At 46.5% G+C, this 144,179-nt stretch overlaps 4 protein-coding genes and 2 long non-coding RNA genes across 6 annotated transcripts; 4 read left to right on the plus strand and 2 right to left on the minus strand.

Moving 5' to 3' along the window:
• Window positions 1-2,391: 2,391 nt before the first annotated feature.
• On the minus strand, window positions 2,392-5,996 carry LOC135825120 (uncharacterized). Its single transcript, XM_065337855.1, has 2 exons — window positions 2,831-5,996; window positions 2,392-2,689 (listed from the first exon to the last, which is right to left on the minus strand). Exons 1-2 carry the CDS (start codon window positions 5,676-5,678, stop codon window positions 2,412-2,414), a joined length of 3,126 nt encoding a protein of 1,041 aa, XP_065193927.1. The 5' UTR covers window positions 5,679-5,996; the 3' UTR covers window positions 2,392-2,411.
• Window positions 5,997-6,617: 621 nt separating this feature from the next.
• LOC135824303 (piggyBac transposable element-derived protein 4-like) lies at window positions 6,618-8,475 on the plus strand. The gene is made up of 2 exons (XM_065337035.1): window positions 6,618-6,875; window positions 7,324-8,475. The coding sequence occupies exons 1-2, from the start codon at window positions 6,618-6,620 to the stop codon at window positions 8,473-8,475; spliced, it is 1,410 nt and encodes a 469-aa protein (XP_065193107.1).
• Window positions 8,476-10,274: 1,799 nt separating this feature from the next.
• On the minus strand, window positions 10,275-11,143 carry LOC135825349 (uncharacterized). The gene is made up of 2 exons (XR_010555064.1): window positions 10,714-11,143; window positions 10,275-10,572 (listed from the first exon to the last, which is right to left on the minus strand). It is a non-coding gene; the product is annotated as an uncharacterized LOC135825349 (long non-coding RNA).
• Window positions 11,144-33,410: 22,267 nt separating this feature from the next.
• On the plus strand, window positions 33,411-63,862 carry LOC135824304 (disintegrin and metalloproteinase domain-containing protein 9-like). Its single transcript, XM_065337036.1, has 6 exons — window positions 33,411-33,568; window positions 36,349-36,420; window positions 40,067-40,123; window positions 43,488-44,201; window positions 57,272-57,436; window positions 63,657-63,862. The coding sequence occupies exons 2-6, from the start codon at window positions 36,396-36,398 to the stop codon at window positions 63,860-63,862; spliced, it is 1,167 nt and encodes a 388-aa protein (XP_065193108.1). The 5' UTR covers window positions 33,411-33,568; window positions 36,349-36,395.
• Window positions 63,863-67,243: 3,381 nt separating this feature from the next.
• LOC135825105 (CUB and sushi domain-containing protein 3-like) lies at window positions 67,244-100,245 on the plus strand. Its single transcript, XM_065337841.1, has 8 exons — window positions 67,244-67,387; window positions 73,904-74,068; window positions 78,609-78,773; window positions 84,443-85,156; window positions 93,113-93,277; window positions 95,685-95,849; window positions 98,905-99,009; window positions 99,331-100,245. The coding sequence occupies exons 2-8, from the start codon at window positions 73,954-73,956 to the stop codon at window positions 99,405-99,407; spliced, it is 1,506 nt and encodes a 501-aa protein (XP_065193913.1). The 5' UTR covers window positions 67,244-67,387; window positions 73,904-73,953; the 3' UTR covers window positions 99,408-100,245.
• A 38,151-nt stretch (window positions 100,246-138,396) lies between these two features.
• LOC135824869 (uncharacterized) lies at window positions 138,397-140,623 on the plus strand. The gene is made up of 2 exons (XR_010554956.1): window positions 138,397-138,767; window positions 139,932-140,623. It is a non-coding gene; the product is annotated as an uncharacterized LOC135824869 (long non-coding RNA).
• Window positions 140,624-144,179: the final 3,556 nt, after the last annotated feature.

A 144,179-nucleotide genomic window follows, 5' to 3' on the forward strand; every position in this document is an offset into this window, starting at 1 on the left:
CTGAACTGCAAGATGTGTGTAGCCAACTGGTCTGGCAGCTCCTCATTCTCCTCATTCTGATCTAGCTCCACAAATCCAATTATTTCGTTGGTTTTACAATCCCAAACTAACCCCTCTTTTATTTTCACTTCGTCAAAAAATAGGGCACCAATGTGACTCCTGTCTTTCGGGCCTTTCTTTGAATCAGTGAAGTAGTTGAACACGTGTCTCATAGCACTTAACGTGGACGCATTCCACCCAGCATTAGGCTGTTGAAAGTTTCGATACCGCATGAGGGTGCGACCAGATGGAAGCTTCAGGAAGCCAGCACTTCTCATTGTCTCATATCCATGTTTGGAATGAGATTGCTGGCGCAAGCACCACCGCATCACTGACGGGTGCCATCTCATCTGCTCCGGCGGGGTTGTCAGTGCACGGGCTTGATCTTGAAGTAGCACTGACAGAGTTGCCTCCTCCGCTGTTCCAGTGTGCCGTTTGAGATGCGTTTTGAATGCTGTTCGGTTCTTAAAAATGCTGTGGGTACAGCTGTCCCAGTTGCATTTAGAAAAGCGATCCTGTCAGCTTTTCTATTATTGTGTTCACATGGCAAGAAAAACGACATCGCTATGCTACGTAAGTTTCTACGTAAGGTGCTCGGTATTTCACTTAGGCTACGTAAGTCTCTACGTAAGGTGCTTGGTATTAGATCTACCAACGGGTGGTAGCCGCGTGCTGTGCACGTGCACGGCAGCCGGCAGACATTGTGTTGCAGTGCAGTCCGTGTTCGGATGTGCATGCGCGAGGAACTTCCTTCTTTGGAACTGCTTCTTGAGAGCTGTTTCGGATATTTGGTCTCCTGGCCTGGCTTATTTCGTTTCGGCGCTGCTGAGACCTCCTTTCGCGGAATATTACTCAATGACAGGTGAATTGACCAGTCCCCGATCCCTTTGATTCATTTGCTTGTGTTAACTCTTTCATTTACGAAAAGTGTGCTGATTTTGGGCGGAATGCAATAAATAATGGAAAAGCTGACAGGATCTCTTTTCTAAATTTAGCTTTTCCGCTGCCAAGGCCTCCTTTTACGGAATACTCGATGACAGGTGATCTCTGAGTTGACCTGTTTCCTTCGATTCATTTGCTTATGCTCACCCTTTCATTTACGGAAACGTGTGCTGATTTTATTCGGATTTAGATCCATTTTTATCTCTTTGCCCTTGTCTACAGTGTGCGAAGAACGCGAGTTCACCTTCTTGACGGTAAGGCTCATGTTAGATGTGTTGTCGAAATAGTCATATTCATTGTACATTGGTACGTTACAAGTAAGGCACTGGTCAGTGGCATACTATCGTTGGCAGTTCCCAATCTGGAGGGAAAGGTTCAAGGACCCATTGAGTTTGCAAAATAAATTCGCATACGGTATCAGGGAAAATCTCCATTGTGGAGAGGTTCAGTAAACTTGTTTGCTTCATACGAAACAAGCCCATGGGTGCAGTCTCGTCTCGTGAAGATCTCGTACTTGTGTGATTGGATTTGTTTACTAGAGTCTGGGCTGTTTGATTTATTATTTGTGAGTACCGCCGAGATTGAACTGCCCCAAATAAATTTTCGTGCCGCCAAAGCAAGAATTACGACCTGCAATCTGTTTGTAGTACCTGCAAGAATGTGCTGTACATGTATCGTACTTTCTCTATTGCTGTTTCAGTTGCCGTCATGTTGCTAAAGAAACGTTCAGTAGAGAGGTTCTGCAAAACGAAAATTCGAACGAGGTTTCGCGACAGTCCTTGCGAAAGTGTGTACAAATTTTTGCACGAACTTTGCGTTCTGCACATTTTCGTAGTTTGCGCGGGCCAATAGTCCACAAGCCAGCCGGGTTTTATTTATTTTTCGTTCCCATGTGAGGTGCACAAGGATTTGATGTGTGGAGCAGATAGAGCATTCAGAGTGCTTTCCCATGATGTGTCACTTATGCCAGTAACCCGGGGCTTTGTTGACCAAAACATGGAAACAAATGGTTTCCTGCGTTGCCATGGCAACAACAAGCAAAATCGTGTATTAAAGCCACTTCTGCATGGCTAAAAAGGAAAATTCTTTCAACATTAAATAGATACAAGCAAATGTAATCTGTGTGCCAAGTTTCAACATGATAGCACCACCTAGACTACTCAAAAGCACACATCAAGTTATAACATAGTAACGAGTTGGCAATTGGCATGCACAGAACGACTGTAGTAGAATTATCCTAATCATGAAAAGTAATACATTCCAGCTTAGCATGATGTACATGTATGTACAGTATTTACAGCATCGAATCAATCCAGAGATATTACTCCTCTCTGTAGGAGACTAACAGTACATAGCAAGAGCGGATCATTTGCTATGGTAGATGGCTATACCGGTAAGTACATTGTATAAGCGACCAGCGAAGAAGTGTTTCACTGCACAGCTTGCAGTGTGTCATCTGCTTCCAGAGATGAAGCAACGTCTTCCTGAACCGTGTCCAGAGTTGGGCAGTTGGTGCAGGCAACTCCTGCCGAGTTGTGGCGACACTGGCAGGCATCTGTGCATTTCAAAGTATGGCGCCGGCATGAGCAGTTCCCACTGCTACAGCCTGTCTTGCAGCCACAGCTGAGGAACTCAAGGAGTGCTCGGGGCGCTGGGGGTAGGCTCAACCAAGAAACGGCAAGATTGCCATCGCTATTCAGACACCAGCCTGTACAAAAAGGAGTGCACCGAAAGAGGAACTGATCATCCACAAGGCAATATTAAAAAAGTTAACACAGTTTTTTTTTAATAATGCTTCTTCCTAGCTTCCATGCACCACATTCTAAAACAGTAACCTTGAGCCTCTTACCTTGATTATTCTCGTGTGGAGCAGGTATGTCTGGTATTGCAGCAAGACAAAGGCGCCACACAGCAGCCTGATAGTTGGCCCTGGCGCAGTGCTTGACGAAGGCATCATGGCATGGAGGAAGCTGATTCGACTGCAACGTTTTCGTGCAGAACAACTGATACCTTGCATCGTTGACCTTGGTGCAACTTTTTGCATTGTAGAGAAGGCACAGAAACGTCTCCAGGGAATCAGTGACATCACCAGGAAGTCCGTCAAAGTTACAACCAACACGGGCGAAGATTGCCTTGTAGTCGGAGTGGGCTGGGGAGCACAGCAACTTGAAGGCAGATTTCTTGCCATGGTGCGCAAAGGAACTGACTGCGTCACAGCCGGTAAAGGCATGGAATGCCGGCAGAGCATCACACACCTCTCTGCCCAACTTTTCGCTGACGGCATTGACCGGTATCTTCCGTGTCTTGTTGCCAGTTCCAGTTAGGAAGTGTAGAGCAGCAGGGATGCGATTCGTGACTGATACAGCAAGAACTAACACATCGGTGTCCGGTGACTTGATGGTCACGTTCGCGTGACCTGCTGCCGCCGCATTGCTGGCATGGAGAAGGAGCCTCGTGTCAGCTTCTTCATGCGTCGATTTAAGGCTCGCAACAGGAGTATGGACACCCACACCATCTACGCATCTTACCGTGCTACATGATTGCCTGGAAGTTGTCACAAGCTCCTTGCCATCAGGAATCTTCTGCATCTGCTCGGGACGCTGCCATTCTGTGAACAAGAAGGCTATCAGCTCCTCCTGGTTCGTGCCCAGCGAAAGATACTTGTTAAATTGCCGAGGCATTCGTTGGGACCGGTTTGTCAGATGCAGTCGCAACACTCCATCGGCTGCACGAGAGCTCCTTTCTAAGTTCTTGATGGAGATGTCACGGTACGTGTCCACAACGAAGTCCACTCGGGTGTACTTAGAAAAGTAGCCGCAGAGCTGTTTCAGGACTACTGCAGCAAACTCTCCAAATGATGCAGGCGCTTCGCTTAGCTTCTGGGTCCTGATCATTGCCATAGCATCAATAATCAGGGCTCCATTAGCAGCAGCAGTGTTGGTTGGAGGTGCAGTCGATATGCCATCGGTGAGCAGAGTAAGTAAAGCAGACTTGTTTGTCTTCACGAGAGCTCCTGATGTAGAGGCAATTGCCCAAGGCAATTCACCTAGTGGGTATGACATCACCTGCCGCATATCCATTTCACGCGTTTGAGCAATCAAGGCCATTCGAGAGAAAGTAGACCTGTCTGCACGAAGGATGTCGGTGTTGCTGGTCGATGCCGTCTTCTTTGCTTTCTTCTTGGTGAAGGTCTGCAGGTTCTGCTTCTTCAGTGGATCATGGAATCCCTTAGCGGATTGCCCAGCAGTCAACCGTTCATGGAGGAACTCATGAAAACAAACCTTGCCACGCTCTTCAGCCGTTCGAAGGTCCTGGGCAGCTTCCTTGGATGCTTCAACGCCAGATGCAAGATGGATTAACTCCATGCATGGCTGTTTGGATGATGAAATGAATGGATTGCGAAGCATGGAGACGGTACCGATCATTTGGAGGACATCCTTCTCATCCCGCACCATTCTGCCCTTCTGGCAATCCTTGTGAAAGGTATCTCTCTCTTCAGTACTGTCATCAAGGCCACAGTGTTCCAAGCAAACATCAGCGACTGCTGCACGGTCATGTGCTGTGAGCACCCAGCGCTGTACAGTAGCAGGATGGCGGCTGAACCCAATTATACCGCCTGTGGTTTTTGTGGCTCGATTGATCGATTGTTCAATAGCTTGGTCGGACGCTACTCGAGCAAAAGGGTTGGATGACCGTTGCACCGAGAACCCACCCTGCTCCAGGAAGGCATGAGCTTCTGGGTGGTTCGTTGGCAATTGGGTCATGTCGAGCCAGTAGAACGACATGAACCGGGCATAGTTCACTCGGTCATATGCAAAACACCAGGGAAGCATATCCCGCACACAGACGAGATGCAACTTCCAGTTGCCAGTGCGACTAGCCCTGACAAACCGCAGTAGCAGATCCACCATGCTGATGTACGATGACCATAGTCCAAAGTTTGGAACCAGCTGGGACTGCTGTTGGCAAAATTCCTGGTATTTGATGTAGAGGCTCCGCAAAGCAGGAGAAGCAGTAACCCGTGACAGGTTGTCACTGGTGATGCACATCTCCAACTCTTGAAAGGCTGAGGAGAGAGGTATGTCAAGCTCAGTCAAGTTGCTGGCATCCACAAATTCCTTCCAGCGCAACCGTTCCAATGCCTCGGAAGCAATCTTGTGGAATCGCATACCCCGGTTGTATTGCCGACCATCCAGGGCAGAGGAGGCTGATGCAGTTCCAGCAACACCAGATTCCACAAGCAGATCCAACAGACCGGCATCGCGAAACCTCTTCCCGATGATTGCCAGAAAGGTGCAAGCAATATGAAAAGCACCTAGTCTCAGTACAATAGGCGCAAACTCTTCTCCTCGTTGTGTGACAATGTCCACGGCCTTGGCGTAAATGGCTTGGTCGAAAACAATCAACGTGAAGCTCAGATCAGAGTTTTGACACCTTCGTAGGCACTTGGTCAGCAATGCATACACGGTTGAAGACTCGGTTGGTGAAGCATTCATCACAGGGCAATATCCAATCCTGGATTTCGGTGGTACATCCTTGCGGCTCACCAGTGCGTTGAATGCTGACCATGATGGCACTTTTTGCTCGGGTAAATCAGACAACACTTCAACGACCGGGTCAAGGAGCTCTCCACTTCGACTGGATCGACAACGCCTCCAGGTGAAGTCGTTCAGCGCCACAGCATCACCATCCGACATAACACCTTCCAGTTGCTGCTGTGTCACAGCCGGCCGCCTCGCAGGGTTTACATTCTTGGCGCAAACGATGTCTGCAAATACTTCTGGCTGTATATCCAGGGCTCTTTTGCGCTTCCGGTTCCGCTCATGGCCTTGTGCTCCAGGCAGCCATGTGCCATCACCCTCACTACTCAGAATTGGCTGCACAACAATCGTGTTGGTGCAGTGAGTGGTGCCCTTCCCGTCCACTGTCTCCTCGTTCAAGTCATTATTGTCAGCAACATGATAGAATGGTGTACCTGCAGAATATGAGAGAAACAAGAGGGAGAGAGAGAGAGAGGGGGGGGGGGAGAGCGAATGAGAGACATACACACACAATACACACAGACACAGACACACACACACACACATACAGACCTTTTTGTAGGATAAAGGGATATCATATTATCACACATACTTGGCGACAAACATTGCACAGAGGACATGCCATTTCGGCTACAGGATTGGTATTTGTCAAATTGACCATTACAAGGATATGCAATATCGAAAGCAGTGTAGGGTTATGAAGTATAAACAGCATTCAACTACATGGCTATGCACAAGCCCTTACTTGGATTGATGACGTCTGGAAGCTGATCCACAACATGCCCGGCAACTAGCTTGTCCTCTGCCATCTTGGTCTCTCTTTCCAACACTTGCGAGTAGGCAATGCAATGACCCAAGCGGTTTAACCCTTTGTGCGCTCAACGAGCAATTTCGCTCGTTTCAAACGCGCGTCACATTTTTGATCGTCGCGCTTGACTGGTTTACCGCATCGCGCCGAGGCTTCACCACCGCGTAGCTGAGAAAATTTCCGTGACGTAGGTACTAAACATGATGTAGGTCGCCACTAACATTTTTTTGATAGCACGCTTTCAAAGAGCCTTTGATGTCAAAATTAGAATTTGGACTTATCCAGCGATGGATGCAGACGAGGCTCTTCGCCTAATACAAGACGCGGACCAAGCAGATCTCCCAGTAGAGGATATCGCTTGCTCTTCAGGCGACGAGGTAGGTGACTCGGACAACGATTTTATTTCGTCTGACGAGGAAGATCGCCTGAATGACGATCTCTTTTCCGACTTGGAGCAAATAGGATCCGATTCGGCTGACGATATCGCTATTCCTGTTCCCGTCGCTGCTCGTGGACGTGGCGCTGGACGAGGCAGAGGCCAAGCAGTAGGTGTCCCCGCGCGTGGAAGAGGGCGAGGACGTGGAGCTGCGACAGGGCGAGGACATTGAGCTGCGACAGGGCGAGGACGTGGAGCTGCAAGAGGGCGAGGACGCGGAGCTGCAAGAGGGCAAGGACGAGGACGTGGTATACAGTACGAAAATTGTAGTGGCTATGATGATTTTGACCAGCTGCAAACCAATACACCTGAGTTCAACATAACTGGCACTGGTTTGAACCTACCTGATAATTTCGCTCCAGCATGTGAACTTGATTTCTTCAAACTATATTTCCCGGACGAAGTTGTGGATTCAATTGTCAAGTTTACAAATTTGTATGCGCACGAGCATATCGCTGAAAAAAAGACGTACCAGACGGATGGTGTGTGGAAGGAGACCGACCGTAATGAGTTTTACGACCGCTTGCATTTCTCTTGCGCTGATGTGCTTCATCAAGATTGTGGACTTCAGGGCAGAGGATATAAATGATCGACTTCGTAAGGTGCGATACCTTCACGACCATCTGCAGGCGGCCTGCAAGCGTTTGTTCATCCCTGGCAAGTGCGTTAGTGTTGACGAGCGCATGGTCAAGTGCAAGGGACGCGCTCCTTTTACGCAGTATATGCCCAAAAAGCCCGTCAAATGGGGCTTCAAGGTCTTCGCTGCCTGCGACGCCCAAAGCTCCATTGTTGTAAACTTTGAAGTTTACACAGGCCAGCAACCTGGAGGTGAAAATGGCCTGACTCATGCTGTGGTGATGCGGCTGGTCAGTGACGTGCGCGCCGGAAGTGTGATCTACACGGACAATTTTTACACTTCCGAAACCCTGGCCACATCTCTTCGTACCAAGCAAATATCGTTGGTTGGCACCGTCCGCGCGAACCGCACTGGATTTCCAGCCGTATTGCGGACCAACATGAAACAGTTCGAGAAACATGCAGAGCGAGGTGCAACACGCTATGTTCGCAACGGAGATCACCTGTACCAGCAATGGAAGGACAAGCGGTGTGTGTCCATGTACAGCAACATACATCAGGGCCATGAGCATGACACAGTAACAAGAAATGTCAAGATTGATGGTGCACACCAGCAAATGGAAGTGCAGAGGCCAATGTGCATCAGAGACTACAACAGCAGCATGGGTGGAGTCGACACGTTCGATCAGCTGATCGAAACGCACCGTGTGCTTCGCAAAACGAAGAAATACTGGAAGAGTCTCTTCTTGGATAAGGTCGACGTGTGCGCTGTCAATGCATACCGCCTCTTTCACTTGTGGCAGAGCCAGCATCCAGGGGTGATAAGTCGACGATGCAACTTGCAGCACTCGGATTTCCGCTGTAACCTCATCCGGCAGCTGTCATCGATTGATGAGCATGCACCGCCACCGAAGCGCTCGTATCGCCCAGTGCCTGTTCCGCAGGATGTCCAGGTTCCTGTTGCTCAGCTTCACATACCTGGAGTGAGGAAAAGGAAGAACTGCAGAAACTGCACAGAAGTGGGTAACAAGCAGCACCAGTGTGTAACCTACTGCCCTACGTGCGATGTTCACCTCCACATCACGAGCGACCACGACTGCTACGCCGCTTACCATGCATGCCACTTCCCGTGAAGGATATCTTATCTCAGTGCTGTGAGTTTCTATCTTGTCTACTGTATATTTGTACATAAAAGTATGGTTTCATTTCCTTCCTATGGTGCGCTCTGTAAATAACGCGGCTATACACTTGATTATGACAATATGTGCCTAATATGGCAACATTGGTAACCATGGCAACATTCTAACATAGTTTTTTGGATTCAGCCGAACGATTCCATTCAGAAAAACACAACTTCTAATTACAAATTCTCAAAAACTGTGGAGTTACAGGGGATTATTGTCGGAATGGAAAATTTGGTCATTTTCTCCGAAACCAGTGGACTCACAAAGGGTTAACATTGTGGTCAACTTCTCACTCCGGAACAGATGGTGCAGGGTCAATGCCAAGACTATGTGCTTGGGTGGAATTGCCGAGGCAGTGGCAAACATTACATCCTGCGCAATGGACTGAACACGCCGACACGTTGCTGGATCTTCTACTGAGATCTTGGTTGACTGCACAACAGCATGATACTTGTCTGACATAAGCCACACCAGGAAATTGTGCAGCATGTCCGGTACACTGGCACTTGCATCGTCAACTGAAAGGCCTGTGCACTCGTCAAAGTTGTGCTCCTGACAGAGGACACGCAGTGACCGTGCAGCATGGTACACTGTACCCACATCCGCACCGCTGCTCATTGGTGCAGTTCGCTGAACCACTTCACTAATGGCGACATCCTCATCGCTATCCACATTGCCAAAAGCACCTGCGCTATGGGCATGGGCGATTAAGGTGGGGGCATTAACAGTGGCGTAAACAAGCTCACACTTGCGGCGAGCTGCAGGTCTCACAAACGTGAGCTCTGTTCCATAATTATCAATTAAGTAGCTCTTAACAAAATCATTACGAACGGTCAATGCATTTGTTGTGTTGTAAACAGATGTCAACTGATTTATGTCCAACACTTCATTCTGGTGAAAAAGTCGGTGTTGGATGTTGGCTAAGAAAGCACACTCCTTACCATCATCACCAGGGGCCTGCTCCTCCTCCTGCTCATCAACCACTGCAAGGGTTGTGCTGTCACTCTCCAGGCGTGACAAGGACACCTCACGAGTGTAGGCCTGATAGCAGTGTCTGTGATAAAAAACTTCTCTGGAAATAAGGCTGCCGCCGCCAGAGATGGCAATGATAATTCGGTCGTCCTTACGGATGGACGCAGCCCTTTTTAATTTGGCTTCAGCGTCCTCCGTAAGTAGCTGCGAGAGGTTCTGCCTGGTGGAACGGTTTGGAATTTTCTTTTTCACTTGGCCACAAAAGAGACAGAGTGCGTGACCTGGTGCTACGAGGGGCACATCAATTGATTGCCGGGTGATGCGACGGCTGGGAGCACTACCGCCGTCAAAGCTGGCCATGAACACAGTGCTACTTATACCTAACTAACTACCAACCTAAAATCAAAAGACATAATGGAAATCTAACAGGAAAGCTACGAAAACGCATTCACTTCTGTTCTAATTGTTTTGAGTCTCTGACTGAAGAAATGTGCCACGTGGAGTACCATGTGGACCGCCAATTCAAATTTGAGCAGATACTGTGCGTACTCTGAACGATAAAAGTGCAGCTTGCAAGCAATGTCGACAATCGAAAACGAAGGTCGAAACACTCGCCAAACAAGGCTTTGGCCCCAGGAAAACCATCAACTCTTCGCGATTATGAGGTCACAGAGACCCTTTCTCGCGGATCCTGAAGAGATTTCTTTGTGCACCCATACATGGAACGAGATTCCAAAAACGTCAATTTTTTCCGCCTGGGCTTGTGGACTATATAAGCGACCAGCGAAGAAGTGTTTCACTGCACAGCTTGCAGTGTGTCATCTGCTTCCAGAGATGAAGCAACGTCTTCCTGAACCGTGTCCAGAGTTGGGCAGTTGGTGCAGGCAACTCCTGCCGAGTTGTGGCGACACTGGCAGGCATCTGTGCATTTCAAAGTATGGCGCCGGCATGAGCAGTTCCCACTGCTACAGCCTGTCTTGCAGCCACAGCTGAGGAACTCAAGGAGTGCTCGGGGCGCTGGGGGTAGGCTCAACCAAGAAACGGCAAGATTGCCATCGCTATTCAGACACCAGCCTGTACAAAAAGGAGTGCACCGAAAGAGGAACTGATCATCCACAAGGCAATATTAAAAAAGTTAACACAGTTTTTTTTTAATAATGCTTCTTCCTAGCTTCCATGCACCACATTCTAAAACAGTAACCTTGAGCCTCTTACCTTGATTATTCTCGTGTGGAGCAGGTATGTCTGGTATTGCAGCAAGACAAAGGCGCCACACAGCAGCCTGATAGTTGGCCCTGGCGCAGTGCTTGACGAAGGCATCATGGCATGGTGGAAGCTGATTCGACTGCAACGTTTTCGTGCAGAACAACTGATACCTTGCATCGTTGACCTTGGTGCAACTTTTTGCATTGTAGAGAAGGCACAGAAACGTCTCCAGGGAATCAGTGACATCACCAGGAAGTCCGTCAAAGTTACAACCAACACGGGCGAAGATTGCCTTGTAGTCGGAGTGGGCTGGGGAGCACAGCAACTTGAAGGCAGATTTCTTGCCATGGTGCGCAAAGGAACTGACTGCGTCACAGCCGGTAAAGGCATGGAATGCCGGCAGAGCATCACACACCTCTCTGCCCAACTTTTCGCTGACGGCATTGACCGTGCATCTTCCGTGTCTTGTTGCCAGTTCCAGTTAGGAAGTGTAGAGCAGCAGGGATGCGATTCGTGACTGATACAGCAAGAACTAACACATCGGTGTCCGGTGACTTGATGGTCACGTTCGCGTGACCTGCTGCCGCCGCATTGCTGGCATGGAGAAGGAGCCTCGTGTCAGCTTCTTCATGCGTCGATTTAAGGCTCGCAACAGGAGTATGGACACCCACACCATCTACGCATCTTACCGTGCTACATGATTGCCTGGAAGTTGTCACAAGCTCCTTGCCATCAGGAATCTTCTGCATCTGCTCGGGACGCTGCCATTCTGTGAACAAGAAGGCTATCAGCTCCTCCTGGTTCGTGCCCAGCGAAAGATACTTGTTAAATTGCCGAGGCATTCGTTGGGACCGGTTTGTCAGATGCAGTCGCAACACTCCATCGGCTGCACGAGAGCTCCTTTCTAAGTTCTTGATGGAGATGTCACGGTACGTGTCCACAACGAAGTCCACTCGGGTGTACTTAGAAAAGTAGCCGCAGAGCTGTTTCAGGACTACTGCAGCAAACTCTCCAAATGATGCAGGCGCTTCGCTTAGCTTCTGGGTCCTGATCATTGCCATAGCATCAATAATCAGGGCTCCATTAGCAGCAGCAGTGTTGGTTGGAGGTGCAGTCGATATGCCATCGGTGAGCAGAGTAAGTAAAGCAGACTTGTTTGTCTTCACGAGAGCTCCTGATGTAGAGGCAATTGCCCAAGGCAATTCACCTAGTGGGTATGACATCACCTGCCGCATATCCATTTCACGCGTTTGAGCAATCAAGGCCATTCGAGAGAAAGTAGACCTGTCTGCACGAAGGATGTCGGTGTTGCTGGTCGATGCCGTCTTCTTTGCTTTCTTCTTGGTGAAGGTCTGCAGGTTCTGCTTCTTCAGTGGATCATGGAATCCCTTAGCGGATTGCCCAGCAGTCAACCGTTCATGGAGGAACTCATGAAAACAAACCTTGCCACGCTCTTCAGCCGTTCGAAGGTCCTGGGCAGCTTCCTTGGATGCTTCAACGCCAGATGCAAGATGGATTAACTCCATGCATGGCTGTTTGGATGATGAAATGAATGGATTGCGAAGCATGGAGACGGTACCGATCATTTGGAGGACATCCTTCTCATCCCGCACCATTCTGCCCTTCTGGCAATCCTTGTGAAAGGTATCTCTCTCTTCAGTACTGTCATCAAGGCCACAGTGTTCCAAGCAAACATCAGCGACTGCTGCACGGTCATGTGCTGTGAGCACCCAGCGCTGTACAGTAGCAGGATGGCGGCTGAACCCAATTATACCGCCTGTGGTTTTTGTGGCTCGATTGATCGATTGTTCAATAGCTTGGTCGGACGCTACTCGAGCAAAAGGGTTGGATGACCGTTGCACCGAGAACCCACCCTGCTCCAGGAAGGCATGAGCTTCTGGGTGGTTCGTTGGCAATTGGGTCATGTCGAGCCAGTAGAACGACATGAACCGGGCATAGTTCACTCGGTCATATGCAAAACACCAGGGAAGCATATCCCGCACACAGACGAGATGCAACTTCCAGTTGCCAGTGCGACTAGCCCTGACAAACCGCAGTAGCAGATCCACCATGCTGATGTACGATGACCATAGTCCAAAGTTTGGAACCAGCTGGGACTGCTGTTGGCAAAATTCCTGGTATTTGATGTAGAGGCTCCGCAAAGCAGGAGAAGCAGTAACCCGTGACAGGTTGTCACTGGTGATGCACATCTCCAACTCTTGAAAGGCTGAGGAGAGAGGTATGTCAAGCTCAGTCAAGTTGCTGGCATCCACAAATTCCTTCCAGCGCAACCGTTCCAATGCCTCGGAAGCAATCTTGTGGAATCGCATACCCCGGTTGTATTGCCGACCATCCAGGGCAGAGGAGGCTGATGCAGTTCCAGCAACACCAGATTCCACAAGCAGATCCAACAGACCGGCATCGCGAAACCTCTTCCCGATGATTGCCAGAAAGGTGCAAGCAATATGAAAAGCACCTAGTCTCAGTACAATAGGCGCAAACTCTTCTCCTCGTTGTGTGACAATGTCCACGGCCTTGGCGTAAATGGCTTGGTCGAAAACAATCAACGTGAAGCTCAGATCAGAGTTTTGACACCTTCGTAGGCACTTGGTCAGCAATGCATACACGGTTGAAGACTCGGTTGGTGAAGCATTCATCACAGGGCAATATCCAATCCTGGATTTCGGTGGTACATCCTTGCGGCTCACCAGTGCGTTGAATGCTGACCATGATGGCACTTTTTGCTCGGGTAAATCAGACAACACTTCAACGACCGGGTCAAGGAGCTCTCCACTTCGACTGGATCGACAACGCCTCCAGGTGAAGTCGTTCAGCGCCACAGCATCACCATCCGACATAACACCTTCCAGTTGCTGCTGTGTCACAGCCGGCCGCCTCGCAGGGTTTACATTCTTGGCGCAAACGATGTCTGCAAATACTTCTGGCTGTATATCCAGGGCTCTTTTGCGCTTCCGGTTCCGCTCATGGCCTTGTGCTCCAGGCAGCCATGTGCCATCACCCTCACTACTCAGAATTGGCTGCACAACAATCGTGTTGGTGCAGTGAGTGGTGCCCTTCCCGTCCACTGTCTCCTCGTTCAAGTCATTATTGTCAGCAACATGATAGAATGGTGTACCTGCAGAATATGAGAGAAACAAGAGGGAGAGAGAGAGAGAGGGGGGGGGGGGGGAGAGCGAATGAGAGACATACACACACAATACACACAGACACAGACACAGACACACACACATACAGACCTTTTTGTAGGATAAAGGGATATCATATTATCACACATACTTGGCGACAAACATTGCACAGAGGACATGCCATTTCGGCTACAGGATTGGTGTTTGTCAAATTGACCATTACAAGGATATGCAATATCGAAAGCAGTGTAGGGTTATGAAGTATAAACAGCATTCAACTACATGGCTATGCACAAGCCCTTACTTGGATTGATGACGTCTGGAAGCTGATCCACAACATGCCCGGCAACTAGCTTGTCCTCTGCCATCTTGGTCTCTCTTTCCAACACTTGCGAGTAGGCAATGCAATGACCCAAGCGGTTTAACATTGTGGTCAACTTCTCACTCCGGAACAGATGGTGCAGGGTCAATGCCAAGACTATGTGCTTGGGTGGAATTGCCGAGGCAGTGGCAAACATTACATCCTGCGCAATGGACTGAACACGCCGACACGTTGCTGGATCTTCTACTGAGATCTTGGTTGACTGCACAACAGCATGATACTTGTCTGACATAAGCCACACCAGGAAATTGTGCAGCATGTCCGGTACACTGGCACTTGCATCGTCAACTGAAAGCCCTGTGCACTCGTCAAAGTTGTGCTCCTGACAGAGGACACGCAGTGACCGTGCAGCATGGTACACTGTACCCACATCCGCACCGCTGCTCATTGGTGCAGTTCGCTGAACCACTTCACTAATGGCGACATCCTCATCGCTATCCACATTGCCAAAAGCACCTGCGCTATGGGCATGGGCGATTAAGGTGGGGGCATTAACAGTGGCGTAAACAAGCTCACACTTGCGGCGAGCTGCAGGTCTCACAAACGTGAGCTCTGTTCCATAATTATCAATTAAGTAGCTCTTAACAAAATCATTACGAACGGTCAATGCATTTGTTGTGTTGTAAACAGATGTCAACTGATTTATGTCCAACACTTCATTCTGGTGAAAAAGTCGGTGTTGGATGTTGGCTAAGAAAGCACACTCCTTACCATCATCACCAGGGGCCTGCTCCTCCTCCTGCTCATCAACCACTGCAAGGGTTGTGCTGTCACTCTCCAGGCGTGACAAGGACACCTCACGAGTGTAGGCCTGATAGCAGTGTCTGTGATAAAAAACTTCTCTGGAAATAAGGCTGCCGCCGCCAGAGATGGCAATGATAATTCGGTCGTCCTTACGGATGGACGCAGCCCTTTTTAATTTGGCTTCAGCGTCCTCCGTAAGTAGCTGCGAGAGGTTCTGCCTGGTGGAACGGTTTGGAATTTTCTTTTTCACTTGGCCACAAAAGAGACAGAGTGCGTGACCTGGTGCTACGAGGGGCACATCAATTGATTGCCGGGTGATGCGACGGCTGGGAGCACTACCGCCGTCAAAGCTGGCCATGAACACAGTGCTACTTATACCTAACTAACTACCAACCTAAAATCAAAAGACATAATGGAAATCTAACAGGAAAGCTACGAAAACGCATTCACTTCTGTTCTAATTGTTTTGAGTCTCTGACTGAAGAAATGTGCCACGTGGAGTACCATGTGGACCGCCAATTCAAATTTGAGCAGATACTGTGCGTACTCTGAACGATAAAAGTGCAGCTTGCAAGCAATGTCGACAATCGAAAACGAAGGTCGAAACACTCGCCAAACAAGGCTTTGGCCCCAGGAAAACCATCAACTCTTCGCGATTATGAGGTCACAGAGACCCTTTCTCGCGGATCCTGAAGAGATTTCTTTGTGCACCCATACATGGAACGAGATTCCAAAAACGTCAAATTTTTTCGCCTGGGCTTGTGGACTACAAGTGTACGTACGCCATGACCCGATCTCACGAAATTTCCCACGACAGTTCATTTCGTGTTCCCTGCAAGTTTCGCGTCCAAAGTTGCGAAAATTCGTGCGAAGTTTCGCACTTCATGACGTAGAACGAAAGTTTGTACGCATTTTCGTTTTGCAGAACCTCTCTAGTGACTCTTTTGTTTCATACGAGACGAGTCAATGAGTTGGTGTGGCTTAGAATCTTTCGCTGTAGAAGAAATCTATTCGTACATGTATGTCTATTGGAGAAATAATTGTATTCACTGGTTATTTATATATAAAATAGGTTAACCCTTTATGTACCAGCCCCATCTCGAACCGTAAACACAGTTACGGTTGGGCGCTTAGCTGCGCCGTCACCCGGGATCCTACGCGTGATTTTCACGCGGTTTGTTGCAACGGGAAGCTGAGATCCCACTGAACATCATAGCGTATGATAGTATAATAATAATAATAATAATAGCACATTTCGCGTAGTAGAGCACTAAATAAAGAAATTCAGTGTTTTTTCCGCTTCTGTCTTGTGAGCATCATCAGCTAGGTGTAGTAGCTGCTGATACCGATTTCTCGCCGGGTGTCGAGCTGCACAGTTTCCTCCAGTCTGTCTTGTCTGCTGCTTGTTGTCGGCACCTGGAAAGGTCTTCCATGGTCTTCATTGGCACACCCAGCTTATTCAGCTGAGCAACCAGACTTGTGGCCAGTGTCAACCTTGGCCGTCCACGAGGTGCTTTGTTGCCCTTGTCAAAATAGCCGCTCATGGCTACTTGCGGTGGCGTGTCCGTGTCCATCCGTAGCACATGACCGGTCATTCGTAGTCGCCTACATGCAACTGTGTCTGATATAGGGTTGCTCTTGGTTCTGCGGTATAGGTCGTCGTTTGAAATTGTGTCTGGGTATCGTATTCCAAGGAGTGATCGCATTTGACGCCGGTGGAATGCGTCTGCCTTGGCCATTGCTGTTGACGATAATCCCCAGGTCTCGCAATTGTACAGGAATGTCGGCAGTACGATAGCGTTGTACAGGCGTAAGCGTGTCTTCTCCGCTACTTTATCTCTACGCAGCCATAGGGCGTACAGCTGGCCAAACACGCGAGAGGCAAGTTCCATCCTGCGCCGAACATCCTCTTCCTCCCCCATCAAGGAGCCAAGCTGCCTAGATGTCCGCCAGCTCTCGGATTCAGGTGACACACGGATCCACTCTGTTTTATCTGGATTTACTTTTAATGACCAATCGTGCAGTGTGTCTGCTATTACAGGCAGAGCATTCTCAAGCCACAGCCTGCAGGTTGAATAATAGGAGATGTCATCTGCATAACCCGTCTCTGGTGGTAGACTTGCGTCGCCAGCAGGGCGGGGCGCGAGACGAGTTCTGCATTCCTGTAGTGCAGCCTCCAGATAGCAGATGAAGAGAACTGGGCTGAGACTGTCGCCTTGTGGTGTTCCAATAGTGCTCTCAAACGGTTCAGCTGTGGCACTTGCAACCTTAACAGTGATAGTTGTGTTGTGGAGTAGGTGGTGGATGAGACATGTGCAATCTGGATTGGTGATTGCAGACATCACCTCCAGCAGCTTCAGGCGGTTAATCGTATCGAAGGCCTTGGACATGTCCAGGCCTAGAATGTGAAATTGCTGTCGGTAACGAATGGCTCTTGCAGCGATCCACCGCTGGGTCCATACCACGTCCGCTGTACTACGGCCCGGGCGGAAGCCGGACTGTGTAGTACCAAGATGACGAGAGAGTGCCCCGGATTCCGTGATGCGCCGAAGCACAATGATCGATATCACTTTGCGGATAGAGTTTAATAAAGTGATGGGCCGCAGACTGGTTACAGGACCCTTGGGCTTGTTAGGCTTAGCGAGAGGTATGAGTATTCCTGGTCCAATAGCTGTCGATAAATTGGCACCCTGCGAGAGCGCAGCGTTGACGAAATTTGCTATGACCGGCGCTAGCACCTCGGATCCATATTTCAGGAGCTCTGCTGGGATTTTATCTGGACCACAGGCCTTCCCGTTTCGCAGGCGCTTGAGGGCAGTGGCGACTTCAGATTCGGAGATGGGATATCTATGATATATGATAGTATAGGGGTTTGCATTTGATTTTTTTGCGCTACACAGCGCTGGACTTGAAGAAGAAGTTGCAGTTCGCCATGGCCGCGCAACCAGTACAGCTTGAAGACGCGATCGCCTTTGTGCTCGATGGAGGCGATTCAGACGCCTCAAATCTTGATTCAAGCGACTGTCCTCTCTCATCTGATGAGGAGGAAGATATCGATCTCGCTTTGCTTGGCGACGAACTCAGCGAGGGCGAAACTGAAACGGCTGAAACGATAGAAGTAGAGGAGACGGCGGAAGAAATTTTTGGAGATGCAAGCAGTTCTGGAGAGGACAATGCTGACAATCAGCAATCAGCTGATAGTTCAAGTGGTGACGAGCCTGCAACTGCAAGGCGTGAATCTCGCCACGCCACACACTCTCGTGGCACTGGTCGTGGCAGTCGTCCTGGTGCTCGCCGTGGAGTTGGCGGAAGTCGCGCGGGTCGTGGCGGAGGTCGCGCACGAGGTCGTGGCGCAGCCATACCTATCGCTGCGGCAGCAGGAGCCGGAGGTACGCCAACTCGATCTTGGGATGATCAGGACAGCGCCCCAGCTCTTCCCGTATTCTCCCCGGTTCGTGTGCCAGGATGCCACTTCCCTCCCCAGTTCAAGCCAACACGTGAGGTAGATTTTTTCCAATTATTTTTTTCTAGTGCTGTAGTTTCTGCAATTGGTACTTTTCACAAATAGTTATGCTGACCGCCACATTGCTTCTCGCCAATCCTATGCAACCAACGATGGGCACTGGCAAAATACAAATGTAGATGAGATGTTCAACTTCATAGGGCTGTTATTGTACATGGACATTGTTAGATTGCCTAGAATCCAGCATTACTGGAGAACAGCGCCGCCTTTGCACGGAACCTGGGCGCGTGCTATGATTTCAACTATGACTAGGTTTCAAGCTCTGCTGTCATTTCTGCGTGTAGTTGACCACACCTTAGAAGACCGTAGTGACAAATTGCACAAAGTTAGATATTTGTGCGATCACATATGTACTACTAGCTGTCAACTGTTCCAACCAAGCCGGAATATCGCCATAGACGAGCGAATGGTCAAGACGAAAGCCCGCTTTAGCTACAAACAGTATATTAGAAATAAACCAGTAAAATTTGGAGTGAAAGTATTTGCATTATGTGATAGTGATAGTTCGTACTTGTGCAATTTCAAGATATACACTGGGCGTGCTGAAGCTGGCCAAGCGGATGTGGGATTAGCTCACCGCACTGTGACAGATCTGATGGAACCATATGCAAATCAAGGCTACTTTTCGTACACGGATAATTTTTATTCCTCGCCAATGCTGTATAATGACCTAGCTGATAATTACAACACAAGAGCTTGCGGACCATGCCAGGCTAATCGCCGTGGATTTTCTCCGCTGCTGAAGGACGTCAAACTATACCAGCGACGCGCCCAGCGGTCCGATATGCGGTATATACGGGACGGTAGCTTGCTGCAGCTGCAGTGGATGGATAAACGGTGTGTGACAATGATATCCAATATCCACAGTGCTACGGAATATGTGAATGAAAATAGAACTATAAAACATCATGGTCAGCTACATAATGTTACTGTAAAGAAGCCAGCAACAGTACAGGAATACAATATGGCAATGGGCGGGGTTGATAAATTCGATCAACTCGTATCTTCGTTTCGTATACTTAGAAAAACGAAAAAATATTGGAAAACACTATTTCTTGATTTTGTAGAGGTAGCTGCTGTCAATTCATTCATTCTTTATGAGCATTGGTCTAGACAGAACCCAGGTGTTCTCGGTGGTGACCACACCATGACCCAGTTAGAGTACCGGCTGGCCATCATCCGGCAGTTGTGTAATATTGACCATGACACGCCGGTTCCACTGTATAACCAATCGGCAAGGCCACAGCCTGTAGTAAAACCACCACCACATCTACCAGTGTTTACTGAAGAGAGCAGAAACTGTGTGGTTTGCAAAGGCATCGATCCACCGAAGTCCAAATTTGCGTGTTCAGTGTGCAAGAACCGCAAAAACAATCCCGCTCATTTCTGCCTAAATTCAGAGCGTAATTGCTTTGCAGCTTATCATGCTGAGTAAAACTCTATTCCGTGAGTGTATTATAGTGGAAATATGACTGGCGTACCAACATAACTGTATAATTTGATATAGCCTTGGTTGTGCTGTCAGGACTTCTTGATTTTTTGCTATTTTCGCACTTTTTGATAATTTTCAGGACATGCCGCTGTAACACCAATTGAGATCTGGTCTTGACTATTGCTTCTCTGCAAGCCTTCATCCATCTACTTTCAGAAAAACAAAACATGTCCATACAAAATATCTGTCGGTCTTGAGATATGAGTGTATATGTGGAGCGGGGGACCCCTTACATACATTAGAGGCGCGGTACAAAAGGGTTAAGATAAACTCACAGAATAAATACCATCGGTCCCTTGGTGTTCGTCCTAAAGAGGTTCGACTGGATATCATTCATACTCACCAAAAGATGTGTAAGATTTTATTATTTATGGAGTGCCTTGTTTATCTCTCAGTACCTCCAACCATAGCCTTGCCCCTTTTATCCTCAGGATCAGTGTAGTTGTTGGAACGAGGTGTCGGACTCAGCAATGTATTTGTTTACATTTTAATACATGTTTATTGTTCCTCCTTTGCTGTGTTGTTTTAGAAAATCGTGGACTAACAGTTTGAAGTCATTGAACTACTTCCAAAAGTTGTATCGACATCAACAGAATTACGATTTCAGTGCAATATGATGCAGGATGAGTCTGGATGACCTTATCACGATAACCCATGATTATAAACACAGAATCAACAAAAACATCTGCGACACGCACCTGGTTACATTTCTCAAGTAAATCTGATCCAGGGTGGGGAAATCTGAAAGGCAAGACAATTTTATGACAGAGTCATGAAATTCTGCTACAGCAACATGCAAAGAATGACCTCCGTATAAAAAGTATCACCACGGTCCATCACTACTCACATGTTTCCCCGCAGAAGAACATGCTAGCCTAGTGCCATTTTCCGCAAGAAAAGGCTTGCACCTCAATGCGTATAATACGGTATTGATATGATGTGAAGGCCATCATTACATATTGATATAGGGCATTCCATTGATTGGTGACAGAAAAAACAAAAGAAATTGTAGCAATAAAAACTGCTTTATGGCAGTTTTCTAAAAAAAGTTATTGTGTTCTAGTCCATGGACCCCGTCTAAAAAGTAAGAAATTAACGAAATGTGATAGCTGAAAATTAAAATTTCACACAAAACCTCACAATAATCACACACAGAATGAAAAGCTACATGTAGAAGACCTTTTCCCCTCGTGATCCTCTTTCCTATGACTGCATGTTGAGATTGTTGACAATTGTTGGTGCAGTACAAGTTTAGGGTTGAAAGCAGCATTTCAAGTGTTGTGATTATTGTGAGGTTTTGTGTGAAATTTTAATTTTCGGCTATCACATTTCGTTAATTTCTTACTTTTTAGACGGGGTCCATGGACTAGAACACAATAACTTTTTTTAGAAAACTGCCATAAAGCAGTTTTTATTGCTATAATTTATACTGTGGTTGAAGTTGTGTTGAGCCATCAGAAATACGTACGGTACATGTGCACTGTTTACGTGTGCAATTAGGTCTTCAATGTCCTCAAATGTTGATGAACACCCATGCCATCTACATTGTGGGTTATTGGCCCTGGCGTGTATTTGTTCCATTCCTGAGGAAAGACCTCTGAATATATCAGCTAAGTCATCGTTGAAAGAAATTTTTTCCATTTTCTCGCGTGCTATGCATGAGCGATCGATCTTTTTCTCGAGCCCGCGGCTTTCCGAGGTCTTAATGCGGAGACGGGAAATCAGTTCATTCCGACTCAGGCAGACAAATGGCGTGTTCTTGTGGTCTTCTCCACTGTTAAGGTGTCGTGACAACGACTTGCGGAGAGTGGCGTCAAAAAGGCGGCACGCCTCGCACATTAGATTATAGCAATAAAAACTGCTTTATGGCAGTTTTCTAAAAAGGTTATTGTGTTCTAGTCCATGGACCCCGTCTTAAAAGTAAGAAATTAACGAAATGTGATAGCCGAAAATTAAAATTTCACACAAAACCTCACAATAATCACAACACTTGAAATGCTGTTTTCAACACTAAACTTGTACTGCACCAACAATTGGCAACATGCATGTCATGTATGCATAGGAAAGAGGATCACGAGGAGAAAAAGGTCTTCTACATGAAGCTTTTCATTCTGTGTGTGATTATTGTGAGGTTTTGTGTGAAATTTTAATTTTCGGCTATCACATTTCGTTAATTTCTTACTTTTTAGACGGGGTCCATGGACTAGAACACAATAACTTTTTTAGAAAACTGCCATAAAGCAGTTTTTATTGCTATAATTTCTTTTGTTTTTTCTGTCACCAATCAATGGAATGCCCTATATCAATATGTAAATGATCGCCTCCACATCATATCAATACCGTATTATACGCATTGATGTGCAAGCCTTTTCTTGCAGAAAACGGCACTAGCATGTTCGTCTGCGGGGCCCGGGGAAACATGTGAGTAGTGGTGGACCGTGGTGATTAGGCCTCGACCAAATATGCTTGCGCATATTTCCGCATATTTTGTGAGACAGTTCATATATGGCATATTGAGCGAGAAAGGGAATATTGGAATTGAGCCAGCATATGATTCAAATATTCTGAAGAAAATGAGGACAAAACAATCATGTTATGGACAAAATGCGTTCAGAAATGCCTTTTATGGATGAATTTGGAATGGTTGAGGCGTTTGCAACATTTCCCCAGGGATGAACACTATCGCTACGGTTGCTGGGGACACACACCAGCCATACTATTCTGCATGTGTTTTGATTTGTACCATAAGCATGATAGCCGTGAAGCCAATGAATATTCCAAGGTTTTAATTTTACTGAAATGATCTACACTTTCTGCTTATGTCGAGCATATTTTGGCATATCTTGTTAAGCCTTTGGCATTATCATGGCCGTTTTCCCTGATATGCGACGAGCATAATAAGCTCTTTTTAAGCATATTTGGTCGAGGCCTAGTGGTGATACTTTTTTAATATGGAGGTCATTCTGTGCATGTAGCTGTAGCAGAATTTCATTACTCTGTCATAAAATTGGCTTGCCTTTCAGATATTTCAGATTTCCCCACCCTCGATCAGATTTATTTGAGAAATGTAACCAGGTGCGTGTCGCAGATGTTTTTGTTGATTCTGTGTTTATAATGGTTTATAATCATGGGTTATCGTGATAAGGTCATCCTGCATCATATGGCACTGAAATCGTAATCCTGTTGATGTCGATACAACTTTTGGAAGGAGTTCAATGACTTCAAACTGTTAGTCCACGATTTTCTAAAACAACACAGCAAAGGAGGAACAATAAACATGTATTAAAATGTAAACAAATACATTGCTGAGTCTGACACCTCGTTGCAACAACTACACTGATCCTGAGGATAAAAGGGGCAAGGCTATGGTTGGAGGTACTGAGAGATAAACAAGGCACTCCATAAATAATAAAATCTTACACATCTTTTGGTGAGTATGAATGATATCCAGTCATCTACAGTGAAAGATTCTAAGCCACACCAACTCATTGACTCGTCTCGTATCAAACAAATGAGTCACTAGAGAGGTTCTCCAAACGAAAATGCGTACAAACTTTCGTTCTACGTCATGAAGTGCGAAACTTCGCAAGAACTTTCGCAACTTTGGACGCGAAACTTACAGGGAATGCGAAATGAACTGTCGTAGGAAATTTCGTGAGATCGGGTCATGGCGTACGTGCACTTGGCCCGCGCAAACTACGAAAATGTGCAGAACGCAAAATTCGTGCAAAAATTCGTACACACTTTCGCAAGGACTGGTATCTTCTCGACGGCAGAGCGCAGCGACAGAGGCGAGAAGTATTTTCTCGTCACAGCGGTTTTTTCTCGTGTTTTTTTTCTCACAAGTGAGCAGTCATCTGATCAATTTCTTTTTACTCGTACATCTTCACATGTTCTCTAAACCGCTGCGCATGAGCACGACTGGCCAGTCGTCTTGAGGTACCCACCCTCCCTCCCTGCTTTTTGTACTTGTCAGATTAGCCACTTGGGGTTTTACACCCGGTTTTTTCCCTCAAAAAAATAATGCATCCGTCGGCGCGAGGGTTTTTTTCCCGGCTGGCTCGGCCCAGACGAATTAATCTGACGGTCCCAAGTGGTGCTTCTGGTTTTCGGTCATAGCTCTCTCAGTTGCTGCCATTGCGTTGCTTTCACAGAATATCCATGTGCTCTGTCCCTTCTTCCGCTATTCTACAATTCCGCATCCTTCCATGTAAAAGAACGTGGTGTCACACTTCTGGCCCTCCTAACCGCAATACAAATGTGCTGTTGTTTGGTGTGTAGCGAGTGTGGCTTATCGCTGTGCGAGAATGTAACGAAACTTCGTTCGAATTTTCGTTTTGCAGAACCTCTCTATCTACTGAACCTTTCTTTAGCAACATGACGGCAACTGAAACAGCAACAGAGAAAGTACGACACATGTACAGCACATTCTTGCAGGTACTACAAACAGATTGCAGATCTTAATTCTTGCTTTGGCGGCACGAAACTTTATTTGGGGCAGTGCAATCTCGGCGGTACTCACAAATAATAAATCAAACCGCCCAGACTCGAGTAAACAAATCCAATCATACAAGCAAGAGATCTTCACGAGACGAGACTGCGCCCATTGGCTTGTTTCGTATGAAGCAAACAAGTTTACTGAAGCACTCCACAATGGTAATTTTCCCTGATATGCGAATTTAATTTGCAAACTCGGTCAATGGGTCCTTGAACCTTTCCCTCCAGATTGGGAACTGCCAACGATATTATGCCACTCACCAGTGCCTTACTTGTAACGTACCAATGTACAATGATTATGAGTATTTCGACAACACATCTAACATAAGCCTTACCGCCAAGAAGGTGAACTCGCGTTCTTCGCACACTGTAGACAAGGGCAAAGAGATAAAAATGGATCTAAATCCGAATAAAATCAGCACACGTTTCCGTAAATGAAGGGGTGAGCATAACCAAATGAATCGAAGGAAACCGGTCAACTCAGAGATCACCTGTCAACGAAAGAGATCCTGTCAGCTTTTCCATTATTTATTGCATTCCGCCCAAAATCAGCACACTTTTCGTAAATGAAAGAACACAAGCAAATGAATCAAAGGGAACTGGTCAACTCACCTGTCATTGAGTAATATTCCGCGAAAGGAGGTCTCAGCAGCGCCGAAACGAAATAAGCCAGGCCAGGAGACGAAATATCCGAAACAGCTCATACAAGAAGCAGTTCCAAAGAAGGAAGTTCCTCGCGCATGCACATCCGAACACGGACTGCACTGCAACACAATGTCTGCCGTGCACGTGCACAGCACGCGGCTACCACCCGTTGGTAGATCTGATACCGAGCACTTTACGTAGAGACTTACGTAGCCTAAGTGAAAAACCGAGCACCTTACGTAGAAACTTACGTAGCATAGCGATGTCGTTTTTTCTGCCATGTGAACACAATAATAGAAAAGCTGACAGGATCGCTTTTCTAAATGTTTGCTACTGGCATCCGCGAAGAGCAAGCATACATCATGTGCGTATGCCGCAATCAGGCACCCATGTCTCGTCCAGAGCAGCTACGAGCGAGCCATCCTTGCCCACAAACCTTCCGTTGTGCTGATCCACTAGTTCCGAATACTTGCTGTACGAGCACCCTGCAGTTTTGCAGGACTCCAGTATAGAAAGAACCGCGTCCAGGGCCGTTGAAGAATTGATTGTTGGGGGCGCAGCCATACCCGGGATCGGGCCTGCTGTCCTTTGGAAGACTTTAACGGTGTAGGAAAACGAGGAGCTATCGATGATCACACTGCGTAATGGAAAGTCTGACTTCCCATAATAGTTCAGTGAGATTTCGTGTGTGTGGCATTCCTTGGCTCGCCAGCCATCCCTGGCACTAGCCGCGTCTACTAGTTTGGCTGAATTCCATATTTCGCTAGTTGATTCAGGGTTTCCCCACGACAGGATCTTTGCATTGATGAAGTCTGTAATGGCTTTTCCCGTTGGCCAGTCAAGTTGTTTCTGGTTCAGAGAGTTCCCAAACATTTGAACCACCGTGCTAATTATTGATTTAAACCGGGACCAACGCACTCTCCCACGGTACTTTCCTACTTGTGTTCCCTTCAGGTTGGCTCGCAGCAGGTAGCTCCGGATCTGCATGGGACTCACCCTCTCACTAAATGAAGCAACCTGGTTGATGATGTTGCAAGCATCGATGTAGGTAGGTGATGTTGGTTGTCGTGCATGATATGTGTTGTGAGGTTGAAGGCATTCCAATGTAGCGTAGACAATGATTTCACGCACTGACGGCTTTTCCATTCCTTTCCAGTTCAAATGCAGTCCATTGGTTGCGTTGCTTTCACCTTCTGTACATGCTTGCCTAGAATTGTCACCGCAGGTTACGTTGCCTATAATGCATGGAGCACAGAGTCAAAACAAGGAAAAACACGTCAATGCCACGAAGAATTGTTTTTCAACATCCTTGCATGTATGAAACCCACCCTGTGCGTTGGTTGCGCCTTCTGTATGACGTCAAGTTGAAATTCTGTTGGGACAGCACCCATAGTCGAGTTGCACACCCTGGGGGGGGGGGGGGGGGGAGTATGTACTCTTAACCCCAAGAGTGTGCAACTGCCTGAACAACCTCTATGCAGTGCTGTGACGGCAGAACTTCACATCACGTGACATGGTTCAAAAGGTTACACTGGCAAACAGTGCAAAGTGACCACAAGAGAGTTGTACCCAAAGCTGGGTTTCGTACAACCCTGTATCAATCATGCACAGAGTGCAAATAATGTGTACGGGTTCATCGCGTGACTTGAAGTTCTGCCGTCGCAGACCTCACCGCTGGAGTTGCACACTCTTGGGGGTTATATACTCTTGGTGAAACGTATAGCCCACAGTCAAAACAAGGTAAATACACTGATGCACAGACCCACCCTGTGCGCTGGTTGCACCTTCTGCGCGCGTGCACGTGGAGTTATCACAAAAGCGGGTTGCACTGCCTGTGAAACGCATAGCACACAATCAAAGGAAGCAAAATACATTAATGCGAAGAATACTTGCTTTCCGGTGTCTCTTCATCTATCTAATCTGCCTTGTGTGATGTGTGTGTGTTTGTTTCGTTTGTTTGCTTTACCTTTGCAACAGTATGCCGATGGATTTCACTACAACGCCACCTTCCATAGCGTTTTCATTTCTATATCACCAGTTTATGTCCTGGTGTGGAACTTCTCTCTTCATACTTACAATACTCGTGCATGCACTGTGTGTGGTCACATGCCCCTACACGCCCGTGCCTTCATGTTTTTGGATAAGCGCGCACGTGTTTATATTGATTTGCATTAAGTGTGTGTGTGTGTGTGTGTGTGTGTGTGTGTGTGTGTGTGTGTGTGTGTGTGTGTGTGTGTGTGTGTGCGGCTGCGTTTGTACACATGTATGTTATGTTACGTGGATATCGTGAGTACATACTTGCTGGTAATATTTGCACTGCCGTGGCATTGCGTTCACATAGAACCTTCGCTGGAGGCCTGTCCGTGCTGGGGCAGGACTTCCTCTTGCCATGTATGCTGCAGAAATCAAAATAATAAGAAATATCTTGGTGTCACAGCCAGTCATACGACTTCCTGGCACGTTCATGATGCCTATATAGATATAGAAAATGTTCATGCCTCTTTTACCCTCGAAGAAACGGAAAGAAACGAAAAAGAGCCCGGCCAGGTTGTGCCACTGTGTTCATAAGTCGGGTTCCTGGAAAGAACAGAGTGGTCGACGTTGGGACAAAGAAGTGCACCACGTCCGTCACACCGACTGTCGGACGCAAAAATACCCAAGACATTACCTGTTTTCTTTCTCGCGCACGGCTTCATTCACTTCCATGTTTCCCCTTCGATCAGCCTGGGCGAACTATAGTGCACTTTTCTAACACTAACACCTGCCGAAGATCTGGTCGAAACGGGAAAGAGACCACCTCGGTGGGGCCGTTTTCCCTTCGTCGTCTCGACAGAATATTCAAGGTCGTCGACAGTTCTCAGCTGAAGAAAAAAATTCACGGATATTATGGGCTTGAGTCGGACCCTGTCCACTAAAATCTGTGACGTGTCCTCTCCCGGGTCTATACAACTCCCTGTATAAAAGCAAGACACGTATAGGGGTGGTGGTCGGGGACGTGGTGAGTTTCAGGTCCGTCCGCTTCTCATGGATGGGATGATCCTTGGTCTATGATCTTTCGCTTCCTCAAAATTATCAGAAAAGTTCGGCAACTCGTCAACTCCTTTTTTTAGTACCGCTACAGCTTGTGAGTTTCAGCTCATTCAGCTTGTGAGTTTCAGGTCCGTCCGCTTCTCATGGATGGGATGATCCTTGGTCTATGATCTTTCGCTTCCTCAAAATTATCAGAAAAGTTCGGCAACTCGTCAACTCCTTTTTTTAGTACCGCTACATGTAGAACAGAAAGTGGAAAACTGATCGCGATGTTTGCCACTTATTTCAGCTCTTTTATGCTCTTTCGCTTATTCACAACTATCGTAAAATTTCATCTCCACTCACGACAACAAGAACTTGAGTTGAAAACTGACCACGATGTGTAGACACTTTTCATGTTGCCGTTTTCGGACAGGCTGTTTCCAGGTACCAGAGCATGTTCACAGTTGTGAGTTTCAGCTCATTCAGCTTGTGAGTTTCAGGTCCGTCCGCTTCTCATGGATGGGATGATCCTTGGTCTATGATCTTTCGCTTCCTCAAAATTATCAGAAAAGTTCGGCAACTCGTCAACTCCTTTTTTTAGTACCGCTACAGCTTGTGAGTTTCAGCTCATTCAGCTTGTGAGTTTCAGGTCCGTCCGCTTCTCATGGATGGGATGATCCTTGGTCTTTCGCTTCCTCAAAATTATCAGAAAAGTTCGGCAACTCGTCAACTCCTTTTTTTAGTACCGCTACATGTAGAACAGAAAGTGGAAAACTGATCGCGATGTTTGCCACTTATTTCAGCTCTTTTATGCTCTTTCGCTTATTCACAACTATCGTAAAATTTCATCTCCACTCACGACAACAAGAACTTGAGTTGAAAACTGACCACGATGTGTAGACACTTTTCATGTTGCCGTTTTCGGACAGGCTGTTTCCAGGTACCAGAGCATGTTCACAGTCGAATGTGAGGTGCGAACTGAGCTGACAACGAAAAACTGCCACAGACCCCTGCAGAGCTAGGCTGACAGAGTACGGGGTGCCATTGACGGCGGGCTTTATTGCTACCGTATTTTTCCGTATCCATTGACCACGGGCTTTATCGCCAATATCGGCTCATCAAGGCCACCGCGGGAACGTCGCTCATTGGCTACAACCATAGCAACGGTACGGTAAAAAACCTGAATGGTCTATTTTAAAAGATCAAATGTACGGTGGGTTTATGTGGAGGGGCAGAAGGAGGGAAAACGGGCTTCAAATGTGTATGGTACTAATTATTGCATGCAGGGGCAGCGGGGAAATGGGTCAAATTATGGTTATGAAGTGTGTACGTACGAACTACTGCATGCAGGGCTCGGGCCTCGGGGTAGGAGGTAATGGTGCGCGTATTTAGAAAAGCGATCCTGTCGTGAATATTGTGTTCACATGGCAGAAAAAACGACATCGCTATGCTACGTAAGTTTCTACGTAAGGTGCTCGGTATTTCGCTTAGGCTACGTAAGTCTCTACGTAAGGTGCTCGGTATTAGATCTACCAACGGGTGGTAGCCGTGTGCTGTGCGCGTGCACGGCAGACATTGTGTTCAGTGCATGCAGTCCGCGGATCCGTGTTCGGATGTGCATGCGCGAGGAACTTCCTTCTTTGGAACTGCTTCTTGCATGAGCTGTTTCGGATATTTCGTCTCATGGCCTGGCTTATTTCGTTTCGGCGCTGCTGAGACCTCCTTTCGCGGAATATTACTCAATGACAGGTGAGTTGACCAGTTGCCTTTGATTCATTTGCTTGTGTTGACTCTTTCATTCAGGAAAAGTGTGCTGATTTTGGGGCGGAATGCAATAAATAATGGAAAAGTTGACAGGATCTCTTTTCTAAATTTTGCTTTTCTGCTGCCGAGCTGCGAGGCCTCCTTTTACGGAATACTCGATGACAGGTGATCTCTAAGTTGACCGGTTTCCTTCGATTCATTTGCTTATGTTCACCTTTCATTTACGGAAACGTGTGCTGATTTTATTCGGATTTAGATCCATTTTTATTTACCGGTCCTGCTGAATCAAGACGCGGAGCGAGTCGGCTGCCGTCTGAGGACTCCAAGGGACTTGCAGCTGATGGCTCAGCGAGCACTGGATCGCCGTGAATGGACATATCTGTGCAACGCAGTTACAGATGCGTACAAGGCAGAGTACTGGTGAAGGAAGCTGGCACTGCAATGGTTTGAGCTACATTCTTTGTTGTTGGTACTCTGATTATCCGTATTATCCGTATTCACATGGCCTTGCCATTCATTCAGTATATTAATGTCATCAATAATGATATTCTTGTTTGTATTAGTTTATGTGACACCATTTTCTATTTTTCTTTGCCTGCCTGCCTGCTGGCGGCCTTTTTTCGCATGGTTCGGTGCAAGCGAATTTGGGCGAGCCCATTGACGCGGGAGCACAAATAATAATAATAATAATAATTTATCTCTTTGCCCTTGTCTACAGTGTGCGAAGAACGCGAGTTCAACTTCTTGACGGTAAGGCTTATGTTAGATGTGTTGTCGAAATACTCATATTCATTGTACATTGGTACGTTACAAGTAAGACACTGGTCAGTGGCATACTATCGTTGACAGTTCCCAATCTGGAGGGAAAGGTTCAAGTACCAATTGACCGAGTTTGCAAAAATAATAAATTCGTATATCAGGGGAAATCTCTATTGTGGAGAGGTTCAGTAACTTGTTTGTTTCATACGAAACAAGCCAATGGGTGCAGTCTCGTCTCGTGAAAATCTCGTACTTGTATGATTGGATTTGTTTACTCAAGTCTGGGCTGTTTGATTTGTGAGTACCGCCGAGATTGCACTGCCTCAAATAAAGTTTCGTGCCGGTAGAGCAAGAATTACGATCTGCAATCTGTTTCTAGTACCTGCAAGAATGTGCTGTACATGTATCGTATTTTCTCTGTTGTTGTTTCAGTTGCCGTCATGTTGCTAAAGAAAGGTTCAGTAGAGAGGTTCTGCAAAACGAAAATTCGAACGAAGTTTCGCGACAGTCCTTGCGAAAGTGTGTGCGAATTTTTGCACGAACTTTGCGTTCTGCACATTTTCGTAGTTTGCGCGGGCCAAGTGCACTTACGCCATGACCCGATCTCACGAAATTTCCTACGACAGTTCATTTCGCGTTCCCTGCAAGTTTCCCACTTCATGATGTAGAGCGAAAGTTTGTACGCATTTTCGTTTTGCAGAATCTCTCTAGTGACTCAATTGTTTCATACGAGACGATGAGTCGGTGTGGCTTAGAATCTTTCGCTGTAGAAGAAATCTATTCGTATGTCTATTGGAGATATAATTGTATTCTCTGGTTATAAAATAGGTTAAGCTCACAGAATAAATACCATCGGTCCCTTGGTGTTCGTCCTAAAGAGGTTCGACTGGATATCATTCATACTCACCAAAAGATGTGTAAGATTTTATTATTGTGGAGTGCCTTGTTTATCTCTCAGTACCTCCAACCATAGCCTTGCCCCTTTTCTCCTCAGGATCAGTGTAGTTGTTGGAACGAGGTTTTGGACTCAGCAATGTATTCGTTTACATTTTAATACATGTTTATTGTTCCTCCTTTGCTGTGTTGTTTTAGACAATCGTGGACTAACAGTTTGAAGTCATTGAACTACTTCCAAAAGTTGTATCGACATCAACAGGATTACGATTTCAGTTTCAATATGATGCTGGATGACCTTATCACGATAACCCATGACTATAAACCATTATAAACACAGAATCAACAAAAACATCTTGAAATTCTGCAACAGCAACATGCACAGAATGACCTCCGTATAAAAAAAGTATCACCACCACTGCTCACATGTTTCCTCGCAGAAGAACATGCATTATGCTAGTGCCATTTTCTGCAAGAAAAGGCTTGCACATCAATGCGTATAATATGGTATTGATATGATGTGAAGGCCATCATTATTGATATAGGGCATTCCATTGATTGGTGACAGAAAAAACAAAAGAAATTATAGCAATAAAAACTGCTTTATGGCAGTTTTCTAAAAAAAGTTATTGTGTTCTAGTCCATGGACCTCGTCTAAAAAGTAAGAAATTAACGAAATGTGATAGCTGAAAATTAAAATTTCACACAAAACCTCACAATAATCACACACAGAATGAAAAGCTACATGCAGAAGACCTTTTCCCCTCGCGATCCTCTTTCCTATGCATGCATGTTGCCAATTGTTGGTGCAGTACAAGTTTAGTGTTGAAAGCAGGGAGTAGTATTGTACTACTCCCTGGTTGAAAGCAGCATTTCAAGTGTTGTGATTATTGTGAGGTTTTGTGTGAAATTTTAATTTTCAGCTATCACATTTCGTTAATTTCTTACTTTTTAGACGAGGTCCATGGACTAGAACACAATAACGTTTTTTAGAAAACTGCCATAAAGCAGTTTTTATTGCTATAATGAATTACTGCATGCAGGGGTAGGGGGTAATGGAGTGTGTATGAACTATTTCATGCCGGGGTCGAGATCCAAATATGGGATGCGTATAACACATGTACATGATCGTACAGTAACAGGCAATATACCGTAAAATCCCGCCAGAGCGCCCCTGCCTCCTCGACGCTTCAGGTGGGGAGGGGCGGATGGGCGAGTCCTACTTGCCGCATTCAGTGCTACATGAAAAAGGACTCACCCTCACAAAAAAAAAGGAACAAAAATGTCGAAGAAAAGTGATCAGATGTTTGGAGACCTATTCAAAAATCCGCTTGATTAGCTCTCCACTCACCCTCGAAGCACTGGAACTGCGCAAAAGCAATCGATATCTCAGTGTTTGTCCACAATGTCTCCACAAGTTGTCTAAATCCTTCAGCAAAATTGAGAACACCACCAAAATGCCCTTCAAATTTCCCGCGGTTGCAAATAAAATGAGGACCCTTTCTGCAGCTTTTTCAAACTTGGCGCATCGACTGCCTACGAAAACTGTTCGTGCATCTCGTACACCGACCAAAGGTCAAGAGCCAGGAGTCGGACAGACCCGACAAAACGCAGGGTTTGTGCGATCCCTGGTCAGGAGGGTGGGCACTGTTGCGTGCATTTCCAACGGGGCCGGGCACCCGTCTGCAGTGCAGTACGGGGCGCTCTGGCGGGATTTTACGGTAGTAGTGCATGACATGTACTCTTGCTACAGGTAAACATGTAACACATCATGGTCAAGCAGGAATTGAAGTACTACTTTCTAGCTGTCAGAATTATAAGAGATTAGGAATAGAGGATCGAGTCAGATCTGAAGGAGCTTTTCGTGGAGTGTAAGCGTGTTTTGCGTCAGGTGTCCGTGCAGTTCCAGTAAATACCTATTGGATCGCGTGATAGTGTTGCCTCATATCTAGTCCGGAACTGAACCGAATTCCTACCGATCTGGAGTTGTCGCTGAACCAAACGGTGTGAGTCTTTACAAGTTCTTATACTAACGAGTAATGATGGGGGTTGGGTTGTGTTCATTTGAATTCGCAAACCGAACGGACTGTTCATGTACATTGTCAGGGTAGCGAATGGGGCCCAACTAACCCAGGCATGGGAAAGAAATTTTTAAAAAGGATCTTGCAATTGGTAAAAAAAGATAAAAGATATGAGGGAGAAGAAGGACAAAGGGATTGTAAATCGTGGTCAATTCGAGAAGAAATGAAAACAGAAAGGAGAAAAGGAGGTGATAATAATGGTGGTCACGGCCAATGTCCGGAGCAGCGGCAGGACACTTTAGACACGTGCATGTACTTACATAGAAAGAACAACAGGAACAAAAACAGGAACAAAAACAGGAACAATTATGGGTCATGCCGGTCCAGGAGTGGGAGACAACCACAGGAAAAGAGAAGAGAGTAGAGAGAACTCGAAGCCACACACGCACACGTACACATACACGCACACACACGCACGCAGGCGAACGGCGGTGTTGGTTTTCCGGCACCTTATGGGATATAATTATAAGTATTACATAGTACGAATACCTTGTAAGAGCACAGCGAGGTTGCCCAACAAAATAAGAACGCCCCAGTCTAACCCCTACAAACACACATACCCACAAAAACAAATGATACACACATGCACACACACACACACACACACACACACACACACACACACACACACACACACACACACACACACACACACACACACACAAACGCACACACACACACACACAATTATATAAACATGTGTATACACACCTACATATACACACAAACTCGGAGGGAGTTGTGGTTGCTCGTGAGAGTGCTCAATACACCAAGGTGCAGAGCCCAGTACACACACTTGAGAGGGACGAAAAGCGTTTCTTCTGTAACTCTGAGTTTCACGGTTTTAACCGATCATCAGACACCAACTTGACTACGATTTTCAGAAGATAAGATTGGTATAGGCTGCAAGCTTGGATCATAGCGCGAATGGATGATCCGGGCTGATAGTTTAATTGTAAAAATGCAGGAGTTGGTTGATGGGGTGCAAAAATAGGGACAAAAAAAGAATACACTTTAGGCCTAGGCTCATGCAACCACATGGTCTTCTGAGGGAGGCAAGAAGAAGGACAATGGGGTAATTATGAGCAGCACGTCACCTGCGACTGCGAGTGGTGAGAAGGTTATGTGACGGCTGATGGTGAGAATTTTGAAAGGTAGTACTTATTTTCATGCCTGCACTTGCTAACTAACTCCGATCAAACTTTCGTTTTGCATTTGATTCGTAGCAAATGCGAATGGTCCCTACTAACTACATTACTGCGACACCAAAACTCTAATTATGTTTAGCCATTATCGCATCAGCGTGGGGTTGAAAAGAAAACACTGCGGTTACCTATAAGTTGACATGTGTGGATTCACTGTATTGCAATGATGGCATAGTTCATCTTGTTGATAGCCATCATTTAATCTGGCCGTTCAATAGCAATTCGCGTCATTTTTGCAAGATTTCTTTTTTGAGTATTTCCCTTCCCTTTCAAAGAGACACACATCGCAAGTACGCGTATGTGTGTGTGTGTGTGTGTGTGTGTGTGTGTGTGTGTGTGTGTGTGTGTGTGTGTGTGTGCATGTTTGTACATGTATGTGTGCATGTGTGTGTACTTGGTCTGGCTCATCGCAATTGTTGCTTATCTATCGCCACTAAGAACAGGATTTTTTTACCGCTCTGTGAAATTTCCAGTAGGCATAGTGAGGAAGCATGATACAAGAATACTCTCCGCCACAAGAAAAAAATTTCAGCGCTGGAATCAGGTGAAGCGAGTCGAAGAAAGGAAGCAAAGAAAGCAAAATACACGAAATAAATCCGCGAAGGAGCTCGTTCTTGCACTCACACTTTTACAGGTCCAGAGTTCATTCAACTCTGCATCACTAGAGCTGCCGCGCCGTTACACGAGCTGACATTTGCTGTTGTCTAGCTGCTGGTGTTGACTGGAGTATCTCTTGCCTTCTCAGGCTGTCGTATGGCAGCAATGAGAAAGGAACAGTTGTGGCTGTCACTTCGGTGCTTGAAGGAACCATGGGCAGTGTGACTCGTGTGTCGACACAGTGTGTTCAACAAAGCCTTCGAGGCATACAGGCTTCTCCAGACAGCTGTCATACGCTCTGCTGGATACGCTGACCACGATACTTGTAATGCTGCTGCAAGTCCACCAAGCAAGGAGCAATAACCGTCCGCCGGGCGCATCGCATCAAAAACACCTTTCTTCTTCATCATGACGCTCATGCGGCTCATACTCCTCTGCCGTGCACACGTGCCTGTCACGCTCTCCAGGATGTCAGTTGCCCCTACCACAGTTCCGATCTTCGGGTCGCTGCGCTTGGCTTTTGGCAACACAGACAGTGAATGGCCAGATTCACACTTCCCAAAAAAGTCGAACACATCGCGATTCAAAGCGCTAGTCGCGATCATTTTTCTTTGGTGCCTCCTTTGATCTTGCCATCACAACCTCCCAAGCAAAAGTAAGTTAGATACCGTGATTGGACTGGGTTTGACCTGACAAAAAGTGGGTGGGAGATAAGCGACAATTGCGATGAGCCGGACCCAGTATGTGTGTGTGCATGTGTGTATTTGTGTGGGTGTGCGGGTTTCTGGGTGCATGTGTGTATTTGTGTATTTGTGCGGGTTGCTGGGTGCACGTGGGTGGCTTGTGCCAGTGTGTGCATGGGTATACTCTTAACATCCATGTGCGATTTCTGGATTGCCTCAGGGTTTCTTCACCATTCTCGAGGTTCTTTCATATTAAACGATACCAACATGGCCACTTTAAGCAACTCTAAAGGTAGGTCCATGTCAGTTGTTACGAGCCTGAAGAGCCTTGTGTGGTGATTTCAAATTAATAATTATTATTTTAATGTAAATAGAAGAAGAAAACACATGGCAACGAGTTATGAAGCAACTATCCACGAATGTAACTGACTGTGATGTATATATATACTACATACATAGAGATTTCTTATTAGGAAAGAGCTTGGCTGATGTGGTGTATTGGAACTCATGTGAAATCTACACCGCGATTGTTTTCGTTAATAAATAATATTTCTTTTCTTTTCACTCTCTGCCTAGGTGCTTTTTGTTGCTCAATCGTCGTGAGTTCCATTTGGAACGTAGATGAGAAATATTATTATTATATTATTATTATTATTATTTTCCACGAATGTAACAAAATAATAAGCGGTCAGTACGTGCCATAAAAGGGCACAAAATGACAGGCTACAGAGGCATTCAACGACCTAAGACCTAGCTCTAACACATATCCAGTGCGCAAACCAACAGCCTTCCAACTTGGAAGGTTCAAGATTGGGTGGGACCAACGAGGGGAAGGTGAGCGCTGCTGAAATGTGCACCAGCTAAGTCCCAAGGCAACAAAGATTGCAGACTTTTACAGGACGATGACGAGACCAGTTAAAAATGATGATGTGGTTGGTTTGCGGGCTGGAGATGTGTAAAAGCTAGGACTTTGGTCGCTGAATGTTGTTGTTGTTGTTTGAATTTGAATTCTTTATTCTCACGATGGCACCATCGCCAATAAGAGATAAATTTGTGAGAAGGTAAGATTGTTGTTGTTGCTGTTGTTGACTTTTATTTTACTTCACCAACTGCACATGCATGATTGCCTTCTCACCGTCCCATAGGCTCGGTTCTCACAGAAAGATGAAGGAAATGATAATATTCACTGGTTCGAGGGAAAGACACAATTTGTTATGAGGGAATGTAAAGAAATAAAGACCTGCAAGCGGTATAATTATTAAAATGTCTCAGTAGCCTGTCAGTGTTGTGCCCTGTTATCGCACATACTCACCGCTTATTATCTTGTTGCATTCGTGGATAGTTGCTTCATAACTCGTTCCCATCTGTTTTCTTCTTCGATTTTACATTTCCTACTTGCTCATTAAAAAAATTGAAAATTTTTCACGGTTCGCGTGAAACTCAGCTGGAAGCCGAGTTGCATCCACCGTGGGAACACACCACAAGTAAACCCAGAGGCCGCTTACCCCAGGTTTTACCGCACTACAAATATCATGGTAGTAGTCGGTTCAATACACTACGTAAAACAAATACACAATCCATGTACTTCGGGATATCGCAGCCTGGTGTTCCCCTCTGCTTGTCCTGCCCTACCATTATTTCAATTCACATTTGCATTGAAAGTTCACTTTCATGGCCAATGCTAAGATGATCCTTAACCTGAGAAATTCTTAGGCTCACTGTTTTCTTCACTTCACTTTTCCAGGTTCTCTATTCTTGTTCTTAGATCTTTTCTCCCTTTCCATCGTCATCATAACATTGGGCATGATTGCCCATTTGACCTCTGACTTTTTTGACCTGATGAGACGACATGATGCATTCAAACACCAGCATGACTAGTTCGCCAGCAACACTCCACAACAGGTTGCAGTTGCCTGCATTACATTTATTTGTCGATTTGCCCTGCTCCGGCAGCATGCCATCAAACATCAAACCAGGGATTGTCGAGACTTCACTCATATTTTCCGCTCTGCTACTGTAAAAAAATTGGTAGCCATGCCGAAAATAAGTTGATAAAGGAAATGTCAAAAATTAGGAAATCCTAAAAGTTTGCATTATTATCAGTATTTCAGGCTTCTGAAGAGGCATGGCCAGTTTCAGGACCCCAAAATGCCAAGTCTCGGCCATGGAAATCGAGATTTGGGCCGTCCAAAGCAGAAAACGACCTAAGGACCTTGATATCAATTATCAAGTTATGACGGTTCAAAGGTGACGTAACTTTTTGGAAAAGCGTGCGCGGCTTGGAAGTGATCAGATTGTTTTTGTTTCGACTACATCCTTGTCGTCGACAAGAAAGCGAGTGGGCGACTGCTTTTGAAGACGATGATCTTGAGGAAAGCTCACAAGATAGTTGGATCGAGTGTAGTGCACATGCAGAATGAGTCGTCGTCGTAGTTTGGAGCCCATTGGGCTGGCTGCGGAAGAGCGAAATGCACTTGAACCACTTGACGCGAGCTACTATCAAATTTCCGAGTCAGGCGAGTCGAGCTCCGTACAGCAGGCAGTTTCCGTGGAGGAGCACTCAGATGGCTCATCTGACAGCGATAGCAGCATCGAGTTACAGAAAAAAACGCGTCGACTACGGAGAAGCCCTCATTGGCGATTCCAGTGAGTCTGTAGACAGCGAACTTTCCGCTGCTTCTGACAGCGATGACGGCGCCGGCGCGACAGGGCAGGGATCAGCAGATCAAGAGCTTGCCCTAATCGCTGCAGATATTCGAGACCTGAAAATATTTAATCATCCGGCTGCAGCTGTAAGGGCAAGAACCACTATGAATCGCTGTCGCCCAAGCTGCTGGAAGAGCTTATGTTCAGCGCAAAGCAGCTACAGAAGTTCAGCGCGAAGCAGCTGAAAAAGAAAGCAAAAAGGTTTTCATCGCGGGCGTACTGACAACTGCGCTTCGCTCTGAACCTGCCTTCACGCGACACCACTATTCGTATTCACTGCTGGGATCTCAGGTTTGTCAGTCTGTGGCACTCGATGGGTTTGGTCTCAGTCCTTACATGCTGAAGTCGCTACAGGGCATTGTGGAAGATGCAAAAACAAAACCACCCTTGCGTGGCTTGGCTGGCAAATCGCCTGTGAATGTGACTCCTGCGGATGTTGCTGAGCGTGTTGTGACCTTCATTAGGAAGTATGCATCCGTCCATTGAATGCCACAGCCAGCTGCACCATGGGGGCAGAGCAGGAGTAGCCCCAACATATCTGCCAGCATCACTGTCCAAGCTCCTTGTGTACAAGTGTTATGCAGCGTGTGAGGAAGATGATGATGTGTCCTATGAAGTTTTCAGAAGGATTTGGGTCAATCAGTGCTCTTATGTGGAGTTTATAAAGCCGCAAATAGATGTATGTGCAATGTGGGAACAGTGTGGATGCGCGAGATCAGCGATGGTCCTGAATTTAAGAAAAACTTATTGAAAGCCAATGCTGGCGTTCCAGCTTGTCGCCCTGCCAACCTTGCGACCAGTGGACCGTGACAACAGCGCTGCTCCTACCTCAACAAGGAAGTACTGCCCTACCTTAGCCAAGGCAAAGAAACAACCTGGGCTTAGAAAACATCGTATATGTGGAACAAACGACAGTGAAAGACGAAAATACTGTTTGCGATAGTATAATATGGACCCCAAGACATAATAAAGTGATTTTAAGCATGATTTATGTGTCGTATCAGTCTGAAATTTTGTACAGACGTTCACTATGTCCATATAAACAAATTCCAATCAAAAAACAATTTTCTAAAATTTGACCCCTTAGGTCTGTTTTTGCTTTGGATGGCCCATTTGTTCAATATTTTGGAAATTTGATAACTAGTTGCCAATATTCTCAATCACGTGACTCTAGTTGATATAGAAGTCCATTGTAATTTTCCCAATTTCTTCTTGTTTGTGCTGGTGTGAAGGTGTCCTGATTGGCTGCTTGCTTCTCTTCAGTCCTCTGTTGATGATTGGATGCAAGGGTAAGATAATATATATATAATTAATATTAATTATTTAAACACATGGCGAGGAGACAACAATTTGATAACCGCAATCAATAAAACTAGCTGAACCGACATTTGTATACTTTATTCATGCAATGTAAAAAACGGTGGAGACGATGTGCAATAAAACGATGAAAATATGAAGAAATGGTGTACGGAAAAAATATGGATTCAAACAAGTTTTCGTACAACACTCATCAGGAATCGTCGTTGTACTAAAGGACACTGAAACAAAAATTGAACTATTATAGAAAATCTAAGTTAGAGACATAACACTAAGAGCCACAACAGTGAAATTTACAAGTGTGAATTTTAACAATCAAAGCGAGAAATGAACAAAGGAGAAAGGAAGGAAAGACAACGTGATAACACATAACAGCAGTACATTACACCTAGAACATTAACGGCCAAGCTTGGCCGCACTAAACACGACACGTTACTTGAGCAATTTCAACCCTATTATACTATCTTTCTGTACACACAAATGTCGGTTCAGCTAGTTTTATTGATTGCGGTTATTAATTATTGATAATGCTGAGAAAAAGGACGCACTTCATGCTCATCAACATCAGCTTGAAAGCGGTTTCTCGTAAAAAAAATTTAAATCCATTGTCCTTGTTCATTTGATTTTAGAGGAAGACGCCTGCTCCAAAGGTCGGAGTTCACGCTTCCTGCTGGTTGACTGACACTTGACTGACTTACGACTGCAGTCTAGAGCACACGAGAAGAATACTAGGCCACTTACTCGGCAAACCTGCAAGAAAGCACCGCCCCAGAAACTAGTACGACAAAAGGATTTCTGCCTTTTGGTCAGGGGATTGAAGTCGTTGCTATGTGCGTGACCAAGAGTACATAACCAAGAGTGTGCAACTCGACGATCCCCCAGCCCACGACGGAATTTTGTTATGACATCACTCTTTGGCGGCTGTTTGGCTCGTTGATGCCATCATGCGTAGCCAGAGATCAAAGTACGACGAATTTGTACATCACAGCTACGGTAGTCGAAGCAGAACAACGGGCGATAGAATTAAGATCGATGTGTCTTGAACATGACGAACTCTCACCATATCTACAAAACAAGCACAGTAAAGCAAACCCACTTCATCATACTTCTGCCCAAGAATGACGCAATAAAAAAAAATCCGCCGTGGGTGAACCCATCGCAGCTCAAGATAGGAGTTTCACACTCTTGGTTATGTACTCTTGGCGTGACCTATAACTTAGCTCAGAGTATTCCCCTTGAAGGACACTTGACCTATCACTTAACTCAGGGTATTCCCTTTGAAGGACACTTGACCTATCACATAGCTCAAGGTATTCCCCTTGAAGGACACTTGATCTATCACATAGCTCAGGGTATTCCCCCTGAAGGACACTTACCGTATTTTGCAGAGTAGATGGCGCACCTAGATTTTTTTGGTCGGGAGATGCAGACATTTACCCAGTCTATCACAGTTATTTTCACCATCACAGAATAAGTTGCACTGACGTTTTTTGGTGAATTACTGATGTTTAAAGGGGAAGTTAAGGCAAAAATCAAAATTTCACCAGTTGTAGTGTTCGGGGTACTGAGTCGAATGGTCTTGGTCCGTGAAAGCCAAGACACTCCCTTCCTACTTGAATCCCAATTGAATTCGCGCACTTCCACCAAAACTGGGTGACTGCGCCCTACTAGATGGGGATTTGTATGCAAAATGTCACTAAAAGCGCCATTTCGTTCTTATAAAAGCACGGATGACCGCAATTGGCCCATATGTTGTAGTCTTTTGGATGCTGAGTTGACTGGTTTTGGTCCGACAAGGCTGCGATGCAGCGTTCCTCCTTTATTCCCAATCGAACATGGTCGAACAAGTTGTCACATGCTCCTGCGTACACCAGTCACCTGGTCACCGTGCCTGCAGGGTAAAACTTATTAGCCTGTTTGACCTTTGTTGGGTGCATTCCTGTCACTCGAGTTGAACCTTGGTGTGAAAGTTGTCGCCTGCTGGCGTGGTGACCAGGTGATTTGGACACCCGGGAGCACGTGACCGCAATCATGTTCGATTGGGAATAAAGGAAAATCGCTGCATCGCAGCCTTTTCGGACCAAAACCAGTCGACTCAGCATCCAAAAGACTACACCATATGGGCCAATCGCGGTCATCCGTGCTTTTATTAGAACAAAATGGCGCTTTTAGTGACATTTTGCATACAAATCCCCATTTAGTAGGGCGCAGTCACCCAGTTTTGTTGGAAGTGCGCGAGTTCGATTGGGATTCAAGTACGAACGGAGCGTCTCAGCTTTCTTGGATAGGCCTTGACGGATTATGCTAATATTTTCGTGAAATTATGCTTTTCGCATTGCTGAAAAAATTCCCGAATTGTGCTATTTTTATGCTAAAAGGTATCATATTATGCCGCATTATGCTCACATATGCTGCTAATGTACATGATGGTTCTGTGCAAAATAACAGGGGAATTTTATGTAGAGGGCGTTGTACTGCAGTAGCAAAAGTTCAACGGGGTCAACGCACCGTCCGACCTACATGTAGCTACGAACGTCACTGATTGTAGTTGACTGGGCATATTATCAAGGGAGTCGTAAACCTCCGACTTCCTGGTGCATCTACTTGTACTTGTAGAACATGTACATGTACTGTATGGAATGTGATGCGAAAAGGCGGATTATTCCAATTTATGCGATTCGTATGCAATTAGCCTCGAATTATGCGATTATTCGATTTTGGTAGGAATTATGCGAAAAATTATGCTAGCATAATCCGTCAAGGCCTATTCTTGGACCAAGACCATTCGACTCAGCACCCCGAAGACAACTGGTGAAATTTTGATTTTTGCCTTTACTTCCCCTTTAAAGTGCGACTTCTACTTCAGAAAATATTATTATTATTATGCACTTACGCGTCAATGTCAGCGGTGGTAAACCACCCACAAATTCGCACGTGCTGAATGGACTTGGGAAATGAAAAATAAAAACAAAAAGAGCAACGACAACAGAAATAGAAATACAATACAAAACATACCTGCTAAGGGGCACATGACAGAAAATATAGGATCTCTCAATGCCTTTAATATTGTGACAGTAGTGAATTCGAGTGGAGACAGAGGAAATGTTCTGCTCTTCGCTGGATGTCGGGGTGACCACACTCTCTACAGTGTACCGTGCACTTTTACTTGCAAATAAGGTTCAAGGCAATTGACACAACCTTGACACATCAATAATCTTTGGCTTTTGTCCGCATGCTGCAATGTTCTTCTTCGGGAGGTGCGGAGACTGATTTCTTTCCGCTGTGCCATTCTCTGGCATACTGACCAATGTTGTTGTGTGTGTTGGTTTAATGCAGGGTGTGCGGACACGGACCCGTGTTGCCTGAACAAGCGCATCGTGACACGCCGGGATCACGTCTGCCGCGCCGCCACCAGCGAATGCGATGTGCCAGAGTACTGCGACGGCGAGAATGCCACATGTCCAGAGGACCTGACTGCGCGCAATGGCTGGCCTTGCTCCAATAGTCAAGCATACTGCTGGAGTGGAGTTTGCCAATCGTTATCTAGCCAGTGTCAGAGGGCCTGGAACGATTCAGCTCAAGGACAAGCTATTCTGGGCTGCTTCACCCGCATAAACACGCTTGGAATGAATGCTGGCAACTGTGGTTTCAAATTGGACAATTCCTCCGCAGCAGCAGGAAGGTTTACAGATTGTAAACCCGGAGATTCCCTCTGTGGTACTTTGTTTTGCCGTCCAGGTCAGAAACTATTACCAGTCCGTAGTGATACACAATACAGAATCTATACATTACAAGACCAAGGCCAATTGTTTGAATGCAAAGGTTTGTCCGCAGATCCACCAACAAGCCATGACGACCCATCGCTCGTGAATGACGGAACACTCTGTGATGCCAGCGGTGCTAACAAGGACCTCGTGTGCCACAAGCAACGCTGCATGGACAAGTCTCGAGTCACCAGGCAGTGTTCGGCCGATTCTGATGGGGGCAAAGAGTGCCATGGAATCGGTGTGTGCACAACTGCAACAACCTGCCATTACCCACCCACACTTGGTAAGCCATCACAATAGTGTGCGTCTTAAACTCATTAGAAAGGTCCCGCACAACGTAATTACATTACTAAAAACATAGTCGATCTACAGAAAGAACGTCAAAGTGGCCTATACAGCTAGCTGTCTTCAGCATTGGGTATTTGTCATCAAGGTCCCGCTTTATCTGGGGGCAGCTAGCGGCTCTCACCTTGCTGTTCCTCACTGGCTTGCATAGCAACACTACCAACACAGTGATGCAACAAATCAACGAAGATTTCATTTACATAAGGTTGAGGTTGGGGGAGGGGGTAGGGGTTGGGTGGGAGGGGTTAGTCAATGTTCTGTAGAGGCATGCTCCTGCCTCGGCACACACCCAAACCACACAAAGGACCAGCTCACGACTATCAAAAGAAATCTGTTAGAAAACAATTGCTTGAAGCCTCCTCCATGGTATGGGGCCAATGGCGGATTGAAATGCCACACCACTCCACGGTTTGCCAGAGAACGCTGGATGGCATCTTGGTTGAGCTTTTGCACAAGGGCTAGCAATTCCTTGTTGGCTCCCACGAAGTTTGTGCCATTATCGGACAACATCTCTAACGGCAGTCCGCGTCGGCCGACCATCCGCGTGAATGCATTCAGAAATGAGTCGGTGTCTAGCGCATAGCTCATCTTCAGGTGGACGGCACGGCAGAGCAGACAGGTGAACAGGCAGAGGTATCGCTTCTGTTGAACTCGTCCTCGACCATGCTTGGTCAAGAATGGCCCTCCATAGTCCACAGAACACCGGGCATACGCGCGCAGTGGAGTTTTCAACCACATAGCAGGCAAGGGGGCCATCACTTACTCCACTGGCTTGCGACGACGGCATGTAGTGGGTGGTTATCGCGGCAAGAGTCTCGATCGTTCCACCGTGATGCCGCATCTCATGGTGCTCTTTCATGGTGAGACGTGTTACAGGGTGCCAGCGCGGCAATACGATTGGATGGCACACATTGAAAGGCAAATTGTCTGCCAGTCGGGTTCGTCCAGAGGCTCTCAAAAGACCAGCGTCATCGATCACAGGCTGCAGCTTTCCTAGATGCAACTTGGCCGGTAAGGGTTTGTGCTGCTGCCCTGCTTCAATAACATCCTTGAACTCTTCGTGTTGAGCTTCCAGGATGATGTCGTTCTCAGCCTCACTTAGCTCCGCTACGGTCAGCTCCCCGCTTTGCTCCTCGGCACGACTACAGTTGTCAAGGAAGCGGTTTACCCAAGCCCAAACTCTTTTGTATCGCAGCCAACTGGAGAAACGATGTGGCACAAGTCTTCCTTCTCCCCTTCCGTCACCTGTGGCGGTTTCTTGCTCGTTAGCAGTGGAATTCGCAATCATCGTCACTTTCCTGCTCTCTTGGTCGGCCTCGTGTGAGAATGAGGCGGGTCCCACTGGCCACTGCGCTGGTTTGTTGTGCAGGAAGGGTGGTCCCTACCACCACAATGCACAACTACTTAGCTCCGCAGCCGAAGTGCCACGAGATGCGAGGTCAGCCGGATTCTGTCCAGATTGCACATGACGCCATTGCTGCGTCTGTGTCGTCGTCTGGATCTCTCCAACACGGTGCGCTACAAATGGCTTTAAATTAGGGCTTGGACTTCTGATCCACCAGAAAACATCAGCGCTGTCGCTCCAGAAGGTCACCTCGGACATTGGCCACTCCAGGACTTGGCACACAGTTTCGGCCAGATGCAAACCGAGAATGGCAGCCAAAAGCTCCAATCGTGGAATGCTAATTACCTTGAGTGGAGCAACTCGGGTCTTAGCAGCTAGCAGGCGAGTCTGTACAGTGTAATAGGAGCTTAGGTCCCGACTGTACGCTACAGCTCCATACGCCACCATTGACACATCTACAAACACACAAACATGGATAGAGCCGTCTCCGGCTGGCCCACTAGGGAACAGGCAACGAGGTATATTGACGGCAGATAGCTGTTGTCGGCTAATGGCCATATCACCTCGTCGTCCCAGTCGACGCTGAGTGCCCAGAGCTCCTGAATTACCACCTTCCCGAACGTTACAAATGGTGCCACAAATCCTAGCGGGTTGAACAGCTTGGCAATTTGACTCAGCACCTGGCGTTCGGTCACCTTGTTCACTTCCTGGAAGGCAGGCTGGAATTGGAACACATCATGTTGAGCTACCCATCTGACTCCGAGTGCTTCCATCGTTGGCAGGCTTCCATCATTGAGCTCCAGTGCAGACAGCCGGTCCTCCGCGGGTATCTCGGCTAGAACCGCAGGCAAATTACTCAGCCATTTCCGAGCCTTCATGCCGGCTGCAGCCCTGATCAGTGACAACTCTTGGCACATTTTCACTGCCAGTTTGTCGTTGGCTACTGAATCAAGAGTATCGTCCATGTATGTGGACTTCAACACACCATTGGCGCCTAGCGGGTGAGTCGACAGATACTTTGATGCATGTTCCTGCGTCACAAGATGGGCGACAAACGAAGAAACATTCAGGCCAAAGACCAGCTGCTCAAACTGATAGACGTCTGGTGGAGCATTACTCTGCGGTTGTCGCCACAAGAAACTCAAGTACGGTTGGTCCTCGGGGTGAATTCGAATCTGAAGATACATCTCCCGAATATCACAGACGATGGCTACGGGGTTGCGTCAAAATCTGAGCAGCACATCCAATAGCTGAGCAGCACATCCAATAGCTCTCGCTCCAGCTTAGGGCCCGGCTCTATGCAGTCGTTTAAGGCCACTCCATCGCACCTTGCGGCAGCGTCAAAGAGCAGTCGAACTTTAGTTGTACTCTTATTCATCGGGATGACAGGGAAATGTGGCAAGTACCATGCCTTTTCCGCTGAAACTGTTGTCGCCAGTCACCTCACGTAGCCCTTGCCTTCATACCGTTCGATTGTGCTGCTGTATGCCTCTGCAATAGACGGATCACGGTTCAGCCGGCTCTCCGTGTTGCGCAGCCTCTTCAACGCCATGCTGTAGTTGCCGGGCAGTTGCGACTTCTGCTCATTCCATGGCAGTCGAATCTCATACCCAGCCCCGTCGAGTTGCCGCATTGACTGCTCAACTTCAGCCTTCACACTGCGGTCTTTCATGTTCGAGGGGGATCAGGGCTGATGCCGCCTTGATCAACTTCCCAGAACCGTTGCAAGCAGTTGTAAAGCGGGTTCAGCTGAACGCCACAGTAGGTGCTGTTGGCGCGAGTTGGTCGATCATCATGGTGCAATACAGCTCCGATACATGTCCAACCTAACGGCGTTCTGCGAGCTAGTGGTTCTCCTGGCTTGCCATTGACTTCTTCAAAGGCAGAATGCAATTCACAGTGATCGTTGCCAATTAGAACGTCAACTGATTTCTCGGTGAGAGCCGGGAAGGAAACATCGCGCAGGTGGTCCCATTGCGCTGCCGCATTCGCCCAATCAACGGCCTTCAAGTTGCTTGCGATGTTATCAATGGTTAGCGCTGTTAATGTTCCGTCAGCCCTTTCCACTGTGATATTGACCGGCGTCGTGACGAATGTTTCCGTCAACCCACTCAGAACAGAAACTGATATCTGCTGCGGTCTTCCTGCCACCCTCAACTGGCCGGCAGCTGCAGTGGTTATGTAGGTGGTAGTGCTGCCATCGTCCAACATAGCGTTAACCTGTAGTCGTATTCCTTCATGCGCAAGCGATACCGGGAGGATGCGTAACGAGACTGATGGTACTCCACGCGGCCGATCTTCTCCCAGATCCGGCTCCCCTTCTGTGATGCCGCATGCTTGGATGGAGCAATTAATAGAGGCTGGCTCTCTTGCAGGTGTTGTTGCCCCTCTTGTGCTGATTGAAGCTGTGGGAGCGCTTGAGGATGCTGCATCACTGCTCATCGCTGCTTCAGACAGGTTTCGTTTCTGCTGCGTTTGACGATCATGAAGCAGCTGGTGATGTGTCTGACTGCGGCCACTGACACCGCACTTCCTGTTTCTGGTACAGGATGTCCCTCGATGTCCAGTGCCATGGCACCTATACCAGAGGCCTTTCTTCTTTGCTGTTTCCCACCGCCTGCTGGGAGACTCGCTCTTGAAGATGCCACAGCTCCATGTGTGATGGGGTGCATCACATACCGCACACTGGATTTTGGCAGCGCTCTGACCAGAGGCCAGGAATGAGAACGCGTGGGCTCCGGAGCTACCACCGAACGTTGGCCGACTTCTTGCAGGAGCTGGTTTAGTCGTCAGTGTCGCTGCATGATGACCATCCGCAGAACTGACTCCGCGGGCCATCTCCGCTGCTCCAGTAGCGAATTCTGCCTCGAGGGTCACCCATTCCAACAGCGTTGGTACACTGCTGGGTTTCGTGTTGTTGTGACGCCAACGGTTAAGGTGGGTCAGCATGGGCATTGGCAGCTTGTGTTGCAGCTGTCAGAACAGAAGACCATCGCCCAGCTCATATTCCTTGCCTGCATCCACCATGTTCACTATCAGCATATCCAGCAAATCGGCAAATCTCTGCAGGTCTCCAGGCCGGCCTGTCCGGAGCGCGGGGAACGACTCTATTTCCTCAATTTGGAGGTTTGTCTGCCTCTGCTCGCCACCAAATTTCCTGTCTAAACGGTTTACGGCGGCTTCGTAGGCATGGGCCGAGTAAACTAGGCCCTCGATGGCGACCAATACCTCTCCACCTAAATACTGCTTCAGGTGCAGGACTTCACCTCCGGACTTGAGCTCGTCTGCCCAACACAAGCCATGAAGGCTGCTCTCCAGGCACGATAGGCGTTCTTGTTGCCTGTGAACGTTGGAAGTTGTATGGGTTTCAGCCTCCGGAAAATCTCGTCCGATGACTGCTGTTGCCGCGTTTGGCCCGGTGTTACTGATGGCACCAGTACTAGTGCTTCCGCTGACTGCCTGCTGGGATGCAGGCATCTCTGGCCTCATTCCGTTTGCGCTGCTGGCGCTGGCAATCTGGAGTGCTAACGTTTCAGCCGGTGGCACAGTTAGGTCGCTGGTCATGCTGATCGCTCCAGTGGCCCAGTTTGGGGGCGAGCTGAGAATAGGTTTTTTTCTGTGTGCATGAACCCCGTAGATCTACGCGTGTATCTCGTACAGAAAGTGTTTGTTGTCGGGAACCCAATGCAGCTCAGGGGCGTGGGAAGCAGTTTAACATTGGTGCGGCGAAAGTGTGAGAGGGGGGTCCGGGGGTCCTCCCCCTGGATTTTTTTAAAAATTGGGCCTAAAAGGCCATATTTTTAATGCTACCGAATAATATGAGAAATAAGAATATGCATGCTGATGACACACCGCATTGTCGATGTAAAACATGGTACCTGTACAAGAGTCGACAAGCCATCAACAAGGTTGAAAATGTAAAAAAATTCCAAAATTATTGGTGCGGCTTTGGCCGCACCTGCCGCACCGGTTCCGACGCCCCTGCAGCTAGCTCAGGAAAGGCATTTGCGATGTCTTCATCTACAACACTTGGCTTGCAAGAAGGGCAATTCGTTGTTTCTTCAGGTTTATTAGGGACCTTTCGCATTTGCTACGAATCGAATGCGAAACGAAAGTTTGATTCGCCTCGTAATCGTTTTGTTGAAAACAGATCCAGATTTCGCAAGTCGTCATGCAATGTCCATGGCAACTACGAATACGGCCAGCAGCTTGGTGTACGGGTGTATACAACGCATACGTGTATGGATCAGTGAATCAAGGGAAAAAATGTGTACCTGGCAAAACATGTGTCCCTGGCCAAATAAATGTGTACCTGACGGATTCGGAGGGTGCACCGAATGAAGAGGCTTCCATTCGTGAAAACGAGATCTCCGCAGGGAATCTGACGAGCCCTCGAACCCAGGTGACGAATCAGCTTTCGTTTCGTATCCGTACGCGTGGTGCGAATGGTCCCTATTGCGAATGAAACCCTTTAAAAGCTCGACTTGCCTTTTCAGGTCCGAAACAGCCATCTGGAGGCCAGATAGCGTATCGTCTGCTGGCTCCATTTCCCCAGGGTTGGGGAAGAACTTGTCGTGTCCCACCTCCCTCAGCTTTGCTCAGTATTTCCGGGCGGTGTTCTCCAGTATTCCAAGGTAGCTTGAGATTTTGGCAGACTTTGCGCAAACCATCAGTCGTCAGTATCGCTAGATCAAGCTTTTGCATCCTTTGCCCTTACACTCAGACACTTTGTAGTAAAGAATCGTGAGTGTAGTCAAGAAGCCATGAATCGATTAATAAGACTGTTAAGACGTACTGTATAAGTTGTATCTCAACTAGAAAGAATCCATCGTTACCTCAAGAACACATTACACGTATGTTATTCCTTCTCTCGTCTGTACAGGAGAAATAGAGGACAGGTGCGTGATTGCTGGGCCGTTAAACTTTGTAGAGGCTAAATGGGAAATGTTTAGACACGTCCCACTTTCAACTCTTACAGGAACAGGAGAAATGGCGGTGGAGACATGCTTGTTTGGTCACACAAAGCACACAGATATCCACAGAGAGGTGTTTTAAGGTGGCAAGCGGACCTAGCTCGGGGACAACAGTCCATTCATTTGAAACTGGCACCCTAACTTTTTGGTGTCTCCCACACGTAGGTGTAGACATCGTGAAAACAACAGCACATTTGGCATTGTTTGACCCGTGAAAAAACTGCTTGCCAAATTTGAGGCCAGAAAAGTGAAATAGAAATTCAGCCTGGTTTTACAAAATGAAAATAGGTATGCCATGGCAAAACGTGTGGAGAAGCAGATCCCAAACCAATATTTGAGTATGGTTTTTGATCCTCATTTTGGCCCAAATCGGACTTTCAAAAGCCAGCGGGACTGTATCCGATGAATGGACTGTAACTATTGGGTATTAAGCTGACTTGATAAGCAGGAACACCAGATACCTCAGAGTTAGGAAATTCCCTTTTTCCACTCCTGAGCTCTATGAGCTCAAGTAAGCAACATAAAACAAAACGTGAAGATCGTCTACAGTCTGTTTCAAAAAGATTAGCAATCAAGTTTGGGTCTTAAAAAGTATGAAGATAAGGGAAATTTGGACAACAAAGTACATAAAATGGCTTGTTAGGGCATGGCAAATTGTTCTGTGAAGGTTTCAGAACAATTGGACCAACCGTTAAGGAGTTAGAATTTCGGCCAGGTTTCTTGCCTTTTCCCATGGTTTATAATTTGCCCTGGAAGCCAGTATCGATTTGTTATCAAAATCCACGATTTATCCCTTCCTTTTTGGCCTTGTGGTTATGAATGCTGTCTGCTGACCATGAAATTGTGAGTTCAAATCCCAGCAAATCTTCAAGTCAAACATTTTTTCTTCATTTTTTCATTGTTTTGGTGATCACGCTGGTACAATTTTTGTACAAGAGTCAAGACAAAGAAGGTGGCTGCGCCAAACGACTTGTTGTTGGAGCTCGCGTTTCCTGCCGAACTGACTGACACTTGACTGGCTCACGCCATGTGAAGTTGTGAACACACACAACACTGAAATCGTGTGAGTGAACACGGAAGTCACTGCGCTGTAGCTACGTGTTGTTGAATACACCGGCACATCGATCGATTGATTTCTGTTGGAGAATTATTTTAGTATTTCAAGATCGCCAATTTATTTGAATTCAGGAGTCAACGCCGTCTTCTATCAGCTTTCACAGGCGTCTGCTTTTCTCAAAATGTCGTTGAAGTCACACGGATAGCTTTGCCACATCAAGGCCTTGGGAATGAGTCTGTGTCAATGCCGTTTTCGTCACATCGTGAGAGTAAATAATTGCATCCACGGCAGCTCAAAGAATCTATTTTGGTCACAAAACGAATTGGGACGCATCCCGCTCGTCAAAATTTACCAGACTTTCGACATGTCCTCTCTGACTCCATATCGATACGAGGAAGAACTCGTTTGTTGTAAACCAGACGAATACAAAGTCATGTACGAGTACCGACGTCAGTGATCTAGTGAGTTGTCATTTTTAATGCTTTCGCGCGGAATATTTCTTCGAGTTCACAGTGAGTTTTTCCAGGCAGTCCTCGAGCGCTCATACGGTAAGACGGCAAACTCCCTGGGCGATCGCCAGGATTGCTAATCTTTTTGAAACTGACTATAAGATCAAAACCTTGGTGGTGGGTTTCCATTAGTGTTGAAGCTATCTCACCGGGTACTCGCTAGCTCGTTCGCCAAAAACTCGGCTCGTTTGTGCGGCCAACTCGGTTGCACTAACGAACACCGTACTCCGTACACATGGCAGTACATGTCAACCGGGGAGTATATATTGTATGACTCCCTGGTCGATTGAGAGGCCAGTCCCGCGCAAAGTGAAAATCACTTGCAGTTACAGTGACTGTTTGCCTGCACAACACTGAGTTGTTTCAGTTGTCGTTGCAGCTTTGATGGATTCCACCAAGAGTACATAACCCCCAAGAGTGTGCAACTGCCTGCACAACCTCTATTATAGCAATAAAAACTGCTTGATGGCAGTTTTCTAAAAAAAGTTATTGTGTTCTAGTCCATGGACCCCGTCTAAAAAGTAAGAAATTAACGAAATGTGATAGCCGAAAATTAAAATTTCACACAAAACCTCACAATAATCACAACACTTGAAATGCTGCTTTCAACACTAAACTTGTACTGCACCAACAATTGGCAACATGCATGCATAGGAAAGAGGATCGCGAGGAGAAAAGATCTTCTACGGTACATGTAGCTTTTCATTCTGTGTGTGATTATTGTGAGTTTTGTGTGAAATTTTAATTTTCGGCTATCACATTTCGTTAATTTCTTACTTTTTAGACGGGGTCCATGGACTAGAACACAATAACTTTTTTTAGAAAACTGCCATAAAGCAGTTTTTATTGCTATAATTTCTTTTGTTTTTTTCTGTCACCAATCAATGGAATGCCCTACATTGTATAAAAATATGTAAATGATGGCCTTCACATCAATACCGTATTATACGCATGATGTGCAAGCCTTTTCTTGCAGAAAATGGCACTGTAGCATAATGCATGTTCTTCGGCGGGGAAACATGCGAGTCGTGGTCTGGTGGTGGTGATACTTTTTTTATACGGAGGTCATTCTGTGCATGTTGCAACTTGCTGTTGCAGAATTTCATGACTCTGTCATAAAATTGTCTTGCCTTTCAGATATTTCAGATTTCCCCACCCTCGATCAGATTTATTTTGAGAAATGTAGCCAGGTGCGTGTCGCAGATGTTTTTGTTGATTCTGTGTTCATAATGGTTTATAATCATGGGTTATCGTGATAAGGTCATCCTGCATCATATTGCACTGAAATGGTAATCCTGTTGATGCCGATACAACTTTTGGAAGTAGTTCAATGACTTCAAACTGTTAGTCCACGATTTTCTAAAACAACACAGCAAAGGAGGAACAATAAACATGTATTAAAATGTAAACGAATACATTGCTGAGTCCAAAACCTCGTTCCAACAACTATACTGATCCTGAGGAGAAAAGGGGCAAGGCTATGGTTGGAGGTACTGATACTGAGAGATAAACAAGGCACTCCATGATAATAAAATCTTACACATCTTTTGGTGAGTATGAATGATATCCAGTCGAACCTCTTTAGGACGAACACCAAGGGACCGATGATATATATTTTGTGGGTTTGTCTTAACCTATTTTATAATCAGTGAATACAAAACAGAACAACAAGGACAATGAAGGCTTGTTTGCTGCTACTTTAAGTTTCATGCTTACGCAATCATCACGTTGCCTGATGATTGCGTAAGCATGAAACTTAAAGTAGCAGCAAACAAGCCTTGATTGTCCTTGTTGTTCTGTTGTGTATTACGCTCTGCCTTTGTGGTGTTGAGCACTGTCAGCACTCTGGGTACATCCTTCGGTAACCAGTGAATACAATTATTTCTCCAATAGACATACAAATAGATTTTTTCTACAGTGAAAGATTCTAAGCCACACCGACTCATTGACTCGTCTCGCATGAAACAAAAGAGTCACTAGAGGTTCTGCAAAACGAAAATGCGTACAAACTTTCGCTCTACATCATGAAGTGCGAAACTTCGCACGAACTTTCGCAACTTTGGACGCGAAACTTGCGGAGAACGCGAAATGAACTGTCGTAGGAAATTTCGTGAGATCGGGTCATGGCGTACGTGCACTTGGCCCGCGCAAACTACGAAAATGTGCAGAACGCAAAGTTCGTGCAAAAATTCGTACACACTTTCGCAAGGACTGTCGCGAAACTTCGTTCAAATTTTCGTTTTGCAGAACCTCTACTGAACCTTTCTTTAGGGTTGGTTCACATAAGCAAAATCGGCGCCGCAAGACATCGCAAGACATCGGCGGTGAGCCAGCTCCCGATCCGTTGCGCATACGGTTTGAGTACCAAATCTACTACAAAGTAGTACAGAATGTGTCCAAATGCTACGACAGGTTTGGCAATTGAAGCTTGAATTCTTTGTTTCTTCAGTAGTTCAAGGTCTTTCGGTGATGGCCACTGGTTGCTACCTTTTACTGGAGATCAGGAAACTACTTCTACACATTTTATTGCCGTCTAGTAAGCAACGGTGTCGAAATTATGCATGCAGACGTTGATGAAGTCACAAGAACTTGCCAATGTATCCATCGTATTTTTTATTTGTTTCAATTGTATTTGTCTCATAAGTTGCACAACAGTCAAGCAGATCATCTGAAAAGGACGGGTTGGTATGCTGACTTATTTGCCACCTTGAAGCAATTACAAGAATGGCGAACGAACGTCGTCTCTAGCTTCAATTTAGGAAACTTTAGGACGAGCCTTGGTTTGAAATTTTGACAAAGTCTGGCTTCCGGCAACCGGCGATCACCGGCGCAAACGGTTCACAAACGACTTTTGGTCCAAATCGTACGGGATCGGTGTCGGGGCAGATCGCAAGAGTTGGGCACTGTCCAACTTTGCCGGCGGTCCCTTGCGATATTTTACCGTATGATTTTGTTACGACTGCACTGGTTCAAATAATCGTAATGCGCTGGGAGAGGTTGCAAGAGGCCCACTCCCGTTGACTCCCGGCGCGTACCGGCGATATGTGAACCAACCCTTAGCAACATGACGGCAACTGAAACAGCAACAGAGAAAGTACGATACATGTACTGCACATTCTTGCAGGTACTACAAACAGATTGCAGATCGTAATTCTTGCTTTGGCGGCACAAAACTTTATTTGGGGCAGTGCAATCTCGGCGGTACTCACAAATCAAACAGCCCAGACTCGAGTAAACAAATCCAATCATACAAGTACGAGATTTTCACGAGACGAGACTGCACCCATGGATTGTTTCGTATGAAGCAAACAAGCTACTGAACCTCTCCACAATGGAGATTTCCCTGATATGCGAATTTATTTGGCCAACTCGGTCAATGAGTCCTTGAACCTTTCATTCCAGATTGGGAACTGCCAACGATAGTATGCCACTGACCAGTGCCTTACTTGTAACGTACTAATGTGCAATGAATATGAGTATTTCGACAACACATCTAACATAAGCCTTACCGTCAAGAAGGTGAACTCGCGTTCTTCGTACACTGTACGCAAGGGCAAAGAGATAAAAATTGGATCTATTATAAAATCCGAATAAAATCAGCACACGTTTCCGTCAATGAAAGGGTGAGCATAAGCAAATGAATCGAAGGAAACTGGTCAACTCAGAGACAGAGATCACCTGTCATCGAGTATTCCGTAAAAGGAGGCCTCGGCAGCGGAAAAGCTAAATTTAGAAAGGAGATCCTGTCAGCTTTTCCATTTTTTAATGCCGCTGATTCCGACCAAAATCAGCACACTTTTCGTAGATGAAAGAGTCAACACAAGCAAATGAATCAAAGGGAACTGGTCAACTCACCTGTCATTGAGTAATATTCCGCGAAAGGAGGTCTCAGCAGCGCCGAAACGAAATAAGCCAGGCCAGGAGACGAAATATGCGAAACAGCTCATGCAAGAAGCAGTTCCAAAGAAGGAAGTTCCTCATGCATGCACATCCGAAAAGGCAACAACAAAAAGTCTGCAATGCAAACGCATGCGGCCAGCCCGCCGCGCGATGGTAGGAGCCATGGAGTAGCTCCCTGGTCCAGGACCAGGTACCGAGCATCTTACGTAGAAACTTACGTAGCTACGTAGACAACGTGTCTGAATAGCGGTGTCGTTAGGTAGCGCCATGTGAACACAATAATAGAAAAGCTGACAGGATCGCTTTTCTAAATGCAGTGCTGCGACGGCAGAACTTCACATCACGTGACATGGTTCAAAAGGTTACACTTGAAAACAGTGCAAAGTGATCACAAGAGAGTTGTGCCCAAAGCTGGGGTTCGTACAACCCTGTATCAATCATGCACAGAGTGCAAATAATGTGTACGGGTTCATCACATGATGTGAAGTTCTGCCGTCGCAGACTCCATAGCTGGAGTTGCACATTCTTGGGGGCTATTTACTCTTGATTCCTCTGATGTCTTGTTCCGCATCAACTGACCTGTCGCAGGGCAGGCTTCAGTCAACTGTCTGCGACACTAAGCTTAAAGCTGATGTCTGCACGGCTGGATGATGATGTATCTAAGGTGATATCATCGGCGAATTGTTGGGGACAAATACCAGGCAGTAGATGAGAGTCGATGGAACTGATGTAAACAGAAAAAAGAAACGGGCCGAGAACGCTACCTTGCGGTACACCCCGTGAACTCTCCGAGTAGCATGACGATGAAGAACCAACTTTAACACGTTGTTTCCGATCCGACAAATAGCTGGCAAACCAGGCCAGAGCAGTGCCACGTGCACCCTTTCGTGAAGTCAGTTAGCAGCGTTTGGTGGCGCACCTTATCAAACGCTTATGACATATCGACAAAAACAATACCAGTGGACTGCTTATGGGCCCTAGCTGTGCTCCATCGATGTACGGCCAGTTTCAGTAGGGTTCTTTCTCCTCCCGGATTATCTACCAGTTTTTTAGTTCTTTTCATTCAAATGTCGTTCTGTTGAAAGCATTGTATAACTTCTTCCATTATTGTGGAAAAGTGAATGGTGAAGAGCAAATCTGCACAAAATAACTTTCTATGTGAAGCCGCAGGAATCGTCACCACTGTTACTAAGTATTTTTGTTATTTTTGTTTTCTTCTGCTAGTTGTAAATTGCACAGTGCCGACACTCATGAATGGCAATGCAGACAAGACAATGGTGTCCTATCCTCAGAGTGTGAACTACACGTGTAATACTGGTTATAGAATGAATGGATCTGCCACAGCAATGTGCAGTGCTGATGGAACTCTACAAATACCTACTTGCAACAGTAAGTGCAAACAATGTAAACCATGACGTAGTTTTAAGCATAATCTGAGAATTGTTCCTACTGTCTCCTCTACATTTACAGATCTAGCTGAATTCTGGGTGACACAGGTGCTCACAGTGTAGGAAGCAATTGGGGTGCATACACACACACACACACACACACACACCCAAACACACCCAGAACACCCACACCCACACCTGACCTGACCTGACCTTTGACGCCCATTGCCGGAGGCGATGATAGCAATGCTACGGCAGAAGCCATAGCACCTTGTGCTGGGATTGCACCATTCAACAGCTTGCAAGGCTGAAGAATTGACCGTCACTATTCAGCCTGGTCCACACCATTCAGCTATTTGAAGTGACTTTTTCTGGCCAGTGAACCCCTATTTTTTGGTGTTTTTTTGGTGTTTTTTTGGTCTTTCTTTCTTCTTCCTTTTTTTCCCGTGCACACATCACACCACATACTCCGGCGTGCACTGGCTGTTGATAACCACCCAGGAGAATGAAAGAAAATTCAGGAAGAGTCTGAGAAAGAGAAGAAAGACGTGTGTGACCATAATCCTCAGGAAACGAACCCGCAACCTATCGATTGGAAATCGCTGCACATGCCAGTGCACCATTTTATTATTATTATTATTATTATTTGAAACTCGGATGTTGAGCCATAAATAAATATGGAAAGGAAAGGGACATATGGATACGAGTTTAGGCCGATTCCACACTACACCAAATACTGTCTAAAAAGCCATTTTTCAGGCACTTTTCTGGCAAGTTGCCATGGCGATCACTTTGAGAAACGCGCGAAAGTGAAAAGTGCTTGTTGTCTACAAAGCAACACCAGCACCCTCTTTCAAGGCAACTTTTTACCTTTTCACAGGACACTTTTCTCACTTTTCTTCAGCCTTTCGATATTTTCCGAATGTGTTCCCTGTCGTATCTTTCAGTCGTGGTGAGTTGTAGGCTGTCAACAATGCCTAGGGTCATGTTTAGCCAGGAGCTTGAGGGCAAGCTGATCGAACTTTGGAGCGGACATTTGAGGCGACCTCCGGCCGGTACAGTTCGCAGGAGCTACGCCGGAGGAGATCGCCATCAAGCTGAATTTGTTTGCTGAACAGCTCCGGGAGGAGGCAATCTATACTGCGTCAATCGTCCATTCCAAAATCGACAACATGAAAACGAAGGCGAAAGGACTGTACGAGACATACACAACGAAAACTGCCACCGGAATGCCTGTTGGCGAGGTTGACAAATAGTCGACCTATGATCTGGAATCCGCCTACACACAGCGCGCTAGCGTGGTCAAATTTCAAGATTGGACACGTGAAAATGGGTGATATTCGAGGATTAGGACCAACAAAGAGCCTCTCCACTACCGCCGTTGCTAGATCAAGCACAGGAAAGCCTCACAGTCTTACCTTCAAAGCAAAGTCTTGTGATCGACACTTGTAGGTGGGAATGCAGCTTCACTTTATAAGCCAATTTATGCCTTCAAGGCAAAGCCACTTTCGGCGTAGTGTGGAATCGGCCTTAGAGTTACTCTCAATCACTGTAACTGGTTACTATTATACAGTCAGAAAGTGCAACAACTAGGCACAAAACTAACAACGAAATAATGTAAACCACTTACAACGGCGACGTGGAGAAAATAATATGAAATGCATGTAAGGCCAAGTAAAAAAAAAAGCTAGATGATCGTCCCCGTCCGCCCCAGTTTTTGTCAGCGCCCCAAGAAATATTTTATTTTTTAAATCGTGAGTTTTACTATATGGACCATATACTACTAGTATATCACAACGTCAGTATCGATCTGCTGAAGAAAGAAAAAGAAAAAAAGAAAAAAAAAGAAAAAAAGAGAAAAAAAACCTTGATGTTGTTGTGTACACTACTGTGTGCATGAGAGGGTAAAAAGTAAAAAAATAAAAATAAAATCCTCCCGCCCTCCCCGATTTTTCCAAAAAAAAGGACGATCATCTAGTAATTTTTTTTACTCGGCCTAATAACACTATAGGTGCGCTCGTATCATGATTATAGCAATAAATAAATAAAAAGCAAAACGCACACAAACACAGATTCACACACACACACACACACACACACACACACACACACACACACACACACACACACACACACACACACACACACACACACACACACACACACACACACACACACATACACACACACGCACACACCTTTGGATGCCCATTGCTCCATGCAATGATAGCATTAGGAGTTGCAGTATTTCCTGTCGCGAGTTAGATCGTTGGGCCGACAGAAGACCCTGCCACAGCCGCAAATGAACACTCTAGGCTTTAGCACAGCCGGCCGGGGACGATTGCACATGAGGCGCCAGTCTCGTCTACACACACACACACACACAAACACACACATACATACACACACACACATGTGCACACACGCACTCGCACGCGCACACACGCACACACACACACACACACGCGCACACTTACACTGACATTCATATTGGCTGACTTGACACTTGACTGACTCGCGACTGCATGTAGAGCGCATGCGATGCCAATCGAACCTGTTGAATCCTTGCTTAAAGGGGAACTCCACGAAAAAATGAAACTTTGATAGCCTGTAGAGTTTCGGGCGCTGAGTCGAATGGTCTTGGTCCGAAGTCTCTACGACGAAGCGTTCTTGAGATATTTCACTTTGAAATTGCAAAAACGGGGGCCGCGCCCTGACGTCATGCGGCCATTTGGTTACATCATCACGGGCTGCCTACGTCATTGTGGCAAAGTCGTTTCTCTTCGCCAGTCTACAAGCACTAATTTTAGTTGGTATTTCGAGGGAAGATGGGCGATTCCGAATAATCCTCTGTCCCCAGCAATGAAGGCAGCGATGCTGAGGCCAGTGAGGACGACCAACAGCCCACCGCCGCGTATGGTTGGGGCAGGGAGCCCAGATACTCTGCTGAGGAGCTGCCATCGCGTGTAACAAATGTGGAGGAAGAAGATGCGTCAGCAGCTGCGTCCGACAGAAGACGAGTAGCTTGGCCACCAGAATCTCGATTCGTTTGGGACTCCGACTGGTGCGAGCGTGGACAAAAGTGTATAGCCATGCCCAGCCCGCGGGAATGATTTTGCTGGCAGGATGCTGCCGTCGCTGTCGACAAGACGGCCCAAGGTTTCTTGCGTAGCGGACCTCGCAGATTACGAGATCGTATCCTTGCATTAGGCTGTGCTCATCACTGCTCTTCGAGGTTATCTCGACATGCAGAAGCCGCCAATGCCAGTGACAGAAGAGTCTGACAGTAGGTAAGCCTCAACTAGTTTGCCTTGACTTGTCTTGTGAGGATCGCGTATCAGCATGATACCCATATTCTTATTTTTTTGGGGAAATTTATTGTTGTCAGGCGCACTACAGTAGGCGTCGCACAAGAAAGACATTGTACTGGTAGTTATCACAAGTTTCATGCATGACACAAACAAATTTCTCTTTGCTCCGAGTATGTCTTGACTTATCTTGTGAGGATCGATGCGCGTAATGTTTTGTGTGTAACTAATTATTGTTGTCAGGCATAGCACGAACAACGTTGTTCTGTACTATAGACCGTGCTATCACAAGTTTTCATGCATGACTCACATTTGTCTTTGTCATTTTCCCTTGGATTGGTACAAGATCTACAAAGTATGGTAGGTAGTGTTCTGTTGGTGAAGAGAGCACTGCACACAGTTTATGAGCACCATGGGTGCATTTGATCACACCCGAACCCATACTTTATCGTTTCAAGCGATAGACTTTGTCAATAAACTCGTTTTCTAGTATACCATGGCATGCAACGTACAAGCGTGGGGTCAAGAAAGCGTACACCAAAATAATGCACAAATTCTGGCAGGAGAGTAAGAAATCTGTACTTTCTGACCAAGACATCTCTGTACTAGTAGGTAATCGAACGCGTCCTAATCAGTATTCATCCCCCAGATCATTGGAATTCAATTTGAAATCAGCAATTATGGTAAATTCTACAAGACCCTCCATCTTTGTACCAGTGGACACTAAATTAGTATGGCGCGCGCACTGAAAGTGCAGGTAGGTACCGGTAGGTGCAATACAGCGCATATGTAGAGTAAATGAGTATTTGACTATAATAATTATTACGGTACAGCAATGTGGTATGTGTACAAGCACTCATCATACACATTCCATATGACATTCTGTGTTTGTGTAGATCTCTAGGCTATGCGGCACACAGGCAGTACACACTATGTACACGGCAAATTGGGCAAGCACGTTCGTTGTCGTCTTCCAGCCTGCGTTGTGAATACCATCAGGCAAAGATATCCAAATCCTGCACCACCTCAGCCTTCTCAGGAGGCTTCCACCTGGAATTTGGCAGGGAAACACGCTTCTCCAAGGCAGGAACATGGAGGTTGCCATTTGCAACCGCTACCACCTCATACATGAGCTTGTCAACATACTCATAGCTCTTTCTGTCGTATAATTTTCCATTTGGCCACAGTCTTCTTTATGCTTTGAGAACTGGACTTTATACCTTCCTATCGCGGTCTTTTTGGTTGTGCTGTGGCGACGGTTGACATTGACGTCGTCAAGAGCTGCGAGATGTGCGTGTCCAACCATCCCCAGAATTGAGAAACGAATGCGTTTGAGAATGTCGTTTGGCATGACACTGTGATATACCTGCATGGCAAAAAGAATGTGGAGAAAACACACTTGCTTAGACAATATACTGCTGTATGAGAAAATGGAAACTTCACCGTACAGGACGACTCTTGTTCTCAATTGCATTGTTCGTTTCATTCCCTGTGTTGCCCATAAGAGACGGGAGCAAAAATGTTCAGCAGATGTTTGTTGTCTTCTGGCGTGGAGTGGCGGCGTCATTAGATGTACACATAGTCATTTCACTAAGTATACCACTACTACAGCATATGTACTATCCTTAGGCTAGCGTGCGTGCGAGTGAGTTTGAGTATGTGGGTGCGTATGTGTGTGTGTTGTTGTGTTTGTGTGTGTGCACGCACACGCACGCGCGCGCATGTGGGTGAAGGTGTGAGTGCATGTGTATAATATGTGTAGTTCCCACTGTATTCCTTGCACAATAGGTCTTCACTTACTTTTCTTTCGCATACAACCAGAACCCATTCCTTGTTCGAAATTAGATTTTTTTTGGCCTGGTGATCCCGCAAGCGTGGAACTCGGAGTGTAATATATTTTTGTTTCACTTTACTTGCACCATTCCAAGGCTGTCCAGACTTCTAACAACTGCTCTGAGTGATATGGTATTCATGCAACCATGCCTAGAAGTAGGGTAGCTGTTATAAATAGAGACATATCCACGCAATCAACTTACACTGGTTCAGTTTGGCAAGATTGGTGAGACAGTTCGTCGTGCATGCTGCCTGCACATCGCAAGCAAACAGTTCTGTAACCTTCGTACTTGCTGGGGTCTGTCTGTTTGCGTCCCAGTTGATGACAGATGTGCACAGTTTGAGTACTGGTATGCGCAAAGTTACTGGGGTAATATCGTTCATCAGCTAGCTGCAGTCGGAGTTGATGGGGTGATGTACTCTTCTGATCCTGATGGGACGTATCTCGCCCTGCTTTCTCAGTTGCAGCTTGTTGAGTTCGCTTTGCTGGAGGCTCACGGTTCGGAGGGCACTGGTACACTGATGGGGGCTTTCCTGGACGGCGTACTCGTCAAAACTCAGCTCTCAAGTCCCTCTGGATCATAAATGCAGCGAGCAAACATAGCTCGTGCTGCGAAAATAGGCTTGAAATTTTCACGCCGCATTGCAACATCTCGGCGCTTTGCCAGGTCTCCATCCTTTGGGAATTTGAGAAAACTAACCCCAGGAGGATGATGTGATACTGGCACAATCAACAACACAACAATTTGGCATTGCAGCGGCTCAGGCGACTTGGCAAACTACTTTCTGAAGTGACTTTCGTCCTGAAGAAAGTGAGATTCAAAATCCAAGTATTTTCGCACCATGCCACAATGACGTCACACATACATTGGTATGGGGCGTGGCTAAAATTGAAATATCTCAAGAACGCTTTCTCGTAGAGACTTCGGACCAAGACCATTCGACTCAGCGCCCGAAACTCTACAGGCTATCAAATTTTCATTTTTTCGTGGAGTTCCCCTTTAATCTGGCGAGCTTCTTCTAGCGTTCTTCTGCTTGTTTTCTCTGTTCCCTACATTTTTCGTTGCGATCTCATTGTAGTTGTCAATTGTACTGTGCCAACTGTCACCCATGGCCGTGGTGACAAGAGAGTTCTGTCATACCTTCAAAAAGTGAATTACACATGTGACACTGGTTATAGTATAAATGGATCTGAAGAAGCAACTTGCAGTGCTACTGGAACTTTGACGGAGCTGAAACCCGTCTGTAACAGTGAGTTGGAAGATCTGTTGTACAAGCATCTCTAAGACTATATCCTCATTTTTTCATTGAATACGGAATCCCAGAAGTTGCACTAACTCCCCTCTTTTCCTACTCATTTCGCAGAATAACGCCAAAATATACGCTCCAAAAAAATCGCAAAAGAGGTCCGTTGGGACATTCACACTTGATATTGTGCCGTGGTTTGACATCTGCCTGCACCAGTAGTCCAATCAACTTCGTTAATGACAATTGCAGTTATAGCGGCAATGCACCAATTCGGACACTTTTCTGATGCCCCGTTATACACAAAGTTGACTGTATATAATTCAAGAGACTAAACACAGATGTAGTGTCACAGTCATTCTGAATCTTCCCGAATTGTCGTCAGCCGAGTTCCAGTCGACATTCATCTGTCTCTGCTGTCTCTTTTTCAACACTGCAACTGCGTGGCGCTTTGTTTCTTGTACTGCTAGTTGTAAATTGTACAGCACCCACACTCCTACATGGCAGTGCAGACAAGAAAACTGTGTCATACCTTCAACATGTGAACTACACGTGTAATACTTTGGTCTGAGAATTTATATCACGATCAAAAATGTACGAGGGGAACTCAAAAATAAGCCACCGACGTACCTTTATCGCTCTCTACTCCTTTTTTCAAGGCACAAAAGTCGACTCTCCACTTTCAAACCAGGAACCAGACATACCAGTGGTCCTTTTCAGCTGCTCCACGAGCTCAGGAAATGTTCACCAAGGGGCGCAGAGCAGCATCCATTCCAGAAAAAAAGCTAAAATACGAGTGAGACTGCATGTCTGACTACATGAGTACATGTATGAGTACATGCAGAAAATAGTCAATTTCAGCGTTTCTGCTCCAAACAGCAACGAGCTTCGACTAGAAACAAAGATTACACCAAAGGATCAAACAACAACCATTTTCTGCAGTTTTTTTGCAGATGGCTTCCTTGTGCTTGGCCCTGCACGCCAAAATTCATACCTCGGAGGAGTACAAAAATTACAACTCTCAGATGTCCTCGATTGCTGGCCATGCGTTGAACCCGTTGAAACAAATTATTGATCTGTGATGTATTGCCTAATTTGGCGAGCTGTCTCTTATAAATGTTAGGTGCCTCCTCCCTTACAATCTTACCTTCAACCTTTCCTAAGCTGGCCGGCCTGCATGCACCCGTACTACGTCATACTCACCTTTCGTTCCTTTGGCCTGGGTAGCTACTTGCGTGCCCATGTTTGCCGTAGCTACCCATGCCCTCTATTTTGTGTTGTTTCTCAGTCGAGCTCTCTCTCTCTCTTCAAAAATCTCGCCCTCTTCCATAATCTCTTTCTCACTCTTCAATGTAGTCGTTTCGTTCGTCTTGGTCTCTTGTCTTGTCGTCTATAATATATGTCGTTCCCATCAACCTACCTGTTCCCGATTCCAGTCAGTTGTGTTAGTGAGTAAGAAACCTCTCCAATTCATACTCAACATAAACATATTGTGCTTGTTTTCTCAGTCCCTTGTTGTTTTGCTCTCTCTCTCTCTCTCACTCTCTCTTTCTCTTTCTTCCCTCTCATTTCTAGTTCTCAATAATTATTGTACTGTGCCAACTGTCGCCCATGGCCGTGGTGACAAGAGAGTTCTGTCATACCTTCAACAAGTGAATTACACATGTGACATTGGTTATAGTATAAATGGATCTGAAGCAGCAACTTGCAGCGCTACTGGAACTTTGTTGGAGCTGAGAACCGTCTGTAACAGTGAGTTGGAAGATCTGTTATACAAGCATCTCTAAGACTATTATCATCCATTTTTCAAATCCGTTTATCACCGAGCTACAGAAAGTGTTCAATGTCAGACAAAGAGCCTAGAGCATGCGGGTAGTTTTCACTTCATTTTTTCAAACTTCTTTTGTTCTTCTTCACATTGTTCTTTTGTTCTTGTTCTGCTAGTTGTGAATTGCACAGTGCCAACACTCATGAATGGCAATGCAGACAAAACCTTGGTGTCCTATCTTCAGAGTGTGAATTACACGTGTAATACTGGTTATAGAATGAATGGATCTGCAACATCAACTTGCAGTGCTGATGGAACTCTACAAATGCCTACTTGTAACAGTAAGTGCAAGAAAACATAAAGTATAATACTGTAGCAGTAGAACGTCAGTACCGTCGTGCAATGTTATCGCTTGAGCTGATTGTTTAGTAACTGGTGGTGTTAGTGGACATATTAGCAAAACTTGTAGTTTCTTCGTCCTTTTTCTTTTCTATAAATTAGTCCTTGGCTCTCCATCCTCATCTATAATACTGTAACTGCGCATTGCGAGTGAATTCTTCTTTCTGGTTCCCGTTACATTTTATAAGCCACTGCATAATCTGGGTAACTCGGAGACTGATAGTTGACATTGGTTGAAGCAAAACACACACAAACACAGATTCACACACACACACACACACACACACACACACACACACACACACACACACACACACACCTTTGGATGCCCATTGCTCCATGCAATGATAGGATTAGGAGTTGCAGTATTTCCTGTCGCGAGTTAGATTGTTGGGCCGATAGAAGACCCTGCCACAGCTGCAAATGAACACTCTAGGCTTTAGCACAGGCGGCCGGGGAGGGTTGCACATGAGGCGCCAGTCTCGTCTACCACACACCATTGGACCATTGGACGCCCATCGCTGGAGGCGATGATAGCGATACTACAGCAGAAGCCATAGCAACTTGTGCTGGGATTGCACCATTCAACAGCTTGCAAGGCTGAGGAATTGGCCGCCACTATTCAGCCTGGTCTACACCACATAGCTATGAAGTGGCTTTTTCTGGCCAGTAAATCCCTACTTTTTGGTCTTTTTATTTTTTTTCCCGCACACAGCATCACACCACATACTCCAGCATGCACTGGCGGTTGGTAACCACCCAGGAGAATAAAAGAAAAGTCAGGAAGACTCTGAGAAAGAGAAGAAAGACGTGTGTGACCATAATCGTCGGGAATCGAACCCGCAACGTATCGATTGGAAATCGCTGCACATACCGCTGCACCATATGGGACACACGCACACACACACACATACACACACACATGCGCACACGTGCACACACACACACACACACACACGCACACGTGCACACATACACACACACGCACACACGCACACGCACACACACACACACACACACACACACACACACACACACACACACACACACACACACTGACATTCATATGGGCTGACTTGACACTTGACTGACTCGCGACTGCATGTAGAGCGCATACGATGCCACTCGAACCTGTTGAATCCTTGCTTAATCTGGCGAGCTTCTTCTTCTAGCGTTCTTCTGCTTGTTTTCTCTGTTCCCTACATTTTTCATTGCGATCTCATTGTAGTTGTCAATTGTACTGTGCCAACTGTCACCCATGGCCGTGGTGACAAGAGAGTTCTGTCATACCTTCAAAAAGTGAATTACACATGTGACACTGGTTATAGTATAAATGGATCTGAAGAAGCAACTTGCAGTGCTACTGGAACTTTGACGGAGCTGAAACCCATCTGTAACAGTGAGTTGGAAGATCTGTTGTACAAGCATCTCTAAGACTATATCCTCATTTTTTCATTGAATACGGAATCCCAGAAGTTGCAATAACTCCCCTCTTTTCCTACTCATTTCGCAGAATAACGCCAAAATATACGCTCCAAAAAAATCGCAAAAGAGGTCCATTGGGATATTCACACTTGATATTGTGCCGTGGTTTGACATCTGCCTGCACCAGTAGTCCAATCAACTTTGTTAATAACAACTGCAGTTATAGCGGCAATGCACCAATTCGGACACTTTTCTGATGCCTCGTTATACACAAAGTTGACTGTATATGAGCCAGAGCACGCTAAAATATGACCACAGACCAAAAATTCGATTGAAAGTTTTTTGTTCAAAAATTATCAAACACACCTAATGTTCACTGTCTGGAAGTTTTGGATTGATCTGGCATGTCTAAGTGTTGCTACAATGGTAATATATGCAGCACTGTTGAAATGGTGAAATTCTTTGTACAGCAATGGAATTGTCATTTTTGCACACAGTTGATATGTCCATTGCTTCATCCTTTCTGGGTCAGTTCCTCTGTCCAGGGTCTTATAGCATGAGCTGACAGGTACTGCGCCACATCCAAAATTTCTATATGCACCGAGCTGGGTGTCCGAAATACCTCCTGTGTGGAGCACCATTGGAGAACCGCCAGCGAAAATTCAGTCAACATCTGTAGATGGCTGAAGAAGTTGGCACTCCACGTCCTCTCCATCACACTCCACCTGTACTTTCAGATATACAGTACACACTGCTACACACAGTCTTCCTCAACATACTCGACTTTGCACTCATATTCCCCACACCAAAGCCCATCTGCACACAGTTTTCTCCGCTCGCCAGAGAATACTGCATTCGCTGCCTACTGCTCGTGCTAGCGATGTTCCGCATAAGGTTACTCAAATTATCGACTTGAGCAAGTTGATGGATCTGAAGCAGCAACTTGCAGCGCTACTGGAAGAGGTCCATTGGGATATTCACACTTGATATTGTGCCGTGGTTTGACATCTGCCTGCACCAGTAGTCCAATCAACTTTGTTAATAACAACTGCAGTTATAGCGGCAATGCACCAATTCGGACACTTTTCTGATGCCTCGTTATACACAAAGTTGACTGTATATGAGCCAGAGCACGCTAAAATATGACCACAGACCAAAAATTCGATTGAAAGTTTTTTGTTCAAAAATGATCAAACACACCTAATGTTCACTGTCTGGAAGTTTTGGATTGATCTGGTCTGTCTAAGTGTTGCTACAATGGTAATATATGCAGCACTGTTGAAATGGTGAAATTCTATGTACAGCAATGGAATTGTCATTTTTGCACACAGTTGATATGTCCATTGGTTCATCCTATCTGGGTCAGTTCCTCTGTCCAGGGTCTTATAGCATGAGCTGATAGGTACAGCGCCACATCCAAAATCTCTATATGCACCGTCCGGATGACAGGGAAATGTGGCAAGTACCATGCCTTTTCCGCTGAAACTGTTGTCGCCAGTCGCCTCACATAGCCCTTGCCTTCATACCGTTCGATTGTGCTGCTGTGTGCCTCTGCAATAGACGGATCACGGTTCAGGCGGCTCTCCGTGTTGCGCAGCCTCTTCACCGCCATGCTGTCGTTGCCTGGCAGTTGCGACTTCTGCTCATTCCATGGCAGTCGAATCTCGTACCCAGCCCCGTCGAGTTGCCGCATTGACTGCTCAACTTCAGCCTTCACACTGCGGTCTTTCATGTTCCAGGGGGCTCAGGGCTGATGCCGCCTTGATCAACTTCCCAGAACCGTTGCAAGCAGTTGAAAAGCGGGTTCAGCTGTACGCCACAGTAGGTGGTGTTGGCGCGAGTTGGTCGATCATCATGGTGCAATACAGCTCCGATACATGTCCAACCTAACGGCGTTCTGCGAGCTGGTGGTTCTCCTGGCTTGCCATTGACTTCTTCCAAGGCAGAATGCAATTCACAGTGATCGTTGCCAATTAGAACGTCAACTGATTTCTCGGTGAGAGCCGGGAAGGAAACATCGCGCAGGTGGTCCCATTGCGCTGCCGCATTCGCCCAATCAACGGCCTTCAAGTTGCTTGCGATGTTATCAATGGTTAGCACTGTTAAATGGGAATGTTCCGTCAGCGCTTTCCACTGTGATATTGACCGGCGTCGTGACGAATGTTTCCGTCAACCCACTCAGAACATAAACTGATACCTGCTGCGGTCTTCCTGCCACCCTCAACTGGCCGGGCAGCTGCAGTGGTTATGTAGGTGGTAGTGCTGCCATCGTCCAACATAGCGTTAACCTGTAGTCGTATTCCTTCATGCGCAAGCGATACCGGGAGGATGCGTAACCAGACTGATGGTACTCCACGCGGCCGATCTTCTCCCAGATCCGGCTCCCCTTCTGTGATGCCGCATGCTTGGATGGAGCAATTAATAGAGGCTGGCTCTCTTGCAGGTGTTGTTGCCCCTCTTGTGCTGATTGAAGCTGTGGGAGCGCTTGGCGATGCTGCATCACTGCTCATCGCTGCTTCAGACAGGTTTCGTTTCTGCTGCGGTTGACGATCATGAAGCAGCTGGTGATGTGTCTGACTGCGGCCACTGACACCGCACTTCCTGTTTCTGGTACAGGATGTCCCTCGATGTCCAGTGCCATGGCACCTATACCAGAGGCCTTTCTTCTTTGCTGTTTCCCACAGCCTGCTGGGAGACTCGCTCTTGAAGATGCCACAGCTCCATGTGTGATGGGGTGCATCACATTCCGCACACTGGATTTTGGCAGCGCTCTGACCAGAGGCCAGGAATGACGACGCGTGGGCTCCGGAGCTACCACCGAACGTTGGCCGACTTCTTGCAGGAGCTGGTTCAGTCGTCAGTGTCGCTGCATGATGACCATCCGCAGAACTGACTCCGCGGGCCATCTCCGCTGCTCCAGTAGCGAATTCTGCCTCGAGGGTCACCCATTCCAACAGCGTTGGTACACTGCTGGGTTTCGTGTTGTTGTGACGCCAACGGTTAAGGTGGGTCAGCATGGGCATTGGCAGCTTGTTTTGCAGCTGTCAGAACAGAAGACCATCGCCCAGCTCATATTCCTTGCCTGCATCCACCATGTTCACTATCAGCATATCCAGCAAATCGGCGAATCTCTGCAGGTCTCCAGGCCGGCCTGTCCGGAGCGCGGGGAACGACTCTACTTCCTGAAATTGGAGGTTTGTCTGCCTCTGCTCGCCACCAAATTTCCTGTCTAAACGGTTTACGGCGGCTTCGTAGGCATGGGCTGAGTAACCTAGGCCCACGATGGCAACCAATACCTCTCCACCTAAATACTGCTTCAGGTGCAGGACTTCACCTCCGGACTTGAGCTCGTCTGCCCAACACAAGCCATGAAGGCTGCTCTCCAGGCACGATAGGCGTTCTTGTTGCCTGTGAACGTTGGAAGTTGTATGGGTTTCAGCCTCCGGAAAATCTCGTCCGATGACTGCTGTTGCCGCGTTTGGCCCGGTGTTACTGATGGCACCAGTACGGGTGCTTCCGCTGACTGCCTGCTGGGATGCAGGCATCTCTGGCCTCATTCCGTTTGCGCTGCTGTCGCTGGCAATCTGGAGTGCTAACGTTTCAGCCGGTGGCACAGGTAGGTCGCTGGTCATGCTGATCGCTCCAGTGGCCCAGTTTGGGGGCGAGCTGAGAATAGGTTTTTTTCTGTGTGCATGAACCCCGATCTACGTGTGTATCTAGTACAGAAAGTGTTTGTTGTCGGGAACCCAATGCAGCTAGCTCAGGAAAGGCATTTGCGATGTCTTCATCTACAACACTTGGCTTGCAAGAAGGGCAATTCATTGTTTCTTCAGGTTTGCTACGAATCGAATGCGAAACGAAAGTTTGATTCGCCTCGTAATCGTTTCGTTGAAAACAGAACCAGATTTCGCAAGTCGTCATGCAATGTAGATGGCAACTATGAATACGACGCATACGTGTATGGATCAGCGAATCAAGGGAAAAAATGTGTACCTGGCAAAACATGTGTCCCTGGCCAAATAAATGTGTACCTGACGGATTCGGAGGGTGCACCGAATGAAGAGGCTTCCATTCGTGAAAACGAGATCTCCGCAGGGAATCTGACGAGCCCTCGAACCCAGGTGATGAATCAGCTTTCGTTTCGTATCCGTACGCGTGGTGCGAAAGGTCCCTATTGCGAATGAAACCCTTTAAAAGCTCGACTTGCCTTTTCAGGTCCGAAACAGCCGTCTGGAGGCCAGATAGCGTATCGTCTGCTGGCTCCATTTCCCCAGGGTTGGGGAAGAACTTGTCGTGTCCCGCCTCCCTCAGCTCTGCTCAGTATTTCCGGGCGGTGTTCTCCAGTATTCCAAGGTAGCTTGAGATTTTGGCAGACTTTGCGCAAACCATCAGTGGTCAGTATCGCTAGATCAAGCTTTGGCATACTTTGCCCTTACACTCAGACACCTTGTAGAAAGAATCGTGAGTGTAGTCAAGAAGCCATGAATCGATTAATAAGACTGTGAAGACATACTGTATAAGTTGTATCTCAACTAGAAAGAATCCGTCGTTACCTCAAGAAACATTACACGTATGTTATTCCTTCTCTTGTCTGTACAGGAGAAATAGAAGACAGGTGCGTGATTGCTGGGCCGTTAAACTTTGTAGAGGCTAAATGGGAAATGTTTAGACACGTCCCACTTTCAACTCTAACAGGAACAGGAGAAATGGTGGTGGAAACATGCTTGCTTGGTCTCACAAAGCACACAGATATCCACAGAGAGGTGTTTTAAGGTGGCAAGCGGACCTAGCTCGGGGACAACAGTCCATTCATTTGAAACTGGCACCCTAACTTTTTGGTGTCTCCCACACGTAGGTGTAGACATCGTGAAAACAACAGCACATTTGGCATTGTTTGACCCGTGAAAAAACTGCTTGCCACATTTGAGGCCAGAAAAGTGAAATAGAAATTCAGCCTGGTTTTATAAAATGAAAATAGATATGCCATGGCAAAACGTGTGGAGAAGCAGATCCCAAACCAATATTTGAGTATGGTTTTTGATCCTCAGTTTGGCCCAAATCGGACTTTCAAAAGCCAGCGGGACTGTATCCGATGAATGGACTGTAACTATTGGGTATTGAGCTGACTTGATAAGCAGGAACACCAGATACCTCAGAGTTGGGAAATTCCCTTTTTCCACTCCTGAGCCCTATGAGCTCAAGTAAGCAACATAAAACAAAACGTGAAGATCGTCTAAGATCAAAACCGTGGTGGTGGGTTTCCATTAGTGTTGAAGCTATCTCACCGGGTACTCGCTAGCTCGTTCGCCAAAAACTCGGCTCGTTTGTGCGGCCAACTCGGTTGCACTAACGAACACCGTACTCCGTACACATGGCAGTACATGTCAACCGGGGAGTATATATTCTATGACTCCCTGGTCGATTGAGAGGCCAGTCCCGCGCAAAGTGAAAATCACTTGCAGTTACAGTGACTGTTTGCCTGCACAACACTGAGTTGTTTCAGTTGTCGTTGCAGCTTTGGTGGATTCCACCAAGAGTACATAACCCCCAAGAGTGTGCAACTGCCTGCACAACCTCTATGCAGTGCTGCGACGGCAGAACTTCACATCACGTGGCATGGTTCCAAAGGTTACACTGGAAAACAGTGCAAAGTGATCACAAGAGAGTTGTGCCCAAAGCTGGGGTTCGTACAACCCTGTATCAATCATGCACAGAGTGCAAATAATGTGTACGGGTTCATCACATGATGTGAAGTTCTGCCGTCGCAAACTCCATAGCTGGAGTTGCACATTCTTGGGGGCTATGTACTCTTGATTCCACTGATGTCTTGTTCCGCATCAACTGACCTGTCGCAGGGCAGGCTTCAGTCAACTGTCTGCGACACTAAGCTTAAAGCTGATGTCTGCACGGTTGGATGATGATGTATCTAAGGTGATATCATCGGCGAATTGTTGGTGACAAATGCCAGGCAGTAGATGAGAGTCGATGGAACTGATGTAAACAGAAAAAAGAAACGGGCCGAGAACGCTACCTTGCGGTACACCCCGTGAACTCTCCGAGTAGCATGACGATGAAGAACCAACTTTAACAAGTTGTTTCCGATCCGACAAATAGCTGGCAAACCAGGCCAGAGCAGTGCCACGTACACCCTTTCGTGAAGTCATTTAGCAGCGTTTGGTGGCGAACCTTATCAAACGCTTATGACATATCGACAAACACAATACCAGTGGACTGCTTATGGGCCCTAGCTGTGCTCCATCGATGTACGGCCAGTTTCAGTAGGGTTCTTTCTCCTCCCGGATTATTTACCAGTTTTTTGGTTCTTTTCATTCAAATGTCGTTCTGTTGAAAGCATTGTATAACTTCTTCCATTATTGTGGAAAAGTGAATGGTGAAGAGCAAATCTGCACAAAATAACTTTCTATGTGAAGCCGCAGGAATTGTCGCCACTGCTACTAAGTATTTTTGTTATTTTTTTTTCTTCTGCTAGTTGTAAATTGCACAGTGCCGACACTCACGAATGGCAATGCAGACAAGACAATGGTGTCCTATCCTCAGAGTGTGAACTACACGTGTAATACTGGTTATAGAATGAATGGATCTGCCACAGCAATGTGCAGTGCTGATGGAACTCTACAAATACCTACTTGCAACAGTAAGTGCAAACAATGTAAACCATGACGTAGTTTTAAGCATAATCTGAGAATTGTTCCTACTGTCCCCTTTACATTTACATATCTAGCTATATTCTTGGTGACACAGGTGCTCACAGTGTAGGAAGCAATTGGGGTGCATACACACACACACACACCCAAACACACCCAGAACACACACACCCACACCTGACCTGACCTGACCTTTGACGCCCATTGCCGGAGGCGATGATAGCAATGCTACGGCAGAAGCCATAGCACCTTGTGCTGGGATTGCACCATTCAACAGCTTGCAAGGCTGAAGAATTGTCCGTCACTATTCAGCCTGGTCCACACCATTCAGCTATTTGAAGTGACTTTTTCTGGCCAGTGAACCCCTATTTTTTGGTGTTTTTTTGGTGTTTTTTTGTCTTTCTTTCTTCCTTTTTTTCCCGTGCACACATCACACCACATACTCCGGCATGCACTGGCTGTTGATAACCACCCAGGAGAATGAAAGAAAATTCAGGAAGAGTCTGAGAAAGAGAAGAAAGACATGTGTGACCATAATACTCAGGAAACGAACTCGCAACCTATCGATTGGAAATCGCTGCACATGCCAGTGCACCATATTATTATTATTATTATTATTATTATTTGAAACTCGGATGTTGAGCCATAAATTAATGTGGAAAGGAAAGGGACATATGGATACGAGTTTAGGCCGATTGCACACTACACCAAATACTGTCTAAAAAGCCATTTTTCAGGCACTTTTCAGGCAAGTTGCCATGGCGATCACTTTGAGAAACGCGCGAAAGTGAAAAGTGCTTGTTGTCTACAAAGCAACACCAGCACCCTCTTTCAAGGCAACTTTTTACCTTTTCACAGGACACTTTTCTGACTTTTCTTCAGCCTTTCGATATTTTCCGAATGTGTTCCCTGTCGTATCTTTCAGTTGTGGTGAATTGTGAGCTGTCAACAATGCCTAGGGTCATGTTTAGCCAGAAGCTTGAGGGCAAGCTGATCGAGCTTTGGAGCGGACATTTGAGGCGATCTCCGGCCGGTACAGTTCGCAGGAGCTACGCCGGAGGAGATCGCCATCAAGCTGAATTTGTTTGCTGAACAGCTCCGGAAGGAGGCAATCTATACTGCGTCGATCGTCCATTCCAAAATCGACAACATGAAAACGAAGGCGAAAGGACTGTACGAGACATACACAACGAAAACTGCCACCGGAAAGCCTGTTGGCGAGGTTGACAAATAGTCGACCTATGATCTGGAATCCGCCTACACACAGCGCGCTAGCGTGGTCAAATTTCAAGATTGGGCACGTGAACATGGGTGATATTCGAGGATTTGGACCAACAAAGAGCCTCTCCACTACCGCCGTTGCTAGATCAAGCACAGGAAAGCCTCACAGTCTTACCTTCAAAGCAAAGTCTTGTGATCGACACTTGTAGGTGTGAATGCAGCTTCACTTTATAAGCCAATTTATGCCTTCAAGGCAAAGCCACTTTCGGCGTAGTGTGGAATCGGCCTTAGAGTTACTCTCAATCACTGTAACTGGTTACTATTATACAGTCAGAAAGTGCAACAACTAGGCACAAAACTAACAACGAAATAATGTAAACCACTTACAACGGCGACGTGGAGAAAATAATATGAAATGCATGTAATAACACTATAGGTGCGCTCGTATCATGATTATAGCAATAAATAAATAAAAAGCAAAACGCACACAAACACAGATTCACACACACACACACACACACACACACACACACACACACACACACACACACACACACACACACACACACACACACACACACACACACACATACACACACACACACACCTTTGGATACCCATTGCTCCATGCAATGATAGCATTAGGAGTTGCAGTATTTCCTGTCGCGAGTTAGATCGTTGGGCCGACAGAAGACCCTGCAACAGCCGCAAATGAACACTCTAGGCTTTAGCAATGCGGATCTGCGTGAGCTCCACCGTCAGGCCCGCTCTACTGCAAGGAAACTGGATCGCCGTCTACGTGATGCCTACTTCATGAATCAGTGTGCAACTCGTGATCAGAGAAAGTTGTGGTCAGTTATGAACATCGTCACAGGCCGTGCTAAGCAGCGTCAAGAACCTCAAGCCGACATTGAGGACCTGAGCAAAACCTTTGGGGATGTTGTGCATGACCCAGACCGACCATCCACGCTAACACCACCAAGTGGACCGATGCCAGCGTCTAGCTTTCTGCAATTTGAACTGGTGCCGGTGAGTGATGTGAAAGCTTGTCTGAAGTGCATAAATCCCGCGAAGGCCACGGGCAGTGATTGCGTTCCTGGTTTAGTGTTGAGGGAATGTGCCAATAGCCTTGCTGGGCCACTCACGGATATCATTAACAGATCACTGTCCACTGGAACAGTACCAATGATGTTCAAGCGATCGTTTATTAGTCCTTTGTATAAGTCAGGAGACCCCACAGGGCCAGTTAACTACCGCCCAGTATCCTTATTGCCGATTATATCTCGTATTCTCGAACACTTTGTGAAAAAGCAGCTCGTGGAATATCTCACAGCGCATGAACTTTATCCAAAGACTCAGTTTGCGTATCGGAAGTGTCACTCGACGGAGGATGCACTTGTGCTTGCCGTCAACAGGTGGGTGCTTGCACGCTCACATCGCCGCTTCACGGGCATCGTCATGGTAGATATGAGTAAAGCCTTTGATCGGGTGCAGCATGAACGACTCGTCTCTGAGTTGCACTCCCTTGGTATCTCATCTAGTGCTCTACAATGGTTTTGTAGCTATCTGACTGAAAGAAGTCAACAAGTCCGAATTGCAAACTCAGTCTCCTCGTCAGTGCATTGTTCCCGTGGTGTGCCACAGGGCAGTGTACTTGGTCCCTTGCTGTTTGTTCTATACACGCGCCACTTAGATGCCATCCTGCCTGAACAAGTCATCCACCAAGAGTTTGCAGATGACATCATACTAGAGTTCTCCGACAGTGATCTGAACACTGTGTGCCGACAGCTTAGTGCAGCTGCCACTTCTGTATCACGTTGGCTTGCTGAAATTGGGCTGTTGCTCAATGCGAAGAAGACGCAAGTCATGGTCATCCAGCCCCGTGGACAGAGAGCTGCCATTCCTGATGTATTCTGTGGTCAGGACGCACTCAAGGTTACCCCTACTTCCAAGTACCTTGGGGTGGTCATTGATTGCGAACTGTCATGGAAGCAGCATGTGGACAACGTGACTAAGCGAACTGCCCAGACCATTGGTCAGCTCTGGCGCCATGGTCGTGCTCTAAGTTTATCAGCCAGACGGTCGTGGTTCATTAGCATGATCAGCAGCCATCTCTGCTATGCGTCTACGGCTTTCTATCCTTGCCTCACAGTGCAGTTGTTGGATCGCTTGGTCAAGATTTTCAAATCCGGAATTCGCGCCGTTTTCCAGGTGCCTTCTACTACCCCATCATCCCCTCTTCTCTGTCGACTTGATCTTCTTACTCTTACTCAGATATATAAGCAAAAATTATTATTTTTTGTTCACAGATGTCTTGGTACTGAAATGATCAGTAGTCTTTTCAGCACTTTCTTTGATTTAGTCAATGGTCGTGCCACGCGGGGTCAGGCTTCACGTCTGCTTCATGTCCCGTTTTTGCCGGGTCCTTCCGGTCGATCCACTGTTCAGTTCATTGGTAGTGTGTACTTGAACTGCCTGCCGCCTGATGTCCGCTCCATCACCATTCCTTCTGCATTTAAGAAAGCAATTACAAACGATATCTTAAACTCTCTTACCCTCTCCTAAGATCTCAAAGACGCATAACTGTCAACATTCCCTCAACCCTGGAACCTTTCCATCCGTTGCATTATTTTCATGAAAAATTCATCAAATTCAAATTCGTTTCTTGTAGTACTCCCTCATTGATTTGTTTCCGTCTTCTCTTTGTGCCTTGTTCATGATTGTATTTTCCTCTTCCTCCTTTTCTTATATCACCACCTTCATCATTTTGCGAGAACTGTGGCAATACGCCCAGTGAGAAGGCAGATTTTGCCTGTGCTTCTGGTGAAGTAAAATAAAGCTAAACAAACAAACAAGCACAGCCGGCCGGGGACGATTGCACATGAGGCGCCAGTCTCGTCTACACACACACACACATACATACACACACACATGTGCACACACACACACACGCACACACGGGCACACACACACACACACGCACACACAAACACACACGCAAAAGAGGTCCATTGGGATATTCACACTTGATATTGTGCCGTGGTTTGACATCTGCCTGCACCAGTAGTCCAATAAACTTCGTTAATAACAACTGCGGATATAGCGGCAATGCACCAATTCGGACACTTTTCTGATGCACCGTTATACACAAAGTTGACTGTATAAAGAGAATAAACACAGATGTAGTGTCACAGTCATTCAGAATCTTCCCGAATTGTCGTCAGCCGAGTTACAGTCGACATTCATCTGTCTTTGCGGTCTCTTTTTCAACACTGCAACTGCGTGGTGCTTTGTTTCTTGTACTGCTAGTTGTAAATTGTACAGCACCCACACTCCTACATGGCAGTGCAGACAAGAAAACTGTGTCATACCTTCAACATGTGAACTACACGTGTAATACTGGTTATATAATAAATGGATTTGCAACACCAGCATGCAGTGCTGATGGAACTCTACAAATGCCTTCTTGCAACAGTAAGTGCAACATATGGTAAACGAAATAATGTAAACCACTTACAACGGCGACGTGGAGAAAATATTTTGAAAATGCATTTAATAACACTATAGGCGCACTCGTATCATGATTATAGCAATAAATAAAGTGTTTCGTTCCAAAAATGCATGGTTCGTTTCATCACTAAAAGAAGAATGAAAGTTCATGCTACTGCACTTGCACTATTTCAGTAATTTAGCACTCACCACGGTTACACGTGCATTGACATGATATAGTGCTTTATTTGCTGAAGTTCCCCTCCCCCCCCCAACACTCTCACCTGTGTATTTATCACTTGCCAGTGTGTTGCACTCTTGTCGATTATGTGCTACTTTATTACTTGCAATAATACTCATAAAAAGGCTCTTTACGAACATCTTGAAAGTTTTTCGTTTTACAAGTTTTTTTCGCATTTTTTTCCCAGAGGAAACTGTTGATTACTTGTACTCTTGTTTTTGTCAATGGTAGTGTGTAAATCCTGCTAGGATCTTAAGTAGCGAGTTTCCATTGATTGTGACAAGAACACGTCCTGGGCACACTTGCAGCCTATATGTTGTTTTTTGAATTCTTTATTCTCACGATGGCACCATCGCCAATCAGAGATAAATTGATGAGAAGGTGAGATTGTGGGTTAAACAGTTGGAAAGTGATTTACTTCACTTTGAACTTTACAAGTATGGGAGGGGGTGAGCTGTTGTTGTTGTTGTTGTTGTTGTTGTTGTTGTTGTTGTTGTTGTTGTTGTTGTTGTTGTTGTTGTTGTTGTTGTTGTTGTTGTTGTTGTTGTTGTTGTTGTTGTTGTTGTTGTTGTTGTTGTTGTTGTTATTCTCACGATGGCACTTGTTGTTGTTGTTGTTTTTGTTGTTGTTTTGAATTCTTTTATTCTCACGATGGCCGGTGGCCAATAAGAGAAAAATAATTACAGGCACGGGATCAGATACAGAGAGATCAAAGTTTAGCTGCTTGCTGAGGCAGTAGCGATGGCAATACTAATTGGGGGTTAATCACGTAGGCTGGGCGCAATGGAGCTATAGATGTGCTGAGCAATGTGAGCAAGTACATACGGAAGAGATGACAAGTGGTAGGATGTTTGCTTTGAAATCTCGTCTGGGGTTGATTTGCCGGATGCTGAGTGGGATGCTATTAAAGAGATCAAGAGAAGCATAGATGGGGGAGTCTCTTAGCCGGTTTGAACGTGTTGTGGGCTTCAGCATTGGGTATTTGTCATCAAGGTCCCGCTTTATCTGGGGGCAGCTAGCGGCTCTCACCTTGCTGTTCCTCACTGGCTGGCATAGCAACACTACCAACACAGTGATGCAACAAATCAACGAAGATTTAATTTACATAAGGTTGAGGTTGGGGGAGGGGGTAGGGGTTGGGTGGGAGGGGTTAGTCAATGTTCTGTAGAGGCATGCTCCTGCCTCGGCACACAACCAAACCACACAAAGGACCAGCTCGCGACTATCAAAAGAAATCTGTTAGAAAACAATGGCTTGAAGCCTCCTCCATGGTGTGGAGTACAGTGGTGGCAGAGGCATGAGCTATGAGTGGAGACGGTTGCTGGAGATGGATGGTGATGCAGGGAGAAGAGTTACGCTGCCTGACGCCGCGTGGGAAATTGTTTGAACCTGCAATTTCAGTTCGAGCGCGGTGGACTTCTGGACGATGTGTCCTCATGGCTGTTTTTCAACGCTTGGCCTATCGCTGATATCCCTGCGTGGGATGTTCTTCCAGTGGAGTCCAGGTGGGACTTCGGGTGCCCACACTCCATCACCTGGTTGATTGTTTCGGAACTGCAAAAATAATTATTGTTTCCTATTTTGTGCGCATCTCTTGTCATCTCTCTTTTCTATACGTCGCACACCAGATGTACTACTATCGCCGTCTTTCTCTTGCTTTCTCTCCCTGCTTGCTGTTTTTTTTGTTTCTGTTGCCACTGTCCCTCATCATACCCATGCTTGGGTGGTGGGCGGCGTGACCCGTTAGGGTAGCTGCCAATACAGTATGACTCGCTGATGTATAGAGAGACTTTCTGGAAAGAAATAGGGAGACGAGGAGGAAATGAAATTAGAATGGATGTTAGTTGCCGAATAGGTGATAGGATGCGTCAGCAAAAACATACTTTGGAAGAGAGATCCCGTCGTGTCCAAAATAGGCGTGAACGGGCGAGTCAGCGCCGGTCACAGGAAACGTCGGCAGAGTGATCCCGTCGACACCAGAACGCGCGTGCTCGGCAGAGTCAGAGCCTTCCCAGGAAACATTTCCATCAGTTCCCACAACATGCACGATGAGCTAAGTAACAAAGCATAGCGTAGGGCCCTGAGCTTCCAAGCTCTCTCGTTTATTTTACTAGGGTGTTTCCCTAGAACATCAGCTTGAAAGCGGTTTCTCGTAAAAAAATCTTAAATCCATTGTCCTTGTTCATTTGATTTTAGAGGAAGACGCCTGCTCCAAAGGTCGGAGTTCGCGCTTCCTGCTGATTGACTGATACTTGACTGACTTACGACTGCAGTCTGGAGCACACGATGACAATACTAGGCCACTTACTCGGCAAACCTGCAAGAAAGCACCGCCCCAGAAACTAGTACGACAAAAAGATTTCTTCTTTTTAGTCAGGGGATTGAAGTCGTTGCTATGTGCGTGACCAAGAGTACATAACCAAGAGTGTGCAACTCGACGATCCCCCAGCCCGCGGCGGAATTTTGTTATGACATCACTCTTTGGCGGCTGTTTGGCTCGTTGATGCCATCATGCGTAGCCAGATATCAAAGTACGACGAATTTGTACATCACAGCTATGGTAGTCGAAGCAGAACAACGGGCGATAGAATTAAGGCTGCGTTTACACGACAACGCTGGGGGCGAAAACGCAACGAAATCCTTTCTCATCCATGGTTCATTCACACGGTACGCGGAGCAAAACGTAAAAGTTGTACACCAAAACGGAAGAAAACCAAAACGCTGGCCAAGGTGGAGGAATTTGAAAACGGAAATGTTCTGCCGGATAAACTTGGGTGTGTAAACAGTTGAAACGGTGTGCTGGCCTCGTTTTCCGTCACGTTTGTTTCGTTTTCGGCCGTTTACAGGGATCCGACAATCCAAAAAATTGTTTTTACAATTTTCGTCATGTGACTTGTGTTGTCGTGTGCCTGTTAACGTTAGTCCTAGCCCAAATTTGCTCGAGGCGCTTCGATATTTTCCCGGCAAATTTTGCCCAAGCACTTTCCATATTTTGCTTGGCATTGCCTTTCGTTTCCGATATTTTGCTCCATTTTGCTCCTGCTTTGTGGCAAAAATAGCTTCGAATGAACCGTCGACGCGTCTACTTTGGTAAAAGTGGATGGTGACTCTGATGAGGAAAGCAAAACGGTGTCAGTATTACGGATTTTGTAGCATGATTTCAAATTGATGTACCCCTGACAACCTGCACGAGCTGTTTCAGCACGACGTTGGCCCAATGAAACCAAAGAAATTAGAATAAAATTGCAAAAACACACCCGGATCCTCTGAAAATTCGATATTTTGCTCGGAATTTGCTGGCAATTTCTTTTCGTGGGAAATTTCGATATTTTGCTGGAAGAATTGCCGGCAAATTTGGGCTAGGCAACCATTACTTGAGTGTGATTGGTGCTTCCACGGCAACACTTGGCACATGACGAACTTTGGAGGATCCTTTGCTCTCGTGTAGACGCTTGAAAACGGTACAAACGGAGACCACCTCGGATCGGCTTTGATCGTGTAAACGTACGAAAACGAAAAAAGAAATGCGGGACTGAAAACGGAAAACTGGCCGTGCGTTGTCGTGTAAACGCAGCCTCAGAGATCGATGTGTCTTGAACATGACGAACTCTCACCGTATCTACAAAACAACCACAGTAAAGCATACCCACTTCATCATACTTCTGCCCAAGAATGACGCAATAAAAAAAATCCGCCGTGGGTGAGCCCATCTCAGCTCAAGATAGGAGTTGCACACTCTTGGTTATGTACTCTTGGCGTGACCTATAACTTTGCTCAGGGTATTCCCCTTGAAGGACACTTGACCTATCACTTAACTCAGGGTATTCCCTTTGAAGGACACTAACTCTTGATCTATCACATAGCTCAGGGTATTCCCCTTGAAGGACACTTGACCTATCACATAGCTCAGGGTATTCCCCTTGAAGGACACTTACCGTATTTTGCAGAGTAGATGGCGCACCTAGATTTATTTTGGTCGGGAGATGCAGACATTTACCCAGTCTATCACAGTTTTTTTCACCATCACAGAATAAGTTGCACTGACGTTTTTTGGTGAATTACTGATGTTTAAAGGGGAAGTTAAGGCAAAAATCAAAATTTCACCAGTTGTAGTGTTCGGGGTGCTGAGTCGAATGGTCTTGGTCCGTGAAAGCTAAGACGCTCCCTTCCTACTTGAATCCCAATCGAATTCGCGCACTTCCACCAAAACTGGGTGACTGCGCCCTACTAGATGGGGATTTGTATGCAAAATGTCACTAAAAGCGCCATTTCGTTCTTATAAAAGCACGGATGACCGCAATTGGCCCATATGTTGTAGTCTTTTGGATGCTGAGTCGACTGGTTTTGGTCCGAAAAGGCTGCGATGCAGCGTTCCTCCTTTATTCCCAATCGAATATGGTCGAACAAGTTGTCACATGCTCCTGCGCACACCAGTCACCTGATCACCGTGCCTGCAGGGTAAAACTTATTAGCCTGTTTGACCTTTTTTGGGTGCATTCCTGTCACTCGAGTTGAACCTTGGTGTGAAAGTTGTCACCTGCTGGCGTGGTGACCAGGTGATTTGGACACCCAGGAGCACGTGACCGCAATCATGTTCGATTGGGAATAAAGGAAAATTGCTGCATCGCAGCCTTTTCGGACCAAAACCAGTCGACTCAGCATCCAAAAGACTACAACATATGGGCCAATCGCGGTCATCCGTGCCTTTATAAGAACGAAATGGCGCCTTTAGTGACATTTTGCATACAAATCCCCATTTAGTAGGGCGCAGTCACCCAGTTTCGGTGGAAGTGCGCGAGTTCGATTGGGATTCAAGTAGGAAAGGAGCGTCTCAGCTTTCTTGGACCAAGACCATTCGACTCAGCACCCCGAAGACAACTGGTGAAATTTTGATTTTTGCCTTTACTTCCCCTTTAAAGTGCGACTTCTACTTCAGAAAATATTATTATTATTATTATTATGCACTAACGCGTCAATGTCAGCGGTGGTAAACCACCCACAAATTCGCACGTGCTGAATGGACTTGGGAAACGAAAAATAAAAACAAAAAGAGCAACGACAACAGAAATAGAAATACAATGCAAAACATACCTGCTATTGGGGCACATGACAGAAAATATAGGATCTCTTAATGCCTTTAATATTGTGACAGCAGTGAATTCGAATGGAGACAGAGGAGATGTTCTGCTCTTCACTGGATGTCGGGGTGACCACACTCTCTGTAGTGTATTGTGCACTTTTACTTGCAAATAAGGTTCAAGGCAATTGACACAACCTTGACACATCAATAATCTTTGGCTTTTGTCCGCATGCTGCAATGTTATTCTTCGGAAGGTGCGGAGACTGATTTCTTTCCGCTGTGCCATTCTCTGGCATACTGACCCTTGTTGTTGCGTGTGTTGGTTTAATGCAGAGTGTGCGGACACGGACCCGTGTTGCGTGAACAAGCGCATCGTGACACGCCGGGATCACGTCTGCCGCGCCGCCACCAGCGAATGCGATGTGCCAGAGTACTGCGACGGCGAGAATGCCACATGTCCAGAGGACCTGACCGCGCGCAATGGCTGGCCTTGCTCCAATAGTCAAGCATACTGCTGGAGTGGAGTTTGCCAATCGTTATCTAGCCAGTGTCAGAGGGCCTGGAACGATTCAGCTCAAGGACAAGCTGATCAGTACTGCTTCACCCACCTAAACACGCTTGGAATGGAAGCGGGCAACTGTGGTTTCAAATTCGACAATTCCTCCGCAGCAGCAGGAACGTATGCAGCTTGTGCAGCAGAAGATGCCTTCTGTGGTACTTTGTTTTGCCGTCCAGGTCAGAAACAATTCCCAGTCCGTAGTGATGTTTTATCCACAATCTATACATTAGTAAATGAAGGCAAATTGTTCGACTGCAATGGTTTGTTCGTCTCGCTACCAAGAAGCAATGACGACCCATCTCTCGTGAATGACGGAACACTCTGTGATTCCAGCGGTGCTAACAAGGACCTCGTGTGCCACAAGCAACGCTGCATGGACAAGTCTCGAGTCACCAGGCCGTGTTCGGCCGATTCTGATGGCGGCAAAGAGTGCCATGGAATCGGTGTGTGCACAACTGCAACAACCTGCCATTACCCACCCACACTTGGTAAGCCATCACAATAGTGTGCGTCTTAAACTCATTAGAAAGGTCCCGCATAACGTAATTACATTACTAAAAACGTAGTCGATCTACGGAAAGAACGTCAAAGTGGCCTATACAGCTAGCTGGCTTCAGCATTGGGTATTTGTCATCAAGGTCCCGCTTTATCTGGGGGCAGCTAGCGGCTCTCACCTTGCTGTTCATCACTGGCTTGCATAGCAACACTACCAACACAGTGATGCAACAAATCAACGAAGATTTAATTTACGTAAGGTTAGGGGAGGGGTTAGGGGTTGGGTGGGAGGGGTTCGTCAATGTTCTGTAGAGGCATGCTCCTGCCTCGGCACACACCCAAACCACCCAAAGGACCAGCTCACGACTATCAAAAGAAATCTGTTAGAAAACAATTGCTTGAAGCCTCCTCCATGGTGTGGGGCCAATGGCGGATTGAAATGCCACACCACTCCACGGTTTGCCAGAGACCGCTGGATGGCATCTTGGTCGAGCTGTAGCACAAGGGCTAGCAATTCCTTGTTGGCTCCCACGAAGTTTGTGCCATTATCGGACAACGTCTCTAACGGCAGTCCGCGTCGGCCGACCATCCGCGTGAATGCATTCAGAAATGAGTCGGTGTCTAGCGCATAGCTCATCTCCAGGTGGACGGCACGGCAGAGCAGACAGGTGAACAGGCAGAGGTATCGCTTCTGTTGAACTCGTCCTCGACCATCCTTGGTCAAGAATGGCCCTCCATAGTCCACAGAACACCGGGCAAACGCGCGCAGTGGAGTTTTCAACCACATAGCAGGCAAGGGGGCCATCACTTGCTCCACTGGCTTGCGACGACGGCATGTATTGCATTCTCGTTCCCACTCGCGGATCATTTCCTGTGCGCCTTCAATCCAATAGTGGGTGGTTAGCGCGGCAAGAGTCTCGATCGTTCCACTGTGATGCCGCATCTCATGGTGCTCTTTCACGGTGAGACGTGTTACAGGGTGCCAGCGCGGCAATAAGATTGGATGGCACACATTGAAAGGCAAATTGTCTGCCAGTTGGGTTCATCCAGAAGCTCTCAAAAGACCAGCGCCATCGATCACAGGCTGCAGCTTTCCTAGATGCGACTTGGCCGGTAAGGGTTTGTGCTGCTGCCCTGCTTCAATAACATCCTTGAACTCTTCGTGTTGAGCTTCCAGGATGATGTCGTTCTCAGCCTCACTTAGCTCCGCTGCGGTCAGCTCCCCGCTTTGCTCCTCGGCACGACTACAGTTGTCAAGGAAGCGGTTGACCCAAGCCCCCACTCTTTTGTATCGCAGCAAATTGGAGAAACGATGTGGCACAAGTCTTCCTTCTCCCCTTCCGTCACCTGTGACGGTTTCTTGCTCGTTAGCAGTGAAATTTGCAATCATCGTCACTTTCCTGCTCTCTTGGTTGGCCTCGTGTGAGAATGAGGCGGGTCCCACTGGCCATTGCGCTGGTTTGTTGTGCAGGAAGGGTGGTCCCTACCACCACAATGCACAACTACTTAGCTCCGCAGCCGAAGTGCCACGAGGTGCGAGGTCAGCCGGATTCTGTCCAGATTGCACATGACGCCATTGCTGCGTCTGTGTCGTCGTCTGGATCTCTCCAACACGGTGCGCTACAAATGGCTTGAAGTTAGGGCTTGGACTTCTGATCCACCAGAAAACATCAGCGCTGTCGCTCCAGAAGGTCACCTCGGACATTGGCCACTCCAGGACTTGGCACACAGTTTCGGCCAGATGCAAACCGAGAATGGCAGCCAAAAGCTCCAATCGTGGAATGCTAATTACCTTGAGTAGAGCAACTCGGGTCTTAGCAGCTACAAGGCGAGTCTGTACAGTGTAATAGGAGCTTAGGTCCCGGCTGTACACTACAGCTCCATACGCCAGCATTGACACATCTACAAACACACAAACATGGATAGAGCTGTCTCCGGCTGGCCCACTAGGGAACAGGCAACCGAGGTATATTGACGGCAGACAGCTGTGTTGCTCCCGAGCACCACCGTCAAAACTTGTCAGCTAATGGCCATATCACTTCGTCGGCCCAGTCGACGCTGAGTGCCCAGAGCTCCTGAATTACCACCTTGCCAAACGTTACAAATGATGCCACAAATCCTAGCGGGTTGAACAGCTTGGCAATTTGACTCAGCACCTGGCGTTCGGTCACCTTGTTCACTTCCTGGAAGGCAGGCTGGAATTGGAACACATCATGTTGCGCTACCCATCTGACTCCGAGCGCTTCCATCGTGGGCAGGTTTCCATCATTGAGTTCCAGTGCAGACAGCCGGTCCTCCGCGGGTATCTCGGCTAGAACCGCAGGCAAATTACTCCGCCATTTCCGAGCCTTCATGCCGGCTGCAGCCCAGATCAGTGACAACTCTTGGCACATTTGCACTGCCAGTTTGTCGTTGGCTACTGAATCAAGAGTATCGTCTATGTATGTGGACTTCAACACACCATTGGCGCCTAGCGGGTGAGTCGACATATACTTTGATGCATGTTCCTGCGTCACAAGATGGGCGACAAACGAAGAAACATTCAGGCCAAAGACCAGCTGCTCAAACTGATAGACGTCTGGTTGAGCATCACTCTGCGGTGGTTGCCACAAGAAACTCAAGTACGGTTGGTCCTCGGGGTGAATTCGAATCTGAAGATACATCTCCCGAATATCACAGACGATGGCTACGGGGTTGCGTCAAAATCTGAGCAGCACATCCAATAGCTGAGCAGCACATCCAATAGCTCTCGCTCCAGCTTAGGGCCCGGCTCTATGCAGTCGTTTAAGGCCACTCCATCGCACCTTGCGGCAGCGTCAAAGAGCAGTCGAACTTTAGTTGTACTCTTATTCATCCGGATGACAGGGAAATGTGGCAAGTACCATGCCTTTTCCGCTGAAACTGTTGTCGCCAGTCGCCTCACATAGCCCTTGCCTTCATACTGTTCGATTGTGCTGCTGTATGCCTCTGCAATAGACGGATCACGGTTCAGCCGGCTCTCCGTGTTGCGCAGCCTCTTCAACGCCATGCTGTAGTTGCCGGGCAGTTGCGACTTCTGCTCATTCCATGGCAGTCGAATCTCGTACCCAGCCCCGTGGAGTTGCCGCATTGACTGCTCAATTTCAGCCTTCACACTGCGGTCTTTCATGTTCCAGGGGGCTCAGGGCTGATGCCGCCTTGATCAACTTCCCAGAACCGTTGCAAGCAGTTGTAAAGCGGGTTCAGCTGTACGCCATAGTAGGTGCTGTTGGCACGAGTTGGTCGATCATCATGGTACAATACAGCTCCGATACATGTCCAACCTAACGGCGTTCTGCGAGCTAGTGGTTCTCCTGGCTTGCCTTTGACTTCTTCCAAGGCAGAATGCAATTCACAGTGATCGTTGCCAATTAGAACGTCAACTGATTCCTCAGTGAGAGCCGGGAAGGAAACATCGCGCAGGTGGTCCCATTGCGCTGCCACATTCGCCCAATCAACGGCCTTCAAGTTGCTTGCGATGTTATCAATGGTTAGCGCTGTTAATGTTCCGTCAGCGCTTTCCACTGTGATATTGACCGGCGTCGTGACGAATGTTTCCGTCGACCCACTCAGAACAGAAACTGATATCTGCTGCGGTCTTCCTGCCACCCTCAACTGGCCGGCAGCTGCAGTGGTTATGTAGGTGGTAGTGCTGCCATCGTCCAACATAGCGTTAACCTGTAGTCGTATTCCTTCATGCACAAGCGATACCGGGAGGATGCGTAACGAGACCGATGGTACTCCACGCGGCCGATCTTCTCCCAGATCCGGCTCCCCTTCTGTGATGCCGCATGCTTGGATGGAGCAATTAATAGAGGCTGGCTCTCTTGGAGGTGTTGTTGCCCCTCTTGTGCTGATTGAAGCTGTGGGAGCGCTTGACGATGCTGCATCACTGCTCATGGCTGCTTCAGACAGGTTTCGTTTCTGCTGCGGTTGACGATCATGAAGCAGCTGGTGATGTGTCTGACTGCGGCCACTGACACCGCACTTCCTGTTTCTGGTACAGGATGTCCCTCGATGTCCAGTGCCATGGCACCTATACCAGAGGCCTTTCTTCTTTGCTGTTTCCCACCGCCTGCTGGGAGACTCGCTCTTGAAGATGCCACAGCTCCATGTGTGATGGGGTGCATCACATACCACACACTGGATTTTGGCAGCGCTCTGACCAGAGGCCAGGAATGATGACGCGTGGGCTCCGGAGCTACCTCCGAACGTTGGCCGACTTCGTGCAAGAGCTGGTTTAGTCGTCAATGTCGCTGCATGATGACCATCCGCAGAACTGACTCCGCGGGCCATCTCCGCTGCTCCAGTAGCGAATTCTGCCTCGAGGGTCACCATTCCAACAGCTTTGGTACACTGCTGGGTTTCGTGTTGTTGTGACGCCAACGGTTAAGCTGGGTCAGCATGGGCATTGGCATTGGCAGCTTGTTTTGCAGCTGTCAGAACAGAAGACCATCGCCCAGCTCATATTCCTTGCCTGCATCCACCATGTTCACTATCAGCATATCCAGCAAATCGGCGAATCTCTGCAGGTCTCCAGGCCGGCCTGTCCGGAGCGCGGGGAACGACTCTTTTTCCTCAAATTGGAGGTTTGTCTGCCTTTGCTCGCCACCAAATTTCCTGTCTAAACGGTTTACGGCGGCTTCGTAGGCATGGGCCGAGTAACCTAGGCCCTCGATGGCGACCAATACCTCTCCACCTAAATACTGCTTCAGGTGCAGGAGCTTCACCTCCGGACTTGAGCTCGTCTGCCCAACACAAGCCATGAAGGCTGCTCTCCAGGCACAATAGGCGTTCTTGTTGCCTGTGAACGTTGGAAGTTGTATGGGTTTCAGCCTCCGGAAAATCTCGTCCGATGACTGCTGTTCCCGCGTTTGGCCCGGTGCTACTGATGGCACCAGTACTGGTGCTTCCGCGGACTGCCTGCTGGGATGCAGGCATCTCTGGCCTCATTCCGTTTGCGCTGCTGGCGCTGGTAATCTGGAGTGCTAACGTTTCAGCCGGTGACACAGGTAGGTCGCTGGTCATGCTGATCGCTCCAGTAGTCCAGTTTGGGGGCGAGCTGAGAATAGATTTGGTTCTGTGTGCATGAACCCCGTAGATCTACGTGTGTATCTCGTACAGAAAGTGTTTGTTGTCGTAAACCCAATGCAGCAAGCTCAGGAAAGGCATTTGCGATGTCTTCATCAACAACACTTGGCTTGCAAGAAGGGCAATTCGTTGTTTCTTCAGGTTTGTTAGGGATCTTTCGCATTTGCTACGAATCGAATGCGAAACGAAAGTTTGATTCGCCTCGTAATCGTTTCGTTGAAAACAGATTCAGATTTCGCAAGTCGTCATGCAATGTCTATGGCAACTACGAATACGGCCAGTAGCTTGGTGCACGGGTGTATACAACGCATACGTGTATGGATCAGCGAATCAAGGTAAAAAATGTGTACCTGGCAAAACATGTGTCCCTGGCCAAATAAATGTGTACCTGACGGATTCGGAGGGTGCACCGAATGAAGAGACATCCAATCGTGAAAACGAGATCTCCGCAGGGAATCTGACGAATCCTCGAACCCAGGTGACGAATCAGCTTTCACTTCGTATCTGTACGCGTGGTGCGAAAGGTCCCTATTGAGAATGAAACCCTTTAAAAGCTCGACTTGCCTTTTCAGGTCCGAAAAAGAAGTCTGGAGGCCAGATAGCGTATCGTCTGCTGGCTCCATTTCCCCAGGGTTGGGAAGAACTTGTCGTGTCCCGCCTTCCTCAGCTCTGCTCAGTATTTCCGGGCGGTGTTCTCCAGTATTCCAAGGTAGCTTGAGATTTTGGCAGACTTTGCGCAAACCATCAGTGGTCAGTATCGCTAGATCAAGCTTTGGCATACTTTGCCCTTACACTCAGACACCTTGTAGTAAAGAATCGTGAGTGTAGTCAAGAAGCCATGAATCGATTAATAAGACTGTTAAGACATACTGTATAAGTTGTATCTCAACTAGAAAGAATCCGTCGTTACCTAAAGAAACATTACACGTATGTTATTCCTTCTCTTGTCTGTACAGGAGAAATAGAAGACAGGTGCGTGATTGCTGGGGCGTTAAACTTTGTAGAGGCTAAATGGGAAATGTTTAGACACGTCCCACTTTCAACTCTAACAGGAACAGGAGAAATGGTGGTGGAAACATGCTTGCTTGGTCTCACAAAGCACACAGATATCCACAGAGAGGTGTTTTAAGGTGGCAAGCGGACCTAGCTTGGGGGCAACAGTCCATTCATTTGAAACTGGCACCCTAACTTTTTGGTGTCTCCCACACGTAGGTGTAGACATTGTGAAAACAACAGCACATTTGGCATTGTTTGACCCGTGAAAAAACTGCTTGCCACATTTGAGGCCAGAAAAGTGAAATAGAAATTCAGCCTGGTTTTATATAATGAAAATAGATATGCCATGGCAAAACGTGTGGAGAAGCAGATCCCAAACCAATATTTGAGTATGGTTTTTGATCCTCAGTTTGGCCCAAATCGGACTTTCAAAAGCCAGCGGGACTGTATCCGATGAATGGACTGTAACTATTGGGTATTGAGCTGACTTGATAAGCAGGAACACCAGATACCTCAGAGTTGGGAAATTCCCTTTTCCACTCCTGAGCCCTATGAGCTCAAGTAAGCAACATAAAACAAAACGTGAAGATCGTCTAAGATCAAAACCGTGGTGGTGGGTTTCCATTAGTGTTGAAGCTATCTCACCGGGTACTCGCTAGCTCGTTCGCCAAAAACTCGGCTCGTTTGTGCGGCCAACTCGTTTGCACTAACGAACACCGTACTCCGTACACATGGCAGTACATGTCAACCAGGGAGTATATATTGTATGACTCCCTGGTCGATTGAGAGGCCAGTCCCGCGCAAAGTGAAAATCACTTGCAGTTACAGTGACTGTTTGCCTGCACAACACTGAGTTGTTTCAGTTGTCGTTGCAGCTTTGGTGGATTCCACCAAGAGTACATAACCCCCAAGAGTGTGCAACTGCCTGCACAACCTCTATGCAGTGCTGAGACGGCAGAACTTCACATCACGTGGCATGGTTCCAAAGGTTACACTGGAAAACAGTGCAAAGTGATCACAAGAGAGTTGTGCCCAAAGCTGGGGTTCGTACAACCCTGTATCAATCATGCACAGAGTGCAAATAATGTGTACGGGTTCATCACATGATGTGAAGTTCTGCCGTCGCAATAGCTGGAGTTGCACATTCTTGGGGGCTATGTACTCTTGATTCCACTGATGTCTTGTTCCGCATCAACTGACCTGTCGCAGGGCAGGCTTCAGTCAACTGTCTGCGACACTAAGCTTAAAGCTGATGTCTGCACGGCTGGATGATGATGTATCTAAGGTGATATCATCGGCGAATTGTTGGTGACAAATGCCAGGCAGTAGATGGGAGTCGATGGAACTGATGTAAACAGAAAAAAGAAACGGGCCGAGAACGCTACCTTGCGGTACACCCCGTGAACTCTCCGAGTAGCATGACGATGAAGAACCAACTTTAACACGTTGTTTCCGATCCGACAAATAGCTGGCAAACCAGGCCAGAGCAGTGCCACGTACACCCTTTCGTGAAGTCATTTAGCAGCGTTTGGTGGCGAACCTTATCAAACGCTTATGACATATCGACAAACACAATACCAGTGGACTGCTTATGGGCCCTAGCTGTGCTCCATCGATGTACGGCCAGTTTCAGTAGGGTTCTTTCTCCTCCCGGATTATTTACCAGTTTTTTGGTTCTTTTCATTCAAATGCCGTTCTGTTGAAAGCATTGTATAACTTCTTCCATTATTGTGGAAAAGTGAATGGTGAAGAGCAAATCTGCACAAAATAACTTTCTATGTGAAGCCGCAGGAATTGTCACCACTGTTACTAAGTATTTTTGTTATTTTTTTTTCTTCTGCTAGTTGTAAATTGCACAGTGCCGACACTCACGAATGGCAATGCAGACAAGACAATGGTGTCCTATCCTCAGAGTGTGAACTACGCGTGTAATACTGGTTATAGAATGAATGGATCTGCAACAGCAATGTGCAGTGCTGATGGAACTCTACAAATACCTACTTGCAACAGTAAGTGCAAACAATGTAAACCATGACGTAGTTTTAAGCATAATCTGAGAATTGTTCCTACTGTCCCCTCTACATTTACAGAACTAGCTATATTCTTGGTGACACAGGTGCTCACAGTGTAGGAAGCAATTGGGGTGCATACACACACACACACACCCAAACACACCCAGAACACACACACCCACACCTGACCTGACCTGACCTTTGACGCCCATTGCCGGAGGCGATGATAGCAATGCTACGGCAGAAGCCATAGCACCTTGTGCTGGGATTGCACCATTCAACAGCTTGCAAGGCTGAAGAATTGTCCGTCACTATTCAGCCTGGTCCACACCATTCAGCTATTTGAAGTGACTTTTTCTGGCCAGTGAACCCCTATTTTTTGGTGTTTTTTTGGTGTTTTTTTTTGTCTTTCTTTCTTCCTTTTTTTCCCGTGCACACATCACACCACATACTCTGGCATGCACTGGCTGTTGATAACCACCCAGGAGAATGAAAGAAAATTCAGGAAGAGTCTGAGAAAGAGAAGAAAGACATGTGTGACCATAATACTCAGGAAACGAACTCGCAACCTATCGATTGGAAATCGCTGCACATGCCAGTGCACCATATTATTATTATTATTATTATTATTATTTGAAACTCGGATGTTGAGCCATAAATTAATGTGGAAAGGAAAGGGACATATGGATACGAGTTTAGGCCGATTGCACACTACACCAAATACTGTCTAAAAAGCCATTTTTCAGGCACTTTTCAGGCAAGTTGCCATGGCGATCACTTTGAGAAACGCGCGAAAGTGAAAAGTGCTTGTTGTCTACAAAGCAACACCAGCACCCTCTTTCAAGGCAACTTTTTACCTTTTCACAGGACACTTTTCTGACTTTTCTTCAGCCTTTCGATATTTTCCGAATGTGTTCCCTGTCGTATCTTTCAGTTGTGGTGAATTGTGAGCTGTCAACAATGCCTAGGGTCATGTTTAGCCAGGAGCTTGAGGGCAAGCTGATCGAGCTTTGGAGCGGACATTTGAGGCGATCTCCGGCCGGTACAGTTCGCAGGAGCTACGCCGGAGGAGATCGCCATCAAGCTGAATTTGTTTGCTGAACAGCTCCGGAAGGAGGCAATCTATACTGCGTCGATCGTCCATTCCAAAATCGACAACATGAAAACGAAGGCGAAAGGACTGTACGAGACATACACAACGAAAACTGCCACCGGAAAGCCTGTTGGCGAGGTTGACAAATAGTCGACCTATGATCTGGAATCCGCCTACACACAGCGCGCTAGCGTGGTCAAATTTCAAGATTGGGGACGTGAACATGGGTGATATTCGAGGATTTGGACCAACAAAGAGCCTCTCCACTACCGCCATTGCTAGATCAAGCACAGGAAAGCCTCACAGTCTTACCTTCAAAGCAAAGTCTTGTGATCGACACTTGTAGGTGTGAATGCAGCTTCACTTTATAAGCCAATTTATGCCTTCAAGGCAAAGCCACTTTCGGCGTAGTGTGGAATCGGCCTTAGAGTTACTCTCAATCACTGTAACTGGTTACTATATACAGTCAGAAAGTGCAACAACTAGGCACAAAACTAACAACGAAATAATGTAAACCACTTACAACGGCGACGTGGAGAAAATATTTTGAAATGCATGTAATAACACTATAGGCGCACTCGTATCATGATTATAGCAATAAATAAATAAAAAGCAAAACGCACACAAACACAGATTCACACACACACACACACACACACACACACACACACACACACACACACACACACACACACACACACACACACACACATACACACACACACACACCTTTAGATGCCCATTGCTCCATGCAATGATAGCATTAGGAGTTGCAGTATTTCCTGTCGCGAGTTAGATCGTTGGGCCGACAGAAGACCCTGCAACAGCCGCAAATGAACACTCTAGGCTTTAGCACAGCCGGCGGGGGACGATTGCACATGAGGCGCCAGTCTCGTCTACACACACACACACACATACATACACACACACATGTGCGCACACACACACGCACACACGGGCACACACACACACACGCACACACAAACACACACGCAAAAGAGGTCCATTGGGATATTCACACTTGATATTGTGCCGTGGTTTGACATCTGCCTGCACCAGTAGTCCAATAAACTTCGTTAATAACAACTGCAGTTATAGCGGCAATGCACCAATTCGGACACTTTTCTGATGACTCCTTATACACAAAGTTGACTGTATATGATTAAAGAGAATACACACAGATGTCGTGTCACAGTCATTCTGAATCTTCCCGAATTGTCATCAGCCGAGTTACAGTCACCATTCATCTGTCTCTGCTGTCTCTTTTTCAACACTGCAACTGCGTGGTGCTTTGTTTTTTTGTACTGCTAGTTGTAAATTGTACAGCACCCACACTCCTACATGGCAGTGCAGACAAGAAAACTGTGTCGTACCTTCAGCATGTGAACTACACGTGTAATACTGGTTATATAATAAATGGATTTGCAACACCAGCATGCAGTGCTGATGGAACTCTACAAATGCCTTCTTGCAACAGTAAGTACAACATAGTGTAAACGAAATAATGTAAAACACTCACAACGGCGACGTGGAGAAAATAATTTGAAAATGCATTTAATAACACTATAGGCGCACTCGTATCATGATTATAGCAATAAATAAAGTGTTTCGTTCCAAAAATGCATGGTTCGTTTCATCACTAAAAGAAGAATGAAAGTTCATGTTACTGCACTTTCAGTAATTTTGCACTCACCACGGTTACACGTGCATTGACATGATATAGTGCTTTATACTGAGCTTGTATACAAACTCCCATCTCTCCCCACACAACACTCCAGACTTGTATTTTGCATATAACAGGTACTTCGATGACGAGAATATAAACTGGTATATAAACTGGTATATAAACTGGTGTATAAACTGGTTTATCGCCTTCTTAGTATTTGACCCCACTAATTTCCCTGATACCTAAGCGGTCAAATATATCGCGTATTTGACTGCTTAGTCAAATACACGATATATTTGACTACTTATATTTGACTCCTTAGAACTTCCTGGACTTAGAAATTTTCTCTCCAACTTAGAAAAAGAAATTTTTGAAGAAAGCAGAAATACACAAGATGGGATTTGAACCCACAACCTTGTGAACCTCAGTCACTCTTCCTTACCACCCAGCCACTGTGCTACCGATGCTGAACCTAGTTTAAACAATGATCTTGACTTTCAATGCAGTACAATGCGGTATAGGCTATAGTATAATACTAGAATTACAAGGATATGTCATATATGAAGAGAAACTATTGCGTGGAGAACACGATAAATAGATTATAGACCGGTTAGGAGGTCTATACAGGATATATAGACCGAGTAAAAGACCGAGGTCCCTGGTATATAAACTCCTTTTTTTTAGGATCACACTAGTGACCTGCAGTCCGCCTTGATGGTTTTCGACATGCACGACGGTCCCAACTTCAGGATTTCTTTCCCGTCAACGATGAAGAATACAACGTCGTCCTTTGTAACAGGTGCCTTGTGCTGCACCTGACGTTCGAGGCTGTCCTTCTTTTGCTGTTTCAGCACTCCGTCTGTCAAGCGCAGCACTCGACATGTGCGGCTGAAAAGCCCCGCGTGCCGCTCCTCCTGCGTTTTTGCATCGACATAGAATGCAGATAGCAGGGGCGACGGAACTTCACTACTGATGGTTTTCCAATCGATGTTCTCCTTTCCGCGTCCCTCGCGGAGCGGACGGAACATGCGCAGCCATAATCCGTGGCACTGCCAGTGTTCTTGGAAACTGCTGCTTGAATAATGGCATCGTGATTCGTGGTCGTCCTCAGAAGAACTAAAGAAACGTTTGGGAGTCGATTCAACAGGCTCGTGCTGATTCATTTTACTCTTACTTTGGAAAGGAGACGAACTCTATGTCTCAAATGAGCAAACGGTTCTTTTACAGAGCCCGCGGTGAGATCTGCGCGCGGTAACGGTCATTAGCACTGTGACTCAGTACAGTGCAAGTGTGAGGTTCAAACTAACTTACTTGGCGCATAGCTGTTACTTCCGATGTAACTAGTACTTCAGTACTAAACTGAAGTCACAAAGACGGTGTGTGATGGCACTGCACTGCATGTACTGCACAGAGTCAGTGGTAGTCTTGTACTTAATCCGCACAGGTTGGTGAAAGGAAGACTCGTCGAGCCATGGTTGTGGGTTGGAATTCCAATCTCTACCCTTGTGGGGGAGAGGGCAGTTTGTATATCAGCTCAGTATAAGCATAATATAGCCTACTCAGTTGATTATATTATGGGAAATATAAACCAATATACAAACCTCGGCTTCGCCTCGGTTTGTATACAGGTTTATATTTCCCATATAATCAACTGGTTAGGTTATATTATATACATATTTGCTGAAGTTCCCTCCCCCCCCCCCAGCAAACTCTCACCTGTGTATTTATCACTAACCAGTATATTGCACTCTTGTCGATTATGTGCTACTTTATTACTTGCAATATTACTCATAAAAAGGCTCTTTACGAACATCTTGAAAGTTTTTCGTTTCACAAGTTTTTTTCGCATTTTTGTGCCAGAGGAAATTGTTTATTACTTGTGCTCTTGTTTTTGTCAATGGTAGTGTGTTAATCCTAATAGGATCTTAAGTAGCGAGTTTCCATTGATTGTGACAAGAACACGTCCTGGGCACACTTGCCGCCTGTATGTTGTTGTTGTTGTTGTTGTTTTTTTTGAATTCTTTATTCTCACGATGGCACCGTTGTTGTTGTTGTTGTTGTTGTTGTTGTTGTTGTTTTTGTTGTTGTTGTTGTTGTTGTTGTTGTTGTTGTTGTTGTTGTTGTTGTTGTTGTTGTTGTTGTTGTTGTTGTTGTTGTTGTTGTTGTCACAGTGTTTTTTTAATTCTTTGCGGTGCATCAGTCATTAACGACTGATATTGTGTACGTACCGTAAAACTGTCGTAACTCCATCGATTTTAGTCCTGTTGCAATTAAATTCTTTATTCTCACGATGGCACCATCGCCAATAAGAGATAAATTTATGAGAAGGTGAAATTGTGGGTTAAACAGTTGGAAAGTGATTTACATCGCTTTGAACTTTACAAGTATGGGAGAGGGTGAGTGCTGCAGGAGCAGATTGAGTTAATCAGCAGTGAGCAGATTTCATGTTTTAAAGCAGGTCGGGAGGAGACGTCACGAACGCTAGCAGGGAGGGCATTGTAGTATTCTAGGGACTTGTACAGTGGGGAGTCTTTACAGCGATCGGTTCTGGAGGGTGGGAGGTGCCAAGTGCGTGCGTGTCGAAGGCTGTACTGGGCCGTAACTTGAGCAGCTGGGCATGGTGTTGTTGTTGTCACAGTTGAGCATATTGTTGCAGTGTGATCATATTTTCTGACGGCAAATGATGACCTGAGGGACCATTTGGGCAAAGCCTTTTCCAAGGTTTCCAAAATTCATTCCGTATGCCTGTGTGTGTGTGTGTGCGTGTGTGTGTATGTGTGTGCGTGCGTGCGTGTGTGCGTGTGTGTGTGTGTGTGTGTGTGTGTGTGTGTGTGTGTGCATGTAATGTATTTTCTATTTTTGTAGATGCAAGTGTAGGTCCCACCACCATGGCACCTGCTAGCACAGCAGCACCCAGGAGGGAGTACAGCAACAGTACAATCGACATCAAGCCTACGCCCAAAGCTGCCTGTAAGCCTAATTTACTGTGCACGCAACAAGCAGTCTACACTTGTGAATGAAGAATTTCTTGCCAAGTGGAGTTCATGAACCCCGCCAATGGCATCGATTTAGTTACTGTAACAAGTTTAAATCCACTTCGAGTACAACTATTCAGTTGTATCTTGTACCGTCTACAACCAATGTACATAGCAGTTCGCGGTGATTTATTTTCCGGAATGTGTGATAGGTTGTGAAAATAGTGAAATTTTATTCCTTGCGAAAGTTTCTCACGTTACGATACATGATGCAGTGACCGAGGGTTTGTGCTTTTCTTTTTTGCTTTTTGTTCAGCCGTAGCCTCTTATGGAGCTGCCATGCCATCTCTCTTCACTCAAGTTTTCCTGATCGTCGCCACACTCCATCTGTAAACGCTTGCCACCGTGTCTACACTGCAAGATCACAAGCAAGTTGCGATAGCATCACCATGGCTACAGTGCCTCCAAGTCAGTAGCTGCCGTTGCACTGCCAAGGCTCGCTCTGTTTAACCTGGCGGCTTCCGTTGTTTACGAGTGCTTTGCCATGAGTAAGGCCATCTACTTGCTCTGTGGCCGACTTACACGGGTGGACTATATTTGGCCACCTTGTTTGTCCCGCATTCGTTAGTTCACCAGACGCACATTCAAGTAGTGTGTGTATGTGGGTGTGTAGGTGTGGGTATGTACATGTACGTGTGTTTGGGTGTGTGGATGTGTTGATGTGTGGGTGTAGATGTGCAATGCTTCGATTTCTCTCTCTTCTCTTCTCTTCTCTCTTCCTGTCGGTGTCTCCCGCTTCTGGGCCGGCATGGCCCACACTTCATGCGTGCTTTTTCCTGTTGTTGTTATGCCTACTGTGTCCTGCCGCTACTCCGGCTTTGTCTGCGACCACGATGTGTCTTCCAATTTTCTCCTTTATCCTTTCATTTCTCTTTTTCCTAAAAGCTTTCTTCTCGCCGTGACCACGATTTTTCTTCTTTTTCTTCTTTTTCTCCTTTCTTTTTTTTCTTTCCTTTTTTTCTCTTCTTCCTTTGCTGAGAGCCTTCTGTTCCCATATTTTATTTTCATCTGTGTCCCCATTCCTGGGTTACTTGGACTTCATTCGCTTCCTTGTCATTGGAAATGTTCAGTCCGTTCGGTTTGCAAATTCAAATAAACACATTCAAGTACTAGCAAGTCGAGTTTGTATTTGCAGTGATTTCCAATCCAGAAGTTCTCGTTAGATGATGGTCACACATATCTTTCTTCACTTTCTCAGACTCCTCCTGACTTTTCTTGCATTCTCCTGTGCCCGTGCATGCCAGAGTATGTGCGGTGAGGTGCGTAGGGGGGGGGGGGACTGAAAAGGATCACGAAGTAGGGATTCTCTGGCCGGAAAAAGCCACTTCATAGCTGTGTGGTGTAGACCAGGCGGAATAGTGGCGGTCAACTGGCTTCAGTTGGCATTGGAGGTGTGGCATTGCGTTGGTTCGCAGACTACCTTACTGGGAGAACCCAGCAGGTCCTTGTCGGCGATGCCCGAGGAAGTACAGAGCCCTGCTCACGTGGTGTACCACAAGGCTCCGTGTTAGGCCCCTTACTTTTCTGCATTTATATCCGCCGTACCCCTCAGAAATTTCAACATTGCCGTGCTCTCCTGTTTGCGGATGACATCGCATTCTACGTCATTGGTCGCAACGCTTCAACCATGCTCAGAATGCTGCGCACAGATCTCTTGAATCTGGAGGACTTCCTCAGCAAGCGGGGACGGGTGCTGAATCCCAAAAAGTCTCAGCTCCTGCTGCTCAGACGACCTACTGCGCAACTGGACGTGATCCCCAGCATCACCTGTAAAGGCACCGTAATCCCCGAGTCCAGGAATATTCGGTACCTTGACCCCCTATTGGAGTCGTCCCTCAGCTTCGAGCAGCAGGTTGAGCGTGTGTGCGCAAAGGCACAGTGTAAGGTTGCCTCAAGTCTGCAATGCACACGCATGCGGCCAGCAGGCCGCGCGATGGCACCGGTAGGAGCCAGAGTTAGCTCCCTGGTCCAGGACAAGGTACCGAGCATCTTACGTAGAAACTTACGTAGCTACGTAGACAAAGTGTCTGAATAGCGGTGTCGTTAGGTCTTGCCATGTGAATTATAGCAATAAAAACTGCTTTATGGCAGTTTTCTAAAAAAGGTTATTGCGTTCTAAAACTGCTTTATGGCAGTTTTCTAAAAAAGGTTATTGTGTTCTAGTCCATGGACCCCGTCTGAAAAGTAAGAAATTAACGAAATGTGATAGCTGAAAATTAAAATTTCACACAAAACCTCACAATAATCACAACACTTGAAATGCTGCTTTCAACACTATCATTATTATTATTATTATTATTAACTTTACTAAACTTGTACTGCACCAACAATTTGCAACATGCATGCATAGGAAAGAGGATCACGAGGGGAAAAGGTCTTCTACATAATATGTAGAAGACCTTTTCATTATTCTATTATTTTTATGGCTTTTCATTCTGTGTGTGATTATTGTGAGGTTTTTTGTGAAATTTTAATTTTCAGCTATCACATTTCGTTAATTTCTTACTTTTTAGACGGGGTCCATAGACTAGAACACAATAACCTTTTTTAGAAAACTGCCATAAAGCAGTTTTTATTGCTATAATTTCTTTTGTTTTTTTCTGTCACCAACCAATGGAATGCCCTATATCAATAATATTGATATTATGTAAATGATGACCTTCACATCATATCAATACCGGTATTATACGCATTGATGTGCAAGCCTTTTCTTGCAGAAAATGGCACTAGCATGTTCTTCTGCGGGGAAACATGTGAGTAGTGGTGGACCGTGGTGATACTTTTTTTTATATGGAGGTCATTCTGTGCATGTTGCTGTAGCAGAATTTCATTTCATAAAATTGTCTTGCCTTTCAGATATTTCAGATTTCCCCACCGGGCCCACCCTCTATCAGATTTATTTGAGAAATATAACCAGGTGCGTGTCGCAGATGTTTTTGTTGATTATTATTATTATTAAGTAGTGGTTGCGACTTCGGCGATGATTTGTAAGAAAGGGTTTGCTCCCCACACCGGAGCTCGCGCTATTCCGCCGACTTTACTTGACACTTGACTGACTCGCGACTGCCATCCAGAGCACACGAGAAGTCCATCGAACCTTCGACTCGGCAAACCTGCAAGAAAGCACCACTCCCTGCTCAATACACAGTGTTTCGGGGAATTCACCCCTCATCAGTTGAGCTTGAGTAGGCTGAGGAAGATTGTGCCTGAAGAGCAGCACTTATATAGTGCTCTCCAGGCACAAACATCACCAGGGATACAAACTTACAGAGACGCTCCGCTTCCAGCGCGACAAACACCTTGTGAACACCAGATAGCAGCGTGAGTCAGTGTCGTTCCTGGACGGTGAGACAGACGTCGAGGACCCTCGGTCATTCGCAACGCGGTCACCTCCAAACCAACTAGTCGCAAGCCCGCGCTGGGCACAACAGTACGAAGTAGTGGTTGCGACTTCGGCGATGATTTGTAAGAAAGGGTTTGCTCCCCACACCGGAGCTCGCGCTATTCCGACGACTTTACTTGACACTTGACTGACTCCCGACTGCCATCCAGAGCACACGAGAAGTCCATCGAACCTTCGACTCGGCAAACCTGCAAGAAAGCACCACTCCCTGCTCAATACACAGTGTTTCGGGGAATTCACCCCTCATCAGTTGAGCTTGAGTAGGCTGAGGAAGAGTGTGCCTGAAGAGCACCACTTATATAGTGCTCTCCAGGCACAAACATCACCAGGGATACAAACTTACAGAGACGCTCCGCTTCCAGCGCGACAAACACCTCGTGAACACCAGATAGCAGCGTGAGTCAGTGTCGCTCCTGGACGGTGAGACAGACGTCGAGGACCCTCGGTCATTCGCAACGCTGTCACCTCCAAACCAAATAGTCGCAAGCCCGCGCTGGGCACAACAGTACGAAGTAGTGGTTGCGACTTCGGCGATGATTTGTAAGAAAGGGTTTGCTCCCCACACCGGAGCTCGCGCTATTCCGCCGACTTTACTTGACACAGCGTTGCGAATGACCGAGGGTCCTCGACGTCTGTCTCACCGTCCAGGAGCGACACTGACTCACGCTGCTATCTGGTGTTCACGAGGTGTTTGTCGCGCTGGAAGCGGAGCGTCTCTGTAAGTTTGTATCCCTGGTGATGTTTGTGCCTGGAGAGCACTATATAAGTGGTGCTCTTCAGGCACAATCTTCCTCAGCCTACTCAAGCTCAACTGATGAGGGGTGAATTCCCCGAAACACCGTGTATTGAGCAGGGAGTGGTGCTTTCTTGCAGGTTTGCCGAGTCGAAGGTTCGATGGACTTCTCGTGTGCTCTGGATGGCAGTCGTGAGTCAGTCAAGTGTCAAGTAAAGTCGGCGGAATAGCGCGAGCTCCGGTGTGGGGAGCAAACCCTTTCTTCTTCTTATTATTATTATTTTCGTAATACGTATTCGCATGCAACGACGCAAATCCACACAATTCAGTAGACACTTTTTCTATCAAACGTTTTCTTTCCCTTCTCTTCAGGATAGTACAGGGAATGTTGGAAATTAGAAAAACACATAACTATATAGAGAATGAAAGAAAGAAAAAGTCAACACCTCAACATAGGTGTTAAAAATGATTAAAGTGTTAAAAACTCAAAAACAAACAGCTGCAAGTTGTAGACAAACACGTTAAACACATCAGGGAACACTTGTCACACTTTCACGAGGTGTGACACCAAACAACTGCAACGATAACACATTCTCCTTCTGTACACATAGTTCTGGATCTAGTTTACGAATATACCGAGCTTCTAACACAGCAAGATGTAACTTAGACCTTCCACGAGTCAAAATCGAAAAGATATCATCACTATACAACTTACGACAACTAGCACTGCCCGACAAATGACGCTTGATGGACGATGTCCGATCACTTAGCTCTGTCACCTTCGACGCCTGCCGTTGTTCTCTTCCGTTAGGCTTGTTTGGTTGGTTGCTCCGGTCCACACCTCCAACGTCCGTTGATTTCATGTCCGTTTTTGTTGATTTCATGGCCGTTTTCGTGTCACTTCTTGGTCTTCCTCGTTTCCTCTTGTTGATCGTTGTTGTCACTTCCATTATCGACGTATTCAGATCCCCAGTACTCCGTTTCTTTCTTTCATTCTCTATATAGTTATGTGTTTTTCTAATTTCCAACATTCCCTGTACTATCCTGAAGAGAAGGGAAAGAAAACGTTTGATAGAAAAAGTGTCTACTGAATTGTGTGGATTTGCGTCGTTGCATGCGAATACGTATTACGAAACTGTTTTTCCCACCGCCTCCAAACTACTGTTTGAATTATTATTATTATTATTAAGTAGTGGTTGCGACTTCGGCGATGATTTGTAAGAAAGGTTTGCTCCCCACACCGGAGCTCGCGCTATTCCGCCGACTTTACTTGACACTTGACTGACTCACGACTGCCATCCAGAGCACACGAGAAGTCCATCGAACCTTCGACTCGGCAAACCTGCAAGAAAGCACCACTCCCTGCTCAATACACAGTGTTTCGGGGAATTCACCCCTCATCAGTTGAGCTTGAGTAGGCTGAGGAAGATTGTGCCTGAATAGCACCACTTATACAGTGCTCTCCAGGCACAAACATCACCAGGGATACAAACTTACAGAGACGCTCCGCTTCCAGCGCGACAAACACCTCGTGAACACCAGATAGCAGCGTGAGTCAGTGTCGCTCCTGGACGGTGAGACAGACGTCGAGGACCCTCGGTCATTCGCAACGCTGTCACCTCCAAACCAACTAGTCGCAAGCCCGCGCTGGGCACAACAGTACGAAGTAGTGGTTGCGACTTCGGCGATGATTTGTAAGAAAGGTTTGCTCCCCACACCGGAGCTCGCGCTATTCCGCCGACTTTACTTGACACTTGACTGACTCACGACTGCCATCCAGAGCACACGAGAAGTCCATCGAACCTTCGACTCGGCAAACCTGCAAGAAAGCACCACTCCCTGCTCAATACACAGTGTTTCGGGGAATTCACCCCTCATCAGTTGAGCTTGAGTAGGCTGAGGAAGATTGTGCCTGACTCACGCTGACTCACGCTGCTATCTGGTGTTCACGAGGTGTTTGTCGCGCTGGAAGCGGAGCGTCTCTGTAAGTTTGTATCCCTGGTGATGTTTGTGCCTGGAGAGCACTATATAAGTGGTGCTATTCAGGCACAATCTTCCTCAGCCTACTCAAGCTCAACTGATGAGGGGTGAATTCCCCGAAACACTGTGTATTGAGCAGGGAGTGGTGCTTTCTTGCAGGTTTGCCGAGTCGAAGGTTCGATGGACTTCTCGTGTGCTCTGGATGGCAGTCGTGAGTCAGTCAAGTGTCAAGTAAAGTCGGCGGAATAGCGCGAGCTCCGGTGTGGGGAGCAAACCTTTCTTACAAATCATCGCCGAAGTCGCAACCACTACTTCGTACTGTTGTGCCCAGCGCGGGCTTGCGACTAGTTGATTTGGAGGTGACAGCGTTGCGAATGACCGAGGGTCCTCGACGTCTGTCTCACCGTCCAGGAGCGACACTGACTCACGCTGCTATCTGGTGTTCACGAGGTGTTTGTCGCGCTGGAAGCGGAGCGTCTCTGTAAGTTTGTATCCCTGGTGATGTTTGTGCCTGGAGAGCACTATATAAGTGGTGCTATTCAGGCACAATCTTCCTCAGCCTACTCAAGCTCAACTGATGAGGGGTGAATTCCCCGAAACACTGTGTATTGAGCAGGGAGTGGTGCTTTCTTGCAGGTTTGCCGAGTCGAAGGTTCGATGGACTTCTCGTGTGCTCTGGATGGCAGTCGTGAGTCAGTCAAGTGTCAAGTAAAGTCGGCGGAATAGCGCGAGCTCCGGTGTGGGGAGCAAACCTTTCTTATTATTATTATTATTATTATTATTAAGTAGTGGTTGCGACTTCGGCGATGATTTGTAAGAAAGGGTCCGCTTTCTTACAAATCATCGCCGAAGTCGCAACCACTACTTCGTACTGTTGTGCCCAGCGCGGGCTTGCGACTAGTTGGTTTGGAGGTGACAGCGTTGCGAATGACCGAGGGTCCTCGACGTCTGTCTCACCGTCCAGGAGCGACACTGACTCACGCTGCTATCTGGTGTTCACGAGGTGTTTGTCACGCTGGAAACGGAGCGTCTCTGTAAGTTTGTATCCCTGGTGATGTTTGTGCCTGGAGAGCGCTATATAAGTGGTGCTCTTCAGGCACAATTTTCCTCAGCCTACTCAAGCTCAACTGATGAGGGGTGAATTCCCCGAAACACTGTGTATTGAGCAGGGAGTGGTGCTTTCTTGCAGGTTTGCCGAGTCGAAGGTTCGATGGACTTTTCGTGTGCTCTGGATGGCAGTCGGGAGTCAGTCAAGTGTCAAGTAACGTCGGCGGAATAGCGCGAGCTCCGTTGTGGGAAGCGGACCCTTTATTATTATTATTATTAACTTTTATTTTACTAGCGATTTCCCATTCTGTGTTTATAATGGTATATAATCATGGGTTATCGCGATAAGGTCATCCTGCATCAAATTGCACTGAAATCGTAACCCTGTTGATGTCGATACAACTTTTGGAAGTAGTTCAATGACTTCAAACTGTTGGTCCACGATTTTCTAAAACAACACAGCAAAGGAGGAACAATAAACATGTATTAAAATGTAAACAAATACATTGCTGAGTCCGACACCTCGTTCCAACAACTACACTGATCCTGAGGATAAAAGGGGCTAGGCTATGGTTGGAGGTACTGAGAGATAAACAAGGCACTCCATAATAATAAAATCTTACACATCCTTTGGTGAGTATGAATGATATCCAGTCGAACCTCTTTAGGACGAACACCAAGGGACCGATGGTATTTGTTCTGTGAGTTTGTCTTAACCCTATTTTATTATTTTATTATTATTTCTCGAATAGACATACGAATAGATTTCTTCTGCAGCGAAAGAGTCTAAGCCACACCAACTCATTGACTCGGCTCGTATGAAACAAATGCGTACAAACTTTCGTTCCACGTCATGAAGTGCGAAACTTCGCACGAACTTTCGCAACTTTGGACGCGAAACTTGCAGGGAACTTGAAATGAACAGTCGTACACACTTTCGTGAGATCGGGTCATGGCGTACGTTTTACGGGCGAACAAAACACAATTTGCCATGGCGGAAGGATTGAAAACAAATCACATAATGATGACGTCGCATGTGATCAGACAGCAAGAGAAGCATAGCATAGTCCGCACAATCACGGGGCAAGGCTCAACGGGACACCCTAGCCTCCACGACAGCCAGGGAGGCACAGCCATCCATTGGAGGCTGCCAAACTCGGCGAGCCCCACGCAGACACATGACACTCGAGCGCAGCAGGGCGAAAGACAGCCTGCAGCGGAGGTGGGCAATTAGCACAGAATACGCCTCCCTCCCACGTAGCGACTGGAGATGTGCAATCCGGCTCACCAGTGCAGCGGCACCCTTGCCGCATCCTCCGGTGGAAGAGAGCACAAAGGGGAGAAAAGTGGATCGCTCCACTTCTCGGACTCTCCGATCATATCGACGCCGTTTCTCTTGCTCATGGCGCCGGTAGCAGCCAGAGAGAGAGGATGTGCGGTTCGAAGACGCATAAGGGTTGAACACCCGTACATCAATAAAAGTGCGTTCGAACCGACCCCCCCAAACTCCACTGGCCACCACATCCAAACGAGCTTGATCCTCGGTTGATGCTGACCGGAGCTGAAACTGCTTCCCAGTCAGGGGTTGGAGATGTGGCTCCACTGCGACGTTGTGGGCGACACCCTTCAATGAGCTTGCCAGTATGTCGCGCACCTCGTTGTGGTGGATCGAGGGGAACCCACCGAAAGGACAGGACAAGGCGTGAGCAGTGGTGAATGCCTTCTCGCAAACACAGGTGGTGGGCAGGCGAGAAGGCGTCCAACCGTAACGGAGGCAGAGGCCATCCCGGAATTCCCCCTTCGACAAAGCGAAGCCATGGCGAGCGATGGGTCGGCAGGTAAGCCAGCTTGATGCTCCCTTCTCCTCTGCCAGACTGATAGCGAGATCGAGTTCGCTGTGTTCGGTGCGGAACGTATCGGCAGCTATCTTCATTGCCTTTCTGGCCTCAGAGCGATCCTGACTCTTGGCCCTGCGGACACAGGCAAGAGCATCATCGAGGTGCTCTTCTTGCGCCATGATCTTGTCGTACAGCGCAGGGGTGATTAGCCTGGAGGTGCCGTACTGTGAGCCAAAAGTGGCAGGGTTGGCCACGCCGAGGCCTCCATGCCGGCAGGGGAAAGTGAGCAAAATGCTTTCAGCTTCACTGGGCGCCGTCCGTCCACTAATGGCAGGGATTAGGCGGCGGTGGATGATGTCCTCCAGGGGTGCCAGCTGTTCTGCAGCACCATCGAGAACCCGACACAGGAAGGACCACCGATGTTGGAGGCTGTTCACCAGTGCAGAGTAAGCTGCTTGAGGCTGTGACCGGGCGAAATCTGTCAGCTTGCACTGCTCCTGCGACCAGGTGGCCACCTTGGAAGCCACAAACTCCTGCACAAACTGATCAGTTCCGATGGCTGATCCAAGGTGACGGCACCCGTCAGTGGTGATAGACACACCCGTGCCGGCGAAGATGGTCTCGGCTGCCTCTAGCTTGTCCCGCTTGACGACGAGGACGGACTTGCTGGGGTTAATGAAATACCCGAACGCCGGCCCATCCCCGACGAGTCGGTCCCACCACTGGCGGAGAGGGTTGAGCCCGCCACCCGCGGACGAGTCATCCGCATACCAGCTCTGGCGTGTTCCTGGGGTTGCCACTCTGCGCACCAGGGGGAGTACCCCCAAAGCGTACATCGGCATAGCAAGAGGATCTCCCTGCGTTGTGCCTTCTCGCGATAGGAGGCACTCCCCGTCCACGAATAGGCGGGCCGGCTGACGGTAGCAGTTTACGATAGCGGGTGTGATGGCTGGACAGAGGTGCGCTACGTTGCGCATACATGCTTCTCTGTTAAGGCGATTGAACGCATTGGATGCATCCGCCATAAGCACAGCGTCAACGTCTTCTTCATGGAACGTGTCGTGCATGGCGTGAATGGCCGCCTCAATGCCACATTCCTGGCCTCCGCACATCTGCAGTGACCCTGTCGCCTCACGAACAGAGTCCCCCGCCACGCTCAGAATAGCCTTGCCGATGATACGACGGACGGTTTCGCCGATGCCTATTGGGCGCACACCCGGTTTCTTATCTAGAGGGATAAGCCGGCATGCCGTGTAGGCTTCCATCGATGCTGGGTTGACGTACTGAGTGGCGATTCGCCGGGCACAGCTGGCGAGAGCATCACATAGGTCGTCTAAAATGTCCCCAAACGCTGTGCACATACGCCTCCAGCCATCTGCGTCCATCCCAGACGGCCCTGCAGAACCGGTGGTATGCAGTGCAGCTTGGCGCACAGCGGTCCTGTCCAGCTTGGTGAAGAGCACTGGGTGGGGCTGTGCTGGGGGTTGCCCTGGGAGGAGAGCCGCTGCTGTGACTGCTTCGCCCTGTGGGTGCTTACTGCGCAGCACATCAAACACGGTCGTTTCTCCAATGGTGTCGTCAAGATCAAGAACTCCACCACCCATGTCGGGGGAGAGTTGACGAGTGGCTGCCGAGAGCCTGCCACGCTCAATGTCAGACGCAAATCTGCGTGCCGGGTCGACCGTGTGTCCCTCGTGCCGTGCGTTTCGCCTGCGGGCCTTGACGATCTGGTCTTGGATAGTCACGGATTCTTGGAGTAGCACCTGTACGTCTCCGGAATCCCACGAGGCAATGCGGCGCTCGATGCAAACCTTGTGAGCTGCTGCCGCTACGGTCCCGCCAGGTTTCTGAAGGAGCAACTGCTGCATTACCATCGCCGTTTTCAGGGCGTAGTCAGCTGCACCTGAGGAGTTGTTACCAAAGGCGTGGAAGTGTGAACTCAGCATACGGATAAAGGTTCGGCCCGTGCTGCCCATTGGTACGTCCAACAGGTTTGGGTCAAAATGAACTACCTTCTCGTACGCCTCGGATATCCGGTTGGAAAACGTGGGACCGTCCAGATCTCCCATTCCGAGTGTGGGGTCCCGCAGGGGAGGATGGGGTGGCAGGTCCGGGATAACAGGATCAGCGACGTCCATTGTTGCTTGGGACATGTTGAGTGTGGCTAGCAGTCGAACATCGTGTGGATCTACGTCCCCACTCGCTGGTAGGTCAACTAGGTCCACTACGGTCACGGTGGCACGCTCCGCGTCCGCTGGCTCAGGCGCTTGGCTGGCAGGTTTGACATCAGCACTGCCATTGGTGTCAGGCGAGTTCGGCACCTGTACGGGTACTACAGTGCTACTGCTAGTACTGGCACCGGGAGGCGAGCTCGACCGGGCTGTGCGAGGTGGTCCGTGACGACAGTCTCTGCACTCTGCAAGTAGGGTGGTGGTGAGTACTGCGGCTGCACTCTCGGTGACTACTGGCTTGTGCACATTCGAGAAATTTGGTACTGGTTTGGAGTCTAGTGTCGTATCGGAAACTGCGGTTGCTCTGTTGTCGGAGCTTGTCGACGTCCTGCTGACAATGTGGTCCGTTACCGTATCACGAACAGAGTTTCGTGCAGTTCCTACGGGTACGGTAGCTGTAGTCGTCGACGACGGTTGAGAAGACGGTTGGGATGTCGGGGAGCCGTTCCGGCATTTGTTCTTCTTCGAGGGGATACAATTCCGACACTTCCGACCCTCCTTCGTGCAATCGCACCGAACACAGGTGCCGTTGCCGTTGCACCGGCAACAAGTGGCACTCTGCATCGGCTGGTTTGCAGGAGAGGCACGTTAGAGTTGGAAAATCCACTGAAGACTACAGAGCTCGAGAAACGCGTACCTACGTCAACATTCAAAAAAAAGGTCATGGCGTACGTGCACTTGGCCCGCGCAAACTACGAAAATGTGCAGAACGCAAAGTTCGTGCAAAAATTCGTACACACTTTCGCGAAACTTCGTTCGAATTTTCGTTTTGCAGAACCTCTCTACTGAACGTTTCTTTAGCAACATGACGGCAACTGAAACAGCAACAGAGAAAGTACGATAGGTGTACAGCACATTCTTGCAGGTACTACAAACAGATTCGATTGCAGATCGTAATTCTTCCTTTGGCGGCACGAAACTTCATTTGGGGCAGTGCAATCTCGGCGGAACTCACAAATAATAAATCAAATGACCCAGACTCGAGTAAACAAATCCAATCATACAAGTACGAGATCTTCACGAGACGAGACTGCACCCTTTGACTTGTTTCGTATGAAGCAAACAAGTTTACTGAACCTCTCCACAATGGAGATTTTCCCTGATATGCGAATTTATTTTGCAAACTCGGTCAATGGGTCCTTGAACCTTTCCCTCCAGATTGGGAACTGCCAACGATAGTATGCCACTGACCAGTGCCTTACTGGTAACGTACCAATGTACAATGAATATGAGTATTTCGACAACACATCTAACATAAGCCTTACCGTCAAGAAGGTGAACTCGCGTTCTTCGCACACTGTAGACAAGGGCAAAGAGATAAAAATGGATCTAAATCCGAATAAAATCAGCACACGTTTCCGTAAATGAAAGGGTGAGCATAAGCAAAATTAATAATTTAATGAATCGAAGGAAACCGGTCAACTCAGAGATCACCTGTCATCGAGAATTCCGTAAAAGGAGGCCTCGGCAGCGGAAAAGCTAAATTTAGAAAAGAGATCCTGTCAGCTTTTCCATTATTTATTGCATTCCGCCCAAAATAAGCACACTTTTCGTAAATGAAAGAGTCAACACACGCAAAAGAATCAAAGGGAACTGGTCAACTCACCTGTCATTGAGTAATATTCCGCGAAAGGAGGTCTCAGCAGCGCCGAAACGAAATAAGCCAGGCCAGGAGACGAAATATCCGAAACAGCTCATACAAGAAGCAGTTCCAAAGGAGGAAGTTCCTCGCGCATGCACATACGAACACGGACTGCACTGCAACAGTCAGCACTGCCGTGCTCGTGCACAGCATGCGGCTACCACCCGTTGGTAGATCTAATACCGAGCACCTTACGTAGAGACTTACGTAGCCTAAGTGAAATATCGAGCACCTTACGTAGAAACTTACGTAGCATAGCGTTGTCGTTTTTCTTGCCATGTGAACACAATAATAGAAAAGCTGACAGGTTCGCTTTTCTAAATTATAGCAATAAAAACTGCTTCATGGCAGTTTTCTAAAAAAAGTTATTGTGTTCTAGTCCATGGACTGGTCGACCCCGTTTAAAAAGTAAGAAATTAACGAAATGTGATAGCCGAAAATTAATATTTCACACAAAACCTCACAATAATCACACACATGATGAAAAGCGAGAAGACCTTTTCCCCTCGTGGTCCTCTTTCCTATTCATGCATGTTGGCGCAGTACTCGTACAAGTCACCCGTGAACTGTCAGACCAAGATGGACTCTTGGGCAAGCTAAGCAAGTGTGGAAAGCAGTATTGTTTTTTAAAACTAACATCCTCAAGTGTTGTGATTATTGTGAGGTTTTGCGTGAAATATTAATTTTCGGCTATCACATTTTGTTAATTTCTTACTTTTTAAGCGGAGTCCATGGACTAGAACACAATTACTTTTTTTAGAAAACTGCCATCAAGCAGTTTTATTGCTATAATGTCTTTTTTTGGCTAAGGATATTATTATAATAATTGTGTCACCAATGGAATTATAGCAATAAAAACTGCTTTATGGCAGTTTTCTAAAAACGGTTATTGTGTTCTAGTCCATGGACCCCGTCTAAAAAGTAAGAAATTAACGAAATGTGATAGCCGAAAATTAAATGTTCACACAAAACCTCACAACAACAGTGTTCTGCAAGTCACACACGTGGCAAAATACCTCGGTGTGTTGATTGATGACCAGCTAACTTGGGCACCCCACATCGAGTTTCTGGCGAAAAAATTGGCGGCGACCACTGGACAGCTTTGGAGGCATAGCCGGGCATTGTCACTGAAAGCACGTCGAATGTGGTATATGTCTATGATACTATCTCATCTCTGTTACGCCTCTAATTGCTTCTTTCCTACGCTTTTACGGTCTCTGCTAAATTGCCTTGTAAAACTGCATAAGTCTGGTATTCGTGCTGGGTTTCAGACTCCCCGCCGCACTGCAACAGCTCCCTTGCTTGCTAAGTTATCCATACCATCACTTCACCAAGTCCTTTTACAGAAGCTGCTTGTATTTGTTTTCCGGTCTATACACGGATCTGCAAGCTCTCTCTTTCAAGATTATTTTGTATTACTTGCCCAGCCTCAGATACCACTTGCTGATCGTATAGTCACCCGTGGGCAGCTGCATAATTTACTTCGCATCCCATTCCTACCCAATCCTGCTGGGAGATGTTCTATCCAATTTCTGGGCAGCACCACATGGAACTCTCTACCTGATGCTACCCGCTCTCTAACAAACCTTGTTCATTCAATAAATCTCTTTCAGATCTTGATCTCACTTCACTCCATTAGCTATTGACACACGAGTACGTTCTGTCCCCTGTCCATCATCAATATTATCTACATGTACAACCACAACACACATAAAATACACTGCTGCATGGTATTTTTATAATTGTCCTGCTCACGGTCATGACATCTTATCATATTAATCTATCATACTATTATATTTTTCATCATAGCCTAGGAGCTGTGGCATCATTTATGATCCACAGCAAGAAGGCAGCAATGCCTGTACCTATGGTGAAGTAAAACAAAGGAAACATAACATAATAATCACACACAGGATGAAAAGCGAGAAGACCTTTTCCCCTCGTGGTCCTCTTTCCTATTCGTGCATGTTGGCGCAGTACTCGTACAAGTCACCCGTGAAGTGTCAGACCAAGATGGACTCTTGGTCAGACTAAACAAGTGTTGAAAGCAGTATTTTTTAACTAAGATCCTCAAGTGTTGTGATTATTGTGAGGTTTTGTGTGAAATTTTTATTTTCGCACGCATCACATTTCGTTAATTTCTTACTTTTTAGACGGGGTCCGGACTAGCACACAATAACTTTTTTTAGAAAACTGCCATAAAGCAGTTTTTATTGCTATCATTTCATTTGTTTTTTTAGCCAAGGATATTATTATAATAATTGTGTCACCAATGGAATGCCCTGAATGATGGCCTACATGTAGCGCCTCTACATGTGCATCATATCAAATTCAATACCGAATTATACGCATTGATGTGCAAGCCTTTTCTTGCAGAAAATGGCACTATAGTCTTGCATATCCGTGCTCTTTTGCAGGGAAATCATATGGGTAGTGGCGGCGATACTTTTTTTATACGGAGGTCATTCTGTGGATGTTGCTGATGCAGAATTTCATGACTGTCATAAAATTATCTTGTCTTTCAGAAAATTCAGATGTTCACACCCTAAATCTCATTTACTTGAGAATTGTAACCAGGTAACTAATGGTAACTTTATTAGGATGACCCAAAGGCTGACCGCCTATCGTGGGGTCCGTCGCATTGAAGGATGATGGTGCGTGCCGCAGATGTTTTTGTTGATTCTGTGTTTATAATATTAGTCACGGGTTGTCGTGATAAGGTCATCCGGCATCATATTGTACTGAAATCATAACCCTGTTGACGTCGATAAAACTTTTGGAAATAGTTCAATGACTTAAAAGTGTTACAAGTCCACGATTGTCTAAACCAACACAGCAAAGTAGGAACAATAAACATGTAAACAAATACATTGTTGAGTCCCACACCTCGTTCCAACAACTACACTCATCCTGAGGATATAACGGGCAAGGATATATGGTTGGAGGTACTGGGAGATGAACAAGGTAGTCCATAATAATAAAATGTTACACGACTTGGGGGAGTATGAATGATATCCAGTCAAACCTCTTTAGGACGAACATCAAGGAACCGATGGTATTTGTTCTGGGAGTTTGACTTATTCATTGCATTCCCAATTCATCACAACCACGCGCTCTTCAGCCGAACCATACATACACCAGCAAGGACACTTCCGTTGAGAGATAATATTGCTCCACGCCTCTAGACAGCTGTTTCGCTCCCTGTCGGAGCTCATCAGTAGAGGATAATAATGATGATAAAGGAGGAATGATCATTCTTATACACCAGAAATGGCGCAAATGCGCGCTTTCCACATAATTATATCAATGGCATATGCAAGCTGCTAAAATGGTAAAGTGTGAGAACAGCGATAAAATTAATAATCATAGTACGCGCTCATTGGTGGAGAAGCACACCACACAAGCGACGAAAACCTGACGCGGAATACTGATGCCAATGGAAAGTACATGTATGTTGTTTACTATTATGATGTTGCAATGTCCATGTATGCAGGCGAGGCGAGACTCACCGCCGAGATCCCCCAACGCGACAGGCTCGGTTGCCGTTCAGGATTCACACCGACCTGTCCGCCCGTCAACAGGATCGACAGCGGGAGGCCCCACTGATGCCGATGTCGATGCACACCAGGAAACTTGTAGTCGTGAGTGTGATACTAACAGGTCTAGTAGCAACCACTGACAAACGAGAGGCCAGCTGGGGCATTCACTCCAGTCAGGGATGCTTGGTCGACGCTTCGTATCAGCAGCTCAGCTCAGTTTGATCAAAGATGTTGCAGATGTGTCTTGCAAGCATCCCTGACTGGAGTGAATGCCCCAGCTGGGCTCTCGTTTGTCAGTGGTTGCTACTAGACCTGTTAGTATCACACTCACGACTACAAGTTTCCTGGTGTGCATCGACAGCGGCATCAGTGGGGCCTCCCGCTGTCGATCCTGTTGACGGGCGGACAGGTCGGTGTGAATCCTGAACGGCAACCGAGCCTGTCGCGTTGGGGGATCTCGGCGGTGAGTCTCGCCTCGCCTGCATACATGGACATTGCAACATCATAATAGTAAACAACATACATGTACTTTCCATTGGCATCAGTATTCCGCGTCAGGTTTTCGTCGCTTGTGTGGTGTGTTTCTCCACCAATGAGCGCGTACTATGATTATTTATCGCTGTTCTCACACTTTACCATTTTAGCAGCTTGCATATGCCATTGATATATGTGGAAAGCGCGCATTTGCGCCATTTCTGGTGTATAAGAATGATCATTCCTCCTTTATCATCATTATTATCCTCTACTGATGAGCTCCGACAGGGAGCGAAACAGCTGTCTAGAGGCGTGGAGCAATATTATCTCTCAACGGAAGTGTCCTTGCTGGTGTATGTATGGTTCGGCTGAAGAGCGCGTGGTTGTGATGAGTTGGGAATGCAATGAATTGAAAATATGGCCGAAAGCTCTGTCGCAATATTTAGTTCTGAAGTTTTAATGCGCCGTTAGTGGCAGAGCAGAGTGGACACGAAGAGTCGGTGAAGCAAGAAGGAGAGGTGACAAGACGAGTCGGTGAAGAAGGAAGGAGGAAAGCAAGACACATCTGCAACATCTTTGATCAAACTGAGCTGAGCTGCTGATACGAAGCGTCGACCAAGCATCCCTGACTGGAGTGAATGCCCCAGCTGGCCTCTCGTTTGTCAGTGGTTGCTACTAGACCTGTTAGTATCACACTCACGACTACAAGTTTCCTGGTGTGCATCGACAGCGGCATCAGTGGGGCCTCCCCCTGTCGATCCTGTTGACGGGCGGACAGGTCGGTGTGAATCCTGAACGGCAACCGAGCCTGTCGCGTTGGGGGATCTCGGCGGTGAGTCTCGCCTCGCCTGCATACATGGACATTGCAACATCATAATGGTAAACAACATACATGTACTTTCCATTGGCATCAGTATTCCGCGTCAGGTTTTCGTCGCTTGTGTGGTGTGTTTCTCCACCAATGAGCGCGTACTATGATTATTTATCGCTGTTCTCACACTTTACCATTTTAGCAGCTTGCATATGCCATTGATATATGTGGAAAGCGCGCACTTGCGCCATTTCTGGTGTATAAGAATGATCATTCCTCCATTATCATCATTATTATCCTCTACTGATGAGCTCCGACAGGGAGCGAAACAGCTGTCTAGAGGCGCGGAGCAATATTATCTCTCAACGGAAGTGTCCTTGCTGGTGTATGTATGGTTCGGCTGAAGAGCGCGTGGTTGTGATGAGTTGGGAATGCAATGAATTGAAAATATGGCCGAAAGCTCTGTCGCAATATTTGGTTCTGAAGTTTGACTTATCCTATTTTATAACGAGTGAATACAATTATTTCTCCAATAGAGACACGAATAGATTTCTTCTACACCAAAAGATTCTAAGCCAGACCAAACCATTGACTCGTCTTGTATGAAACAAATGAGTCACTGAACCTTTCTTTAGCAACATGACGGCAACTGAAACAACAACAGAGAAAATACGACATATACAGCACATTCTTGCAGGTACTACAAACAAATTGCAGATCGTAATTCTTGCTCTGCCGGCACGCAACTTTACTTGGGGCAGTACAATCTCGGCGCTACTCACAAATCAAACAGCCCAGACTCGAGTAATAAGTGATGCAGTTTTTGTTTCGGACTCCGACTGCGCCATGGAGGGCGAAGTTGACGACGAGTGGAGTTCGAAAAAGCGGAGGAAGCGGAAACGGCGGGTGAAGCCAGGCAAAACTGATAGTGCTAAGACCGTCAGCCCTAAGCTTGGTGGTGTTGTTCCGACAGATGTCAGTGCTCCTGAAGGGCCTACGCCAACCAAGCGGTCACTTAGAAGTTCAGGAGGCCAGACCGCGAAAGGAGTGTGTATTGTTTGTTGTGCTGAGAAGCAGTCCCAGAAGAATCGTCGAATCAAAGAGACCTTGACGATGTGCTCCACCAACACTGCGTTCGTCACTCTGCAGAACGCAGCAGCAGTTCGAAGTGACAGCAGGATACTTGGTGAACTGTGTGGCGGTGGTGCTGTGGATGGTGTAGCTGGAGATATAGTGTACCATGGGACATGCTATTCCCAATTCACGCACAAAAAATCAATTGAAAAATTAAAAAAAGAGGATGAGTTGCGCGAGGACTCAGTGCACCAGAAAGCCTTCACTAGAACGGTGTGCGGTGGTGTGTTTGAAAGTGTATTAAGTGGGTCTTGTGTAGTTTCACTCAGCTCAGTAAAGGAGGCATACCTCGCAAATCTGTCCGACTTGGGTGTGTCCATCACTGACTACCGGAACGATCGGCTGATCAAGAGGATCAAAGAGGCATTTGATGGAGCACTCAGCACTATCAACGAATCAGATAGACACAAGCCAACCATGCTGCATTCGTCCTCATTGCTACCGTCAACCGTCGTCCAGCTGCTGATCAAGCATGGAGATCTTTCCCGTCCCGAAAGCCCAGATGACACTTCTTTTTTGTGCCTGGATTGTCCGGATTTGCCTGCGCTAAGCCCAGTTGATACATCAGATGCACATGTTACCGCCACAGCCGCTCGGATCAGGGCATCAGTTCTCCAGGACGTGGCGAAGCAACAAGACTGGCCACCATCGCTAACTGATCCACTGGATAGCACTTTCGCTTCAGTCCCAGATATACTGGTGAAGTTCCTGAGCCATCTATTCTCGGAAGATGGAGTCGAATACAGCCAGCTAGGTGCAGGCACCCAACGTCGTGTTGTGTCCGTTGCACAGGACATTGTGCACAGCATATCCCGAGGCCGGATTGTGCCACCCAAGCACCTTACTTTGGCCATGACGGTCAAGCATGTCACCGGCAGCAAACAGCTCGTCACCATGTTGAATCGGTTTGGGCATTGCGTCTCGTCAACATACGTGCAGCGAGTGGAGACGGCACTTGCCAAGAGACGAGCTTCAGAGCTACAGCAAGTCCCGCGGGAGTTAAAGGCAGGCGTGTTTACCACGTTCTGTTGGGACAATATTGACCTATGTGAAGAGACTTTGTCTGGAGCAGGGACCACCCATGCTACGAATGGCATCGTTATTCAGCCAAGAGCATATGGCCCCTGCCTACCTCCATCAGTTTCACAGCCAGCTCGAGCTAGACGCACCGGCTCCACTCATATGGAAGAAATTCTGCCATATCACTGTGGTCGCAGGCCTTAACCACCTCATCACTGTGGAGAATCTCCAATATCAGACGGCCATGTTGCACGCACAGTCACCGAGCTTGCCATCCGCAAGTACTTTGCGTACACTGTTGTCAGATTTGCCCCGCAGCTGGCCAACATTCTCGCCGATGGAGTACCGCGCAGCATTCCAATGTGGTCAGGGTTTAATGCTCTTGTGGCACATCCTAGGGATCTGAGGAAGAGCGTTGTTAGCTACTGCCCCATGATCAATGGCTCGCCTACACGGTTTGATGTTATTTACACTCTCCTGAAGCGATCAGTTACCATGGCCTTCCAGCTTGCTCAGAAGGACACAGTCGTTGTTGTGGACCAAGCAGTGTATGCCAAGGCTGTGGAAGTAATCTGGGCTCACCCCATTGAGTTTCAGTCGGTAGTGCTCCGTCTCGGTGCTTTCCATACCACTATGGCCTTCTTGGCTGGCATTGGCTTCCTATTCAAGGATGCTGGGTAGAGAGATATTCTTGTGGAGGCAGAAATAGTTGCTCCTGGATCTGCAGAAGGAGTTGTTAGCGGCAAGCATTTTAACAGAAGTGTCCGGTGTCACAAGATCCTGAAGACAGCGCTGGAGAGCATGCAGCTTGAGAGATTCTGCAGAGATTCACCGTCACTGTTCTCAGGCAATCCTGATTTGGTCGATCGTGTGAAGGCTCTATATGCAACACCATCATATGCGTCCTTGTGTGACTTGCTACAGAGTCCAGGCTTTGAGGAGCTGCATGTATCATTCAGCACGTACTGCAACAGCCAGCAATCGCCGATGTTCCGCTTCTAGCATATGTACGTTGGCATGGTGAATCTCCTCCTTCAGTTCTTGCGTGCCACCAGAGAGGGCAACTGGAACTTGCACCTTGCCTGCATCCGCAACATGCTCCCCTGGATGTTTGCTTGCCAACGGCAGAATTATGCTCGCTACCTGATATACTACTATGCGGACATGCTGGAACTGCCAGTCAGCCATCCAGAGACGTACAGTGGATTCAGCGAGGGAGAATTTGTTGTGCAGCGGTCACACAAACCATTTGCAGCTCTGCCCGTTGATCAAACGATCGAGCAAACGCTCAACAAGCATTCCAAGTCGAAGGGAGGTATTGTTGGTCTGAGCCGTCAACAAAGCGCAACCCACAAGTGGGTACTCACAGCTCATGACCGTGCTGCTGCTGTGGATGCTTGCTCATCTTTAGCATGCCTGACTGAAGGTGATGGTGAGGCAGGCCACAAAGAGCAACAGCCAAGACGCGTACAAGTTGACCATGAAGCTGTGGGACGTGCCATTCAGACAGTTCAAGATTGGACAGATCCATTCGACGCCAGCTTGGACTCTCTTGTATCGATCAGCACTGGTGCTATAGCTACCACGGAAGTGCAGACTGCCCTACTTAACGCACACAGCAATGGCGAAGCTGCCTACAACCAGTTCCAAGCAGAACGGATATCGACATCGGGTAAGAGCTTCTTCGCCACCCTACCCAAGCTTCAAACTAAGACCTTCTCATCTCTGGTCAAGATGAAGAAGAAAGCCGTGAATCTCCAAGGTCGGGAGATTACGATCAAAGCAGACAGGGCCTTCTTCTCCCGTGTCATAATCTTGGCTCAATCAAGGGATATGGACATGAGGAGAATATTTGAATACTCGCTTGGGCCGCTTCCATGGAGCCTCGCAACACCTGACGGTCGCCTAGTCAAGACAAACAAGGCATCTCTTCTAGAAGGTCTTCAGAACTCCAGCCCATCGTGTGTTGTCAACGCCATTCCTACGGATGCGGTTTGGCTGCTGGATGGCATGGCTCTCCTTCAGTCCCTAACAACCATGGGTGATTGCACCTTCGCGGATGTAGCACTGAAAGTGCTGAAGTGCATATTAACGCCTCAACGTTGTCAAGGTGGACGTGTGGACTTCGTCACTGATACCTACCGATCAAAGTCTATCAAGAACAGTGAGAGGGAACAGCGTGGCAGCCACGATGGAGTCCGATGTGAGGTAATGTCGCAATACCTAATCATGGATTGGCATAGCAATTGTGTTACCCAGTGTGTTAAAAGAAAAGTAGTGATTGTCACCAATGGTATGGAGTGGACATTTGCATGCATATGTTCATACCACCATGATAAATGAAAGAACTCTGTGTATGTGTGTGTACATGTGTATTTGTGCCTGTGTGTGTGTGTGTGTGTGTGTGTGTGTGTGTGTGTGTGTGTGTGCGTGCGTGTGTGCGTGTGTGTGTGTGTGTGTGCGTGTGTGTGTGTGTGTGTGTGTGTGTGTGTGTGTATGTTTCTCAGGTATCCAGCTCTGCTCAGAAATGTCCAAAGTCCTGGTCCAATTTCTTGCATGTTGGTAGCAATAAATCTTCTCTTGTGACATTCCTCGCTAACGAATGGAGCAAGGAGAAGTATGCACCTCATTTCAACCGCTGTACCCTATATCTCTCGACTGAGACCAGCTGCTGGAAGTTCGCGTCTGCTGATGGTGCATTGGTTGTACGACAGGCAGTTGATGCTTTGAAGTCAACTCAGGAAGAAGCAGATACCCGTCTATTCCTCCACGCTGCCCATGCTATGGCAAGTGGAGCAACCACAGCTGTCATTCAGTCGCCGGATACGGATGTGTCCGTGATCGGTGTGTCACTCGCCAGTGCTATTGGTGGTCGCGTCTTGTTTCGGACAGGTACCCTGCACCGAACACGATGCATCGACTTGACGGCCATAGCCACCAGCTTGGGCGTGCGTGCGGATTCCATGATTGGCTTACATGCCCTGACTGGATGCGACAGCGTTAGTGCCTTCTCAGGCCATGGGAAAAAATCTGCGCTAGCCTTGGTCCAGAAGTTGGAGTCATCAGGCCAAGCCGTTGCCGCTCTTGGCCAGTCGTTTTTGTTGTCCTCCAGTGCCATAGCTGAACTAGAAGTGTTTATCTGCCGGCTGTATGGCAAGCCTCAACTAACATCTGTGAATGAGGCACGGTATCAGCTGTTCTGTACAAAGACGAGTGGATCATCGATGAGTCTTCCACCGTGCCAAGACTCTCCCAAGCTGAATATAGCCAGAGCCAACTTCCAGGCGGCTATTTGGAGGCGTGCGCTGGAAGCTCATCCCGATATCCCGGACCCCACTGACCATGGGTGGTGTGCTAACAGTGACAACCTCTCCATCCGCTGGTCATCGAAGCTTCCAGCCCCAGAGTCTCTGCTGGAGCTTGTCTCTTGCAGCTGCAGTCGATCCCGCTGCGAAAGACGGCTTTGTTCTTGTCAGAGAAGTGGGCTGCCATGTACCGACATCTGCAAGTGCAAAGATTGCCAGAATCAGTCCTCCACAATCCCTGGCGATGACGGAGACGATTCTGACTCGGACAGCGATGGCGAATCATGAAGGTACTCGGTCATGTAAACCTTGCTGCATGAACCTGTGACAGATCAGTGCATACTTACATGTACTTGTGCATGCATGACACGCACATCCATACATGTATAGTGAGAGAATCATACCACTCACTAGTCTAAGTTAGCCCTTGGCGGATAACGCCGGAAGAAAAATTGGCAGAATTTGGTTTCTGGTATGGCAACACTGCCAAGGTTCTCTAGGTTTGCCAGGACAATCATTGTGGGTGAAGCATACTGAACTGTTCTTGTTTTGTATTTCTGTGCCAATGTCCAGCTCTGCTCCTGGTGACCACACAGCAACTTCGATTGGCTACAGTGATACCACCTCTACATGCGTCGTAGTAGTTCTACCGAATACAAATTATACAAGAATATAAAAAATAACTTTTCATGAAATTTTTAGTCTTTTGAAGGTAGTTTGGGCTACTTCTATCGTCACTTATGACTTGTACAGCTATCCACATGTTTTTTTTCCATATTGCATGTATCTTGAGCTATAAAGAGGCAATTTACATATACGTTGCCATGGCAACCGTGTCAATTACAGTTATTCGGCCATATCTCTTGAACGGACAACTTTGGAACATTCTGGTTTTCAGGGATCAGATACTGGTTGTTATGCCATTCCAAATCCATCAAAAAACCTTTCCTGGACGGGGTGTCACACAGCTCAGTTCTGATGACCCCCTGGCTCCTAGACTATAAACAAATCCAATCGTACGGGATTTTCACGAGACGATACTGCACCCATTGGCTTGTTTCGTTTGCAGCAAACAAGTCACTGACTGCATGAACCTCTCCATAATGGAGATTTTCCCTGATATGCGAATTGTAACAATTAGCGACAGTTTTGTCGCTACAATTGTTTGGTGTTACTCCTCGAGTCCTCGTCGAGGTGGTAACAATGTAACTTAATTTGCTCACTATGTTCTTGTCGCTATTATTATTTCCTTCGAGTTTTGTGTCGTGCTGAACTTGATACTTTTTCCACCTTGTCACGAGTGTTGTTATCTCATATTTTTACGCTATATAAGTTTTAGTCTTTCCAACTTGAGCCATTCCCTGTATAATCCTTGATGAGAAGGGACCGAAAACGTTCGGATACTTTGACAGGTGCCTTATTTTGACTGGATGTGTGTTTGCATGGATACTTACGACCCAACACGTACCTTCGTTATTAAATTATTATTATTATTATTATTGACTGGTTTTGAGGGAAAGAGACAAACGGGAAAAGTCTGAAGAAAAAATTGACTGTCACCACCAGGACTCGAACCAGGGACCCTCGCTTGTAGCCAGCGATGCTCTAACCGCTGAGCTATGGTGTAGTCGTCAACCAAGCAGAGACCGTTCAACGTTATTATTATTATTATTATTATTATAAAACGAAGGTTATTATTATTATTATTATTATTATTTTAAAACGAAGGTAAGTTATGGGTCGCAAATATCCACGCAAACACACATCCAGTCATAATAAGGCACTTGTCATAAGTATCCGAGCGTTTTCGGTCCCTTCTCATCAAGGATTATACAGGGAATGGCTCAAGCTGGAAAGACTAAAACTTATATAGCGTAAAGATAATTGCGTACAGAAAGAAAATGTGTTGTCGCTACAATTGTTTGGTGTTACTCCTCGTCGAGGTGGTAACAATGCAACTTAATTTGCTCACTATGTTGTTGTCACTATTATTATTTTCCTTCGAGTTTTGTGTCGTGCTAAACTTGATAATTTTTCACCTTGTCACGAGTGTTGTTATCTAATTATCTTTACGCTATTTATAGGTTAGTGAATGGCAGGGAGGGCCTTATGGCTTGTTAGTGCCCGACAGGTTAGCCTGAGGGCCGTAGGCCTGAGGGCTACCCTGAAGGGCACAAACAAGCCATAAGACCCTCCCTGCCATGCACTAACTATTTGAGAACGAGGTTACATGCATTATCTCACTTCCATTATGCTTGTGTACCATTATATTGGGTAGTTTTGTTGTTTGTGTGCAGAGAGACTTGGAGTGGTATGAAAGAATATTTTCTTCTGTTTAGTTATGGCAACTAAGCACTACTTAGGACTACTAAAAGTAGAAAAGCAGCAAATGAAATGCTGGGCTCTTATTGCGAGCTTCATTCTTATTCATAGCTTGTGGAGCTATTTAGGGGCTTTGAGGGCCCCTTGTCGATACCTCTTATGACTTTGATCTTCGGTTTTTATATGTTTCCACAAGCTGTTGACAAAGGAAATTCGTACAGATGAAAGAATACGGGAGGCAAAACCGTACACACTTCTGAATTGCGTAGCTTTTAGTAGTACACCGTATATTTTATGCAGAGTTCATTACCTGCACCGTACTATAATGCATACAGGTAGTTGTACGCACCAGTTTACAGTACTGTAAGACATGTATATATAACGAGGAAGCAAATCTAACGTTTTAACGGATGACATTTCTTCGTTATAATAAGATCCGTTGAGGCCGTACTGCTTCATATATGCTGTGTGCGGATATGGCAGAATACTGCAAGATCGTTAACATATCTTCTCGTTAACCTATGAATTTTGGACAATCGTTAAATTTGCGACTCGTTATAATAACATGTCTTACAGTATATTCAGCGGGCTTTAAACTAATCCAAGGCCCTCGACGCGTCATCAAGAGTAGTAAAATAACGATTGAGCGGGCTTTAAACTCTGATAAGGCCCTTGGCGGGAATGTCGCTGATTGGTCGTTTCCTGGACAACAAGACATACCTCGTTCTAAATAAGTTTAAGTCTTTCCAGCTTGAGCCATTCCCTGTATAATCCTTGATGAGAAGGGACCGAAAACGTTCGGATACTTATGACAAGTGCCTTATTATGACTGGATGTGTGTTTGCGTGGATATTTGCGACCCATAACTTACCTTCGTTTTAAAGTATTATCCGCCTCCGACCTCTTTTAAAAAATTATTATTATTATTATTATTGTAAAATAGAAAAGGACATATGGATACGAGTTTAGAGTAACTCTCCATCACTGTAACATGATACTATATACAGTCAGAAAGTGCAATAACTAGGCACAAAACTGACAGAGTACTGAGACATTCGACGTCCTGACACCTAACTTTAACACATCTCCGTAGCGCTAACCGACAGCCTTCCAACTTGGAAGGTTCAAGGTTATGGAAAAGACCAAAGAGGGGAAGGCAAGCGCAACGAAAACGAGCAAAAGCCACAGTCCCAACGGAACAAAGAAGGTCGATTGTTACTGGACGATGACGTCACGAACCATACGGCGAAACGTACGTCGTGTGAAACAACGTGTTTTGTAGTCAACTAGTCCATCACAATGTCATGCATGAGGAGTACTGTAGGAGTTTGGCTTTCGGCTTGTACAATTCGTTTTCGCAAAGCTTCCCTTTCTTTACTTATCTTTGATATTTATGACCCACCCAAGTTGGGTGGTGTGCTGCTTTGCTGCTTCGAATTGTAGTTAGACCGCTTTGTCAAATATCGTACTGGTCTCGTCATCGTCCAGTAACAATCGACATTCTTTGTTCCGTTGGGACTGTGGCTTTTGCTCGTTTTCGTTGCGCTTGCCTTCCCCTCTTTGGTCTTTTCCATAACCTTGAACCTTCCAAGTTGGAAGGCTGTCGGTTAGCGCTACGGAGATGTGTTAAAGTTAGGTGTCAGGACGTCGAATGTCTCAGTACTCTGTCAGTTTTGTGCCTAGTTATTGCACTTTCTGACTGTATATAGTATCATGTTACAGTGATGGAGAGTTACTCTAAACTCGTATCCATATGTCCTTTTCTATTTTACATTTATTTATGGCTCAACATCCGAGTTTCAAATTATTATTATTATTATTCAAAGGATCAGTCGGGGAAGTAAACTGCCTGAAAAGAGAAAAAAACGCCAGACCCACCAGGACTCGAACCTGGGACCCTGCTTGTCATGAGCAATGCTCTAACCACTGAGCTATGGGACCAGGCTGAACCCAGAATTTGTGAGTATCGCCGAGGTTGCACTGCCCCAAATAAGGTTTCGTGCCGCGAAAGCAAGAATTACGATCTGCAATCTGTTTGTAGTACCTGTAGTACCTGCAAGAATGTGCAGTATATGTATCGTACTTTCTCTGTTGCTGTTTCAGTTGCCATCATGTTGCTAAAGAAAGGTTCAGTAGAGGTTCTGCAAAACGAAAATTCGAACGAAGTTTCGCGACAGTCCTTGCAAAAGTGTGTACGAATTTTTGCACGAACTTTGCGTTCTGCACATTTTCGCACGTACGCCATGACCCGATCTCACGAATTTTCCTTCGACAGTTCATTTCGCTTTCCCTGCAAGTTTCGCGTCCAAAGTTGCGAAAGTTCGTGCGAAGTTTCGCACTTCATGATGTAGAGCGAAAGTTTGTACGCATTTTCGTTTTGCAGAACCTCTCTAGTGTCTCTTTTGGTTCATACGAGACGAGTCAATGAGTCAGTGTGGCTTAGAATCTTTCGCTGTAGAAGAAATCTATTCGTATGTCTATTGGAGAAATAATTGTATTCACTGGTTATAAAATAGGTTAAGACAAACTCACAGAATAAATACCATCGGTCCCTTGGTGTTCGTCCTAAAGAGGTTCGACTGGATATCATTCATACTCACCAAAAGATGTGTAAGATTTCATTATCATGGAGTGCCTTGTTTATCTCTCAGTATCAGTACCTCCAACCAGAGCCTTGACCCTTTTATCCTCAGGATCAGTGTAGTTGTTGGAACGAGGTGTCTGACTCAGCAATGTATTTGTTTACATTTTAATACATGTTTATTGTCCCTCCTTTGTTGTGGTGTTTTAGAAAATCGTGGACTAACAGTTTGAAGTCATTGAACAACTTCCAAAAGTTGTATCGACATCAACAGGATAACCATTTCAGTGCAATATGATGCTGGATGACCTTATCACGATAACCCATGATTATAAACCATTATAAACACAGAATCAACAAAAACATCTGCGACACGCACATGGCGCATGGCTACATTTCTCAAATAAATCTGATCGAGGGTGGGGAAATCTGAAATATCTGAAAGGCAAGACAAATTTATGACAGAGTCATGAAATTCTGCAACAGCAACATGCACAAAATGACCTCCGAATAAAAAAAGTATAACCACCACTACTCACATGTGCCAGTGGTTGTGAGACTTATCCACTCACCCCCACCGTTAGGCGCTGCATCTGCCGCTAGGTTTTACCGGGTGTTAGCGGCCGTCGTGAGTTCCCTTCGGGAACGGACACGATAATTTACTTTACTTACTTACATGTTTCCCCGCAGAAGAACATGCATTATTCTAGTGCCATTTTCTGCAAGAAAAGGCTTGCACATCAATGCGTATAATACGGTATTGATATGATCAAGAGTACATAAACCTCTTGATATGATGTGAAGGCCATCATTTACATAATTATTGATATAGGGGGTTATGTACTCTTGATATAGGGCATTCCGGGGGGATATTCCATTGATTGGTGACAGAAAAAACAAAAGAAATTATAGCAATAAAAACTGCTTTATGGCAGTTTTCTAAAAAAAGTTATTGTGTTCTAGTCCATGGACCCCGTCTAAAAAGTGAGAAATTACCGAAATGTGATAGCTGAGAATTAAAATTTCACACAAAACCTCACAATAATCACACACAGAATTAAAAGCTACATGTAGAAGACCTTTTCCCCTCGTGATCCTCTTTCCTATGCATGCATGGTGCCAATTGGTGGTGCAGTACAAGTTAAAGTTGAAAGCAGCATTTCAAGTGTTGTGATTATTGTGAGGTTTTGTGTGAAATTTTAATTTTCAGCTATCACATTTCGGTAATTTCTTACTTTTTAGACGGGGTCCATGGACTAGAACACAATAACTTTTTTTAGAAAACTGCCATAAAGCAGTTTTTATTGCTATAATACTGATGGCACTTGGGTCTTTTTCCCTCCCCCAGGGGACCAACCAAGGTCAGTTTCTGGATACTACCAGAGGTGAAAGAGAGTGATTAAATTTGGAAAGGATTGGGAGAACTTCAAATTCAAAGGATCAGTCGGGGAAGTGAACTGCCTGAAAAGAGAAAAAAACGCCAGACCCACCAGGACTCGAACCTGGGACCCTGCTTGTCATGAGCAATGCTCTAACCACTGAGCTATGGGACCAGGCTGAACCCAGAAGGCGCTGACAAGTTTTTCACTCCAAAGGCAGCTCACAACACGTGCCACACATACTGATGGCACTTGGGTCTTTTTCCCTCCCCCAGTGGACGAACCACGGTCAGTTTCTGGAAACTACCAGAGGTGAAAGAAAGTGATTAAATTTGGAAAGGATTGGGAGAACTTCAAATTCAAAGGATCAGTCGGGGAAGTGAACTGCCTGAAAAGAGAAAAAAAAACGCCAGACCCACCAACTGGTCAGCGCCTTCTGGGTTCAGCCTGGTCCCATAGCTCAGTGGTTAGAGCATTGCTCATGACAAGCAGGGTCCCAGGTTCGAGTCCTGGTTGGTCTGGCGTTTTTTTCTCTTTTCAGGCAGTTCACTTCCCCGACTGATCCTTTGAATTTGAAGTTCTCCCAATCCTTTCCAAATTATTATTATTATTATTATTATGGCAATAAGTAGGACGAGCTGAAGCGACATGTGGACTACTTTATTAACAATGTAAGCGATGGAGACGATGCAAGAGACAAGGAGACGATGCAAGAAACGACCTAAAGGGTAAGGAAAAAAAAAATTTATTGTCTCCTCGTCGAATTTTTAAATTATTATTATTATTATTATAATAGTTTGCAAGTTTGTACGTGAAGTGTGTGGGTTACAGTGAGGGCTGCGTCCCACCCGCCTGTGTGGATTCACAGGAAGTGTGAGTTACGAAGTCTGAAGAAGACGTTGAACGGTCTCTGCTTGGATGACGACTACACCGTAGCTCAGCGGTTAGAGCATCGCTGGCTACAAGCGAGGGTCCCTGGTTCGAGTCCTGGTGGTGACAGTCAATTTTTTCTTCAGACTTTTCCCGTTTGTCTCTTTCCCTCAAAACCAGTCAATATTATTATTATTATTATTATTATTTCAGAACTAAATATTGCGACAGAGCTTTCGGCCATATTTTCAATTCATTGCATTCCCAACTCCTCACAACCACGCGCTCTTCAGCCGAACCATACAGACACCAGCAAGGACACTTCCGTTGAGAGATAATATTCCTCCACGCCTCTAGACAGCTGTTTCGCTCCCTGTCGGAGCTCATCAGTAGAGGATGATAATGATGATAATGGAGGAATGATCATTCTTATACACCAGAAATGGCGCAAGTGCGCGCTTTCCACATATATCAATGGCATATGCAAGCTGCTAAAATGGTAAAGTGTGAGAACAGCGGCATTTCTGGTGTATAAGAATGATCATTCCTCCATTATCATCATTATCATCCTCTACTGATGAGCTCCTACAGGGAGCGAAACAGCTGTCTAGAGGCGTGGAGGAATATTATCTCTCAACGGAAGTGTCCTTGCTGGTGTCTGTATGGTTCGGCTGAGGAGCGCGTGGTTGTGAGGAGTTGGGAATGCAATTATTATTATTATTATTATTATTCAACGCAATAAATAAAGTAAGCTGCGCACTCAGTACAAACACCATAAGCAAAACTTGTTGTGCCTGTTGAGGCACGGTCGTCAAGGCCTAGACGAGGTCGTCCCCCAAAGATTGGTACTGCGACTGGAGGTGCACCCTCGCTGGGGACGGAACCAACTGGGGTGTCGTTGTCTTCTTCGTCGGCATCGGCTTGTTCGTCATTGCCTTCGTCTTTACCGTCTCTTCCTTCTATCCCGTCATCATCGTTGGTATCTGCGGTTTCGTCTTCTTTGACTTCCTTTGTACCGTCATCCGGTGTGTCCACCTCCGGTGGCAAAAAGCGTGGCCGGCCACCGAAGTTTGTGGTTGCATGGTAACTTTCTAGTGGTGAATTTATCGCATCTGTTGTCACCTGATATCGTTGAATGGTGTAATGTTTCTTTCAGCTCTCATTTTATCGCGCTAGTTAGGGTCTAAATTATTACTTGCATTGTGCGTATATATATTGAGTTAAGAGCTTTTGTTGATTTGCCAGTAATCCTCTGATGAGATGGCGACGAAAACGTTTAGGAACAAGCTTCTTTATTTACATGAAAACAAGTTTTGCTTATGGTGTTTGTACTGAGTGCGCAGCTTACTCTATTTATTGCATTTATTACATTTTTATCTCCACGGAAGCTTTTTAATTATTATTATTATTATTATTATTATTATTATGATATTATTTATTTTACTAGGGTTTTTCCCACAGACCTATGGTCTTCTTACGGGAGCCCCTAGAAAGGTTAAGCATGAACGAACAAATGGGCGATAATCTGTACAAGAGCGAACAGTGGAAGGCAGCATATTCCACCGATCAGAACCTATGTAGCCAAGACGAGAAAAACCAGCTTTAGTGCGGGCAGAAGGTAAGGCCAGAGAAAAAGAGATTTGGGACCTAGTGACGGCAGTAGTATGTGCACTGGAGGAGCGGGTATGGAAAATTTCTTTTAGGAGGGAGCTACATGTGCCGCTATAGACAGAGAGAAATACAAGAATAAAAAGCTTCAAATTGACTCGGACAGAAATGTGAGAGAGATTGTATAAGCTAAGAATATGAGAGGCACTGGTAAAGTTATCGAAACCAAAAACCATTCTTAGACACCTGTTAAATAGCCGGACATACTTATCGAAATAGTAAGAACTGAGGGTGTGGACGTATGCGCTACTTGCATACTCCAATGACGACTGAATAACACTAAGGTAAAAGCTACGCCGTGCGTGGAATGGCAAGAGATGTCTAGACATGCGGTAGGCGCCGAGTTTCCTGTTGACAGACCCAATCAAACCGTCAATTTGTGGCCCAAAAGTCAGGTGCTCGACAATGACAATGCCAAGATAGCGTGCGGACTGCGCTCGAAGAACATGGACGCCGTCAATGACGACACTGGCGGAACCAGGCACTGCTGTTGTCTTTCTGTGAAGGAGGAGGAACTTCGTCTTTGCTGGGTTCAGCGTCATGCGCTTCTCTTCCAGGTGGACAGACAGCTTGGTCAGATCTCCGTTCAAAGCTCCGATGACTTCCTCAGCAGAGTCACCAGCTGCATACATATTAACATCATCCGCAAACTGCAGAACTGTGGAACTGTTGACGCATGAGGGAAGACCACATGCGTCAACAGTTCCACATACTTTAAATGCTGCTTTCAACTTTAACTTGTACTGCACCAACAATTGGCAACATGCATGCATAGGAAAGAGGATCACGAGGGGAAAAGGTCTTCTACATGTAGCTTTTAATTCTGTGTGTGATTATTGTGAGGTTTTGTGTGAAATTTTAATTTTCAGCTATCACATTTCGTTAATTTCTTACTTTTTAGACGGGGTCCATGGACTAGAACACAATAACTTTTTTTTAGAAAACTGCCGTAAAGCAGTTTTTATTGCTATAATTTCTTTTGTTTTTTCTTTCACCAATCAATGGATCTGGAATGCCCTATATCAATAATTATGTAAATGATGGCCTTCACCTCATATCAAGAGGTTTTTGTACTCTTGATCATATCAATACCGTATTATACGCATTGATTTGCTAGCCTTTTTTTTGCAGAAAATGGCACTAGCATAATGCATGTTCTTCTGCGGGGAAACATGTGAGTAGTGGTGGTGATACTATTTTTATACGGAGGTCATTCTGTGCATGTTGCTGTTGCAGAATTTCATGACTCTGTCATAAATTTGTCTTGCCTTTCAGATAGTTCAGATTTCCCCACCCTCGATCAGATTTATTTGAGAAATGTAGCCATGTGGTGCGGGTCGCAGATGTTTTTGTTGATTCTGTGTTTATTTTGGTTTACAATCATGGGTTACCGTGATAAGGTCATTCAGCATCATATTGCACTGAAATCGTAATCCTGTTGACGTCGATACAACTTTTGGAAGTAGTTCAATGACTTCAAACTGTTAGTCCACGATTTTCTAAAACACCACAGCAAAGGAGGAACAATAAACATGTATTAAAATGTAAACAAATACATTGCTGAGGCCGACACCTCGTTCCAACAACTACACTGATCCTGAGTATAAAAGGGTCAAGGCTATGGTTGGAGGTACTGATACTGAGAGATAAACAAGGCACTTAATGATAATAAAATCTTACACAACAGAACAACAAGGACAATCAAGGCTTGTTTGCTGCTACTTTAAGTTTCATGCTTACGCAATCATCAGGTTGTTGCCTGATGATTGCGTAAGCATGAAACTTAACCCCTTTAGCGCGAGCGTCGTACTAGTACGACGCACATGAGTTGCACTCCCCACGGCCGTCGTACTAGTACGACGCGCGCTGTACACTGTACAGTGAACCTGCATCTCATAGTCGTGGGGTCCGTGTTGAGTCCATAGTGACTTGTTCAAACTATCGTAACTCACTCAATACTTAGTCTCACAATCGAAACATGTATCTGCAAGAGAAAACTCTCAGCTGGCGATAGAAACAATCGCCGAAGCGATGCGACCACCGATTGTTGAGATATGCGACTCGACACGGCAAATTTCAACTCGATTTTTTTGCGCAGTCTGCAGAACGCGTATTTTCCATCATGGATCATTTGTGCGCTACCTGCTGCCATGGAAACAAGATTCAAATGATGGTAGTGGATCCCGTGAGTCCTCACAAAAAATTTGAGCTCGATACGAGCAAGGAGACCGAAATGGCAGCTGAATATTTGAGCTTGGTTAGTCTTGGCCGTGCTCAAGTCTGTCGAGCGCGTGGATGAAGTTTGCCAGACTGTAGCACGGGGTTTTGGTTTTGCTCCGAGCTAGGTTTGACACCAGTTTGTCACTCGTCTCAAGACCTTTCCAGGAAGCTCAAGATCGTGGAATTCGTCCAAGGGAAGGTAAAGTTATCGATCCTTGAGCAGCTAGTACTTTCATGGGAAAATGCGAGTTTTACAGGTGTTGTCGCGTGGGGCGCGCTCAGGTAGCGTCGTACTAAAGAGGTTAAAGTAGCAGCAAACAAGCCTTGATTGTCCTTGTTGTTCTGTTGTGTATTACGCTCTGCCTTTGTGGTGTTGAGCACTGTCAAGCACTCTGGGTACATCCTTCGGTAATAAAATCTTACATATATTTTGGTGAGTATGATATCCAGTCGAACCTTTTTTTAGGACGAACACCAAGGGACCGATGGTATTTATTCTGTGAGTTTGTCTTAACCTATTTTATAACCAGTGAATACAATTATTTCTCCAATAGACATACAAATAGATTTCTTCTACAGCGAAAGATTCTAAACCACACCGACTAGGACCAGGCAGGCACAGTGTGTTTGTCAAAGACCATGATTGAGCTACGAGAGGTACCTGGTTCAAGTCCTGCCTGGGAGCGGTTTTTCCAGCTGTGCTGCTACCCACAGTCAACTGGGAACTTGTGGCCAGGCACAAGGGGTACATGGATGCAGCTAATGGGTTCGTTTTCGGCACTTGTGCCAGTGGTTGTGAGACTTATTCACTCACCCTCACCGTTAGGCGCTGCATCTGCCGCTAGGGTTTACCGGGTGTTAGCGGCCGTCGTGAGTTCCCTTCGGGAACGGACACGATAATCAAAAATTAATAACTTTTTTTTACCGACTCGTCTCGTACGAAAAAAAGAGTCACTAGAGAGGTTCTGTAGAACGAAAATGCGTACAAACTTTCGCTCTACATCATGAAGTGCGAAATCTCGCACGAACTTTCGCAACTTTGGACGCGAAACTTGCAGGGAACGCGAAATGAACTGTCGTAGGAAATTTTGTGAGATCGGGTCATGGCGTACGTGCACTTGGCCCGCGCAAACTACGAAAATGTGCAGAACGCAAAGTCGCGCAAAAATTCGTACACACTTTCGCAAGGACTGTCGCGAAACTTCGTTCGAACTTTCGTTTTGCAGAACCTCTCTACTGAACGTTTCTTTAGCAACACGACGGCAACTGAAACAGCAACAGAGAAAGTACGATACATGTTCTGCACATTCTTGCAGGTACTACAAACAGATTGCAGATCGTAATTCTTGCTTTGCCGGCACGAAACTTCATTTGGGGCAGTGCCATCTCGGCGGTACTCACAAATTAAACAGCCCAGACTCGAGTAAACAAGTCCAATCATACAAGTACGAGATTTTCACGAGACGAGGCTGCACCCATTGGCTTGTTTCGTATGAAGCAAACAAGTTACTGAACCTCTCCACAATGGAGATTTTCCCTGATATGCGAATTTATTTGGCAAACTCGGTCAATGAGTCCTTGAACCTTTCCCTCCAGATTGGGAACTGCCAACGATAGTATGCCACTGACCAGTGCCTTACTTGTAACGTACTAATGTGCAATGAATATGAGTATTTCGACAACACATCTAACATAAGCCTTACCGTCAAGAAGGTGAACTCGCCTTCTTCGCACACTGTAGGCAAGGGCAAAGAGATAAAAATGGATCTAAATCCGAATAAAATCAGCACACGTTTCCGTAAATGAAAGGGTGAGCATAAGCAAATGAATCGAATGAAACTGGTCAACTCAGAGATCACCTGTCATTGAGTATTCTGTCACAGGAGGCCTCGGCAGCGGAAAAGCTAAATTTAGAAAGGAGATCCTGTCAGCTTTTCCATTATTTATTGCATTCCGCCCAAAATCAGCACACTTTTCGTAAATGAAAGAGTCAACACAAGCAAATGAATCAAAGCCGCGACTGGTCAACTCACCTGTCATTGAGTAATTTTCCGCGAAAGGAGGTCTCAGCAGCGCCGAAACGAAATAAGCCAGGCCAGGAGACGAAATATCCGAAACAGCTCATGCAAGAAGCAGTTGCAAAGAAGGAAGTTCCTCGTGCATGCACATCCGAAAAGGCAACAACAAAAAGTCTGCAATGCACACGCATGCGGCCAGCCGGCTGCGCGATGGTAGGAGCCGTGGAGTAGCTCCCTACAGTCCATTCATTGGAAACTGGCACCCTAACTTTTTGGTGTCTCTCTCACATAGTCGTAGATATCGTGAAAACAACAGCACATCCTGCATTGTGTGACCCGTGCAATTACTCCTTGCCACATTTGAGCAGTCCAACCTCAAGCGTTCCATCGAGACTGATTTTTGCGATCTTTTTCTTGAGAACGATTCTCACCCTGAAATGACTTTCGGCGACTGACGTGAAAGAACACTCATGACACCCACCTCGTCGAATGGAGCATGCATTGTTTGTGGTGTATTGGTGCAGGAAGGCGGTATGTTCGCGAGGTGCATATCGAAAATTATCCGAAAGACTTTGTGATGGTGCCATTCGGCGGAGAACATTTGAATTTTTCGTACGATTCAGAGCAGTCGGCGAAAACGAGCCAGTAACCTGAAAGGAGGGCGTGAACAGGTGTAATTTTCGACAATGTGGTTGCCCTCGACCCTGCTCTCGGACATTCGAGTAATGGTTATGGCAAAATCGATGGTGCTCCAGGTTTTTCAGACGCATTTCTTGACCATGCTCAATTCCGTAGATAAACCTGTACTGTGCACAGAAAGCACGCAAGAGTTCAAACTAACTCCACTGTATTCAGTTCACGTGTTTTCCACAGATCCAAACCACTCCTGGGACCAGGAAAGTGGACAATACGCTGGAGTATAGACGTGCACACTGCGAACACGCCCACGCGCCACTCCTGCACACCCATATCGGACATCACATACTGGCCATGTCACGGTGCCGCAGATGTAATGGGTGTGCCCCACACGCTTGCGTTACACACGTACACGTTAAGTTCCTACATGCACACGTGGAGCACAAACATGCCGAACATGCATGCCGCGGATGCACACACACTGTTCGTACATGCCGGATACACTTCGCATACACCACATGTGTGTGCCACACCGTCGGAGGAAAACAAACGAGCACGGATACGCACACATGAGAGTACCTCACCAACAAAGCCTAGCCACTTTTCGCACTCGGTTTCCCTATCAACACTAAAATTTCTGGCTAAAACAGTGCAGTAGCAATAGCCGAAACAGAGAGAACGCAACACGGGTGGCCGAGCAAGTGACATACAGCATAAACAAGACAAACATACTTTGTACATTCACATACAGTCAACTTCTCTAATAACCACTGCGTATATAACGACAATTCGCAAATACGACAGAATTTCCATGCTCAGAGCAAAGTGGCACACAGCATAAACAAGACAAACGTACGTTGTACATTCACACACTTTTAAAAGTTTGTATACATGTATGTGATTGCATTGATATGCTTTGGTTCTCTTTCCTCAAAAGAGAAGTGACGCGTGCATGGTATATGCATAGACCGTTGAAGTTCGTGTGAATGCATCAGACGCACACATGTACAGGACACTTTGCATTTTTCAAACTGAAACCGTATACATAAGCATGCGTGCGTGCGCGTGTGTGTGTGTGTGTGTTTGTGTGCGGGGGGGGGGGGGGTGTACGTGTACGTGTGAAGAGCAAAAACCAGTACTGATAAATTGATAATGCAGGCCAAGCAGAGAGGAACGCAAAGCAGACAATCACCTCTACGTTGTAATATTCTTCAAATGACACATACATGTCATGTAGCTTCATAAGCAGAAAACGAGATAATTATTGTGAGCGCGACAGACAGACTCACACACACGCACGCGCGCGCGCGCGCACACACACACACACACAAACACCCCCCCCCCCCACAAACACACACCACAAGACCATAAATCTGAAACGGTATGCATTTTGACACACACACGCACACATGCACACACACACCACACACACACACACACACACACACAAACACCCCCCCCCCCACAAACACACACCACAAGACCATAAATCTGAAACGGTATGCATTTTGACACACACACGCACACATGCACACACACACCACACACACACACACACACACACACACACACACACACACACACACACACACACACACACACACACACACACACACACACACACACACACACACACACAGAGTTACACACAACACACACACACACACACACACACACACACACACACACACACACCACGAGACCATACATCTGAAACGGCATGCGTTTCGACGGGCTTTAGAAGCCCCCGAGTTAGATGATCCACATCAAGGCAATACGCACCACCAGCCCGGCTATCTCATACTAGACAGCAACTGAACGCGGCACACATACTACCAAGAGTTCATAACCCCCAAGAGTGTGCAACTCCTGATCAGTCCCTGTATGGAAGCCCGCTCGGCGGAATTCCTTCATTGCGTCATTTTTGGTGCAGTGCGATGAGTCACGCCGATGAATTCTTCTAAAATTTACAGTCAAACCAGGATGCTTCCCCAGGGTAAACTGCCTAAACTGCGATTCTAGTCTGAGTCTGAGCCTCAACGACAAGAAGCAAGGCAAAAGTAAAACAAAGCATACGATCCTAAAGACAAAACAATTTATTTTTTCGATGCAATGGTGACTCTTCGGCTTCATCGCCTTCTTCTTTCACCAGTGCAGTCAGTCTCTTCAAGAACAATTTCTTCCCCAGGCCATCGGCATATTTCCGGTGCTTTCCTCGAAGATGATTTCAAATGGTTGAGGAACTTGAGAGACTGATGATACGTCGAAGGAGCATTTTTCGGCTGAGTTGCACAGCTATCAGAATGATTGTCCTCGACGGCAATGCAATATTTTTAACAGCGTCCTCACTTCTTCCTGTCGCGATGTCCATGGATTCTTGGAGAAAGAGTTTGTTTTTGAGAAAGTACGACTTGGACGTAGATTTACGTCCGAAATGTCTTCAAAAAAAGCTTCGAAAAGTCGATGCTACACAGTCCGTGCGCCAGGCCACTGAGTGGGCCGTTTTCATTTTCCTGGGTCCGATCCCGCGGGAAAAAGTCTGCACAAAACTGTGTTGGTGAAGATGATGACGACAATGGCAGTTGGGGGAGAAATTTGGCAATTGTTTTGGCCTTTCTCGCGGCCTGTCTTCGCTCCTTTGCCTTTGCAGCAATGGAAGATGATGAGTTCAATGTTGTGCTTTGACGCCGAGTAGAAAATTTGAATCGCAAACGCCATCTTGGCCTTTATTTATGGAAGAAACTGCTCTCCCCGATTTGCTGGTTTCGCCGACTGGCATCGAGAAGTAGACGAGCTGCGCTTTCCTAGAGCCGCGGACACCAAGCTCTCATGGCGGACCTTAGTAAGTACATATTGTTGTGTAGTGTGATGATAATGGTTTGAGCATTCCTGCCTGGAATAACCGATGGCACTAAGTGGAATCTCAAAATTGTTTTTTTAGTATTTTTACGAGCACAAGTGTTGCCTTGTTGAAAATAGCACAACAAGAAGAAAGAAGCATCCAAAAGAATACGATGTCATAAATAAATGTGTTCTCTTCCCGTTTAGTGTGCCTGTGCTTAGGATGGTACTGTTGAGGAATCCGAAAGTGCGAAATTTGTATGTCTTTTATACTCTGTATATTGTAAAATTTGCATGACATTTTAGTGGGTATGGACTTGTAGTTGTATTCTCTTGAGATGTACCCTCGTTGCTGCTGCGGATGGACATGCTGGCCTTAATTGCCATGAAAGCTTCTCTTGGTGTCATTGTAATAATATATTCTTTGTCGATATTATCGATTGAAACGAACCGAATGCTGTCTCGTTTCATGTACGCCGCTGACGCAGCTCCACTGCATTCATATTTTGGTGGCTGAACCAAGAGTCCATAGCCCCAAGAGCATGCAACTTTGCACGAGGGGTCTGAAGGGGCTTGCTGCCCACATTACGTAGCGACAAACTGGGATACCGGCTGGGGCAGTGCGTCAACGATCTGCTGTGGTTTTCAGATTCAAAGCGCGCTTTTTCTCATAAGAGCCTTATGAAGGTTTGTGTGCATGGTGTATCGCATGCAGACACTGCCTCGAACCTGCTGTGTTTCTGTGTGTAACCGATCCACCAGGGGTTAATAATCCGGGTTACGTCTTCTTGGCAGAACTACCGGCAGTGATGCCCAGCCATGCCAACATTCTAAAGCGCGATGCATGATATCACTTCTGCGACGTGATGCGCGACGATGCGATTGAGGAATTTTTCTGCAAATTGTTGCAGTGAGTGCTGCTTCACTGGAACCAAAATTATGGTTCAAGTGAAGCAGCACCCACTGCAATTATACTAATAGGGACAACCAAATCCACTTCCATGGAGTTCAGTGTATTATCTGTATAACATTGGAAAAGTGTAGTATATAAAGAGCAGAGCAATTTTTTTCCATTTAATTACTTTCTGTGTTTCATGCATTATTCCTACTGTCGTTAAAAACTTAAAATACTGCCTTATCTTGTGCGATCTGTGTGTCTTCTCAGGTGGATCGTGCTCTAACGCGTCTTGGCATTGTGTGAGAACAGCACGAAGAGGACCTTGGCTATTAACGCGTCTTGGCATTGTGTGAGAACAGCACGAAGAGGACCTTGGCTATTAACGCGTCTTGGCATTGTGTGAGAACAGCACGAAGAGGGCCTTGGGTATTGCAGCCTTTCCGCAGAAGGAGAATGACTCGCTTCTTTTGCTAGTGTGCAAACATCCATGTGTTCTCCCAGTACTGCTGTTAGCTCAGCCAGAGGATTATCGCAGATCTGAGTGTGACAAGCGATCAGCTGTAATAGCTTTGTTGTGAATGCTTGCACTGCTGTCAACTATTAAACATTCTAGCTGTGCCTCGTAGCACTCCTTGCAAAAGACATCATTCTATGCTATTGTCATGTTCTTACTCCTTGGAACTGCTGAGACCGTTTCATAGTGGGAACAGTTCATCTGTGCCTGTTTGTCCATAACTGTCTTTACATGTGCTGCAATGCCGCCTATATTGGCGCGGCGTTCACTTTTGAGCTCGTCCGCTACGTTCCGTTTCATACACTTCTGTAGTAACGCAATGAAGATTCTCATTGACACTCCTTTACACAGCCAGCGTATGTGGATATTAGTCTGTAGGTGGCTGCAATTTGCGTTTTTGCCTTTCGCCGTTCACTATTTTACCAAAATATTCCAATATTCTGCATTTGTCGGATGTGTGCACTGGTGTCCAGACGAGTTGCTTGGCATAACTCGCAGGCAGGAATGCATACACGCCCATGATGTACCTGAGTGGCATTATTACACCGTCCTGATGTGTTCATTGTGAGTGCTACATGCTTCCAACTGTCCTCCATATACATGTAAATAGCGAGAAAAACAGAGGTTAGAAAATTGGTCGGTGTGGTGTTATTTGGTCTTGGACACCGGCGAGAGACCACATACTAAAAGACTAAGGCTTGTTCTTCTGGATGTTGTAGTGGGTGTTACTACGCGTGCCTGGAATACTTGACGGCACTAAACTAAAGTCCTGCGTAAAGAAAAATTCAAATTTCGACAGTCGGAGAAGACGTGATGCTGCATGGGACAGAAGCACCCGGCGAGAAAACGTTCGAAACTGAGGATAGAAGTTTGCCTTATCCGGCGATGGACGGCGTGTCAGGTCTGAACTCGAACGAAAAAGGGCCTTGTAAGGCCCACCTTGCAATGACTAGAAACTAACAATTCTCAAGAAATAGCTCAAAAAGTTCAAAGTCCACTGACTCTGGAAAATAAAAAACACGGATAGAGTGCGATATTTTGAATCTGGCGCACGGACTGTACAGCCTTGAGTTAGGAAAAAAAAAACAGCCTTGAGTTAGGAGCGGTTCAGGGTATAGTTTCCAGAAATCGCAAAGAACCCAAATTTACCTCGGATGACAAGCTGCGCATGACGTAATGTAGGAATTTCGCCGAGCGCTGGGTCTATGCCCGTTGCACACTCTTGGGGGTTATGAACTCTTGATACTACACACAAGAGCGCGTACAACGGCAACTTTCTCCTTATGCTTACGGTTGTCGAATACAGCATTGACGACACACCGAGACACACAGAGGAACACAAACTAGGGTCTACAATGTACACACGTACATGTGCATGCGCAATGTACATGTGTACACAACTATGCGTTTGCGTGTTTTCATGCTCCCTTCAAAGGTTTATGTATACGGCATGTATGATTTATGTTGTTTGAGTACGCCCACTTTGAAGGTCGAAGTTGGATTATACAGGGCGTGAACAGGTGAGATTTTTATGTCTAGCTGTTAATTACCCTTACCTTAGCCCACCAAGGAAATCGGAATAATCAAACTCGATGGTGCTCCAACTTCATTTCGACGTAGAAAATTCGCTGTTTGAACATCTCAATTTCAAATGGTAACCACTGATTTCGATGTGAAAAACGTTTCCTGATCGCCATAAAAAAATTCCTGCCGACACACACCAAAACAAGCTCCAAGTTCACAAACAGTGGCCACAAACGATTGCTCGTCATGAAGGTGGCTCGACACTTTCGACCAAATTCGTTCACTTCCGTATTCAGTTGACAATTATTTTTGCCGCCATCAAGACTTATTTGGGCCCAAAAGCGCAAAAATTAGTGTAAAGCGGGATTCACAGAAGCTTTTTTGCGATGCGACACGCGATGCGACGCGATCTGCAATGGATGCGTGCGATGCGAACTCGCGAAATACCATTCACAGAAGAAGTCAGCGATGCGACAAAGTTTTGCTGATTTGGGTACGTCACTATGATATATTGTTTTTTATTTAATTATTTCAACATCTCAAGACTCGGCGGAAACACCGGCCAATATTACGAGAGTGGGTGATTGCCAACCACGGCGATAAATAGAAATAAGGGAAATAAGGGGAGGGAAAAAGAAAGAGTAGCAAAACGAACGGCCACAACAACTCCGTAAAGAAACTGCGCTATCAGCTTAAACTGTATATTCTTGTCTTTCGGGCCCTACGTGGCATGTGTAGCACTCTGCTCTCTGATTGCTTCTGCCTTCGTTCTGCCACAACACGCACAGCTGCCCATACACGTTCCCAGTCCATAGATTCACTTGCTCTGCCTAAAGCACGCACTCGTTATGGCTTATTCGCTTTGAGCTTTCTGGCTTCTGACCGCTGGAATTCTCTTCCAGCTGACATTCGCTCTTGCTCCTCGCTTTCACTATTCCGCAAATCTATACGTGACCACATAGGGTACCCTGTAAAAAGGCCTTAGGCCTGTGGGGATTGCCCTATTCAAAATTTAAATAATAATAATAATAATAATAATAATAAAGAAAGATAATGTCAAATAAAAACAGTGAAAAACACAGAGACGCAAAGGACATGTGGATAATGAGCTATGCATGTCGTAGTAAATAAGGGGCGGCACGGATCTTAAACAGGCGGAGTGAGGTCAGGTCCTTAACTTCTCTGGGTAGAGTGAGCCAAACAGAATATATTCGCGCGGTTTGACACAACTTGTAAAAATTTATAGGCAACTCTTGCACCTTTGTACAACTTTGCTGTAGAAAAGGTCAAAATCGTACACCAAATCGCTTGTCGCATCGCATCGCATCGCAAAAGTTGAGCCAAGCTCAACTTCTGCGATGGCCTGCGATGGCCCAGTTGCGGCAGTTGCGTGGGGTGCGACATGGCTGCGATTTGGGATTTTCCCGGTTTCGCGTCTGTAGCATCGCGTGTCACATCGCAAAAAACCTTCTGTGAATCCCGCTTAAGTCTCGATTAGTTGCAGAGATATGTTTTTTGCACGCTTGAGGATGGACTGGAGGCCAGAAATGTGCAAGAACAGGGAAATAGAAATTCAGCCAGGTTTTACAAAATTAGGACAGGTATGCCATGGCAAAATGTATGGAGAAGCAGATCCAAAACCCAGATTTTTGAGATTTAAAGTGGGTTTTTGATAACCAGCGGGCCAGTTTCCGATGAATGGACTGTAGGCCATTGTCCAGGAGCAGGTACCGAGCATCTTACGTAGAAACTTACGTAGCTACGTAGACAAAGTGTCTGAATAGCGGTGTCGTTATGTAGCACCATGTGAACACAATAATAGAAAAGCTGACAGGATCGCTTTTCTAAATGATAATAGAAAAGCTGACAGGATCGCTTTTTGAAATGCCCTAAAAAAGGCTTGATGATGGCCTACATGTAGCACCCAGGGAGTCGGATTTTACGACTCCCTGGGCCTGGTAGCGCCTCTACATGTGCATCAGATGAAATTCAATACCCTATTATATGCATTGATGTGCAAGCCTTTTCTTGCAGAAAATGGCACTACAAGCGAGAAGTAGTCTTGCATATTCATGTTCTTCTGGAGGGGAATCATATGGGTAGTGGCGGTGATACTTTTTTTATACGCAGGTCATTTTGTGGATGTTGCTGGTATATGACTCTGTCATAAAATTGTCTTGTTTTTCAGATAATTCCGATTTCCACACGCCGGTTGCGTGCCGCAGATGTTTTTGTTGATTCTGTGTTTATAATTGTAGTCATGGGCTGTCGTGATAAGGTCATCCGGCGTCATATTGTACTGAAATCGTAATCCTGTTGATGTCGATAAAACTTTTGGAAGTAGTTCAATGACTTCAAAGTCCACGATTGTCTAAAACAACACAGCAAAGTAGGAACAATAAACATGTATTAAAATGTAAACAAATACATTGTTGAGTCCAACACCTCGTTCCAACAACTACACTGATCCTGAGGAT

This window comes from Sycon ciliatum, chromosome 9, assembly GCF_964019385.1.
Source record: "Sycon ciliatum chromosome 9, ocSycCili1.1, whole genome shotgun sequence".
NCBI classification, from domain to species: Eukaryota; Metazoa; Porifera; class Calcarea; order Leucosolenida; family Sycettidae; genus Sycon; species Sycon ciliatum.

Bases quoted from the DNA above. Each gene is read 5' to 3' on its own strand.
- LOC135825120 (XM_065337855.1), bottom strand. From the start codon at position 5,678: ATGTCGGATGGTGATGCTGTGGCGCTGAACGACTTCACCTGGAGGCGT. The intron at 2,690-2,830 runs GTAAGAGGCTCA...CTTTTTGTACAG, and splicing joins TCCACACGAGAATAATCAAG to GCTGGTGTCTGAATAGCGAT.
- LOC135824304 (XM_065337036.1), top strand. From the start codon at position 36,396: ATGGCCACTTTAAGCAACTCTAAAG. The intron at 36,421-40,066 runs GTAGGTCCATGT...GCTGGTGTGAAG, and splicing joins CACTTTAAGCAACTCTAAAG to GTGTCCTGATTGGCTGCTTG. The intron at 44,202-57,271 runs GTAAGCCATCAC...TTCTTCTGCTAG, and splicing joins CCATTACCCACCCACACTTG to TTGTAAATTGCACAGTGCCG.
- LOC135824303 (XM_065337035.1), top strand. From the start codon at position 6,618: ATGGATGCAGACGAGGCTCTTCGCCTAATACAAGACGCGGACCAAGCA. The intron at 6,876-7,323 runs GTAGGTGTCCCC...TGCTTCATCAAG, and splicing joins GACGAGGCAGAGGCCAAGCA to ATTGTGGACTTCAGGGCAGA.
- LOC135825105 (XM_065337841.1), top strand. From the start codon at position 73,954: ATGGTGTCCTATCCTCAGAGTGTGAACTACACGTGTAATACTGGTTAT. The intron at 78,774-84,442 runs GTAAGTGCAACA...GGTTTAATGCAG, and splicing joins ACAAATGCCTTCTTGCAACA to AGTGTGCGGACACGGACCCG. The intron at 85,157-93,112 runs GTAAGCCATCAC...TTCTTCTGCTAG, and splicing joins CCATTACCCACCCACACTTG to TTGTAAATTGCACAGTGCCG.